The sequence below is a fragment of the Trachurus japonicus genome, chromosome 12 (genome assembly GCF_045865225.1).
Source record: "Trachurus japonicus isolate A0001 chromosome 12, Traja_1.0".
NCBI lineage: Eukaryota > Metazoa > Chordata > Actinopteri > Carangiformes > Carangidae > Trachurus > Trachurus japonicus.
Window position 1 is genome coordinate 2,078,914 of NC_140918.1, and position 121,100 is coordinate 2,200,013.

General features: G+C 42.6%; 9 protein-coding genes across 10 annotated transcripts; 4 read left to right on the plus strand and 5 right to left on the minus strand.

The window, feature by feature from the left end:
* The first annotated feature begins 4,787 nt into the window (after window positions 1-4,787).
* Window positions 4,788-16,389, plus strand: LOC146976795 (electrogenic sodium bicarbonate cotransporter 4-like). Its single transcript, XM_085794247.1, has 9 exons — window positions 4,788-4,908; window positions 5,500-5,613; window positions 6,750-6,911; window positions 8,742-8,920; window positions 10,250-10,322; window positions 10,426-10,494; window positions 11,327-11,500; window positions 13,637-13,813; window positions 16,288-16,389. Exons 2-9 carry the CDS (start codon window positions 5,533-5,535, stop codon window positions 16,387-16,389), a joined length of 1,017 nt encoding a protein of 338 aa, XP_085650373.1. The 5' UTR covers window positions 4,788-4,908; window positions 5,500-5,532.
* A 7,004-nt stretch (window positions 16,390-23,393) lies between these two features.
* On the minus strand, window positions 23,394-25,086 carry LOC146976796 (nuclear factor 7, brain-like). The gene has a single exon (XM_085792566.1). The coding sequence runs from the start codon at window positions 24,962-24,964 to the stop codon at window positions 23,555-23,557; it is 1,410 nt and encodes a 469-aa protein (XP_085648692.1). The 5' UTR covers window positions 24,965-25,086; the 3' UTR covers window positions 23,394-23,554.
* Window positions 25,087-27,127: 2,041 nt separating this feature from the next.
* LOC146976797 (uncharacterized) lies at window positions 27,128-46,754 on the plus strand. The gene is made up of 12 exons (XM_085794249.1): window positions 27,128-27,219; window positions 27,270-28,107; window positions 31,292-31,405; window positions 31,945-32,058; window positions 33,254-33,355; window positions 35,224-35,402; window positions 36,708-36,780; window positions 36,887-36,955; window positions 37,793-37,966; window positions 39,745-39,921; window positions 42,671-42,723; window positions 46,292-46,754. Exons 1-12 carry the CDS (start codon window positions 27,128-27,130, stop codon window positions 46,605-46,607), a joined length of 2,301 nt encoding a protein of 766 aa, XP_085650375.1. The 3' UTR covers window positions 46,608-46,754.
* A 1,450-nt stretch (window positions 46,755-48,204) lies between these two features.
* LOC146976798 (nuclear factor 7, brain-like) lies at window positions 48,205-49,685 on the minus strand. Its single transcript, XM_085792576.1, has one exon. It carries the CDS (start codon window positions 49,683-49,685, stop codon window positions 48,285-48,287), a length of 1,401 nt encoding a protein of 466 aa, XP_085648702.1. The 3' UTR covers window positions 48,205-48,284.
* A 6,264-nt stretch (window positions 49,686-55,949) lies between these two features.
* Window positions 55,950-75,850, plus strand: LOC146976799 (electrogenic sodium bicarbonate cotransporter 4-like). The gene is made up of 10 exons (XM_085794290.1): window positions 55,950-56,071; window positions 58,381-58,542; window positions 59,434-59,612; window positions 63,163-63,235; window positions 63,342-63,410; window positions 64,251-64,424; window positions 66,269-66,445; window positions 71,360-71,412; window positions 74,777-74,947; window positions 75,835-75,850. Exons 2-10 carry the CDS (start codon window positions 58,411-58,413, stop codon window positions 75,848-75,850), a joined length of 1,044 nt encoding a protein of 347 aa, XP_085650416.1. The 5' UTR covers window positions 55,950-56,071; window positions 58,381-58,410.
* Window positions 75,851-78,099: 2,249 nt separating this feature from the next.
* On the minus strand, window positions 78,100-87,924 carry LOC146976800 (nuclear factor 7, brain-like). 2 transcript variants are annotated; one of them, XM_085792568.1, is made up of 2 exons: window positions 86,596-87,924; window positions 78,100-78,511 (listed from the first exon to the last, which is right to left on the minus strand). In XM_085792568.1, exons 1-2 carry the CDS (start codon window positions 87,679-87,681, stop codon window positions 78,203-78,205), a joined length of 1,395 nt encoding a protein of 464 aa, XP_085648694.1. In that variant the 5' UTR covers window positions 87,682-87,924; the 3' UTR covers window positions 78,100-78,202. The 2 variants fall into 2 exon arrangements, with proteins under 2 accessions (XP_085648694.1, XP_085648693.1); XM_085792567.1 differs by lacking the exon at window positions 86,596-87,924 and having other exon boundaries at window positions 78,100-79,817.
* A 6,388-nt stretch (window positions 87,925-94,312) lies between these two features.
* LOC146976801 (electrogenic sodium bicarbonate cotransporter 4-like) lies at window positions 94,313-109,311 on the plus strand. Its single transcript, XM_085794291.1, has 10 exons — window positions 94,313-94,333; window positions 94,628-94,741; window positions 95,263-95,376; window positions 98,546-98,707; window positions 99,933-100,111; window positions 101,423-101,495; window positions 101,604-101,672; window positions 102,411-102,584; window positions 104,423-104,596; window positions 109,067-109,311. The coding sequence occupies exons 1-10, from the start codon at window positions 94,313-94,315 to the stop codon at window positions 109,199-109,201; spliced, it is 1,215 nt and encodes a 404-aa protein (XP_085650417.1). The 3' UTR covers window positions 109,202-109,311.
* A 5,025-nt stretch (window positions 109,312-114,336) lies between these two features.
* On the minus strand, window positions 114,337-115,740 carry LOC146976802 (E3 ubiquitin-protein ligase TRIM39-like). Its single transcript, XM_085794292.1, has one exon. It carries the CDS (start codon window positions 115,738-115,740, stop codon window positions 114,337-114,339), a length of 1,404 nt encoding a protein of 467 aa, XP_085650418.1.
* Window positions 115,741-117,827: 2,087 nt separating this feature from the next.
* Window positions 117,828-119,456, minus strand: LOC146976803 (nuclear factor 7, brain-like). Its single transcript, XM_085794294.1, has one exon. It carries the CDS (start codon window positions 119,226-119,228, stop codon window positions 117,828-117,830), a length of 1,401 nt encoding a protein of 466 aa, XP_085650420.1. The 5' UTR covers window positions 119,229-119,456.
* Window positions 119,457-121,100: the final 1,644 nt, after the last annotated feature.

Here is a 121,100-nt window from a genome sequence, read left to right on the forward strand (position 1 = left end):
CCAGCCGAGTGACATAGTCACTCCAGCGTGTCCTGGGTCTTCCTCGGGGCCTCCTCCCGGTGGGACATGCCCGGAACACCTCCCGAGGGAGGCGTCCAGGGGGCATCCTATACAGGTGCCCGAGCCACCTCAGCTGGCTGCTCTGGATGTGGAGGAGCAGCGGCTCTACTCCGAGCTCCTCCCGGGTGACAGAGCTCTCTCTAAGGGAGCGCCCCGCCACCCTGCGGAGGAAGCTCATTTAGGCCGCTTGTATCCGGGATCCCGTTCTTTCGGTCATGACCCAGAGTTCATGACCACAGGTGAGGGTGGGAACGTAGATCGACCGGTAAATCAAGACCTTCTTCACCACGACGGACCGATACAACGGCCGCATTACTGCGGCTGCTGCACCGATCCGATCCGCCTGTCAATCTCACGCTCCATTCTCCCCTCACTCGTGAACAAGACCCCAAGATACTTGAACTCCTCCACCTGAGGCAGGAACTCTCCCCCGACCTGGAGGGTGCAAGCCACCTTTTTCCGGTCGAGAACCATGGCCTCGGACTTAGAGGTGCTGATTCTCATCCCAGCTGTTTCACACTAGGCTGCAAACCGCCCCAGTGCATGCTGAAGGTCCTGGCTCGAGGGAGCCAACAAGACAACATCATCCGCAAAAAGCAGAGATGAAATCAAGTGGCTGCGCCTAGAAATTCTGTCCATAAAAATAATGAACAGAACCGGTGACAAAGGGCAGCCCTGCCCGAGTCCAACACGCACCGGGAACAGGTCTGACTTATTGCCGGCCATGCGAACCAAGCTCCTGCTCCAGTCGAACAGGGACCGTACAGCCCTCAGCAGAGGGCCTCCGACCCCATACTCTCGCAGCACCTCCCACAGGATGCCACGTGGGACACGTTCGAAAGCCTTCTCCAAGTCCACAAAACACATGTGGACTGGTTGGGCAAACTCCCATGCATCCTCGAGCACCCAGTGTTCCACGGCCAGGACGAAAACCACATTGTTCCTCCTGAATCCGAGGTTCGACTATCGGACAAATTCTCCTCTCCAGCACCCTGAAATACTTTCCCCGGGAGGCTGAGGAGTGTGATCCCCCGATAGTTGGAACACACCCTCCGGTCCCCCTTTTTGAAGAGAGGGACCACCACCCCGGTCTGCCAGTCCAGAGGCACTGTCCCCGACTGCCACGCGATGCTGCAGAGGCGTGTCAGCCACGACAGCAGCACAACATCCAGAGACTTGAGGTACTCAGGGTGGATCTCATCCACCCCCGGTGCCTTGCCACTGAGGAGCTTACGGACTACCTCAGTGACTTCGGCTTGGGTGATGAATGAATCGACCTCTGAGTCCTCAGCCTCTGCTTCCTCGACGGAAGGCGTGTCAGTGGGATTGAGGAGATCCTCAAAGTATTCCTTCCACCGCCCGACGATATCCCCAGTCGAGGTCAACAGCTCCCCTCCTCCACTGTAAACAGTGTTGGCGGAGCACTGCTTCCCCCTCCTGAGGCGCCGGATGGTTTGCCAGAATTTCCTCGAGGCCGACCGGTAGTCCTCCTCCATGGCCTCCCCAAACTTTTCCCAGACCCGAGTTTTTGCTTCCATGACTGCCCAGGCTGCCGTCTGCTTGGCCTCCCGGTACCCGTCAGCTGCCTCGGGAGTCCCCCGAGCTAGCCAGGCTCGGTAGGACTCCTTCTTCAGCTTGACGGCATCCCTTACTTCCGGTGTCCACCACCGGGTTCAGGGATTGCCACCACGACAGGCGCCGGAGACCTTACGGCCACAGCTCCGGACGGCCGCGTCAACAATGGAAGTGGAGAACATGGTCCATTCAGACTCAATGTCTCCGGCCTCCCTCGGAATCTGGTCAAAGCTCTCCTGGAGGTGGGGCGGTGCGTGGCACAGTGGTTAAAGCGGCCGCCCCATGTAGAGGCTACAGTCCTCAACGCAGGAGTCCCCGGTTCGAGTCCCGCGTCAGGCAGACCTTTCCTGCATGTCATTCCCCCTCTCTCTGCCTCCCCCTTTCCTGTCTATCTATACTGTGCTATCGAAAAAAGCCAAAAAAAAAAAAAAAAAGCTCTCCCGGAGGTGGGAGTTGAAGACCTCCCTGACAGGGGATTCTGCCAGACCTTCCCAGCAGACCCTCACGATACGCTTGGGTCTGCCAAGTCTGACCAGCGGATCCAACTCACCACCAGGTGGTGGTAAGTTGACAGCTCAGCCCCTCTCTTCAGCCGAGTGTCCAAGACATAAGGCCGGAGATCAGATGACACGACTACAAAGTTGATCATTGACCTCCGGCCTAGGGTGTCCTGGTGCCACGTGCACTGATGGACACCCTTATGCCTGAACATGGTGTTCGTTATGGACAAACTGTGGCTAGCACAGAAGTCCAATAACAAAACACCACTCAGGTCCAGATCGGGGAGGCTGTTCCTCCCAATCACACCTCTCCAGGTAACACTGACCAGGAAGGCCGGTACTCTGCACTGCTGTTCGGACCATAGGCCGAAACGACAGTGAGCGACCTATCCCCGAACCGAAGGAGCAGGGAAACTACCCTCTTGTTCAGTGGGGAGAACTCCAACACATGGCGGCTGAGCTGGGGAGCTATGAGCAAGCCCACACCAGCTCGCCGCCTCTCACCATGGGTGACTCCAGAGTGGAACAGAGTCCAGCCTCTCTCAAGGAGTTGGTTCCAGAGCCCAGACTGTGCGTGGAGGTGAGCCCGACTAAAGCCAGAGTCGTTGTCCGGCCACCAGACGCTGGCCTGCGAGCCCCAACCCCCAGGCCTGGCTCCAGGGTGGGGCCCCGGTGACGCCGATCCGGGCGACGTGAGCTTCCTTGGTATTTCTCTCTTCATAGGGGCTTTGGAACCGCTCTTAGTCTGACCCGTCACCTAGGACCTGTTTGCCTTAGGAGACTCTACCAGGGGCATTAAGCCCCCGGCAACATAGCTCCTAGGGTCATTCGGGTGCCCAAACCCCTCCACCACGGTAAGGTGGCGGTTCAAGGAGGGGATTTCTAAATAATAATATTATTAATAATAATAAAAATTTAAAAAGTTCAACAAGAAACTGGTAAAATTTCTTAAAAAGAAAAGAAAAAAAAAGGACAAAGTTTTAAAAAATTCTAGAAAATGTGGTAAAATTTCTTAAAACAAAAAAAAAGAGTAAAATTATAATAATAAAGTGGCAGAAATATCTTTTAAAAAACGTTATCAATTCTAAAAGACAGTGGTACAATTTCAACCCCGCTTTAAGAACCACTGGTTTACAGCAAATGCATTGTCTATTGGTTTATAACTTTTTTTTTTTAAATATTTTTTGGCGTTTTTGCCTTTATTTGATAGCACACAGTATAGATAGACAGGAAAGGGGGAGGCAGAGAGAGGGGGAATGACATGCAGGAAAGCGCTGCCCGATGCGGGATTCGAACCGGGGACACCTGCGATGAGGACTGTAGCCTCTACATGGGGCGGCCGCCTTAACCACTGTGCCACGCACCACCCCTATTGGTTTATAACTTTTAAGCAGGCCAGATGACACTCACTATCCCACTTAGTACCATATCACCTTTCAATATTAAGTGTAAATCCCCAGGCTGTACTTTTAGCTGAATTGGGTTCTATTTCAGATTAAAAACCATAGATGGGTAAAAACATGCCAGGCTAGGATGATGATATGTGATGATGGATTAGAAAAATGAAATCATTTAATACTAGGTGTGTATATCATGATTAATAATCAGTATTATTGATAGTAATAGAGGGCCTCAAAATAAAATTTAGCTCAGGACCCCATGGAGGCTTGGGCCGGCCCGTGGTCTCTTAATATTTTCCAGAGCTGTATATCTACATACCAATGAAAATTAGCCTCTTAGCTAACTCAGGTACATTTACATTTGTTTTTACAATGTTTTATTAAAGCCTCAGTATGTAGGAATCCCCCCATCTAGCGGTGCGGTTACATATCAGAATGTATTCTTGATGTTGCATTCAGGTGAAATGGGGCAGACGTCAGACAGACAACAGACGCTGCATGTAACAGGATAAACAAGCATCTATGTAAACAAGTGGTGTCCGTGACAACATGTTGTCATGGTGATGTGGTATTGTTTTACCGTCTTTCTCTGGTGGAGTAAAATGACATCCGGTTGGTTTGCCGACGGCCGTCTGCCTGACTGCACCTGAATGCAACACCAGTGCCTCCGTCCTTCCTCACACTACACAGTGGTGACAGTTTTAACAGGCCGTTTCCGTGGTTACCTACGGTCACGATGCAACATGGCCGCCTCGGTTCGGTGCGTCGCCCACTTCTGTATTTGTAACGACTTGTAACAACTCATTCTAAGGAACCAGAAAGCTTTCATTTATATGCAGCTGTGATTCACCTTCAGTCAAATACGTATTTATGAAAGACAGGTTTGATTTTTGCCAATAAAAAGCCAAATAAGTTACACACTGGGGCTTTAATGTACACTGTCCATTTTCAAATAGCCTAAAATAATACAAAATAAAAACATACAGATGTGCACCCACATATATACAGTAATATATGTTCTGATTTACATCTTACTAAGAAGCAGGTGAAGTTTAGAGGCTCAGACGAAACTGTTGGTTTGTTCACAATAAGAAAAATATAGAAACTCACTTTTAATGCTCAAGAACATCTGCATGAAACATCCTCAGCTCCTATAAACCTCCTCCTGAATCACATCCTCCTCTCCCCTCCTCTCCATGCCCCCCCCCCCCCTCTCTCTCCTGCATGTCGTGTGGTTCCTCTTCCTCTTCCTCCTCCAGCTCCGTTCCCTCGTCAGTGACTTCTCCATCATCATCTCCATCCTGCTCTTCTGTGGCCTGGACCTGCTGCTGGAGCTGGACACGCCCAAGCTGCACGTTCCCACGGAGATCAAGGTCTGACCCCTGACCTCTGACCCCTGACCCCTGACCTCTGACCTCTGACCTCTGACCTCTGACCTCGCTGCATGGACGATTCAAGGCTGTATTCGAAACCGCATACTATACTGCTAGTACGTACTGATTTGGCCAAAATGCAGTATGCAGTATGCAAACAAAAGCAAAATCTGCAGTATGTGAAAAAATTCGGGAAATATCTCCAGTTTGCATCTGACCAGTCTACATTGCGTAATGTATCCCACAATGCAATGCTCCCCTGACGTCTAACCGTAACCAAAGACGGTAGTAGTGTATCTCGGTGTGTATACAGTACATACTAGCGCAGTATGTAGTAGGCAGTACGGTAGTACGCGGTTTCGAAAACAGCCGTAGTTTTTTATATTTCATTAGTTTTTCTGTGTTTCATTCATCAGTTTATCTTCTTTTCTCCTTCTTCTCTTGTCTTTGTTTCTTCATGTAAATCACCCACTCCACATCTGTGTTTGTCCACCTGTGTCTTTGTGTGTGTCTTTGTGTGTGTGTGTGTGTGTGTGTGTGTGTGTGTGTGTGTGTGTGTGTGTGTGTGTGTGTGTGTGTGTGTGTGTGTAGCTGAGGAAGCTGATCAGTGATTTTTCCATCTTCATGTCCATCATGTCCTTTGTGGGTCTGGACATGTTGATCGGTCTAGACACGCCCAAACTAATCGTTCCAACCGAGTTCAAGGTATTTGATTTTTATTTGTTAACACATTTTCACCCAATCACCAACTTCTTCTTCCTCTTCTCTGCATGTGTAACAGTAGGTTTGTGTTCGATGTGCATGTCGACACTGTGTTTACATTTATCTGACTGTTTACTTTTCAGATTAATACGATTTTACATTTAGAAATATGATAAAATAATGAAATAGGCTACCAGACATTAAATCAGTGGTTTCTAACATTTATGACTTGAGAACTCTTCACATGGTTTAATAAAAAAAATAACCAAAAAGGTGAAATCAGACGATATCCAATAATAACAGCAGTAAAAGCCAGAAATGTAACCACAGGAAGTGCTTTTATTTTGATACTGTAAATACAGGATGTGACATTGTAAGTACAGGAAGTACATTTACTTTACAATAATACGAGGCAATAATATTTTATTTATATGTTTATTTATAAATGTTATACAGGAAAGAGTTTACAGTAATATGACACTGTAACCATAGTAGGTAACTTAATTGTGATATTTTAAGAATTTAACTGATATTTAATTATAGGAAGTTCTTTTTATGTGACTCTGAAACAACAGGAAGTACTTTAATTTACTATTTTAAATGTGTTACTTGAAGTCTCCTTTGTAAACTATGTTTACATTGTTTTATTGAGACTTTTATTTATTTATTTTGAACATATCTTTATTAATATTTAAACATTCACATGTCACATATTACAGTTTTGTTTTTTCCCCCCCATTTATGAACCCCCCCCCACACACACACACCCCAACTCCAGAACAGATCCCACAGCACAGTCTTGTCTTACAAGTGGTATTCAGAAAGATTGCAAATGCATACATGCACACATATATGCACATATATATACACATTAATATCATTCTCATAAGCAAAGAAAAACAAAAAGGAGAGACTTTTATTTTGTTAAATAACCTGAGTTCTTCTCCCTTCAGTGCACGTTGCTCCGTTTTAGCTGCTTGATCGTTAATGTAGATGTGAAGATGTTTAATTAGTTGTTTAAATGACCTTTATGACCTGTTCACCCTCTCACCCGTTCACCCTCTCACCCGTTCACCTCTATGACCCGTTCACCCTCTGACCCGTTCACCCTCTCCCCTGTCTGTCTGTCTCTCTGTCAGCCAACGCGTGCGGACCGCGGCTGGCTGGTGATGCCGTTCGGTAAGAACCCGTGGTGGTGGTACATCGCCAGCTTCGTGCCGGCGCTCCTCGTCACCATCCTCATCTTCATGGACCAGCAGATCAGCGCCGTCATCGTCAACAGGAAGGAGAACAAGCTGAAGGTCGGCGACCGCCACACACTCACACTCACATTTATCTCCACAGGAAGTAAACACAGACCGATGTGGCGAGGAACATGAATTATTATTATTATTTTAACTTATTTCAGTTTCATTCTAGAATCATATTCATCATATCTTCTGTTTTCTCATTTTCATTTCATTCATTTATTAGTTTATTTGTAATGGGACTCTGCATATTCATGAATATAGGCTACAAAAGATAATAATTTGTTCTCAAGAGCTAATTTCATTTGCAAGTTTTCAAAACAACGTAGTGCTGCTTATAGGGACATGATAACAAGACAGAGACTAGAATAAGAGAATAAAAGAATAGAATAAAACTAAATAAGATAAAACAAAATAGAATAAAAAATATCACATTAATAATATAAATTGGATTCATATTGTGTATGTGGGTTCCTCACTGTAACAGTATACCCATATCTTTTTAAAGAACATGTATTATTTCATAATGAAAATCTAACTTAATTTTTTTTTCTGCTCTTATATTCTGTCTATAGTAGATATTCATTTTATGACCATGAAATATCGTTTCTTTCCTATTTTTCCCCTTTTTTTCTTTTCCTCTACTTATTTTCTCTCTTTTTTTTCTTTATTTTATATTATTGACTTGTTTATTTAATTTAAAGGAGGCAGATTGAAAATAAAAAAGCACAGGGAATTAACTTCAACTTAAAGCTGTACAGAAAAGGAAACTGAATGTGATTCCACTCTGGGTCATAAAATTAGTGTAATAACTCATATATCAGACGATGTAGGCCAAACTTTGTGCTAAATTCTATTTTTGAGTAAATCCTGGATGAAAGTGTGTATTTTTTTTTCACATTGGATAATGCAGGCGCACGGATTATACGTCAGCCTGTACACGATTCATCAGCCACTGATATTGGATCTGTCATCCGTCAATCAAACGTCTGAGACACACACACACACACGGAGCTCGGTCTCGCCCCAAGCTTTGAATATCCCGCCCGCTCGATAACGACCAATCAAATTTGTTTTCCTTACTCGGGTAAACTCGTGTTGCAGCTCGTGACAACTCGGCGCGACAAACACAGGGTTCTTACGGATCCTTAAAAAGTCTTAAAAGGCATTGAATTCATTAATCTAAAAACAAGGCCTTAATTGGCATTAAAATGTCTTAAATCAATTTTTCAAAAGTCTTAAAAATGTTAACACATGGTAAGTGGTATTTTATGATTGTAATTAGTCTCAAATCTCAAAATAATTGGTAACATTCCAATTTTTTCTGGACTTTTTCTGCATTTATTTTGAAAGGACAGCTGGAAAGAGACACAATCCAATGTTCATGTAGCAGTCACTTTACCTTGGATCACATAGGAAATAATGCCAGGGTGATCTAGCTGTTGAGCCTTAGAAAAGCTGCTGGTTGAAATAGAAAAATACAACTCAAGATTTGTACCGTAATGTGAAATGTAATTTACATTTTTTTTAGAACTGATATTATAAAATTGGTATCGAATAAAGTATCGTTCAGGAATCAGAAAGTGGGTAAAATTGTCCCTAACTCTATTGATGTGGTGTTTTTTTTTTTCTGCATTTGTGTTTATTATGAAGTCAGTCTTAAATTTCATTTCAAGTGGCTTTAAAAAAGTCTTAAAAAGTCTTAAATTTAACTTGGCTTAAGCTGTAGGAACCCTGAAACAGGACAAACGGCCATTTCTGTACAGCTTTAAACACAGTAAAGATGAAGTGACGATGAGTTTAATGGTTAAAATAAGAAGAGAAAAGTGTCTTTTACTGTTTTATTCACATTATTTGTGTGTGTGTGTGTGTGTGTGTGTGCAGAAGGGCTGTGGCTACCACCTGGACCTGTTCTGGGTGGGCGTGCTCATGGCCGTCTGCTCCTTCATGGGTCTGCCCTGGTACGTGGCCGCCACCGTCATCTCCATCGCCCACATCGACTCCCTGAAGATGGAGAGCGAGTCCAGCGCTCCGGGAGAGCAGCCGCAGTTCCTGGGAGTCAGGTCGGACGCTCACACACTCACACACACACACACACACACACACACACACACGTATATGAGTAATATTTTACTCAATATTCATGATAAATCTATTGAAATGTCATGTTTTTTAATTGTATTATTTTGCATGGATGTCTGCTTATGACAAAACAAAATATTTATTTACAGTATGTTTGGATATGATACAGTTTGTTTAAATTACCCCCAATTTCCAGTTAATTCCCATAAATTCCCATTATTCCCATAATTTCCCATAAATTCCCATAATTCCCATGCAACCCTAGTATTAATCCTTGTTAAACTTCAGCCCTGTGATGAACAATCAAGTTACTGACGTCCTTTATTTCATAAAATATTCATCCTGTAGTGGCGTCATATGGATGTAGAAAAGGATATGATCAGAAAAAGAGAGGAAAATTAAAAAAACAAACAGAAAATACATTTCACATATTTGTTGGAAACACACAGAAAATTATTATTATAAACTTGTTTTTAGACTCTATATAACTGTTCTGTGAGGTCTTGTGGATCAGGGCAAAAAGAATAAGGGCTCTAACTATGATAGAAAATATATTTTAAAAAATATATATAAAAAAGAAAATATATTATTTACAATAATACCACACTTGTCTGTCATTTCCATTGGCTGTACAGGTTTTTCTATCTTGTTTCCTACAGCGAACAAACTTTCTCCTTCCATATGAATGAGGCTCATGTCTTGGTCTTAGCTTGTGTAAAATGCATAAATGGTATAAATCTTATTTATTATTTATTGCATTTACGGCTGATTTTCCGATAATCGCAGTCATACAAGGCAACAGTCAAAGTATCTTTAACGTCCCCAACAGGGAAAACAGGTTTGCAGCCAGGAAGATGCACACACACAGAGACATTCAAACACACTGTACAATACACGGACGGACGACAACAGAGAACACGTCATAGTGGGCAGATTAAAAGAAGCTAAAATAGGATTAAAAAGTAATAAATCAATTAATAAACAGCATGAAAGTGTAAAGTGCAGATGCAAAGTGTCCAAGCAGGTGTAGATGTCAACAGCAACCATCTGGATGTAAATGGACGGGGATGTTTGAGGCAGGACGGCTCCTCTTCTGTGTGAGCTACAGACTCACCAGGCGACTCTTTGTAAAGACCGAGGTGTCCAGCTTTCAATTAAAAAAGAATCACGTCGCTGTCATCCGGCGTTCTGGAGACAGACGTGAAAGAGTAAAACAACACCGACCAGAGAGGGTTAAACTGTAAATGTGTGTGTGTGTGTGTGTGTGTGTGTGTGTGTGTGTGTGTGTGTGTGTGTGTGTGTGTGTGAAGGGAGCAGAGGCTGACAGGGATCCTGGTCTTCGTCCTGACTGGACTCTCCATCTTCCTCGCCCCCATCCTGCAGGTGCGTCCACACAGACAGGTTGAATGTTTCTGTGATGTCATCATCATCATCTTTAATTTAACCCTTTACCCTCTGACCTCATTTTGACCTCTGACCTCTGCAGTACATCCCCATGCCGGTGCTGTACGGAGTCTTCCTCTACATGGGCGTGGCCTCGCTCAGCGGCATCCAGGTATATGTGGCACAAGATGATTAAAAAATAATATCAATCAACCTGCTGATGTAAAAAAATAAAAATAAAAAATACACTGCAAAAACTCAAAATCTTTCCAAGAATATTTGTCTTATTTCTTGTCAAAATGTCTCATTTCTAGTCAAAACTAATCTCTTTTCACTTAAAATGAAACTATTAACTTGTTTTTAGATCATTTTCACTTGTTTCAAACTAATTTTAACTTAAAATAAATAGAAAAATCTGCCAGTGAAAGCAAGTTTTTTGTGCTCGTAGTGTAATAAGAAAGAAAAACTTGCTCCACTATCAGATTTTTCTACTTATTTCAAGTGAAAATCAGCTTGAAAGAAGTAAAAACAAGCTACTTTTTAATGTGATGAGTCTTATTTTAAGTAGAATGAGATTTGTTTTGACTAGAAATGATATTTGGACGAGAAATAAGACAAATATTCTTGGTAAGATTTTGAGTTTTTTGCAGTGCAGCCTTTATAATATTTATGTTTTAGGGATGGGCAATGATTTTGGGATAATCAAATAGTCATTCAATGAAAAAAAGGAATAGTTGAATAGTTGAGTATGAGACTATCGTCCCTTTTTACTGTGGTAGAAGGAGAAACATGGTGTTATTAATAAAATATTAAGAATAAAACAGGAGAAGTGTGTGTTTTTATTTACAATCTAATCCATCACGTCATTAATTCTTATAGAAAACACACAGAAGCAGGATTTCTCTACAGTAACTAAGCTGCAGGAATGAATATCTTAAGGATTGATTAACTATTGCCATTATCTCTCATTGATGTGTTTGTGTGTGTGTGTGTGTGTGTGTCAGTTCTGGGAGCGGATCAAGTTGTACCTGATGCCGGCCAAACACCAGCCGGACTTCTCCTTCCTGCGTCACGTCCCTCTGAGACGAGTCCACCTCTTCACGCTGGTCCAGATGGTCTGTCTCGCCGTCCTCTGGATCCTCAAGTCCACGTTCCTCGCCATCATCTTCCCCGTCATGGTGAGACGAGCAGCAGACCATCATAATGCTTTTCTCCCGATTCGATTCTTCTACGATTTTTTGGATGCCGATTCAATTTAAATAGCGATTCTACAATATTGCGTAGATGCGATTTTTAGTCTGCAGCATTTTTAACACCAGTGAAACAGTTGAATGATTATGATTCTCTACAGACTATTCCAGGAACCATATTTCCCCAAAAAATAAATACACATCACATGTAAGTCAGTTTTTAAGATTTATTCAGCAGCAATATATATGTTTACTCTCTTTTGAAAAGCCTGGACTGCATAAAAGAGGCAAAAATAAAAGAGTATAGAAAAAATAGGCTTCTGAAACCTAGATAAACTGCTACATTTTAACATTTATCTGCACACAAACACTGTAGGAGCCTATAAATTAACATACTCCATTATAAAGTGAACTTAAAGGGATACGCCAAAAATTTTTTTGTGTCTTGCCTCACTCCCGAGTCCATGACCAGCAAATAGACACCATCCTTTCGACTGTGCGTGCAGTAACAAGGGAGATAGAGCCGTATCGCCGTAATTAGCTTAGCTCAAACACTGGAAGTGTATGGGTAGTGTTAGCCTGCCTCCACCTAAAGTCACTAATTAGCTTAGTTCAAACGCTGGAAGTGTATGGGTAGTGTTAGCCTGCCTCCACCTAAAGTCGCTAATTAGCTTAGCTCAAACACTGCAAGTGTATGGGTAGTGTTAGCCTGCCTCCTACCTGAGCTGAAACCAGCAGTCAGAAGCTGGTTTCATTTTAGCTCTAAACTCTGTAAATATTTCACTTTATCCACATTTCAAACATGTTTAGGTGAGAAAGTAGCCGTTTAGATCAGCAGTGTGTCGTTAATTTGTCTAAATACCAGCTGTTTACAATTTTGTTCGGACGAATTCAGCGCTACTCAAGCTAGCCGTTGTGACCAACGCACTTCCGGTTACTTTCAGAAAATAAAACCCCTGTTGCCCTTTAAATACAGAAAACCATGACGATAGAATTTGTGCTTTTACTTTGAAACAGGAAGCTAACCTACCTTCGATGTAGCTAGCTTGAACCAAAATAAAGCGTCTTTGCTTGAACCTTCCGTTTTGACCGATCTCGTCCCGTTAGCGGCATTTGACCGCTCAAGATGCCTTACCGGAGAGTTTTGTCAGCTCTGAGACGAAGATCGGCCCGCCGGTTTCCGTTTAGAGTTGCTGAAGAGTTTCTCTGATGACTTTAGGTGGAGGCAGGCTAACACTACCCATACACTTCCAGTGTTTGAGCTAAGCTAATTAGCGACTTTAGGTGGAGGCAGGCTAACACTACCCATACACTTCCAGTGTTTGAGCTAAGCTAATTAGCGACTTTAGGTGGAGGCAGGCTAACACTATCCATACACTTCCAGTGTTTGAGCTAAGCTAATTAGCGACTTTAGGTGGAGGCAGGCTAACACTACCTATACACTTCCAGTGTTTGAGCTAAGCTAATTAGCGACTTTAGGTGGAGGCAGGCTAACACTACCCATACACTTCCAGTGTTTGAGCTAAGCTAATTAGCGACTTTAGGTGGAGGCAGGCTAACACTATCCATACACTTCCAGTGTTTGAGCTAAGCTAATTAGCGACTTTAGGTGGAGGCAGGCTAACACTACCTATACACTTCCAGTGTTTGAGCTAAGCTAATTAGCGACTTTAGGTGGAGGCAGGCTAACACTACCCATACACTTCCAGTGTTTGAGCTAAGCTAATTAGCGACTTTAGGTGGAGGCAGGCTAACACTATCCATACACTTCCAGTGTTTGAGCTAAGCTAATTACGGGCGATATGGCTCTATCTCCATGGTTACTGCACGCACAGTCGAAAGGATGGTGTCTATCTGCTGGTCATGGACTCAGGAGTGAAGCAAGACACGAGAAAAAAAAAGTTGGTGTATCCCTTTAACATTTATCTGCACACAAACACTGTAGGAGCCTATAAATTAACATACTCCATTATAAAGTGAACTTAAACCCTTTTCAAAACCTGGACTCTCTTGATGTAAAAAAGGCGAACAAATGCACATTGCACAATATTAAAAAAAACAAAATCAATTTAAAAATCGTCAAAAAAAATATTGTGATACTTATGTTAATCGATTTTTTCTCAGATCCTGGGTCTGATGGTGGTCAGGAAGCTTCTAGACCTGATGTTCTCCCAGCACGACCTGGCCTGGCTGGACGACATCCTGCCCGACAAGGACAAGAAGAAGAAGGAGGACGACAAGAAGAAGATCAAGGAGAAGAAGACCACGGCGGCGGCGGCCGAGACGGAGAGCGACGAGGAGGTGAGCCAATCAGAACGCAGTCTCGGTCTGTGACGTCACGGCGCTGTGTGTCGGTCCATCGGCCGTGTCCTGTTTGTTCTCTGACTAATACTCGACGTTTCTCCTCTTTGTCCCACAGTGCTGCTGAAAAGGCACTGTATAACACTTACTACAGTCTTCCTCTTCCTCCTCTTCTTCCTCCTCCTCCTCCTCCTCCTCCTCCTCTTCTTCCTCCTCCTCCTCTTCCTCCTCCTCTTCCTCCTCCTCCTCTTCCTCTTCCTCCTCTTCCTCCTCCTCCTCCTCCTCCTCCTCCTCCTCCTCCTTTACAAACTCTGCTAGCGTCTTCCTGCCTGTTTTACGTCCTGAAGTAACAGTGTTTCTGATTAAAGGACGAAGATGGAGATGTTTTATATTTCTGTTACTGTCATGAAACCCTGAACAGAGCTCCTTCAAAATAAAGGTAGATGTTTCAATTAGAGCTCCTTCAAAATAAAGGTAGATGTTTCTACTAGAACTCCTTCAAAACAAAGGTAGATGTTTCTACTAGAACTCCTTCAAAACAAAGGTAGATGTTTCTACTAGAACTCCTTCAAAATAAAGGTAGATGTTTCTACTAGAGCTCCTTCAAAATAAAGGTAGATGTTTTTGTTAAAGCTCCTTCAAAATAAAGGTAGATATTTGTATTAGAGTTCCTTCAAAATAAAGGTAGATGTTTCTATTAGAGCTCCTTCAAAACAAAGGTAGATGTTTCTATTAGAGCTCCTTCAAAATAAAGGTAGATGTTTCTACTAGAGCTCCTGCAAAATAAAGGCAGATGTTTCTACTAGAGCTCCTTCAAAATAAAGGTAGATGTTTCTACTAGAGCTCCTTCAGAATAAGGGTGGATGTTTCTACTAGAGCTCCTTCAAAATAAAGGTAGATGTTTCTACTAGAGCGCCTTCAAAATAAAGGTAGATATTTGTATTAGAGCTCCTTCAAAATAAAGGTAGATGTTTCTACTAGAGCTCCTTCAAAACAAAGGTAGATGTTTCTACTAGAGCGCCTTCAAAATAAAGGTAGATGTTTGTATTAGAGCTCCTTCAAAATAAAGGTAGATGTTTCTACTAGAGCTCCTTCAAAACAAAGGTAGATGTTTCTACTAGAGCGCCTTCAAAATAAAGGTAGATGTTTGTATTAGAGCTCCTTCAAAATAAAGGTAGATGTTTCTATTAGAGCTCCTTCAAAATAAAGGTAGATGTTTCTACTAGAGCTCCTTCAAAACAAAGGTAGATGTTTCTACTAGAGCTCCTTCAAACTAAAAGTAGATGTTTCTACTAGAGCTCCTTCAAAACAAAGGTAGATGTTTCTACTAGAGCGCCTTCAAAATAAAGGTAGATGTTTGTATTAAAGCTCCATACAGTATAAAGGTAGATGTTTGTGTTAAAGCTCCATACAGTATAAAGGTAGATGTTTGTGTTAAAGCTCCATACAGTATAAAGGTAGATGTTTGTGTTAAAGCTCCATACAGTATAAAGGTAGATGTTTGTGTTAAAGCTCCATACAGTATAAAGGTAGATGTTTGTGTTAAAGCTCCATACAGTATAAAGGTAGATGTTTGTGTTAAAGCTCCATACAGTATAAAGGTAGATGTTTGTATTAAAGCTCCATACAGTATAAAGGTAGATGTTTGTATTAAAGCTCCATACAGTATAAAGGTAGATGTTTGTGTTAAAGCTCCATACAGTATAAAGGTAGATGTTTGTATTAAAGCTCCATACAGTATAAAGGTAGATGTTTGTGTTAAAGCTCCATACAGTATAAAGGTAGATGTTTGTGTTAAAGCTCCATACAGTATAAAGGTAGATGTTTGTGTTAAAGCTCCATACAGTATAAAGGTAGATGTTTGTGTTAAAGCTCCATACAGTATAAAGGTAGATGTTTGTATTAAAGCTCCATACAGTATAAAGGTAGATGTTTGTATTAAAGCTCCATACAGTATAAAGGTAGATGTTTGTATTAAAGCTCCATACAGTATAAAGGTAGATGTTTGTATTAAAGCTCCATACAGTATAAAGGTAGATGTTTGTGTTAAAGCTCCATACAGTATAAAGGTAGATGTTTGTGTTAAAGCTCCATACAGTATAAAGGTAGATGTTTGTGTTAAAGCTCCATACAGTATAAAGGTAGATGTTTGTGTTAAAGCTCCATACAGTATAAAGGTAGATGTCCATGTGTAGTGTGATTATAAAGCAGCTCTAGGTTCTATATTAATACTGTGAAAGCATCAAAGCCTCAGTCCACAGAGAAATGCACACAGCCTGTATTCAGAAACTGAGCCTTAAAACCAGCCGTCAGGACTTCCTGTCACTTTGTGATGTCACAACTAGGCCCCGTTTCTCTGAGTGTTTTTTTATTTTTTTTAAATGAAAACAGAACTACAAAACACGTGCGTCCTCGTCCTTTATGCTCCGTGTGTTTGTCCTGCATGATGATGTCACCCCCCTCCCCCCCCACAGCCCCACAGCTCCGCCCCCCCCTCCAGTGAAGACCCCCATGGAGGCTGCAGACCCAGACCCCACCCACGTAACTCCCCCCACCCAAAAAAACCAGACCTGTGACTGTGAGTAGCTGCTCCTCTGTCCCAGCAGTGTTGGTGTTTGTGTGTCACGTGGATTTGTTTGGATTTGTTCCTCAGCCTGTTGCTTTCACATGAAAAAAAACACAAAAAATATATAAAAAGTTATATTTTTTATGACTTAACAAGATTTTAAAATCCAGCGAGAAGCTTCAACCTTCACGTAACGTTGAACCGCTGTGGTCGAGTCAACCTCCACTTCATCATGGATCTATTAGATCTATTAGATCATTGTTTTGTGCTTCATGTTAATACGACAGGAAGAGCGTATAAGGACTGATTTCAAAATAAAGGTCACCTCCCAAAATTGATTCATAGTTGCATTGCATAGTTTGCAAGGTGATGTAGGTTTTCAAAGTAAAAGCCTAACGACACTAATGTTTCTTATTGTCACTGTGTTCCCTGTAGATTCAGATTGATGTTGAGAGGAGACGACCTGTTTAGAGCCGCAACAATTAATCGATTAATCGAACAATAATCGATTATTAAATTAATCGTCAACTATTTTGATAATAATAATCAGTTTCAGTATTTTTTTTTTTAAAGAAAAAAAGTCCAGATTCTCTGATTCCAGCTTCTTCAATGTGAATATTTCTGGTTTCTTTGTTCCTTTATGACAATAAACTGAGTCTCTTTGGTTTGTGGACAAAACAAGACATTTGAGGACGATGTCGTCTGGTGGTTTGAGAAACACTGATTGGTGTTTATCAACATTTTATAACATTTTATTGACCAAAAACCTAATCAATTAATCTTTTAAATGATCAACAGATTAATCGATAATGATAATAATGGTTAGTTGCAGCGCTAGACCTGCTATTACAGAACTCCACCTCAGAGAGTCACTCACAGTCTGATGGAGCGCCTTTATTTTGAAATCCGTTCTCACGTACGGTACGTTACTTCCAGGTCGGAGCTTCTCGTTAAGTCAGAAAATAAATCCATAAAACTGCTTTTTTTTTTTTTTTTCAAGTGAACGCAACACGCTTCAGTAGATTTGAGCTAATTATGATAAAGTTGCTGATGTAAACCGGTCGTTACCATGACGATTAACGTGATGTAATGACGATGCTGCAAGAAATTAGGAATCTCATGTTCATCTTTATTATTATCTGTTTGTGTGTGTGTGTGTGTGTTTCTGTGTTTGTACTCGCCTGTGGATACTTGTTGTGTTTCTGTGCATGTGGTTTCTCTCCGTGTGTGTGTGTGTGTTTGTGTGTGTGTGTGTGTGTGTGTGTGTGTGTGTGTGTGTGTGTGTGTGTGTGTGTGTGTGTCTGCAGGAGACGAACCCGTACTCGACCGTCACGTCCGACCAGAACGAACTAGACCGCAGGTACTGTGTGTTGAAGCTGCACGTTCCCTACAGCGACCTGATCCACGCACCGGACACACACACGGGCTGGGAGCAGACATGACCACACACACACACACACACTCTGCTCAGTTTGCTGCATCACTTGTATTTATATATGACGACGATGATCTTAGACGTTTTATTTTGAAGAGCTTCCTGTACAGAAACACTGAGGACTGTGTACAGATCAATATTCAATCACTTGTACAGATTCTAGGTCAGAGGTTTTCAAAGCGTTGAGTCCGACTTTAATCCACAGAATCCGTCCCGCTGGGTGGTGACGTCATTATTTTATGTTTTTGGTTAAAAAAAAAAAGTTTGTTAAAGGGATAGTTCACCCAAAATTTAAATTTCTTCTTGGACCAAGGGCTGGGAGAAGTTTCAGAGTCCTCCGTGGCTTCTCTGAGTTACAGGGGGTCTCGGCGTAGCAGTGCATGTCCATATAACGGTTGCAAATGGATACCAACTGTCTTCGTAACAAAAAGACACACCAAAAAACATCCAAATACCTCCATGCTGCTCGTATGTAATGTCCGTCTTGTATTGAAGCCCCGAAATGAGAAATTGTTCTGCCGGTGACACAGGAAGAGCAGTGACCTGAGACACTGGGAGCTTCCGCTACAAACAAGCTTAAAATATAGACTTATTTAATTTTTTTCGGGACAATTTCTCATGTTGGGGCTTCAATACAAGACGGACATTACATAGGAGCAGCATGGAGGTATTTGGATGTTTTTTGGTGTGTCTTTTGGGACGAAGAAAAGTGAGCTCCGTTCTCAACCGTCATATGGACATACAGTGCTGCATGGAGCACTGCAAAAACTCAAAATCTTTCCAAGAATATTTGTTTTATTTCTTGTCAAAATATCTCAATTTTAGTCAAAACTAAACGCTTTCCACTTTAAATAAGACTCATCACCTAAAAATGAACTTGTTTTTAGATCATTTTCACTTGTTTCAAACAAATTTTCGCTTGAAATAAGTAGAAAAATCTGCCAGTGAAAGCAAGTTTTTTTTTGTGCTTGTAATAAGAAAGAAAAACTTGCTCCACTGTCAGATTTTTCTACTTATTTCTAGTGAGAATCTGCTTGAAATAAGTAAAAAGTGTCTAAAAACAAGCTACTTTTTAATGTATAACTATGTATGTATATGTATAAATATACTTATTTTAGGTATAATGAGATTTGTTTTGACTAGAAATAAGACAAATATTCTTGGTAAGATTTAGAGTTTTTGCAGTGAGGACTTAATTTTGGGTGAACTATCCCTCTAAAAAAACAACGTTGAGACAACGTCAAACTGAGAAAACGTCTCAGAGAGTTTGTTCTTGTGGATCCTGATCTGGAGATTTATTGTTTTTAAAAAGAAAACTGCGACTTCCTGTTTGAAAACCTCTGCTCTAGCTCGCCCTGCTCTCCTTCTCTCACCTGTAACTTCCTGTCGTGTCTCCACCTGAATCACCGTCCAGACCGATCGTTGTTATTATTATTGATAATATTATTATAGGGATGTCACCATTACTTGTTTTCACAGTTAATCGTGGTATTAAACGCCACAATCAGTTAATCGTAAAAAGATTCCTAAATACCGTCACATTCCCAAAAAGATGATGTTGGAACCGTATCGGCAGATGTGGCGGCAAAAATAAAGGTAAATGCTCAGATACTGGTCCATTTAACTAAGGTAACATTGAATTGGTAGGAATTTAAATGTTAGCGTGTCATTTTTAATTAAAAAAAAAAAAGTGAAACAGAACAAAAAAAGATTAAAATAAACGCAAACATTTGGTATAGATGACAATTCATGACCTGAATATTTCAAACATTTCCCCTGGGCGATTAAGAATTGGTCATATATTAACTCATTGAGTGCCAACTACGTAATTTTACATTTTTCGTTCCCATGCGTTGAGTGCCAAAAACGTAATTTTACGTTTTTTGCTTCTTTTTTTTAAATTATGAAAATAGACACTTTAACACACCTTATGTGTAAATTTGGGGACTCTACGATGAGCACAACTGAAATAGATGACGATCAAAAACTCATGACAGCTCACGATCTGGAAGTTTTTATCATAACTCGGTTTTTGCAAACAGAGTTATCCTTGTGGATGCAGCAGCTGCTCCGCGTTCACCGTTGTAAATTGTAAAGAAGTCGGAGTTCGGAAGGAACTTGGAAAACTTCATCTCATGGAAATGAAATTTACCATCAGACAAAATAAGTCACTACGTCTGTGATGATGAACATGACGCTGATTTGAACAGAGCAGCTTCTTCACTGGTTTGGTTGTTTCTTTAGAAAAACACCTGAGAGTGTGTGTGTGTATGTGAGATGGAGACTTAAAGGGATAGGTCGACATTTTGTCAAACTGGCCCATCACCATAATCCCTATAGTCATAGCAGTAGGTTCGTTACCTTTAATTGTCGGTGCAAGCTGTTTTTAGAATGGCGGAGCAGAGCCGTGAGCTGCTCAGAGCTACGCTACGGAGGCTCATTATGGGATTTCTTGGTTTCCCTCATCAAACTCATCAAATACACAATCCAACAACTCCACAACGCTCTGGTGGACAAGTTGTGAGCTGCACATTCACCACGCTATGAGATAATAACACAACGTTACCACACAGAGTTGTTTTAGAGGGAAATACAGAGACTGTTGATGAAAAACTGTCCCTGAAGGCAACGAGCATCAGCGGTTTTACATGAATTTCCCTCTAAAACAACTCTGTGTGGTAACGTTGTGTTATTATCTCATAGCGTGGTGAATGTGCAGCTCACAACCATAGACTGTAAAAAACATGGACGTAGCGTCCGTGACGTCACCCATTGGTTTTGGGGAGTCGTTTTTGTGACTCTAACATGGCGGCCTGAACAGCGCCATGTTGGATTGGCCGGCCTCGAAGCAGCTGTCCACGGAGCTGCTTGGACCTGTCACTCAACGTTTCCGCGCCCTAATTGGCCAGAGTTTTAACCTAATAACAGTAAAACGGTAGAGTTAAAAAAAAAATCACCCCCATCAGAGTGTGTGCGGGGGTAGAAACTATCGATTGAGACGAAAAAACGTTCAGACACCAGGCTTTTATCATGTTTATTGAGGATGTAAAGTCGGTGATTTTAACATGGGGGTCTATGGAGAAATGCTGCTTTCTGACACCAGCCCCCAGAGGAAGAAGAGGGGATTGCAGTTTGTTGAACGCGGAAGTGACCCCTTGGTCACAACTTGTCCACCAGAGCGTTGTGGAGTTGTTGGATTGTGTATTTGATGAGTTTGATGAGGAAAACCAAGAAATCCCATAATGAGCCTCCGTAGCGTAGCTCTGAGCAGCTCATGGCTCTGCTCCGCCGTTCTAAAAATAGCTTGCACTGACAATTAAAGGTAACGAACCTACTGCTATGACTATAGGGATTATTATGGGCAATGGGCATAATTTGCCAAAATGTTGAACTATCCCTTTAAAGTGTAACCCCTCCCCCCCTCCCCCACTGTTCCTCAGCATCACTCTGCACCTGAAGATCTCCTGCCCCCCCTCCCCCGTCCCCTCCCAGACGAGCCTCCTCCTCCTCCCCCCGGGTGACGTCACCGCAGCGCTCCGCCCGCCGCCGCCGCCTCGCCCGCCGCCGCCCCGGGTCCGAATCCAGGTGGAGTCGTCGTCGGACAGCGACGAGTCGGACCTCCACTCCAGACGACGACGACAACAACAACAACAACAACAACAACAGCAACACAGGCCCCGCCCCCTCACACCTGACACACACAGAGACTTGTACAGACATCTGCAGGCTCACTGTGCTGAGACCGTCCTGTAACACACACCTACACACACACACACACACACACACACACACACACACACACACACACACACACACACACACACACACACACACACACACACACACACAGATTTGGTTGAGCTACAAACAGGAAGTGGTTCTGTCTAAGCCCCGCCCCCCTTCCTCCACACCTGAACCTCCACCTGCTCCCTGTAGAAAGAAACAACCAAAAATGTGTTATTGATAATAATAATAATGATAAATAAAATAAAAAGACATGAACCCTCTGTGAACCAGTGTTAGACAGTATTGATCAGTATCGATCGGTGATTCACTATCTGTGTTTTATTGTTTTTTTTGTTTTTTTTCTCTTGTGCATTTAAAGGACGGTAGAGAAGAGGGTGATTGACACGACGCTTTGTTGTTGAGCCCTGAAACTGTAATAAAACATTTTAAACTGTTGGAGCCGCCCTTTATTTTACATTTATGACATGAAAACTGATTATTGTGACTGTTTATTAGCCTTTTTCAACATTGCCTCAGCAGTTTCTTCAGTTAATTCAACATTGTTTCAACAATTTCTCCAGCAATGGTGTTCAGCTGATTTCAGCATTCACACGCATTTCCGTTCTTGGAAATGCGTGTGAATGCTGAAATCAGTTTCTAGTTTACCTTTAAGACACAAAACTGATTATTGTGACTGTTTATTATAACATCTTGTACTATGACTGGTTTTAAAATAATCTTTCAGTCCTGATACAGATCAATCAGTCAGAGCTCACAGTATGAACTCATTCTTATTGACATGTTACATACATATTTTATATATGAATTATTATTATTGTGTCATGTGTACACCGTATGCCCAAACATCCCATAAAAAACCAACCCTCAGTGTGTTTGAACTGGTCTGTAGTGACCTCCACTGGTTAAAAACTAAACTACACTGAGGTCAGGAGTAAAAACTTTTTACCTGTTTATTCTTCACTGATACTTTTCTATCAGTTTTGATTTTAAATATCTGATATTTAAAGTTTAATGAATTTACATTAACTAGAACTGTAACAATAAATGTAATAACTAATTAAAGGTTTCCATCTAATTAATGTGAATCATGGTAGTATTGATTTTATAAATTAATAAATGGTTAATAGTGTGTAGTTATTATTATAAGGTGTGACCAGATTTACATCTTCTTATTTTTTAAGCAGTTTATTTAGAGCCTTTTTTCAGGTTACAGAACAACAAACAACAAATCAACCCGGCCCACCAACCCCTCACAGAAAAAAGGACAATAATAGAAAAGCAGTATATACAGCTCTGGAAAAAATTAAGAGACCACTTGTTTTATTCTATAAACTACTGACAACAATTCTTTAAAAAAGTATTGTTTATTGGCAGAAAATGCCTTTAAAAATACAGAAGATAAATTCATCTGGAGAATAAGTAATAAGTAGAAGTAATTTATCATTTTTGACTCATCACTCCACACAAAGTCATAATGACGAACGTAATGTGAAAAGCATGAAAAGCCATTAAAAAAAAATGTAAAAAAAAGGAAAAGTAATAATGAGACAGCAGGAGGACGGGTGCAGTTTAACAGGTTAAATTTAGTGCTGCAACTTACAATTATTTTCATTATCAATTAATCTGTTGATTATTTAAACAATTGATCGTTTAGTTGTTTGGTCAATAAAATGTTAAAAAATGTTGTAAAACATCAATCAGTGTTTGTCAAACCACCAGACGACGTCCTCAAATGTCTTGCTTTGTCAACAAACCAAAGAGAGACTCATAAAGGAACAAAGAAACCAGAAATAGCTAATATGCAAATTTAGACTTTTTTTTCTTTAAAAAAAACTACTCAAACCAATTATTGGATCATCAAAATGGCTGACGATTAATTTAATAATCAGTTATTGTTTGATTAATTGATTAATTGTTGCAGCTCTAGTTAAATTAACTGACTTTTCCCTTTAAACATTAAACAACATGATAAATATGATCGTCCTCTTTATCTCTAACTGCTCTGCTCCACTGTCACTGACACCTTCACTGGTAACAGCTTCACTGGGAGGTTATCAACAGTGTGAATGTATGGAAACATCTTCTGAGTGAAAGTGTGTGTGAAGGTGTGTATGTGTGTGTTAGTATCAGGATCAGAGAACGACAGTTTTCCTCTGTTCAAGTCCAGATTCACTCTGATCCTCTGGAACTTCTTCTTCTTCTGCACTGGGAGATCAGTGAGTGAAGTTGATGATGGTGACGTTACTTTGTATTTACCTCCATAGAACCATAACACCCATAATCCAGACCACATGTTGTCTCCTTTCCTCTTCACAGACTCTGCTAACACACCCAGCATCCAGTTTGTATTGTCTCCAACCTGGACATCCCAGCTGTGAGTCCCTGAGTTAAAACCCTCAGAGCCCAGGACAGAGGGGAAAGTATCGATCCTCTCTGGATTGTCAGGAAGCTGCTGTTCATCTCCTCCATATCTCACACTGGTCAGATCTTCAGACAGAATGAGTTCTGGATGAGCAGTGTTTGGGTCCAGAACCAGAGGACTGTAGGAGACCATGTCCTTCATCTTGTTCCAGATGTTGAAGGCCAGGTTGCCCAGGTGTTTGGCCTGGTCTATCAGAGCTCCTGAGTCCAGCTGTGGATCCTCCAGCAGGGGGCGCTGCTGGACTCTTTCCACTGCAGCCTTGTAGTTGAGCAGGAATGAGACGTCTTCAGCTCTCAGCTCGTCCTCTGTGGCTCTGACTGTGTGTGAAAGAGCTGCTATCTCTCTGCTCAGAGCCTCCATCTTCTCCTTCATCCTCTGACTCTTCTGCTCCTCTTCCTCCCTCAGTGCAGCCATCCTGGCCTCCTCTTCCTCTTCTAGAAACTGGTGAAGCTTCTTAAACTGCTCCTTAATCTGCCTCTCTGTGTGTCGGGCCTGGACCTTAATGTGTTCTGCTGTTTGACCAAACTTCACCTGAACTTCTTCAAAACCCTTTAACTTCTTCTTTAGGGGTTCCAGAGTTTCCTCAAGTTCCTTCTTGAGTTGTGAAGCAGCTTCATTGATGGGTCTGATTTTATGGTTGGTGTGTTTTTCTGAATCTCTGCAGACGAGACACACTGGCTGCTGATCATCCAGACAGAAGAGTTTGAGTTTCTCAGAGTGCAGACTGCAGAGAGCCTCTGAAGATCTCTGCTCTCTCTGCTGTAAGAAGCTCTCACACAGGTTCTTCAACGCCAGACTAAGAGGGGGTTCAAACATTGAAGATCTTCTCTTACAAACTGGACACAGTCGATCTTGTTTCTCCTTCCACCAGCTCTTCAGACAGTCTTTACAGAAGCTGTGGCTGCAGGACAGAACAACAGGATCTCTGAAGACCTCCGTACAGACCGGACAGCAGAGATCCTCCTCTGGTCTGGAAGCCATTTAGTCTGTGAGTGAAGCTGAAAACACAGCAGACAGGAAGTAGAGTCAGTCATGGCTCCCCTCCCTCCTCTACTGACTTGACTGAAGTTTACTGTGACTCTGAATCCAGGTTTTAGTCAAACTCACCTTCAGTGTGTGGAGTGTCAGCAGGTTGAAGCAGCAGTGTTGTAGCTGGACTCACTCACAGGAAGTTGTTAGTTTGGTCTGAAGCTGAATCTGATCGTCTCTTCTTCAGTCTGAATCTGATCGTCTCATCTTCAGTCTGCGTCTCTGGGACTGAAGGAACAAACTTTTTCCTGGTTCATCTCAGGTGAGGGGGCGGAGCTTTGCCAAACATGTAAAACAGGTTGATTTTCATTCCAGGCTTTTTGAAGGTGTGGTAAACACAGCAGTTCTGCTCTGATTCCTAATGTAGATAGAATATTGTTTAGTCAGAAACATATCAGAGATGTTGGGTAGAAATATTCAAGGAAAGTAAAAGGACATACCATTTTCAGGACTTGGGCTTAACACTCACCCTAATTCTCTATCGTATGAGAATATCTCTCCACCACATATAGAATATATGTTATGGGATTTGCTGACATTCTAGCAGCTGACGTGAAAACTTCTTTAAGACACACCACGCCTACCGTGGCTTCCCCTGCGCCCTATAAATGGACCCAGCTGTGCAGGGATCAGCGGATTCTATGACATACACAAAAACAAACAAGAGGCAAAGAATAACAAACTTTTCCACCATAAACTTTTCCAGGTCTCTTGACGGTGACGTCACCGCTATGACGAGCCGGGAGAGTCCATTGTGCCTGGGCTGTGGGGGGAAGATCCCCATAGATGTTTCCCATGACTTGTGTGTTTATTGCTTGGGGGGAGCATGCATGGGCAGCACAGGAGGATCCTGCTGCATGTATGAGTTGCTTTTGCATCTCAGCAAGGCAAAGGGAAGCACATTGACGATTGTTTCAAAGACAGGGCACAACAACGGAGACCCCTAGTGTAGGCCTCCAGGCTACCAAGCGGTTCAAGCGGTTCAAGCCTGCGGCTGCAGAAATGGGGCAGGCTGGCATGGTTTCCGCTCCAGGCCCCTTTACTGTGTGCACAGTGGGGGGTGTGCGGTCTGTGTCCAGGGCTGGCCCAGCCGAGGTGGTGCATTCGCCCCCAGGGCCCTCATATGAGGAATGCCCCACATTCTCCTTGATAGATGTGGAGGGGGATGACGAGGATGCAAGTGTTTCTCTGTTTCCTTCAGAAGAGGAGGATGTGTTTGCTCTGGACCAGCAAGAGGTCGACTCGGCTCTTGTGGGCTGCCACCCTCTGTGGACGCAGCTTTGTCAGCTCTGGTGGCTCCCTCAAAGTCAGTTCTGGGAAAAGGGAAGAGCCGCAGCAAAAACTGCAGTGTGATGGATGGTTTGCTGGAGAGGATGCATGGGGCTATGGCAGTTCAGAGGAAACTGGCCAACACGGCGGGCATATTGTCCCTGTATCAGCGGCACTTAGTCCAGCAGCTTTCAGAGGAGTGTGGGGGGCAGCTGGTAGAGGAACTGCAGCAGGCAAGGCAAGGCAAGGCAAGGCAATTTTATTTGTATAGCCCGTTTTTACAAACAGTTTGTCTCAAAGGGCTTTACATGGCATCGTAACAACATCCTCTGTCCTTAGACCCTCACATCGACTGAGGAAAAACTCCATGGAAACCCTTTTAACAGGGAAAAATCGGAGAAACCTCAGGGTGAGCAACAGAGGAGGGATCCCTCACCCAGGACGGACAGACGTGCAATAGATGTTGTTACAGACAACAGGTCTCCTCACTTCTCCCCAAGCTTGTGAGAGAGCAAGGGGAGGCAGCTGGCAAGGCCCTTCAGGTCTCTGGCAAGCACGTCCAACAACAGCAACAAGCCAGTCAGGCCCAGCCAGATCTGAGGGTCTGGCTGGATGCAGCGCGGCGCAGCAGGAAAGGACAGAGAGGGCGCGGGGGCAAAGCACCCCAGGGCCCCAACTCCCTGTCCTGACGCCAGTTTTCACCCTGTCGGCCCAAACCCTCAGGGGCCTCATGCAGAAGCATGGGAGTCCCTGGGGGTGGACCCCTGGGTCGTTTCAACAATGACTCAGGGGTATCTTCTTCAGTTTTTGAGCACCCCCCCTGTGACTTCGGTACCTGCTTTTACCATGGTTGCAGATCACCAGCGCAGACAGATCTTGCGCTCAGAAGTGTCCACTCTCCTGGCCAAGAGGGCCATCAGAGAAGTGGGGCACAACAGGTGGACGGGGTTTTATTCACGTTATTTTCTGATCCCAAAACGCCCCTCAGGGGCCTGAACAAGTTTCTTCGACCCCTGAAGTGCAAGATGTTGTCCATTCCACGGGTGAAGCAGGCGGTTCTTGTGGGAGACTGGTTCGCAACAGTCGACCTCAATGATGCATATTTCCAAATTCCAATCTGGGAGGGCCACAGAAGATTCCTCAGGTTTGCCTTCGAAGGCAAAATCTTTGAATTCTGTGTCCTCCCCTTTGGGATATCGCTGGCTCCCCACACCTTTACCAGGTGCGTGGATGCGACCTTTGGGCCTCTGCGGGTGCAGGGCCTCAGGATATTGAATTACCTGGACGATTGGCTCATATGCGCTCAGACAGAGGAGCAGTGTCGCCGTCATGTCCAGATGTTGTTGGTGCACATCCAGTACCTGGGTCTGCGCCTCAACGAAAAGAAATGCAGTTTGCAACCATCTCAGGCCACCCAGTTCCTGGGTATGTGGCTGGATACCAGGACTGGGTTGGTCACGTTGACTCAGGCCAGACAGGATTCCCTCAAGGATTGTCTGGAGAAGTTTCACCTGGGGGCCGGGGTCACATGGAAGCTGTGTCTACACCTTCTAGGTCTCATGGCCGCTGCTGTACAGGCGGTGCTGCTAGCTCTCCTGCACATGCGGCCTGTACAGAGGTACCTGTACGGCTTGGGGTTCTGCCCACAGAGGCATCTGCGGGCGTCGGTGCTCATTACCGGGAAGCTGTGCACAGCTCTCAGGTGGTGGAAGGTCCCAGAGACCTGGCAAGAGACAGCAGGCTGGGCCCAGTGCTGCGCCGCCAGGTGGTCTCGGTGGATGCATCCCTCGATGGGTGGGATGCTATCCACGAAGGCAGGGGGACCAGTGGGCGTTGGGGAGCCCTATGGCAGGGCCGCCATATCAACGCCTTGGAGCTGAGGGCAATCCACCTGGTCCTGGTGCATTTCCTGCCAGTACTGCAGGGCTGCCACGTGCTTATAAGAACCGACAGCACCACAGCAGCTGCATACGTCAACAGGCAGGGAGGCATGGGCTCTCTACACCTGTGCAGGATAGCACACAGACTGTGGACATGGGCATTCCGTCATAGTCACTCTCACTCACACACACATCACACAGCCAGATCGCTCTGCACACAGTTTATGAACTTGATTAGTTTCAACAAGTCGGTTGGGTTTTACCGTTATGCCCGTTTATCACCAATAAACACAGTAGATGAGAGTGAGTGACTGAGCTGAGGCGGGTGGGGCAGCGGCGTGGAGCGGTGAGGGACTCTGACTGCAGCGGGGACTATCATGTCTCTGCTACATGACACTCTGAGACAGACCGCCGGTGAGCCTGTGGGACGGGTCCCGCTAATCGTTGAAAACAGCAGTGATACGTCTCCAAACCAGAAACGTCTGGAACAACATCGGAAAAAGTCGCTCTTGACAAGAAAAAAAAAATAGGGACCGGACCTGCCGTGCCGTGTAAAAAAAAAAAACTGACAGCGAGTGCGTGTCATGACTTCCTGTATCTGGCCCTTCAAAATAAAAGCCCTATAGCCTTTCATATACAGTTCGGTCATATTGATTTTGACTTACTTTTGCCAAGACAGGGCTCCAAATGTTTGTTGTTTTTTTCCTGCGACCAATCGACCAATGAGATTTTGGTCTGCTAATGTTGCCCTAGTATTCAGTTTCTGAATGGTGAAGACACAAGCCAATGTTTGGTAATGCCACTTACGTCATTATTTTTAATTAGTCACGGTAATACCGTATACCGTGGTAAAATGTGGAGGAAGTTTGACGGTATCAAAATTTGGATACCGCCCAAGCCTAGTGGCAATAATATAGAATACAATGTGGCTCTACAAAAATCGTCAAAAATGGTCTAAATTGCCGGTACACTTGACTAAAACTTTGGAAAGGAGCGCAGCACTCAATGAGTTAAAATAATGTTTCTGAACTCATTGAAGTGGTAGAAATGTACCTGTAACTTTCCTGTGCGGGAACACCGTCCTGGTACCACAGCTCCGCTGAGCTCCACAGTCTGAGCTCCAGCCCAGGCTCCCTGCTTCTCTCACCCACAAACCAGCCCTGTGCTGGGCTGCATGGTGACCAGCTGCCCCCCCCCTCCCTCCCGGAGCTTTCCTACGCACCGCTACCGACGGCAACGATGACGGCGGTCCGACAGCAGCGGGACCGGCGGCGGCGGCAGCGACACGGTAACGGGGGTCGGGACCGACCGCGGCGCGGCGAGGACGATGTTGTTTAGCGTATTTTCAGAGTGTTTTCCATTAGTTCGTAACTTTAACACGACAGGCTTTGTCATACTGTGCAGTGTTGTGCAGAGTGAGAGTAGTGTGGCGCTGACTTTCCGTATGGAGGAATAAGCCAGGCTCACTCACAGAAGCATATTGGCTGCACTAACATGTGAACTGCGGCTTGATTTGTGAATTTGTGACAAATCTGCGGACGGAAGTGCAGCACAGCTGTTGTTCGGTACGGTAACCAGTTAAATCAGACACCAGTTGGGCCATAACACTGGTATTTTTGAAGCAGCAGGGAGCAGTGTTTGTTTTTCTGCCTTGTCCTAAGCCAGCGGACAGCGGGGAAGTGGATTGTTTTGACCGCCAGGGGGGCGTATCAATTGGTGCAGAGGCAGTTTGAAAGACAGCCTTCATCCCGCCCCCTGGATTGAGCCGAGGTCTACCGGTCGTTGCCAGACTAGACATGTTAATATAGTCTGGCTTGTCAGGCTAGGAAAGCTGGTCAAATTAAAAAAATAAAAGTTTAAAAGTGGTAAAATTTCTAAAAACAAAAAAAGAGTAAAATTATAATAAAAATTGGCAAAAAGTCTTTAAAAAACCTTTATAAATTCTAGAAAATAGTGGTCAAAATTCAAGAAAAAGTTGGGGACCCCCTTGAACCCTCTCAAGGACCCCTTGGGGGACCCCCAGAAATCATTTAATACTAGCTGTGTATATCATGATTAATAATGGGTATTATTGATAGTAATAGAGGGCCTCAAAATAAAATTTAGCTCAGGGCCCCATGGAGGCTTGGGCCGGCCCGGGGTCTCTTAATATTTTCCAGAGCTGTATATCTACATAGTGATGAAAATTAGCATCTTAGCTAACTCAGGTACATTTACATTTGTCTTTACAATGTTTTATTAAAGCCTCAGTATGTAGGAATTCCCCCCATCTAGCGGTGCGGTTGCATATCTGAACGTATTCTTGATGTTGCATTCAGGTGAAATGGGGCAGACGTCAGACAGACAACAGACGCTGCATGTAACAGGATAAACAAGCGTCTATGTAAACAAGTGGTCCGTGACAACATGTTGTCATGGTGATGTGGTATTGTTTTACCGTCTTTCTCTGGTGGAGTAAAATGACATCCGGTTGGTTTGCCGACGGCCGTCTGCCTGACTGCACCTGAATGCAACACCGGTGCCTCCGTCCTTCCTCACACTACACAGTGGTGACAGTTTTAACAGGCCGAGCCCACAGCTCCGCTCAGTTTCCGTGGTTACCTACGGTCACGATGCAACATGGCCGCCTCGGTTCGGTGCGTCGCCCACTTATGTATTTGTAACGACTTGTAACAACTCATTCTAAGGAACCAGAAAGCTTTACTTTGGATGCAGCTGTGATTCACCTTCAGTCAAATACGGATTTATGAAAGACAGGTTTGATTTTTGATAATAAAAAGACAAATAAGTTACACACTGGGGCTTTAATGTACACTGTCCATTTTCAAATAGCCTAAAATAATAAAAAATAAAAACATACAGATGTGCAGTGCACCCACATATATACAGTAATATATGTTCTGATTTACATCTTACTAAGAACCAGGTGAAGTTTAGAGGCTCAGATGAAACTGTTGGTTTGTTCACAATAAGACAATAAGAAAAATATAGAAACTCACTTTGAATGCTCAAGAACATCTGCATGAAACATCCTCAGCTCCTGTAAACCTCCTCCTGCATCACCCCCCCCCCCCCCCCCCCCCCCCTCCTCTCTCTCCTGCATGTCGTGTGGTTCCTCTTCCTCCTCCAGCTCCGTTCCCTCGTCAGTGACTTCTCCATCATCATCTCCATCCTGCTCTTCTGTGGCCTGGACCGGCTGCTGGAGCTGGACACGCCCAAGCTGCACGTTCCCACGGAGATCAAGGTCTGACCCCCGACCCCTGACCCCTGACCTCTGACCTCTGACCTCGCTGCATGGACGTAGGCTGTATTCGAAACCGCATACTATACTGCTAGTACGTACTGATTTGGCCAAAATGCAGTAGTATGCAGTATGCAGTATGCAAACAAAAGCAAAATCTACAGTATGAGAAAAATTCTGGGAAATATCTCCAGTTTGCATCTGACCAGTCTACATTGCGTAATGTATCCCACAATGCAATGCTCCCCTGACGTCTAACCGTAACCAAAGACGGTAGAGTATGTCGGTGTGTATACAGTACATACTAACGCAGTATGTAGTAGGCAGTATGGTAGTATGCGGTTTCGAAAACAGCCGTAGTTTTTATATTTCATTAGTTTTTCTGTGTTTCATTCATCAGTTTATCTTCTATTCTTCTTCCTCTTCTCTTGTCTTTGTTTCTTCATGTAAATCGCCCACTCCACATCTGTGTCTGTCCACCTGTGTCTTCGTGTGTGTGTGTGTCTTTGTGTGTGTGTGTGTGTGTGTGTGTGTGTGTGCAGCTGAGGAAGCTGATCAGTGATTTTTCCATCTTCATGTCCATCATGTCCTTTGTGGGTCTGGACATGTTGATCGGTCTAGACACGCCCAAACTAATCGTTCCAACTGAGTTCAAGGTATTTGATTTTTATTCGTTAACACATTTTCACCCGATCACCAACATGTGAACACACCCTCACTTCTTCTTCTTCTTGTCTGCATGTGTAACAGTAGGTTTGTGTTCGTGCATGTCGACACTGTGTTTACATTTATCTGACTGTTTACTTTTCAGATTAATACGATTTTACATTTAGAAATATGATAAAATAATGAAATACCAGACATTAAATCAGTGGTTTCTAACATTTATGACTTGAGAACTCTTCACATGGTTTAATAAAAATAAGCAAAGGGGTGAAATCAGACGATATCCAATCATAACAGCAGTAAAAGCCAGAAATGTAACCACAGGAAGTGCTTTTATTTTGATAGTGTAAAAACAGGATGTGACATTGTTAGTATAGGAAGTACATTTACTTTACAACAATACGAAGCAATAATATTTAATTTATATATTTATTCATAAATATTAATATTTTATACAGGAAAGAGTTTAATATGACACCGTATTGTAACCAGAGTAAGTAACTGTGATATTTTAAGTATAGGAAGTTCTTTTTATGTGACTCTGAAACAACAGGAAGTACTTTAATTTACTATTTTAAATGTGTTGCTTGATTGATTTATTTATTTATTTGGATCCCCATTAGCTATGGCAATGCCAAAGCTATTCTTCCTGGGGTCCATACAACATATTTACAGTGTATCAATGCAATTTATGTCCCATACAATACAATCCATGTTCAAATACAACATAAAACACACAAAAAAAAAAATACAAACAGATACACAACACAAAAATACACAGACAATACAAGACAGCTCCCTAGGTAAGTAAAGGCACGTAGAATTTACACATCATAATGTCAATACATGTCCACATATACTATATATATTGGTCACACAATAAGTTGAAGTCTCCTTTGTAAACTATGTTTACATTGTTTTATTGAGACTTTTATTTTGTTAAATAACCTGAGTTCTTCTCCCTTCACTGCATGCTGCTCCGTTTTAGCTGCTTGATCGTTAATGTAGATGTGAAGATGTTTGATCAGTTGTTTAAATGACCTTTATGACCTGTTCACCCTCTCACCCGTTCACCCTCTCACCCGTTCACCCTCTCACCCTCTCCCCTGTCTGTCTCTCTGTCAGCCAACGCGTGCGGACCGCGGCTGGCTGGTGATGCCGTTCGGTAAGAACCCGTGGTGGTAGTACATCGCCAGCTTCGTGCCGGCGCTCCTCGTCACCATCCTCATCTTCATGGACCAGCAGATCAGCGCCGTCATCGTCAACAGGAAGGAGAACAAGCTGAAGGTCGGCGACCGCCACACACTCACACACTCACACTCACATTTATCTCCACAGGAAGTAACACAGAGACCGATGTGGCGAGGAACATGAATTATTATTATTATTTTAACTTATTTCAGTTTCATTCTAGAATCATATTCATCATATCTTCTGTTTTCTCATTTTCATTTCATTCATTTATTAGTTTATTTGTAATGCGACTCTGCATATTCATGAATATAGCCTACAAAAAGATAATAATTTGTTCTCAAGAGCTAATTTCCATCTGCAAGTTTTCAAAACAACGTAGTGCTGCTTAAAGGGACATGATAACAAGACAGAGACTAGAATAAGAGAATAAAAAAAATAGAAGAAAACTAAATAAGATAAAAGAAAATAGAATAAAAAATATCACATTAATAATATAAATTGGATTCATATTGTGTATGTGGGTTCCTCACTGTAACAGTATACCCATATCTTTTTAAAGAACATGTATTATTTCATAATGAAAATCTAACTTAATTTTTTTTTCTGCTCTTATATTCTGTCTATAGTAGATATTCATTTTATGACCATGAAATATCGTTTCTTTCCTATTTTTCCCCTTTTTTTCTTTTCCTCTACTTATTTTCTCTCTTTTTTTTCTTTATTTTATATTATTGACTTGTTTATTTAATTTAAAGGAGGCAGATTGAAAATAAAAAAGCACAGGGAATTAACTTCAACTTAAAGCTGTACAGAAAAGGAAATTGAATGTGATTCCACTCTGGGTCATAAAATTAGTGTAATAACTCATCTATCAGACGATGTAGGACAAACTTTGTGCTAAATTCTATTTTTGAGTAAATCCAGGATGAAAGTGTGGTAGTTTTTTTCCGCATTGGATAATGCAGGCGCACGGATTATACGTCAGCCTGTACACGATTCACCAGCCACTGATATTGGATCTGTCATCCGTCAATCAAACGTCTGAGACACACACACGGAGCTCGGGCTCGGCCCAAGCTTTGAATATCCCGCCCGCTCGATAACGACCAATCAAATTCGTTTTCCTTACTCGGGTAAACTCATGTTGCAGCTCGTGACAACTCGGCGCGACAAACACAGGGTTCTTACGGATCCTTAAAAAGTCTTAAAAGGCATTGAATTCATTAATCTAAAAACAAGGCCTTAATTGGCATTAAAATGTCTTAAATCAATTTTTCAAAAGTCTTAAAAATGTTAACACATGGTAAGTGGTATTTTATGATTGTAATTAGTCTCAAATCTCAAAATAATTGGTAACATTCCAATTTTTTCTGGACTTTTTCTGCATTTATTTTGAAAGGACAGCTGGAAAGAGACACAATCCAATGTTCATGTAGCAGTCACTTTACCTTGGATCACATAGGAAATAATGCCAGGGTGATCTAGCTGTTGAGCCTTAGAAAAGCTGCTGGTTGAAATAGAAAAATACAACTCAAGATTTGTACCGTAATGTGAAATGTAATTTACATTTTTTTTAGAACTGATATTATAAAATTGGTATCGAATAAAGTATCGTTCAGGAATCAGAAAGTGGGTAAAATTGTCCCTAACTCTATTGATGTGGTGTTTTTTTTTTTTCTGCATTTGTGTTTATTATGAAGTCGGTCTTAAATTTCATTTCAAGTGGCTTTAAAAAAGTCTTAAAAAGTCTTAAATTTAACTTGGCTTAAGCTGTAGGAACCCTGAAACAGGACAAACGGCCATTTCTGTACAGCTTTAAACACAGTAAAGATGAAGTGACGATGAGTTTAATGGTTAAAATAAGAAGAGAAAAGTGTCTTTTACTGTTTTATTCACATTATTTGTGTGTGTGTGTGTGTGTGTGTGTGTGTGTGTGTGTGTGTGTGTGTGTGTGCGTGCAGAAGGGCTGTGGCTACCACCTGGACCTGTTCTGGGTGGGCGTGCTCATGGCCGTCTGCTCCTTCATGGGTCTGCCCTGGTACGTGGCCGCCACCGTCATCTCCATCGCCCACATCGACTCCCTGAAGATGGAGAGCGAGTCCAGCGCTCCGGGAGAGCAGCCGCAGTTCCTGGGAGTCAGGTCGGACGCTCACACACTCACACACACACACACACACACACACACACACACACACACACACACGTATATGAGTAATATTTTACTCAATATTCATGATAAATCTATTGAAATGTCATGTTTTTTAATTGTATTATTTTGCATGGATGTCTGCTTATGACAAAACAAAATATTTATTTACAGTATGTTTGGACATGATACAGTTTGTTTAAATTACCCCCAATTTCCAGTCAATTCCCATAAATTCCCATAATTTCCCATAAATTCCCATAAATTCCCATAATTCCCATGCAACCCTAGTATTAATCCTTGTTAGACTTCAGCCCTGTGATGAACAATCAAGTTACTGACGTCCTTTATTTCATAAAATATTCATCCTGTAGTGGCGTCATATGGATGTAGAAAAAGACATTTGATCAGAAAAAGGAAGGGAAATAAAAAAAAAACAGAAAATACATTTCACATATATTTGTTGGAAACACACAGAAAATTATTATTCTAAACTTGTTTTTAGACTCTACATAACTGTTCTGTGAGGTCTTGTGGATCAGGGCAAAAAGAATAAGGGCTCTAACTATGATAGAAAATATATTTAAAAAAATATATATAAAAAAGAAAATATATTATTTACAATAATACCACACTTGTCCAATTTCCATTGGCTGTACAGGTTTTTCTATCTTGTTTCCTACAGCGAACAAACTTTCTCCTTCCATATGAATGAGGCTCATGTCTTGGTCTTAGCTTGTGTAAAATGCATAAATGGTATAAATCTTATTTATTATTTGTTGCATTTACGGCTGATTTTCCGATAATCGCAGTCATACAAGGCAACAGTCAAAGTATCTTTAACGTCCCCAACAGGGAAAACAGGTTTGCAGCCAGGAAGATGCACACACACAGAGACATTCAAACACACTGTACAATACACAGACGGACGACAACAGAGAACACGTCATAGTGGGCAGATTAAAAGAAGCTAAAATAGGATTAAAAAGTAATAAATCAATTAATAAACAGCATGAAAGTGTAAAGTGCAGATGCAAAGTGTCCAAGCAGGTGTAGATGTCAACAGCAACCATCTGGATGTAAATGAACTCCTATAGGACGGGGATGTTTGAGGCAGGACGGCTCCTCTTCTGTGTGAGCTACAGACTCACCAGGCGACTCTTTGTAAAGACCGAGGTGTCCAGCTTTCAATTAAAAAAGAATCACGTCGCTCTCATCCGGCGTTCTGGAGACAGACGTGAAAGAGTAAAACAACACCGACCAGAGAGGGTTAAACTGTAAATGTGTGTGTGTGTGCAGGGAGCAGAGGCTGACAGGGATCCTGGTCTTCGTCCTGACTGGACTCTCCATCTTCCTCGCCCCCATCCTGCAGGTGCGTCCACTCACACAGGTTGAATGTTTCTGTGATGTCATCATCATCGTCGTCTTTAATTTAACCCTTTGACCTCTGACCTCATTTTGACCTCTGACCTCTGCAGTACATCCCCATGCCGGTGCTGTACGGAGTCTTCCTCTACATGGGCGTGGCCTCGCTCAGCGGCATCCAGGTATCTGTGGCACGATATGATAAAAAAATAATATCAATCAACCTGCTGCTGTAAAAAAAAATACACTGCAAAAACTCAGTCTTTCCAAGAATATTTGTCTTATTTCTTGTCAAAATGTCTCATTTCTAATCAAAACTAATCTCTTTTCACTTAAAATGAAACTATTAACTTGTTTTTAGATCATTTTCACTTGTTTCAAACTAATTTTAACTTAAAATAAGTAGAAAAATCTGCCAGTGAAAGCAAGTTTTTTGTGCTTGTAGTGTAATAAGAAAGAAAAACTTGCTCCACTATCAGATTTTTCTACTTATTTCAAGTGAAAATCTGCTTGAAAGAAGTAAAAACAAGCTACTTTTTAATGTGATGAGTCCTATTTTAAGTAGAATGAGATTTGTTTTGACTAGAAATGATATTTTGATGAGAAATATGACAAATATTCTTGGTAAGATTTTGAGTTTTTTGCAGTGCAGCGTTTATCGTATTTATGTTTTAGGGATGGGCAATGATTTTGGGATAATCAAATAGTCATTCAATGAAAAAAACAAACAAAAAAGGAATAGTTTATGAGACTATCGTCCCTTTTTAATGTGGCAGAAGGAGAAACATGGTGTTATTAATAAAATATTAAGAATAAAACAGGAGAAATGTGTGTTTTTATTTACAATCTAATCCATCACTTCATTAACTCTTATATAAAACACAGAGAAGCAGGATTTCTCTGCAGTAACAAACTGGAACCAGGCTGCAGGAATGAATATCTTAAGGATTGATTAACTATTGCCATTATCTCTCATTGATGTGTGTGTGTGTGTTTGTGTGTGTGTGTGTGTGTGTCAGTTCTGGGAGCGGATCAAGTTGTACCTGATGCCGGCCAAACACCAGCCGGACTTCTCCTTCCTGCGTCACGTCCCTCTGAGACGAGTCCACCTCTTCACGCTGGTCCAGATGGTCTGTCTCGCCGTCCTCTGGATCCTCAAGTCCACGTTCCTCGCCATCATCTTCCCCGTCATGGTGAGACGAGCAACAGACCATCATCATCATCATCATTATTATTAGGGCTGGGACGATATGCTTTTCTCCCGATTCCATTCTTCTGCGATATTTTTGGATGCCGATTCGATTTAAATAGCGATTCTACAATATTGCGTAGATGCGATTTTTAGTCTGCAGCATTTTTACCACCAGTGAAACAGTTGAATGATTATGATTCTCTACAGACTATTCCAGGAACCATATTTCCCCAAAAAATAAATACACATCACATGTAAGTCAGTTTTTAAGATTTATTCAGCAGCAATATATATGTTTACTCTCTTTTGAAAAGCCTGGACTGCATAAAAGAGGCAAAAATAAAAGAGTATAGAAAAAATAGGCTTCTGAAACCTAGATAAACTGCTACATTTTAACATTTATCTGCACACAAACACTGTAGGAGCCTATAAATTAACATACTCCATTATAAAGTGAACTTAAAGGGATACGCCAAAAATGTTTTTGTGTCTTGCCTCACTCCCGAGTCCATGACCAGCAAATAGACACCATCCTTTCGACTGTGCGTGCAGTAACAAGGGAGATAGAGCCGTATCACCGTAATTAGCTTAGCTCAAACACTGGAAGTGTATGGGTAGTGTTAGCCTGCCTCCACCTAAAGTCACTAATTAGCTTAGTTCAAACACTGGAAGTGTATGGGTAGTGTTAGCCTGCCTCCACCTAAAGTAGCTAATTAGCTTAGCTCAAACACTGGAAGTGTATGGGTAGTGTTAGCCTGCCTCCTACCCGAGCCGAAATCAGCAGTCAGAAGCTGATTTCATTTTAGCTCTAAACTCTGTAAATATATCACTTTATCAACATTTCAAACATGTTTAGGTGAGAAAGTAGCCGTTTAGATCAGCAGTGTGTCGTTAATTTGTCTAAATACCAGCTGTTTACTATTTTGTTCGGACGAATTCGGCGCTACTCAAGCTAGCCGTTGTGACCAACGCACTTCCGGTTACTTTCACAAAATAAAACACCCGTTGCCCTTTACATACAGAAAACCATGACGATAGAATCTGTGCTTTTACTTTGAAACAGGAAGCTAACCTACCCTCGATGTAGCTAGCTTGAACCAAAATAAACCGTCTTTGCTTGAACCCTCCGTTTTGACCGATCTCGTCCCGTTAGCGGCATTTGACCGCTCAAGATGCCTTACCGGAGAGTTTTGTCAGCTCTGAGACGAAGATCGGCCCGCCGGTTTCCGTTTAGAGTTGCTGAAGAGTTTCTCTGATGACTTTAGGTGGAGGCAGGCTAACACTACCCATACACTTCCAGTGTTTGAGCTAAGCTAATTAGCGACTTTAGGTGGAGGCAGGCTAACACTACCTATACACTTCCAGTGTTTGAGCTAAGCTAATTAGCGACTTTAGGTGGAGGCAGGCTAACACTACCCATACACTTCCAGTGTTTGAGCTAAGCTAATTACGGCGATACGGCTCTATCTCCCTTGTTACTGCACGCACAGTCGAAAGGATGGTGTCTATCTGCTGGTCATGGACTCGGGAGTGAGGCAAGACACAGAAAAAAAAAAGTTGCCATACCCCTTTAACATTTATCTGCACACAAATACTGTAGAAGCCTATAAATTAACATACTCCATTATAAAGTGAACTTAAACCCTTTTCAAAACCTGGACTCTCTTGATGTAAAAAAGGCGAACAAATGCACATTGCACAATATAAAAAAAAACAAAATCAATTTAAAAATCGTCAAATAAAATATCGTGATACTTATGTTAATCGATTTTTTCTCAGATCCTGGGTCTGATGGTGGTCAGGAAGCTTCTAGACCTGATGTTCTCCCAGCACGACCTGGCCTGGCTGGACGACATCCTGCCCGACAAGGACAAGAAGAAGAAGGAGGACGACAAGAAGAAGATCAAGGAGAAGAAGACCGCGGCGGCGGCGGCCGAGACGGAGAGCGACGAGGAGGTGAGCCAATCAGAACGCAGTCTCGGTCTGTGACGTCACGGCGCTGTGTGTCGGTCCATCGGCCGTGTCCTGTTTGTTCTCTGACTAATACTCGACGTTTCTCCTCTTTGTCCCACAGTGCTGCTGAAAAGGCACTGTATAACACTTACTACACTCTTCCTCTTCCTCCTCCTCCTCCTCTTCCTCTTCCTCCTCTTCCTCCTCCTCCTCCTCCTCTTCCTCTTCCTCTTCCTCCTCCTCCTCCTCCTCCTCCTCCTCCTCTTCCTCCTCCTCTTCCTCCTCCTCCTCCTCCTCCTCCTCCTCCTTTACAAACTCTGCTAGCGTCTTCCTGCCTGTTTTACGTCCTGAAGTAACAGTGTTTCAGATTAAAGGACGAAGATGGAGATGTTTTATATCTCTGTTACTGTCATGAAACCCTGAACAGAGCTCCTTCAAAATAAAGGTAGATGTTTGTATTAGAACTCCTTCAAAATAAAGGTAGATGTTTGTATTAGAACTCCTTCAAAATAAAGGTAGATGTTTCTACTAGAGCGCCTTCAAAATAAAGGTAGATATTTGTATTAGAGTTCCTTCAAAATAAAGGTAGATGTTTCTATTAGAGCTCCTTCAAAATAAAGGTAGATATTTGTATTAGAGTTCCTTCAAAATAAAGGTAGATGTTTCTATTAGAGCTCCTTCAAAATAAAGGTAGATATTTGTATTAGAGTTCCTTCAAAATAAAGGTAGATATTTGTATTAGAGCTCCTTCAAAATAAAGGTAGATGTTTCTACTAGAGCTCCTTCAAAACAAAGGTAGATATTTCTACTAGAGCGCCTTCAAAATAAAGGTAGATGTTTCTATTAGAGCTCCTTCAAAATAAAGGTAGATGTTTCTATTAGAGCTCCTTCAAAATAAAGGCAGATGTTTCTACTAGAGCTCCTTCAGAATAAAGGTAGATGTTTGTGTTAAAGCTTCATACAGTATAAAGGTAGATGTTTGTGTTAAAGCTCCTTCAAAATAAAGGTAGATGTTTGTGTTAAAGCTCCATACAGTATAAAGGTAGATGTTTGTATTAAAGCTCCATACAGTATAAAGGTAGATGTCCATGTGTAGTGTGATTATAAAGCAGCTCTAGGTTCTATATTAATACTGTGAAAGTATCAAAGCCTCAGTCCACAGAGAAATGCACACAGCCTGTATTCAGAAACTGAGCCTTAAAACCAGCCGTCAGGACTTCCTGTCACTTTGTGATGTCACAACTAAGCCCCGCCCCCTCACCACCTGGACAACACCGTCCAACAACTTGCAGGATTTTTAGTTTCTCTCAGTGTTTAAAAAAAGAAAAGAAAACAGAACTATAAAACTTGTGCGTCCTCGTCCTTTATGCTCGTGTGTTTGTCCTGCATGATGATGTCACTCCCCCCCCCCACAGCCCCACAGCTCCGCCCCCCCCTCCAGTGAAGACCCCCATGGAGGCTGCAGAGCCAGACCCCACCCACGTAACTCCCCCCACCCAAAAAAACCAGACCTGTGACTGTGAGTAGCTGCTCCTCTGTCCCAGCAGTGTTGGTGTTTGTGTTTGTGTGTCACGTGGATTTGTTTGGATTTGTTCCTCAGCCTGTTGCTTTCACATGAAAAAAAACACAAAAAATATATAAAAAGTTATATTTTTTATGACTTAACAAGATTTTAAAATCCAGCGAGAAGCTTCAACCTTCATGTAACGTTTAACCGCTGTGGTGGAGTCAACCTCCACTTCATCATGTTTCTATTAGATCTATTAGATCATTGTTTTGTGCTTCATGTTTATACGACAGGAAGGAGTAAGGACTGATTTCAAAATAAAGGTCGCCTCCCAAAATTGATTCATAGTTGCATTGCATAGTTTGCAAGGTGATGTAGGTTTTCAAAGTAAAAGCCCAACAACATTAATGTTTCTTATTGTCACTGTGTTCCCTGTAAATTCAGATTGATATTGAGTGGAAACAACCTGTTTAGAGCCGCAACAATTAATCGAACAATAATCGATTATTAAATTAATCGTCAACTATTTTGATAATAATAATCAGTTTGAGTAGTTTTTTTTTTAAAGAAAAAAAGTCCAGATTCTCAGATTCCAGCTTCTTCAATGTGAATATTTCTGGTTTCTTTGTTCCTTTATGACAATAAACTGAGTCTCTCTTTGGTTTGTGGACAAAACAAGACATTTGAGGACGATGTCGTCTGGTGGTTTGAGAAACACTGATTTTTTAAACATTTTTTAACATTTTCTTGACCAAACAACTAATTGATTAATTGTTGACACATTAATCGATAATGATAATAATGGTTAGTTGCAGCTCTAGACCTGTTATTACAGAACTCCACCTCAGAGAGTCACTCACAGTCTGATGGAGCGCCTTTATTTTGAAATCCGTCCTCACGTACTGTAGGTTACTTGCAGGTCGGAGTTTCTCGTTAAGTCAGAAAATAAATCCATAAAACTGCTTTTTTAAATTTTTTTTTCAAGTGAAGGCAATACGCTTCAGTAGATTTGAGCTAATTATGATAAAGTTGCTGATGTAAACCGGTCGTTACCATGACGATTAACGTGAAGATGTAATGACGATGCTGCAAGAAATTAGGAATCTCATGTTCATCTTTATTATTATCTGTTTGTGTGTGTGTGTGTGTTTCTGTGTTTGTACTCGCCTGTGGATACTTGTTGTGTTTCTGTGCATGTGGTTTCTCTCCGTGCGTGTGTGTGTGTGTGTGTGTGTGTGTCTGCAGGAGACGAACCCGTACTCGACAGTCACGTCCGACCAGAACGAACTAGACCGCAGGTACTGTGTGTTGAAGCTGCACGTTCCCTACAGCGACCTGATCCACGCACCGGACACACACACGGGCTGGGAGCAGACATGACCACACACACACACACACACACACACACACACTCTGCTCAGTTTGCTGCATCACTTGTATTTATATATGACGACGATGATCTTAGACGTTTTATTTTGAAGAGCTTCCTGTACAGAAACACTGAGGACTGTGTACAGATCAATATTCAATCACTTGTACAGATTCTAGGTCAGAGGTTTTCAAAGCCTTGAGTCCGACTTTAATCCACAGAATCCGTCCCGTCGGGTTTTGACGTCATTATTTTATGTTTTTTGTTTAAAAATAAATTGCTCGTTAAAGGGATAGTTCACCCAAAATTGAAATTTCACTCATTATCTCCTCCCCCTCATGTGGACTAAGGGCTGGGAGAAGTCTCAGAGTCCTCCGTGGCTTCTCTGAGTTACAGGGGGTCTCGGCGTTGCAAATGGATACCAACTGTCTTCGTAACAAAAAGACACACCAAAAAACATCCAAATACCTCCATAGGACGAATCGCCTTGTTGTTTACAACTACTTCCGGGTAGAAAACCAGCACGAGAACAATAGTGACGGACGAGAGTTTCGCTATATATATCTAATTTTTCATGTCACTATATCGCCGTTTAGACTAATCTGGTGTTTGTAAAGTCTATAAAAGCAATGATTGGACAAACATTACTATTTATGTGTGCACATTTTTGTAATTAGTCATGGTTATCATAGATTAGCCGCGTAGCAGTGCATGTCCATATGACGGTTGAGAATGGAGCTCACTTTTCTTCGTAACAAAAAGACACACCAAAAAACATCCAAATACCTCCATGCTGCTCGTATTTAATGTCCCTCTTGTATTGAAGCCCCGACATGAGAAATTGTTCCGCCAGTCGATTTGCACAGACACAGGAAGAGCAGTGAACTGAGTCACTGGGAGCTTCCGCTACAAACAAGCTTAAAATATAGACTTATTTAATTTTTTTCGGAACAATTTCTCATGTCGGGGCTTCAACACAAGACGGACATTACATACGAGCAGCATGGAGGTATTTGGATGTTTTTTGGTGTGTCTTTTTGTTACGAAGACAGTTGGTATCCATTTGCAACCGTTATATGGACATGCACTGCTACGCCGAGACCCCCTGTAACTCAGAGAAGCCACGGAGGACTCTGAAACTTCTCCCAGCCCTTATATTAGTCCACATGAGGGGGAGGAGATAATGAGTAGAAATTTGAATTTTGGGTGAACTATCCCTTTAAAGAAAACACGTTGAGACAACGTCAAACTGAGAAAACGTCTCAGAGAGTTTGTTCTTGTGGATCCTGATCTGGAGATTTATTGTTTTTAAAAAGAAAACTGCGACTTCCTGTTTGAAAACCTCTGCTCTAGCTCGCCCTGCTCTCCTTCTCTCACCTGTAACTTCCTGTCGTGTCTCCACCTGAATCACCGTCCAGACCGATCCTTATCATTATTATTGATCATATTATTATAGGGATGTCACCATTACTTGTTTTCACAGTTAATCGTGGTATTAAACGCCACAATCAGTTAATCGTAAAAAGATTCCTAAATACCGTCACATTCCCAAAAAGATGATGTTGGAACCGTATCGGCAGATGTGGCGGCAAAAATAAAGGTGAATGCTCAGATACTGGTCCATTTAACTAAGGTAACATTGAATTGGTAGGAATTTAAATGTTAGCGTGTCATTTTTAATTAAAAAAAAAAAGTGAAACAAAACAAAAAACGATTAAAATAAACGCAAACATTTGGTATAGATGACAATTCATGACCTGAATATTTCAAACATTTCCCCAGGGGGATTAAGAATTGGTCATATATTAACTCATTGAGTGCCAACCACGTAATTGTACGTTTTTCGTTCCCATGCGTTGAGTGCCAATAACGTAATTTTACGTTTTTTGCTTTTTTTTAAATTATGAAAATAGACACTTTAACACACCTTATGTGTAAATTTTGGGGACTCTACGACGAGCAGAACTGAAATAGATGACGCTCAAAAAACTCATGACAGCTCACGATCTGGAAGTTTTTATCATAACTCGGTTTTTGCAAACGGAGTTATCCATGCGGATGCAGCAGCAGCTCCGCTCTCACCGTTGTAAATTGTAAAGAAGTCGGAGTTCAGAAGGAACTTGGAAAACTTCATCTCATGGAAATGAAATTTACCATCAGACAAAATAAGTCGCTACGTCTGTGATGATGAACATGACGCTGATTTGAACAGAGCAGGTTCTTCACTGGTTTGGTTGTTTCTTTAGAAAACACCTGAGAGTGTGTGTGTATGTGAGATGGAGACCTAAAGGGATAGTTCAACATTTTGTCAAATTGTGCCCATTGCCATAATCCCTATAGTCGTAGCAGTTTGTCGGTGCAAGCTATTTTTAGAACGGCGGAGCAGAGCCGTGAGCTGCTCAGAGCTACACTACGGAGGCTCGTTATGGGATTTCTTGGTTTCCCTCATCAAACTCATCAAATACACAATCCAACAACTCCACAACGCTCTGGTGGACAAGTTGTGAGCTGCACATTCACCACGCTATGAGATAATAACACAACGTTACCACACAGAGTTGTTCTAGAGGGAAATTCATGTAAAACCGCTAGGGGTGTGACGATACACTCATCTCACGAGACGAGACACGAGATTGGGTTCACGAGATCGAGACGAGACGAGATTTTAAGAAAGCTACAATGACAAAATATATGACTGGACCAACAGACTTTATTTAACCGACTTAGACTTTGCATTTTGAAATGTTTTATTGTAACTATTTCCATGCATGATGTAAGCATGAGCTTTAAATACATTTCTTCTTCCACAAATTGAAACTAAAACTAAAATTTATAAAAGTTAATATAAATTAAATAAAATTAAATATTTATTTCTTTTTTTTAAGTGCAAACAATATTATGTGCAGTGTTTCCTCTAGAATTTTTTTAAGTAGTGGCAACAACCCCCCCAGTGCCATTTCACTACTCGGATACTCGGATCCCCCCGCCCCCCTCCCTCCCTCCCACGTCGGGAGGAGCGCATATGTTTATTACCGTCACAACGCGACCTGTCCATGTGTCCGCGCGTGTGTGTGTGAGTGTGTGTGTGCGCCAGAGAGAGAGAGAGAGAGAGAGAGAGGCCGCCACAGAGTCGTTAATTAGCGCTGGATGCGCTTGGTTGATAAGTTTCGTTTTTACTGAGGAGGAATGAAGAACTCAGCTGTGACTGAAAAGCACCTAAACCAAGTCGAGTAGAGTTATAACTGTGTAGTGGAAGGGGTGCAAAGTAATGGTAACTGGTTGTGCAAACCCTGCTTTACATTTTTTAACATAAAAAATGGCTCTGCTCCGCCGTTCTCTGCTCCGCCGTTCTAAAAACAGCTTGCACCGACAATTTAAGGTAACAAACCTACTGCTATGACTATAGCGATTATGGCAATGGGCATAATTTGCCAAAATGTTGAACTATCCCTTTAAAGTGTAACCCCCCCCCTCCCCCCTCCCCCACTGTTCCTCAGCATCACTCTGCACCTGAAGATCTCCTGCCCCCCCTCCCCCGTCCCCTCCCAGACGAGCCTCCTCCTCCTCCCCCCGGGTGACGTCACCGCAGCGCTCCGCCCGCCGCCGCCGCCTCGCCCGCCGCCGCCCCGGGTCCGAATCCAGGTGGAGTCGTCGTCGGACAGCAACGAGTCGGACCTCCACTCCAGACGACGACAACGACAACAACAACAACAACAGCAACAACAGCAACACAGGCCCCGCCCCCTCACACCTGAGACACACAGAGACTTGTACAGACATCTGCAGGCTCACTGTGCTGAGACCGTCCTGTAACACACACCTACACACACACACACACACACACACCTACACACACACACACACACACACACACACACACACACACACACACACACACAGATTTGGTTGAGCTACAAACAGGAAGTGGTTCTGTCTAAGCCCCGCCCCCCGTCCTCCACACCTGAACCTCCACCTGCTCCCTGTAGAAAGAAACAACCAAAATGTGTTATTGATAATAAATAATAATGATAAATAAAATAAAAAGACATGAACCCTCTGTGAACCAGTGTTAGACAGTATTGATCAGTATCGATCGGTGATTCACTATCTGTGTTTTATTGTTTTTTTTGTTTTTTTTCTCTTGTGCATTTAAAGGACGGTAGAGAAGAGGGTGATTGACACGACGCTTTGTTGTTGAGCCCTGAAACTGTAATAAAACATTTTAAACTGTTGGAGCCGCCCTTTATTTTACATTTATGACACAAAACTGATTATTGTGACTGTTTATTATAACATCATAACATCATTTTCAACATTGCCTCAGCAGTTTCTTCAGTTAATTTAACATTGTTTCAACAATTTCTTCAGCAATGGCGTTCAGCTGATTTCAGCATTCACACGCATTTCCATTCTTGGAAATTCTTTTTATAGTTTACATTTATGACACAAAACTGATTATTGTGACTGTTTATTATAACATCTTCTACTATGACTGGTTTTAAAATAATCTTTCAGTCCTGATACAGATCAATCAGTCAGAGCTCACAGTATGAACTCATTCTTATTGACATGTTACATACATATTTTATATATGAATTATTATTATTGTGTCATGTGTACACCGTATGCCCAAACATCCCATAAAAAACAACCCTCAGTGTGTTTGAACTGGTCTGTAGTGACCTCTACTGGTTAAAAACTAAACTACACTGAGGTCAGGAGTAAAAACTTTTTACCTGTTTATTCTTCACTGATACTTTTCTATCAGTTTTGATTTTAAATATCTGATATTTAAAGTTTAATGAATTTACATTAACTAGAACTGTAACAATAAATGTAATAACTAATTAAAGGTTTCCATCTAATTAATGTGAATCATGGTAGTATTGATGTTATAAATTAATAAATGGTTAATAGTGTGTAGTTATTATTATAAGGTGTGACCAGATTTACATCTTCTTATTTTTTAAGCAGTTTATTTAGAGCCTTTTTTCAGGTTACAGAACAACAAACAACAAATCAACCCGGCCCACCAGCCCCTAACAGAAAAAAGGACAATAATAGAAAAGCAGTATACAGCTCTGGAAAAAATTAAGAGACCACTTGTTTTATTCTATAAACTACTGACAACAATTCTTTAAAAAAGTATTGTTTATTGGCAGAAAATGCCCAAAATACAGAAGATAAATTCATCTGGAGAAGAAGTAATAAGTAATAAGTAGAAGTAATTTATCATTTTTGACTGAATGGCTCGTAAAAATAAAAGAGTTAATATATTTTACACATGAAAAGTAATATTGAGACAGCAGGAGGACGGGTGCAGTTTAACAGGTTAAATTTAGGGCTGCAACTAACGACTATTGTCATTATCGATTCTTCTGTTGATTATTTGAACGATTAATTAATTAATTGTTGCAGCTCTAGTTAAATTAACTGACTTTTCCCATTAAACATTAAACAACATGATAAATATGATCGTCCTCTTTATCTCTAACTGCTCTGCTCCACTGTCACTGACACCTTCACTGGTAACAGCTTCACTGGGAGGTTATGTAAAGTGTTAATGAATGGAAACATCTTCTGAGTGAAAGTGTGTGTGAAGGTGTGTATGTGTGTGTTAGTATCAGGATCAGAGAACGACAGTTTTCCTCTGTTCAAGTCCAGATTCACTCTGATCCTCTGGAACTTCTTCTGCTCCGGGAGATCAGTGAATGAAGTTGATGGTGACTTTACTTTGTATTTATCTCTATCAAACCCTAACCTCCATGATCCAAACCACATGTTGGTTCCCTTCCTCTGCACAGACTCTGGTAACACACCCAGTCCCCAGTATGTACTGTCTCCGACCTGGACATCCCAGCTGTGAGTCCCTGAGTTAAAACCCTCAGAGCCCAGGACAGAGCAGAGATAATCAATCCTCTCTGGATTGTCAGGAAGCTGCTGTTTGTCTTCTCCTGGTCTCACACTGGTCAGATCTTCAGACAGGATGAGTTTTGGATGAGCGGTGTTTGGGTCCAGAACCACAGGACTGTAGGAGACCATGTCCTTCATCTTGTTCCAGATGTTGAAGGTCAGGTTGCCCAGGTGTTTGGCCTGGTCTATCAGAGCTCCTGAGTCCAGCTGTGGATCCTCCAGCAGGGGGCGCTGCCGGACTCTTTCCACTGCAGCCTTGTAGTTGAGCAGGAATGAGACGTCTTCAGCTCTCAGCTCGTCCTCTGTGGCTCTGACTGTGTGTGAAAGAGCTGCTATCTCTCTGCTCAGAGCCTCCATCTTCTCCTTCATCCTCTGACTCTTCTGCTCCTCTTCCTCCCTCAGTGCAGCCATCCTGGCCTCCTCTTCCTCTTCTAGAAACTGGTGAAGCTTCTTAAACTGCTCCTTAATCTGCCTCTCTGTGTGTCGGGCCTGGACCTTAATGTGTTCTGCTGTTTGACCAAACTTCACTTGAACTTCTTCAAAACCCTTTAACTTCTTCTTTAAGGGCTTCAGAGTTTCCTCAAGTTCCTTCTTGAGTTGTGGAGCCGCTTCATCGATGGGTCTGAATCTGTGGTTGGTGTGTTTTTCTGAATCTCTGCAGACGAGACACACTGGCTGCTGATGGTCCAGACAGAAGAGTCTGAGTTTCTCAGAGTGCAGACTGCAGAGAGCCTCTGAAGATCTCTGCTCTCTCTGCTGTAAGAAGCTCTCACACAGGTTCTTCAACACCAGACTAACAGGTGGTTCAAACATTGAAGATCTTCTCTTACAAACTGGACACAGTCGATCTTGTTTCTCCTTCCACCAGCTCTTCAGACAGTCTTTACAGAAGCTGTGGCTGCAGGACAGAACAACAGGATCTCTGAAGACCTCCGTACAGACCGGACAGCAGAGATCCTCCTCTGGTCTGGAAGCCATTTAGTCTGTGAGTGAAGCTGAAAACACAGCAGACAGGAAGTAGAGTTAGTCATGGCTCCCCTCCCTCCTCTACTGACTTGACTGAAGTTTACTGTGACTCTGAGTCCAGGTTTTAGTCAAACTCACCTTCAGTGTGTGGAGTGTCAGCAGGTTGAAGCTGCAGTGTTGTAGCTGGACTCACTCACAGGAAGTTGTTGGTTTGGTCTGAAGCTGAATCTGATCGTCTCTTCTTCAGTCTGCCGCTCTGAGTCTGCAACTGAAGAGGAAGTGCAGCAGTTTCCTGGTTTATGAGCCATGTGAGGGGGCGGAGCTTTGTCACACTGAAAATTGAGCAGGATGATGCAACAGCTCTGTTTAGTTTCTGTTTGTGGATCATTTAACGTCTAAAGAGTCTTAATTCATTAGTGGAGAACTTCAAACACAGACATGCAGTGAAGAAATGAGTTAAAGACACCATGACGATCAAACTTTTGCAGGATGAGCTTCAGTTACAACTTAAAGGAACTAAATTTATACTAAATATGAACTTTGATTCCAGCTCAGTTTGGAGGAACTTGTACTGAAACTACTCCACAACATTTATTGTTGTGTAGATGCAGGAGATGGAGCTGAATATGAATCCAAGTCAAGACAACATTTTATTATGTTGATGAAAAACAGGAACAAGTGAACATTCAGCTGTTGTGATGAACTCGTTGACACATTTTAGATAATTCTCTCTAAGTCTAGGTTTAGTCAAACTCACCTTCAGTGTGTGGAGTGTCAGCAGGTTGAAGTTTTTAGTTTGGTCTGAAGCTGAACCTGATCGTCTCTTCTTCAGTCTGCAGCTCTGGGACTGACAAAGTCCAATAAAGTTGTTCCTGGGACTTTGTCCTCAGCATTAACAACTAACCTGGTTTATCCCAGGTGAAGCCAGGTGAGGGGGCGGGACTTTGAAAAATGACTGAATGTTGAACAACTCTGTCCAGGTGAATTGTAGAAAAAATTTCAGGAAAAAAGTGGTTAAATTTCTCCAAAAATGTTTACACATTTCTAATTCTCGGAATAGGTAGTACAATTTCTAACCCTAACCTAAGGAAAGTGGCAATATGTCTTAAATTTCTAAAAAAAAAAAAAAAGTTAAAAGATTTCTAGAGAAAATATGATTTCTGAAAAAAAAAAGGTACAAATTTTCTAGAAACAAATGGTAAAATTTCTCTAAATTCTTTTTAAAAATTCTAGTAGAAACTGGTCAAATTTCTAAAAAAGTTAAAAGAAAAATTCTAGAGAAAATATGTAAGATTTCTGAAAAAGAAAAGGTTAAACATTTGTAAAAACCCATCCATCCATCCATTTTCTTCCGCTTCATCCGATCTGGGTTCGGGGGGGCAGCAGTCGGAGCAGGGATCCCCAGACTTCCCTCTCCCCGGACACTTACTCCAGCTCTTCCGGGGGAACCCCAAGGCTTACCTAGCCAGCCGAGTGACATAGTCACTCCAGCGTGTCCTGGGTCTTCCTCTGGTCTCCTCCCGGTGGGACATGCCCGGAACACCTCCCGAGGGAGGCGTCCAGGGGGCATCCTATACAGGTGCCCGAGCCACCTCAGCTGGCTGCTCTGGATGTGGAGGAGCAGCGGCTCTACTCCGAGCTCCTCCCGGGTGACAGAGCTCTCTCTAAGGGAGCGCCCCGCCACCCTGCGGAGGAAGCTCATTTAGGCCGCTTGTATCCGGGATCCCGTTCTTTCGGTCATGACCCAGAGTTCATGACCACAGGTGAGGGTGGGAACGTAGATCGACCGGTAATCAAGACCTTCTTCACCACGACGGACCGATACAACGGCCGCATTACTGCGGCTGCTGCACCGATCCGATCCGCCTGTCAATCTCACGCTCCATTCTCCCCTCACTCGTGAACAAGACCCCAAGATACTTGAACTCCTCCACCTGTTGCAGGAACTCTCCCCCGACCTGGAGGGTGCAAGCCACCTTTTTCCGGTCGAGAACCATGGCCTCGGACTTAGAGGTGCTGATTCTCATCCCAGCTGTTTCACACTAGGCTGCAAACCGCCCCAGTGCATGCTGAAGGTCCTGGCTCGAGGAGCCAACAAGACAACATCATCCGCAAAAAGCAGAGATGAAATCAAGTGGCTGCGCCTAGAAATTCTGTCCATAAAAATAATGAACAGAACCGGTGACAAAGGGCAGCCCTGCCCGAGTCCAACACGCACCGGGAACAGGTCTGACTTATTGCCGGCCATGCGAACCAAGCTCCTGCTCCAGTCGAACAGGGACCGTACAGCCCTCAGCAGAGGGCCTCCGACCCCATACTCTCGCAGCACCTCCCACAGGATGCCACGTGGGACACGTTCGAAAGCCTTCTCCAAGTCCACAAAACACATGTGGACTGGTTGGGCAAACTCCCATGCATCCTCGAGCACCCAGTGTTCCACGGCCAGGACGAAAACCACATTGTTCCTCCTGAATCCGAGGTTCGACTATCGGACAAATTCTCCTCTCCAGCACCCTGAAATACTTTCCCCGGGAGGCTGAGGAGTGTGATCCCCCGATAGTTGGAACACACCCTCCGGTCCCCCTTTTTGAAGAGAGGGACCACCACCCCGGTCTGCCAGTCCAGAGGCACTGTCCCCGACTGCCACGCGATGCTGCAGAGGCGTGTCAGCCACGACAGCAGCACAACATCCAGAGACTTGAGGTACTCAGGGTGGATCTCATCCACCCCCGGTGCCTTGCCACTGAGGAGCTTCCGGACTACCTCAGTGACTTCGGCTTGGGTGATGAATGAATCGACCTCTGAGTCCTCAGCCTCTGCTTCCTCGACGGAAGGCGTGTCAGTGGGATTGAGGAGATCCTCAAAGTATTCCTTCCACCGCCCGACGATATCCCCAGTCGAGGTCAACAGCTCCCCCTCTCCACTGTAAACAGTGTTGGCGGAGCACTGCTTCCCCCTCCTGAGGCGCCGGATGGTTTGCCAGAATTTCCTCGAGGCCGACCGGTAGTCCTCCTCCATGGCCTCCCCAAACTTTTCCCAGACCCGAGTTTTTGCTTCCATGACTGCCCAGGCTGCCGTCTGCTTGGCCTCCCGGTACCCGTCAGCTGCCTCGGGAGTCCCCCGAGCTAGCCAGGCTCGGTAGGACTCCTTCTTCAGCTTGACGGCATCCCTTACTTCCGGTGTCCACCACCGGGTTCAGGGATTGCCACCACGACAGGCGCCGGAGACCTTACGGCCACAGCTCCGGACGGCCGCGTCAACAATGGAAGTGGAGAACATGGTCCATTCAGACTCAATGTCTCCGGCCTCCCTCGGAATCTGGTCAAAGCTCTCCTGGAGGTGGGGCGGTGCGTGGCACAGTGGTTAAAGCGGCCGCCCCATGTAGAGGCTACAGTCCTCAACGCAGGAGTCCCCGGTTCGAGTCCCGCGTCAGGCAGACCTTTCCTGCATGTCATTCCCCCCTCTCTCTGCCTCCCCCTTTCCTGTCTATCTATCCTGTGCTATCGAAAAAAGCCAAAAAAAAAAAAAAAAAAGCTCTCCCGGAGGTGGGAGTTGAAGACCTCCCTGACAGGGGATTCTGCCAGACCTTCCCAGCAGACCCTCACGATACGCTTGGGTCTGCCAAGTCTGACCAGCGGATCCAACTCACCACCAGGTGGTGGTAAGTTGACAGCTCAGCCCCTCTCTTCAGCGCCGAGTGTCCAAGACATAAGGCCGGAGATCAGATGACACGACTACAAAGTTGATCATTGACCTCCGGCCTAGGGTGTCCTGGTGCCACGTGCACTGATGGACACCCTTATGCCTGAACATGGTGTTCGTTATGGACAAACTGTGGCTAGCACAGAAGTCCAATAACAAAACACCACTCAGGTCCAGATCGGGGAGGCTGTTCCTCCCAATCACACCTCTCCAGGTAACACTGACCAGGAAGGCCGTACTCTGCACTGCTGTTCGGACCATAGGCCGAAACGACAGTGAGCGACCTATCCCCGAACCGAAGGAGCAGGGAAACTACCCTCTTGTTCAGTGGGGAGAACTCCAACACATGGCGGCTGAGCTGGGGAGCTATGAGCATGCCCACACCAGCTCGCCGCCTCTCACCATGGGTGACTCCAGAGTGGAACAGAGTCCAGCCTCTCTCAAGGAGTTGGTTCCAGAGCCCAGACTGTGCGTGGAGGTGAGCCCGACTAAAGCCAGAGTCGTTGTCTCCGGCCACCAGACGCTCGCCTGCGAGCCCCAACCCCAGGCCTGGCTCCAGGGTGGGGCCCCGGTGAAGCCGATCCGGGCGACGTGAACTTCCTTGGTATTGCTTTCTTCATAGGGGCTTTGGAACCGCTCTTAGTCTGACCCGTCACCTAGGACCTGTTTGCCTTGGGAGACTCTACCAGGGGCATTAAGCCCCCGACAACATCGCTCCTAGGGTCATTCGGGTGCCCAAACCCCTCCACCACGGTAAGGTGGCGGTTCAAGGAGGGGATTTCTAAATAATAATATTATTAATAATGATAAAAATTTTAAAAGTTCAACAAGAAACTGGTAAAATTTCTTAAAAAAAAAAAAAAAAAAGGACAAAGTTTTAAAAAAAATTCTGGAAAATGTGGTAAAATTTCTTAAAACAAAAAAAAGAGTAAAATTATAATAATAAAGTGGCAGAAATATCTTTTAAAAAACTTGATCAATTCTAAAATACAGTGGTACAATTTCAACCCTGCTTTGAGAACCACTCGTTTACAGCAAATGCATTGTCTATTGGTTTATAACTTTTTTTTTTAAATATTTTTTGGCGTTTTTTGCCTTTATTTGATAGCACACAGTATAGATAGACAGGAAAGGGGGAGGCAGAGAGAGGGGGAATGCATGCAGGAAAGCGCTGCCCGATGGCGGGATTCGAACCGGGGACACCTGCGATGAGGACTGTAGCCTCTACATGGCGCGGGCCGCCTTAACCACTGTGCCACGCACCACCCCTATTGGTTTATAACTTTTAAGCAGGCCAGATGACACTCACTATCCCACTTAGTACCATATCACCTTTCAATATTAAGTGTAAATCCCCAGGCTGTACTTTTAGCTGAATTGGGTTCTATTTCAGATTAAAAACCATAGATGGGTAAAAACATGCCAGGCTAGGATGATGATATGTGATGATGGATTAGAAAAATGAAATCATTTAATACTAGGTGTGTATATCATGATTAATAATCAGTATTATTGATAGTAATAGAGGGCCTCAAAATAAAATTTAGCTCAGGACCCCATGGAGGCTTGGGCCGGCCCGTGGTCTCTTAATATTTTCCAGAGCTGTATATCTACATACCAATGAAAATTAGCCTCTTAGCTAACTCAGGTACATTTACATTTGTTTTTACAATGTTTTATTAAAGCCTCAGTATGTAGGAATTCCCCCCATCTAGCGGTGCGGTTACATATCAGAATGTATTCTTGATGTTGCATTCAGGTGAAATGGGGCAGACGTCAGACAGACAACAGACGCTGCATGTAACAGGATAAACAAGCATCTATGTAAACAAGTGGTGTCCGTGACAACATGTTGTCATGGTGATGTGGTATTGTTTTACCGTCTTTCTCTGGTGGAGTAAAATGACATCCGGTTGGTTTGCCGACGGCCGTCTGCCCGACTGCACCTGAATGCAACACCAGTGCCTCCGTCCTTCCTCACACTACACAGTGGTGACAGTTTTAACAGGCCGAGCCCACAGCTCCGCTCAGTTTCCGTGGTTACCTACGGTCACGATGCAACATGGCCGCCTCGGTTCGGTGCGTCGCCCACTTCTGTATTTGTAACGACTTGTAACAACTCATTCTAAGGAACCAGAAAGCTTTACTTTGGATGCAGCTGTGATTCACCTTCAGTCAAATACGGATTTATGAAAGACAGGTTTGATTTTTGATAATAAAAAGACAAATAAGTTACACACTGGGGCTTTAATGTACACTGTCCATTTTCAAATAGCCTAAAATAATAAAAAATAAAAACATACAGATGTACACCCACATATATACAGTAATATATGTTCTGATTTACATCTGGATAAGAACCAGGTGAAGTTTAGAGGCTCAGACGAAACTGTTGGTTTGTTCACAATAAGAAAAATATAGAAACTCACTTTGAATGCTCAAGAACATCTGCATGAAACATCCTCAGCTCCTGTAAACCTCCTCCTGCATCACCCCCCCCCCCCACTCTCTCTCTCTCCTGCACGCCCCCCCCCCCCTCTCTCTCTCTCCTGCATGTCGTGTGGTTCCTCTTCCTCCTCCAGCTCCGTTCCCTCGTCAGTGACTTCTCCATCATCATCTCCATCCTGCTCTTCTGTGGCCTGGACCGGCTGCTGGAGCTGGACACGCCCAAGCTGCACGTTCCCACGGAGATCAAGGTCTGACCCCTGACCTCTGACCTCTGACCCCTGACCTCTGACCCCTGACCCCTGACCTCTGACCTCTGACCTCGCTGCATGGACGAAGGCTGTATTCGAAACCGCATACTATACTGCTAGTACGTACTGATTTGGCCAAAATGCAGTAGTATGCAGTATGCAAACAAAAGCAAAATCTGCAGTATGTGAAAAGTTCGGGAAATAATCTCCAGTTTGCATCTGACCAGTCTACATTGCGTACTGTATCCCACAATGCAATGCTCCCCTGACGTCTAACCGTAACTAAAGACGGAAGGGTAGTGTATCTCGGTGTGTATACAGTACATACTAACGCAGTATGTAGTAGGGCTGGGACGATATGCTTTTCTCCCGATTCGATTCTTCTACGATTTTTTGGATGGTGATTCGATTTAAATTGCGATTCTACGATATTGCCGATTCTCTCGATTTTTAGTCTTTAGCATTTTTAACATTTATCTGCACACAAATACTGTAGGAGCCTAGAAATTAACATACTCCATTATAAAGTGAACTTAAACCCTTTTCAAAACCTGAACTCTCTGTATGTAAAAATATTTAAAAACATTTTCCCCCAAAAAAATGTTTTCAATTTTTTTTTTTAATCGATTTTCGGGAAAAAAAATCGATTTAAAAATTGTCAAAAAAGATATCGCAATATTTATGTGAATCGATTTTTTCTCCCACCCCTAGTATGTAGTAGGCAGTACGGTAGTATGCAGTTTCGAAAACAGCCGTAGTTTTTATATTTCATTAGTTTTTCTGTGTTTCATTCATCAGTTTATCTTCTATTCTCCTTCTTCTCTTGTCTTTGTTTCTTCATGTAAATCGCCCACTCCACATCTGTGTTTGTCCACCTGTGTCTTCGTGTGTGTGTGTGTGTGTGTGTCTGTGTGTGTGTGTGTGTGTGTGTGTGTGTGTGCAGCTGAGGAAGCTGATCAGTGATTTTTCCATCTTCATGTCCATCATGTCCTTTGTGGGTCTGGACATGTTGATCGGTCTAGACACGCCCAAACTAATCGTTCCAACCGAGTTCAAGGTATTTGATTTTTATTTGTTAACACATTTAAACCCGATCACCAACATGTGAACACACCCTCACTTCTTCTTGTCTGCATGTGTAACAGTAGGTTTGTGTTCGATGTGCATGTGATGTCGACACTGTGTTTACATTTATCTGACTGTTTACTTTTCAGATTAATAAGATTTTACATTTAGAAATATGATGAAATAATGAAATATCAGACATTAAATCAGTGGTTTCCAACATTTATGACTTGGGAACTCTTCACATGGTTTAATAAAAAATAACCAAAGAGGTGAAATCAGACGATATCAAATCATAACAGCAGTAAAAGCCAGAAATGTAACCACAGGAAGTGCTTTTATTTTGATAGTGTAAATGCAGGATGTGACATTGTTAGTATAGGAAGTACATTTACTTTACAACAATACGAAGCAATAATATTTAATTTATATATTTATTCATAAATATTAATATTTTATACAGGAAAGAGTTTAATATGACACCGTACTGTAACCAGAGTAAGTAACTGTGATATTTTAAGTATAGGAAGTTCTTTTTATGTGACTCTGAAACAACAGGAAGTACTTTAATTTACTATTTTAAATGTGTTGCTTGATTGATTGATTGATTGATTTATTTGGATCCCCATTAGCTATGGCAATGCCAAAGCTATTCTTCCTGGGGTCCATACAACATATTTACAGTGTATCAATGCAATTTATGTCCTATAAATACAATCCATGTTCAAATACAACATAAAACACACAACAACAAAAAAATACAAACAGATACACAGCACAAAAATACACAGACAATACAAGACAGCTCCCTAGGTAAGTAAAGGCACGTAGAATTTACACATCATAATGTCAATACATGTCCACATATACTATATATATTGGTCACACAATAAGTTGAAGTCTCCTTTGTAAACTATGTTGACATTGTTTTATTGAGACTTTTATTTTGTTAAATAACCTGAGTTCTTCTCCCTTCCCTGCATGCTGCTCCGTTTTAGCTGCTTGGTCGTTAATATAGATGTGAAGATGTTTGATCAGTTGTTTAAATGACCTTTATGACCTATTCACCTTTATGACCTGTTCACCCTCTCACCCTCTCACCCTCTCACCTGTTCACCCTCTCCCCTGTTCACCCTCTCACCTGTTCACCCTCTCCCCTGTTCACCCTCTCACCTGTTCACCCTCTCACCTGTTCACCCTCTGACCCGTTCACCCTCTCCCCTGTCTGTCTGTCTGTCTGTCAGCCGACGCGTGCCGACCGCGGCTGGCTGGTGATGCCGTTCGGTAAGAACCCGTGGTGGTGGTACATCGCCAGCTTCGTGCCGGCGCTCCTCGTCACCATCCTCATCTTCATGGACCAGCAGATCAGCGCCGTCATCGTCAACAGGAAGGAGAACAAGCTGAAGGTCGGCGACCGCCACACACTCACACACTCACACACATTTATCTCCACAGGAAGTAAACACAGACCGATGAGGAGAGGAACATGAATTATTATTATTATTTTAACTTATTTCAGTTTCATTCTACATCATACATACAGAATCATGTTCTTCATATCTGCTGCTTTCTCATTTTCATTTCATTCATTTATTAGTTTTTTTGTAATGGGACTCTGCATATTCATGAATATAGGCTACAAAAGATATTAATTTGTTCTCAAGAGCTAATTTCCATCTGCAAGTTTTCAATACAACGTAGTGCTGCTTATAGGGACACGATAACAAGACAGAGACTATAATAAGAATAAAAGAATAGAATAAAACTAAATAAGATAAAAGAAAGAATAAAAAATATTACATGAATAATATAAATTGGATTCATATTGTATATATGGGTTCCTCACTGTAACAGTATACCCATATCTTTGTAAAGAACATGTATTATTTCATAATTAAAATCTAACTTAATATTTTTTCTTCTGCTCTTATATTCTGTCTATAGTAGATACTAATTTTATGACCATGAAATATTGTTTCTTTCCTCTCTTTTTTCTTCCCTTTTTCCTCTACGTATTTTATTTCTCTCTTTTTTCTTTCTTTTATATTATTTTTCATTTTTCTCTACATTGAAAATCAATAAACAAACAAACAAAAAAATCTAACTTAAAGAGGCAGATTGAAAATAAAGAAGCACAGGGAATTAACTTCAACTTAAACACAGTAAAGATGAAGTGACGATGAGTTTAATGGTTAAAATAAGAAGAGAAACGTGTCTTTTACTGTTTTATTTACATTATTTGTATGTGTGTGTGCGTGTGCCTGTGTGTGTGTGTGTGTGTGTGTGTGCGCGTGCAGAAGGGCTGTGGCTACCACCTGGACCTGTTCTGGGTGGGCGTGCTCATGGCCGTCTGCTCCTTCATGGGTCTGCCCTGGTACGTGGCCGCCACCGTCATCTCCATCGCCCACATCGACTCCCTGAAGATGGAGAGCGAGTCCAGCGCTCCGGGAGAGCAGCCGCAGTTCCTGGGAGTCAGGTCGGACGCTCACACACACACACACACACACGTATATGAGTAATATTTTACTCAATATTCATGATAAATCTATTGAAATGTCATGTTTTTTAATTGTATTATTTTGCATGGATGTCTGCTTATGACAAAACAAAATATTTACAGTATGTTTGGATATGATACAGTTTGTTTAAATTACCCCCAATTTCCAGTTAATTCCCATAAATTCCCATTATTCCCATAATTTCCCATAAATTCCCATAATTCCCATGCAACCCTAGTATTAATCCTTGTTAAACTTCAGCCCTGTGATGAACAATCAAGTTACTGACGTCCTTTATTTCATAAAATATTCATCCTGTAGTGGCGTCATATGGATGTAGAAAAAGATATTTGATCAGAAAAAGGAAGGGAAATAAAAAAAAAACAGAAAATAAATTTCACATATTTGTTGGAAACACACAGAAAATTATTATTATAAACTTGTTTTTAGACTCTACATAACTGTTCTGTGAGGTCTTGTGAATCAGGGCAAAAAGAATAAGGGCTCTAACTATGATAGAAAATATATTTAAAAAAATATATATAAGAAAATAGAAAAAACAGCCCGCACAACCTCGTTTTTGCTCCAGAATATTTTACTGACACAACGTTTCGGGCTCTCAGCCCTTCATCAGGTCATCATCATAATGTGTTTCACCCGTGTAACATCTATATGTAGACGCCCCCTGGTGACGTCATGTGACGTGGCGTCATTCACAAAAAAAAATAATCACACACAACATGGCAACATAGTAGCCTGTGTGAGGACAACTGACCAATGGGGAAACATTTGACATTCATACATCATACATTATATCTGAAACGTCCAAGAATGACATCAGGTTAAAAAAATATACATCTACATATCTTGTCCCTCACATGCATCACAAAAAATGACTAATAGGGAACTCTTCATTCATGCCTCTAGGAGACATCGTGCCCAAAGTAAATATCCAAAAGGATTCTCGTTGCAACAACAGTCTATTCGTATCACCTCCTCGTCTTGGTCGTTTAACATGTTCGATTCCCTGATACGTGAGGGATGCCACGTTGTGTTTTGCCTGCAGGAAGTGCATCGCTACTGGACTCTTTGGGTCCTGATTTCTTATGCTGCATCTATGCTCTGCAATGCGTGTCTTTAGTGCTCGATTCGTTTTCCCCACGTATCCTAAACCACACGGACATTTAAGTAAATATATAACATTGGTGGTGGTGCACGTAATAATGCTTTTGATATCAAAACGCTTCCCTGTAAGGGGATGCGTGAACGTGTGGCTCTTACTGGTGAAATTACATTGCGCACAATTGGCACATCTGTAATTGCCACCTGGGACCTGTGTGAACAAAGTGTCCGGTCTCTGAGGGAGGAGGTCTGATTTTACTACAATTTTATAGATTATAAGAGAAGAAAAAGGTTTCAAAACAACGGTATATAAAAAACCCACTGATAGAAATTCTCTCTTAAGAGCGGATAGTTTTCATCCACTTTCTTTAAAACGGAGCCTCCCCATCAGCCAGTATAACCGCATCCGTAGATTATGTAGTGAAGATGTTGACTATGTACATCAAGCAGATCTTTTGGATATGCGTTTCAAGGAAAGACGCTACCCACAAGACTGGTTAAGACAAGCACGGGACAAATTCACTGATGTAACACAGGACCAGTGTCTACAGGCCACAGGGAATAAGTCTTCCAACAACAGCCCGTTATGCATTCTACAATATTCTAATTTGGGAAGGGAATTCGAACAAGTTGTAAAAAAACACTGGCATATCCTGAGCGGTGATCCTAAGCTGTCCATAACATTTAAGGACACACCCAGAATTGTATACAAACGTCCCCCCAACATCAGGCAAATTGTAGTAAAATCAGACCTCCTCCCTCAGAGACCGGACACTTTGTTCACACAGGTCCCAGGTGGCAATTACAGATGTGCCAATTGTGCGCAATGTAATTTCACCAGTAAGAGCCACACACGTTCACGCATCCCCTTACAGGGAAGCGTTTTGATATCAAAAGCATTATTACGTGCACCACCACCAATGTTATATATTTACTTAAATGTCCGTGTGGTTTAGGATACGTGGGGAAAACGAATCGAGCACTAAAGACACGCATTGCAGAGCATAGATGCAGCATAAGAAATCAGGACCCAAAGAGTCCAGTAGCGATGCACTTCCTGCAGGCAAAACACAACGTGGCATCCCTCACGTATCAGGGAATCGAACATGTTAAACGACCAAGACGAGGAGGTGATACGAATAGACTGTTGTTGCAACGAGAATCCTTTTGGATATTTACTTTGGGCACGATGTCTCCTAGAGGCATGAATGAAGAGTTCCCTATTAGTCATTTTTTGTGATGCATGTGAGGGACAAGATATGTAGATGTATATTTTTTTAACCTGATGTCATTCTTGGACGTTTCAGATATAATGTATGATGTATGAATGTCAAATGTTTCCCCATTGGTCAGTTGTCCTCACACAGGCTACTATGTTGCCATGTTGTGTGTGATTATTTTTTTTTGTGAATGACGCCACGTCACATGACGTCACCAGGGGGCGTCTACATATAGATGTTACACGGGTGAAACACATTATGATGATGACCTGATGAAGGGCTGAGAGCCCGAAACGTTGTGTCAGTAAAATATTCTGGAGCAAAAACGAGGTTGTGCGGGCTGTTTTTTCTATTTTCTACTGTCCATTTGGCCCAGCACCCCAAGCAAGGGATGTGCGTATATTTTCACTATTTTCACTAAAAAATATATATAAAAAAGAAAATATATTATTTACATTATTTACAATAATACCACACTTGTCCAATTTCCATTGGCTGTACAGGTTTTTCTATCTTGTTTCCTACAGCGAACAAACTTTCTCCTTCCATATGAATGAGGCTCATGTCTTGGTCTTAGCTTGTGTAAAATGCATAAATGGTATAAATCTTATTTATCTTATCTTATTTATTATTTGTTGCATTTACGGCTGATTTTCCGATAATCGCAGTCATACAAGGCAACAGTCAAAGTATCTTTAACGTCCCCAACAGGGAAAACAGGTTTGCAGCCAGGAAGATGCACACACACACACACAGAGACATTCAAACACACTGTACAATACACAGACGGACGACAACAGAGAACACGTCATGGTGGGCAGATTAAAAGAAGCTAAAATAGGATTAAAAAGTAATAAATCAATGAATAAACAGCATGAAAGTGTAAAGTGCAGATGCAAAGTGTCCAAGCAGGTGTAGATGTCAACAGCAACCATCTGGATGTAAATGGACGGGGATGTTTGAGGCAGGACGGCTCCTCTTCTGTGTGAGCTACAGACTCACCAGGCGACTCTTTGTAAAGACCGAGGTGTCCAGCTTTCAATAAAAAAAGAATCACGTCGCTCTCATCCGGCGTTCTGGAGACAGACGTGAAAGAGTAAAACAACACCGACCTGAGAGGGTTAAACTGTAAATGTGTGTGTGTGTGTGTGTGTGTGTGTGTGTGTGTGTGTGTGTGTGTGTGCAGGGAGCAGAGGCTGACAGGGATCCTGGTCTTCGTCCTGACTGGACTCTCCATCTTCCTCGCCCCCATCCTGCAGGTGCGTCCACACACACAGGTTGAATGTTTCTGTGACGTCATCATCATCGTCGTCTTTAATTTAACCCTTTACCCTCTGACCTCATTTTGACCTCTGACCTCTGCAGTACATCCCCATGCCGGTGCTGTACGGAGTCTTCCTCTACATGGGCGTGGCCTCGCTCAGCGGCATCCAGGTATCTGTGGCACAAGATGATTAAAAAAAAAACATCAATCAACCTGCTGCTGTAAAAAAATAAAAATAAAAAATACACTGCAAAAACTCAAAATCTTTCCAAGAATATTTGTCTTATTTCTTGTCAAAATGTCTAATTTCTAGCCAAAACTAATCTCTTTCCACTTAAAAAAAGCACCTAAAAATTGACTTGTTTTTAGATCATTTTCACTTGTTTCAAACTAATTTTCAATTGAAATAAGTAGAAAAATCTGCCAGTGAAAGCAAGTTTTTTGTGCTTGTAGTGTAATAAGGAAGAAAAACTTGCTCCACTATCAGATTTTTCTAAAAAATCTAGAAAATCTGCTTGAAAGAAGTTAAAAAGTGTCTAAAAATAAGCTACTTTTTAAATGTGATGAGTCTTATTTTAAGTAGAATGAGATTTGTTTTGACTAGAAATAGGACAAATATTCTAAAGATTTTGAGTTTTTTGCAGTGCAGCGTTTATCGTATTTATGTTTTAGGGATGGGCAATGATTTTGGGATAATCAAATAGTCATTCAATGAAAAAAACAAACAAAAAAGGAATAGTTTATGAGACTATCGTCCCTTTTTACTGTGGCAGAAGGAGAAACATGGTGTTATTAATAAAATATTAAGAATAAAACAGGAGAAGTGCGTGTTTTTATTTACAATCTAATCCATCACTTCATTAACTCTTTTATAAAACACAGAGAAGCAGGATTTCTCTACAGTAACAAACTGGAACCAGGCTGCAGGAATGAATATCTAAAGGATTGATTAACTATTGCCATTATCTCTCATTGATGTGTGTGTGTGTGTTTGTGTGTGTGTGTGTCAGTTCTGGGAGCGGATCAAGTTGTACCTGATGCCGGCCAAACACCAGCCGGACTTCTCCTTCCTGCGTCACGTCCCTCTGAGACGAGTCCACCTCTTCACGCTGGTCCAGATGGTCTGTCTCGCCGTCCTCTGGATCCTCAAGTCCACGTTCCTCGCCATCATCTTCCCCGTCATGGTGAGACGAGCAACAGACCATCATCATCATCATCATCATTATTAGGGCTGGGACGATACGCTTTTCTCCCGATTCCATTCTTCTGCAATATTTTTGGATGCCGATTCGATTTAAATAGCGATTCTACAATAGTAGTAATACAAATTTTTAGTCTGCAGCATTTTTAACACCAGTGAAACAGTTAAATGATTATGATTCTCTACAGACTATTCCAGGAACCATATTTCCCCAAAAAATAAATACACATCACATGTAAGTCAGTTTTTAAGATTTATTCAGCAGCAATATATATGTTTACTCTCTTTTGAAAAGCCTGGACTGCATAAAAGAGGCAAAAATAAAAGAGTATAGAAAAAATAGGCTTCTGAAACCTAGATAAACTGCTACATTTTAACATTTATCTGCACACAAACACTGTAGGAGCCTATAAATTAACATACTCCATTATAAAGTGAACTTAAAGGGATACGCCAAAAAAATTTTTGTGTCTTGCCTCACTCCCGAGTCCATGACCAGCAGATAGACACCATCCTTTCGACTGTGCGTGCAGTAACAAGGGAGATAGAGCCGTATCGCCGTAATTAGCTTAGCTCAAACACTGGAAGTGTATGGGTAGTGTTAGCCTGCCTCCACCTAAAGTCACTAATTAGCTTAGCTCAAACACTGGAAGTGTATAGGTAGTGTTAGCCTGCCTCCTACCTAAAGTCACTAATTAGCTTAGCTCAAACACTGGAAGTGTATGGGTAGTGTTAGCCTGCCTCCACCTAAAGTCACTAATTAGCTTAGTTCAAACACTGGAAGTGTATGGGTAGTGTTAGCCTGCCTCCTACCCGAGCCGAAATCAGCAGTCAGAAGCTGATTTCATTTTAGCTCTAAACTCTGTAAATATATCACTTTATCCACATTTCAAACATGTTTAGGTGAGAAAGTAGCCGTTTAGATCAGCAGCGTGACGTTAATTTGTCTAAATACCAGCTGTTTACTATTTTGTTCGGACGAATTCGGCGCTACTCAAGCTAGCCGTTGTGACCAACGCACTTCCGGTTACTTTCACAAAATAAAACACCCGTTGCCCTTTACATACAGAAAACCATGACGATAGAATCTGTGCTTTTACTTTGAAACAGGAAGCTAACCTACCCTCGATGTAGCTAGCTTGAACCAAAATAAACCGTCTTTGCTTGAACCCTCCGTTTTGACCGATCTCGTCCCGTTAGCGGCATTTGACCGCTCAAGATGCCTTACCGGAGAGTTTTGTCAGCTCTGAGACAAAGATCGGCCCGCCGGTTTCTGTTTAGAGTTGCTGAAGAGTTTCTCTGATGACTTTAGGTGGAGGCAGGCTAACACTACCCATACACTTCCAGTGTTTGAGCTAAGCTAATTAGCGACTTTAGGTGGAGGCAGGCTAACACTACCCATACACTTCCAGTGTTTGAGCTAAGCTAATTAGCGACTTTAGGTGGAGGCAGGCTAACACTACCCATACACTTCCAGTGTTTGAGCTAAGCTAATTACGGCGATACGGATATCTCCCTTGTTACTGCACGCACAGTCGAAAGGATGGTGTCTATCTGCTGGTCATGGACTCGGGAGTGAGGCAAGACACGAAAAAATAAAAAATGTTACCGTATCCCTTTAACATTTATCTACACACAAACACTGTAGGAGCCTATAAATGAACATACTCCATTATAAAGTGAACTTAAACCCTTTTCAAAACCTGGACTCTCTGTATGTAAAAAAGGCGAACAAATGCACATTGCACAATATTAAAAAAAACAAAATCAATTTAAAAATCGTCAAATAAAATATCGTGATACTTATGTTAATCGATTTTTTCTCAGATCCTGGGTCTGATGGTGGTCAGGAAGCTTCTAGACCTGATGTTCTCCCAACACGACCTGGCCTGGCTGGACGACATCCTGCCCGACAAGGACAAGAAGAAGAAGGAGGACGACAAGAAGAAGATCAAGGAGAAGAAGACCGCGGCGGCGGCGGCCGAGACGGAGAGCGATGAGGAGGTGAGCCAATCAGAACGCAGTCTCGGTCTGTGACGTCACGGCGCTGTGTGTCGGTCCATCGGCCGTGTCCTGTTTGTTCTCTGACTAATACTCGACGTTTCTCCTCTTTGTCCCACAGTGCTGCTGAAAAGGCACTGTATAACACTTACTACACTCTTCCTCTTCCTCCTCCTCCTCCTCTTCCTCCTCCTCCTCCTCCTCCTCCTCCTCTTCCTCCTCCTCCTCCTCTTCCTCCTCCTCCTCCTCTTCCTCCTCCTCTTCCTCCTCCTCCTCCTCCTCCTCCTCCTCCTTTACAAACTCTGCTAGCGTCTTCCTGCCTGTTTTACGTCCTGAAGTAACAGTGTTTCAGATTAAAGGACGAAGATGGAGATGTTTTATATCTCTGTTACTGTCATGAAACCCTGAACAGAGCTCCTTCAAAATAAAGGTAGATGTTTGTGTTAAAGCTCCTTCAAAATAAAGGTAGATGTTTGTATTAGAACTCCTTCAAAATAAAGGTAGATGTTTCTACTAGAGCGCCTTCAAAATAAAGGTAGATGTTTCTATTAGAGCTCCTTCAAAATAAAGGTAGATATTTGTATTAGAGTTCCTTCAAAATAAAGGTAGATGTTTCTATTAGAGCTCCTTCAAAATAAAGGTAGATATTTGTATTAGAGTTCCTTCAAAATAAAGGTAGATATTTGTATTAGAGCTCCTTCAAAATAAAGGTAGATGTTTCTACTAGAGCTCCTTCAAAACAAAGGTAGATATTTCTACTAGAGCTCCTTCAAACTAAAAGTAGATGTTTCTACTAGAACTCCTTCAAAACAAAGGTAGATGTTTCTACTAGAACTCCTTCAAAACAAAGGTAGATGTTTCTACTAGAACTCCTTCAAAATAAAGGTAGATGTTTCTACTAGAGCTCCTTCAAAATAAAGGTAGATGTTTTTGTTAAAGCTCCTTCAAAATAAAGGTAGATATTTGTATTAGAGTTCCTTCAAAATAAAGGTAGATGTTTCTATTAGAGCTCCTTCAAAACAAAGGTAGATGTTTCTATTAGAGCTCCTTCAAAATAAAGGTAGATGTTTCTACTAGAGCTCCTGCAAAATAAAGGCAGATGTTTCTACTAGAGCTCCTTCAAAATAAAGGTAGATGTTTCTACTAGAGCTCCTTCAGAATAAGGGTGGATGTTTCTACTAGAGCTCCTTCAAAATAAAGGTAGATGTTTCTACTAGAGCGCCTTCAAAATAAAGGTAGATATTTGTATTAGAGCTCCTTCAAAATAAAGGTAGATGTTTCTACTAGAGCTCCTTCAAAACAAAGGTAGATGTTTCTACTAGAGCGCCTTCAAAATAAAGGTAGATGTTTGTATTAGAGCTCCTTCAAAATAAAGGTAGATGTTTCTACTAGAGCTCCTTCAAAACAAAGGTAGATGTTTCTACTAGAGCGCCTTCAAAATAAAGGTAGATGTTTGTATTAGAGCTCCTTCAAAATAAAGGTAGATGTTTCTATTAGAGCTCCTTCAAAATAAAGGTAGATGTTTCTACTAGAGCTCCTTCAAAACAAAGGTAGATGTTTCTACTAGAGCTCCTTCAAACTAAAAGTAGATGTTTCTACTAGAGCTCCTTCAAAACAAAGGTAGATGTTTCTACTAGAGCGCCTTCAAAATAAAGGTAGATGTTTGTATTAAAGCTCCATACAGTATAAAGGTAGATGTTTGTGTTAAAGCTCCATACAGTATAAAGGTAGATGTTTGTGTTAAAGCTCCATACAGTATAAAGGTAGATGTTTGTATTAAAGCTCCATACAGTATAAAGGTAGATGTTTATATTAAAGCTCCATACAGTATAAAGGTAGATGTTTATATTAAAGCTCCATACAGTATAAAGGTAGATGTTTGTATTAAAGCTCCATACAGTATAAAGGTAGATGTTTGTATTAAAGCTCCATACAGTATAAAGGTAGATGTTTGTATTAAAGCTCCATACTGTATAAAGGTAGATGTTTGTATTAAAGCTCCATACAGTATAAAGGTAGATGTTTGTATTAAAGCTCCATACAGTATAAAGGTAGATGTTTGTGTTAAAGCTCCATACAGTATAAAGGTAGATGTTTGTGTTAAAGGGATAGTTCAACATTTTGGCAAATTGGCCCATTGCCATAATTGCTATAGTCATAGCAGTAGGTTCGTTACCTTTAATTGTAGGTGTAAGCTATTTTTTAGTACAGCGGAGCGCAGCAGCTGGCTGCTCAGAGCTACGCTATGGAGGCTAATGGAATTTCTTGGTTTCCCTCATTAAACTCATCAAATACAAAATCCCAAAACTCCACAGCGCTTTTGTAGACAAGTTGTGAGCTGCACAACCACCACGCTATGAGATAATGACGGAACGATACGAAACGGAGCCGTTTTCGAGGTAAATTCATACAAAACCGCTGATGCGCGTTGCGTTCAGGGACAGTTTTTCAGCAAGCAGTCTCCGTATTTACCCTGTATTTACCTCGAAAACGGCTCCGTTTCGTATCGTTCCGTCATTATCTCATAGCGTGGTGGTTGTGCAGGTCACAACTTGTCTACAAAAGCGCTGTGGAGTTTTGGGATGTTGAATTTGATGAGTTTAATGAGGGAAACCAAGAAATTCCCTTAGCCTCCATTGCGTAGCTCTGAGCAGCCAGCTGCTGCGCTCCGCCGTACTGAAAATAGCTTACACCTACAATTAAAGGTAATGAACCTACTGCTATGACTATAGCGATTATGGCAATGGGCCAATTTGCCAAAATGTTGAACTATCCCTTTAAAGCTCCATACAGTATAAAGGTAGATGTTTGTATTAAAGCTCCATACAGTATAAAGGTAGATGTTTGTATTAAAGCTCCATACAGTATAAAGGTAGATGTTTGTGTTAAATCTCCATACAGTATAAAGGTAGATGTTTGTGTTAAAGCTCCATACAGTATAAAGGTAGATGTTTGTATTAAAGCTCCATACAGTATAAAGGTAGATGTTTGTATTAAAGCTCCATACAGTATAAAGGTAGATGTTTGTGTTAAATCTCCATACAGTATAAAGGTAGATGTTTGTGTTAAAGCTCCATACAGTATAAAGGTAGATGTTTGTGTTAAAGCTCCATACAGTATAAAGGTAGATGTTTGTATTAAAGCTCCATACAGTATAAAGGTAGATGTTTGTATTAAAGCTCCATACAGTATAAAGGTAGATGTCCATGTGTAGTGTGATTATAAAGCAGCTCTAGGTTCTATATTAATACTGTGAAAGTATCAAAGCCTCAGTCCACAGAGAAATGCACACAGCCTGGATTCAGAAACTGAGCCTTAAAACCAGCCGTCAGGACTTCCTGTCACTTTGTGATGTCACAACTAAGCCCCGTTTCTCTGAGTGTTTTTTTTATTTTTTTTAAATGAAAACAGAACTATAAAACACGTGCGTCCTCGTCCTTTATGCTCCGTGTTTTTGTCCTGCATGATGATGTCACCCCCCCCCCACCCCCCCCCCCCCCCCCCCCCCCCACAGCCCCACAGCTCCGCCCCCCCCTCCGGTGAAGACCCCCATGGAGGCTGCAGAGCCAGACCCCACCCACGTAACTCCCCCCACCCAAAAAAACCAGACCTGTGACTGTGAGTAGCTGCTCCTCTGTCCCAGCAGTGTTGGTGTTTGTGTTGGTGTTGGTGTGTCAGGTGGATTTGTTTGGATTTGTTCCTCGGCCTGTTGCTTTCACATGAAAAAAAAACACAAAAAATATATAAAAAGTTATATTTTTTCTGACTTAACGAGATTTTAAAATCTGGTGAGAAGCTTCAACCTTCATGTAACGTTTAACCGCTGTGGTCGAGTCAACCTCCACTTCATCATGTTTCTATTAGATCTATTATTGTTCTGTGCTTCATGTTAATACGACACTAAGAGCGTATAAGGACTGATTTCAAAATAAAGGTCGTCTTCCAAAATTGATTCATAGTTGCATTGCATAGTTTGCAAGGTGATGTAGGTTTTCAAAGTAAAAGCCCAACGACACTAATGTTTCTTATTGTCACTGTGTTCCCTGTAGATTCAGATTAATATTGAGAGGAAACAACCTGTTTAGAGCCGCAACAATTAATCGATTAATCGAACAATAATCTATTATTATTCAATTAAATGAATCGTCAACTATTCTGATAATCTAATAATCAGGTTGAGTAGTTTTTTAAAGGAAAAAAAGTCCAAATTCTCTGATTCCAGCTTCTTCAATGTGAATATTTCTGGTTTCTTTGTTCCTTTATGACAATAAACTGAGTCTCTCTTTGGTTTGTGGACAAAACAAGACATTTGAGGACGATGTCGTCTGGTGGTTTGAGAAACACTGATTGATGTTTTTCAACTTTTTAAAACCTTTTATTGACCGAACATCTAATTGATTAATCGTTTACATAATCAACAGATTAATCAATAATGATAATAATGGTTAGTTGCAGCCGTAGACCTGTTATTACAGAACTCTCCACCTCAGAGAGTCACTCACAGTCTGATGGAGCGCCTTTATTTTGAAATCCGTTCTCACGTACTGTACGTTACTTCCAGGTCGGAGTTTCTCATTAAGTCAGAAAATAAATCCATAAAACTGCTTTTTTTTTTTTTTCAAGTGAACGCAACACTCTTCAGTAGATTTGAGCTAATTATGATAAAGTTGCTGATGTAAACCGGTTGTTACCATGACGATTAACGTGAAGATGTCATGACGATGCTGCAAGAAATAAGGAATCTCATGTTCATCTTTATTATTATCTGTGTGTGTGTGTGTGTGTTTCTGTGTTTGTACTCGCCTGTGGATACTTGTTGTGTTTCTGTGCATGTGGTTTCTCTGTGTGTGTGTGTGTGTGTGTGTGTGTGTGTGTGTGTGTGTGTGTTTGTGTGTGTGTGTGTGTGTGTGTCTGCAGGAGACGAACCCGTACTCGACCGTCACGTCCGACCAGAACGAACTAGACCGCAGGTACTGTGTGTTGAAGCTGCACGTTCCCTACAGCGACCTGATCCACGCACCGGACACACACACGGGCTGGGAGCAGACATGACCACACACACACACACACACACACACACACACACTCTGCTCAGTTTGCTGCATCACTTGTATTTATATATGACGACGATGATCTTAGACGTTTTATTTTGAAGAGCTTCCTGTACAGAAACACTGAGGACTGTGTACAGATCAATATTCAATCACTTGTACAGTTTCTAGGTCAGAGGTTTTCAAAGCGTTGAGTCCGACTTTAATCCACAGAATCCGTCCCGTCGGGTGGTGACGTCGTTATTTTATGTTTTTTGTTTAAAAAAACATTTTTAAAAAAGTTTGTTAAAGGGATAGTTCACCCAAAATTCCAATTTCTACTCATTATCTACTCACCCTCATGTCGACTAAGGGCTGTGAGAAAGCAGTATTTGTTCATAATGGTTGTGAATGGAGCTCACTTTTCTTCGTTCAAAAAGACACACCAAAAAACATCCAAATACCTCCATGCTGCTCGTCTGTAATGTCCCTCTTGTATTGAAGCCCCGACATGAGAAATTGTTCCGCCGGTGACACAGGAAGAGCAGTGAACTGAGACACTGGGAGCTTCCGCTACAAACAAGCTTAAAATATAGACTTATTTAATTTTTTTCAGAACAATTTCTCATGTCGGGGCTTCAATACAAGACGGACATTACAGACGAGCAGCATGGAGGTATCTGGATGTTTTTTGGTGTGTCTTTTTGGACGAAGAAAAGTGAGCTCCGTTCTCAACCGTCATATGGACATGCAGTGCTACGCCGAGACCCCCTGTAACTCAGAGAAACCACGGAGCACTGCAAAAACTCAAAATCTTTCCAAGAATATTTGTTTTATTTCTTGTCAAAATGTCTCAATTTTAGTCAAAACTAAACGCTTTCCACTTAAAATAAGACTCATCACCTAAAAATTAACTTGTTTTTAGATAATTTCACTTGTTTCAAACAAATTTTCACTTGAAATAAGTAGAAAAATCTGCCAGTGAAAGCAAGTTTTTTTTTGTGCTTGTAATAAGAAAGAAAAACTTGCTCCACTGTCAGATTTTTCTACTTATTTCTAGTGAGAATCTGCTTGAAAAAAGTAAAAAGTGTCTAAAAACAAGCTGCTTTTTAATGTATAACTATGTATGTATATGTATAAATATACTTATTTTAGGTATAATGAGATTTGTTTTGACTAGAAATAAGACAAATATTCCTGGTAAGATTTAGAGTTTTTGCAGTGAGGACTCTGAAACTTCTCCCAGCCCTTGGTCAACATGAGGGGGAGGAGATAATGAGTAGAAATTTGAATTTTGGGTGAACTATCCCTTTAAAAAAAACCGCTGAGACGACGTCAAACTGAGAAAACGTCTCAGAGAGTTTGTTCTTGTGGATCCTGATCTGGAGATTTATTGTTTTTAAAAAGAAAACTGCGACTTCCTGTTTGAAAACCTCTGCTCTAGCTCGCCCTGCTCTCCTTCTCTCACCTGTAACTTCCTGTCGTGTCTCCACCTGAATCACCGTCCAGACCGATCCTTATCATTATTATTGATAATATTATTATAGGGATGTCACCATTACTTGTTTTCACAGTTAATCGTGGTATTAAACGCCACAATCAATTAATCGTAAAAAGATTCCTAAATACCGTCACATTCCCAAAAAGATGATGTTGGAACCTTATTGGCAGATGTGGCGCCAAAATAAAGGTGAATGCTCAGATACTGGTCCATTTAACTAACGTAACATTGAATTGGTAGGAATTTAAATGTTAGCGTGTCATTTTTAATTAAAAAAAAAAGAAAAGTGAAACAAAACAAAAAACGATTAAAATAAACGCAAACATTTGGTATAGATGACAATTCATGACGTGAATATTTCAAACATTTCCCCTGGGGGTTAATAATTGGTCATATATTAACTCATTGAGTGCCAACCACGTAATTTCTCGTTTTTCGTTTCCATGCGCTGAGTGCCAAAAACGTAATTTTACGTTTTTTGCTTTTTAAAAAAATATTATGAAACTAGACACTTTAACACACCTTATGTGTAAATTTGGGGACTCTACGATGAGCAGAACTGAAATAGATGACGATCAAAAACTCATGACAGCTCACGATCTGGAAGTTTTTATCATAACTCGGTTTTTGCAAACCGAGTTCTGCATGTGGATGCAGCGCAGCCGCTCCGCTCTCACCGTTGTAAATTGTAAAGAAGTCGGAGTTTGGAAGGAACTTGGAAAACTTCATCTCATGGAAATGAAATTTACCATCAGACAAAATAAGTCACTACGTCTGTGATGATGAACATGACGCTGATTTGAACAGAGCAGGTTCTTCACTGGTTTGGTTGTTTCTTTAGAAAAACACCTGAGAGTGTGTGTGTATATGTGAGATGGAGACTTAAAGGGATAGTTCAACATTTTGTCAAATTGGCCCATTGCCATAATCCCTATAGTCATAGCAGTTTGTCGGTGCAAGCTGTTTTTAGAACGGCGGAGCAGAGCCGTGAGCTGCTCAGAGCTACGCTACGGAGGCTCATTATGGGATTTCTTGGTTTCCCTCATCAAACTCATCAAATACACAATACAACAACTCCACAACGCTCTGGTGGACAAGTTGTGACCTGCACATTCACCACGCTATGAGATAATAACACAACGTGTTTTAGAGGGAAATTATGAAAAACTGTCCCTGAAGGCAACGCGCTTCAGCGGTTTTACATGAATTTCCCTCTAAAACAACTCTGTGTGGTAACGTTGTGTTATTATCTCATAGCGTGGTGAATGTGCAGGTCACAACCATAGACTGTAAAAAATATGGACGTAGCACCCGTGACGTCACCCATTGGTTTTGGGGAGTCGTTTTTGTGACTCCAACATGGCGGCCTGAACAGCGCCATGTTGGCCAAGTCGGCGATTTTAACATGGGGGTCTATGGAGAATGCTGCTTTCTGACACCAGCCCCCAGAGGAAGAAGAGGGGACTGCAGTTTGTTGAACGAGGAAGTGACTTCACTTCTCAGACCCACAACTGCCCCCTTGGTCACAACTTGTCCACCAGAGCGTTGTGGAGTTGTTGGATTGTGTATTTGATGAGTTTGATGAGGGAAAACCAAGAAATCCCATAATGAGCCTCCGTAGCGTAGCTCTGAGCAGCTCACGGCTCTGCTCCGCCGTTCTAAAAACAGCTTGCACCGACAATTAATGGTAACGAACCTACTGCTATGACTATAGGGATTATGGGGCAATGGGCACAATTTGCCAAAATGTTGAACTATCCCTTTAAAGTGTAACCCCTCCCCCCCTCCCCCACTGTTCCTCAGCATCACTCTGCACCTGAAGATCTCCTGCCCCCCCTCCCCCGTCCCCTCCCAGACGAGCCTCCTCCTCCTCCCCCCGGGTGACGTCACCGCAGCGCTCCGCCCGCCGCCGCCGCCTCGCCCGCCGCCGCCCCGGGTCCGAATCCAGGTGGAGTCGTCGTCGGACAGCAACGAGTCGGACCTCCACTCCAGACGACGACAACGACAACAACAACAACAACAGCAACACAGGCCCCGCCCCCTCACACCTGAGACACACAGAGACTTGTACAGACATCTGCAGGCTCACTGTGCTGAGACCGTCCTGTAACACACACACACACACACACACACACACACACACCTACACACACACACACACACACAGATTTGGTTGAGCTACAGACAAACAGGAAGTGGTTCTGTCTAAGCCCCGCCCCCCTTCCTCCACACCTGAACCTCCACCTGCTCCCTGTAGAAAGAAACAACCAAAAATGTGTTATTGATAATAATAATAATAATGATAAATAAAATAAAAAGACATGAACCCTCTGTGAACCAGTGTTAGACAGTATTGATCAGTATCGATCGGTGATTCACTATCTGTTTTATTGTTTTTTTTGTTTTTTTTCTCTTGTGCATTTAAAGGACGGTAGAGAAGAGGGTGATTGACACGACTTTGTTGTTGAGCCCTGAAACTGTAATAAAACATTTTAAACTGTTGGAGCCGCTCTTTATTTTACATTTATGAAATGAAAACTGATTATTGTGACTGTTTATTAGCCTTTTTCAACATTGCCTCAGCAGTTTCTTCAGTTAATTCAACATTGTTTCAACAATTTTATTTCAGCATTCACATGCATTTCCATTCTTGGAAATTATTTTTATAGTTTGAACTAGATAAAGTAGCATTTCCTGATGGAAATGCGTGTGAATGCTGAAAGCAGCTGAACGCTGTTGCAGAATTAGCAAATAGTGCAAGCAGTGACTGATCACCATACAAATGTTTGACCAAGGTAGGAATCGAACCCACAACCTCATGGTCAGTAGACTTTCACTCTGCCCCCCCCTCCCTGTGTCAGGAGACGTTTCAATTGACACACAGCGTGTCAATTGATAGCTTTCAGTCACGTGACTTCCCAGGGACCTGGCGGTCAAAAGCAACATTCCAAAATAGCAGCACAATGGACTTTCTGTGGACAAACAACCGAGTAATGACTTAAATGATCTGCCAGCGGCCGAGAAAGAAAGATATATAAACAACTTTGAAGTTTTGGGCACTTGTGACCCATATTCAACACCAGCTGCTGTATACGAGCTGTTTAAGATGACCAGTTCCCTGCCCGAAGCTCGAGTAGGGCAATGTTTACATTTACCTGGTGGAGAATCCATCGTCCTCCACCGCTTGTAACCAATATTTCTGGTGTTATGGCTCAACTGGTTTCTGATTAAAAGCCCCATTTTGTAGTTTTTTGATCTTAAAATAATGTTTCTGAACTCATTGAAGTGGTAGAAATGTACCTGTAACTTTCCTGTGCGGGAACACCGTCCTGGTACCGCAGCTCCGCTGAGCTCCACAGTCTGAGCTCCAGCCCACTGAGCCCAGGCTCCCTGCTCCTCTCACTCACAAACCAGAGCCCTTAGCTGGGCTGCACGGTGACCAGCTGCCCCCACCCCCCTACGCACCGCTACCGACGGCAACGATGGCGGCGGTCCGATAGCAGCGGGACCCGGCGGCGGCGATGGTAACAAAGGACCGCCGCCACCGGACACGGCAGCAGTACCGCCCGCGGCGGCAGCGACACGGTAACGGGGGTCGGGACCGACCGCGGTGCGGCGAGGACGATGACCGGTATTGTTTAGCGTATTTTCAAAGTGTTTTCCATTAGTTCGGAACTTTAACATGACAGGCTTTGTCATACTGTGCAGTGTTGTGCAGAGTGAGAGTAGTGTGGCGCTGACTGACTGTAGATTGCCTGAACAGGTTCACTCACAGAAGCATATGGCTGCAGTAACATGTGAACTGCGGCTTGATTTGTGAATTTGTGACAAATCTGCGGACGGAAGTGCAGCACAGCTGTTGTTCGGTACGGTAACCAGTTAAATCAGACACCAGTTGGGCCATAACACCGGTATTTTTGAAGCAGCAGGGAGCAGTGTGTGTTTTTCTGCCTTGTCCTAAGCCGCGGACAGCGGGGAAGTGGATTGTTTTGACCGCCAGGGGTGCGTTCCATACGGGCCGTGACGTCGCATGAAAACTATCAATTGGAACCGAGACGAATGTTTTAGCTTAGGCGCAACAGTGTACACACAGTTGCAAAGACTGTTGTCTGTTGATGAGCTGCACTCTGTCTCACTCTGAAGTTAACGAGCCCAAAGCTGCACCTGTTGGAAACACACTGTGTCAACACCAAGAAAGCTTGAGAGTCAAGCTTGAATGACTTACAATTAAAATTTCTGTGAATTTCAGGCTGAGAGCAGCAGTTTCAACATGAAGCAAGTTGTCAGAAGTCAACAGAGGACGACTGGGAAAATAATTCACTATAATTGCAGTTAAGGCAAGATTTGAACCAGCAACCTTCAGGTCTTCAGCCCAGTGATCTAACCACTTCACCATAGTTACATTCAATGAGAGAAGGGTAAAAGAAATCCATGTATAAGAGGCTCACTGACTAATGCTTAAAAAAAAATAGAGTAGAAATGAGCCACATCAAGTAAGTAGATGACTTTTCTGTGACTTGTGACTATTTTTTGGTGAATTCAAACAAAGTATAATGCCCATTCTAGTGAATTACAAAATTGGAATCATACGTCAAGCAATGACATGACTGAGGCAGGAATCGAACCCATGACCTCAATAAAAAAGTATTGTTTATTGATAGAAAATGCCTTTAAAAAAATGATCTGGAGAGGAATTTAAAATAAAGATCGGTCAACGATAAACTAATCCAATATTGATTGAAAGTAATTTATCATGTTTTGCTCATCACTCCACACAAAGACATAATAACGAACGAACATAATGTGAAATTACTCAAAAAAGACTGAAAGTATTTTACATGTGAAAAGTCGTAGAAAAAGGAAAAGTAATACTGAGACAGCAGGGCTGCATTTAGGGCTGCAACTAACGACTATCATTATCGATTAATCTGTTGATTATTTAAACGATTTATCAATTAGTTGTTTGGTCAATAAAATGGTTAAAAAAATGTTGAAAAACATCAATCAGTGTTTCTCAAACCACCAGACAACGTCCTCAAATGTTTTGTTTTGTCACAAACCAAAGAGAGACTCAGTTTATTGTCATAAAGGAACAAAGAAACCAGAAATATTCACATTTATTGATTATTGTTTGATTAATCACTTTAATTGTTGCAGCTCTAGTTAAATGAACCGACTTTTCCCTTTAAACATTAAACAACATGATAAATATGATCGTCCTCTTTATCTCTAACTGCTCTGCTCCACTGTCACTGACACCTTCACTGGTAACAGCTTCACTGGGAGGTTGTTAACAATCTGAATGTATGGAAACATCTTCTGAGTGAAAGTGTGTGTGAAGGTGTGTATGTGTGTGTTAGTATCAGGATCAGAGAACGACAGTTTTCCTCCGTTGAAGTCCAGATTCACTCTGATCCTCTGGAACTTCTTCTGCTCTGGGAGATCAATGTCTGGAACTGATGGTGACTTTGCTACGTATTTATCTCCAGTAAACCATAACATCCATGTTCCAGACCACATGTTGTCTCCCTTCCTCTGCTCAGACTCTGGTAACACACCCAGTGTCCACCATGTATTGTCTCCAACCTCGACATCCCAGCTGTGAGTCCCTGAGTTAAAACCCTCAGAGCCCAGGACAGAGTAGATGTAATCAATCCTCTCTGGATTGTCAGGAAGCTGCTGTTTTTCTCCTTCTCGTCTCCCACTGGTCAGATCTTCAGACAGGATGAGTCCTGGATGAGCAGTGTTTGGGTCCAGAACCACAGGACTGTAGGAGACCATGTCCTTCATCTTGTTCCAGATGTTGAAGGTCAGGTTGCCCAGGTGTTTGGCCTGGTCTATCAGAGCTCCTGAGTCCAGCTGTGGATCCTCCAGCAGGGGGCGCTGCTGGACTCTTTCCACTGCAGCCTTGTAGTTGAGCAGGAATGAGACGTCTTCAGCTCTCAGCTCGTCCTCTGTGGCTCTGACTGTGTGTGAAAGAGCTGCTATCTCTCTGCTCAGAGCCTCCATCTTCTCCTTCATCCTCTGACTCTTCTGCTCCTCTTCCTCCCTCAGTGCAGCCATCCTGGCCTCCTCTTCCTCTTCTAGAAACTGGTGAAGCTTCTTAAACTGGTCCTTAATCTGCCTCTCCGTGTGTCGGGCCTGGACCTTAATGTGTTCTGCTGTTTGATCAAACTTCACCTGAACTTCTTCAAAACCCTTTAACTTCTTCTTTAAAGGCTTCAGAGTTTCCTCAAGTTCCTTCTTGAGTTGTGAAGCAGCTTCATCGATGGATCTTATTCTGTGGTCGGTGTGTTTTTCTGAATCTCTGCAGACGAGACACACTGGCTGCTGATGGTCCAGACAGAAGAGTCTGAGTTTCTCAGAGTGCAGACTGCAGAGAGCCTCTGAAGATCTCTGCTCTCTCTGCTGTAAGAAGCTCTCACACAGGTTCTTCAACGCCAGACTAAGAGGTGGATAATTCATTGAAGATCTTCTCTTACAAACTGGACACAGTGGATCTTGTTTCTCTCTCCACCGGCTCTTCAGACAGTCTTTACAGAAGCCGTGGCGGCAGGACAGAACAACAGGATCTCTGAAGACCTCCTTACAGACCGGACAGCAGAGATCCTCCTCTAATCTGGAAGCCATTTAGTCTGTGAGTGAAGCTGAAAACACAGCAGACAGGAAGTAGAGTCAGTCATGGCTCCCCTCCCTCCTCTACTGACTTGACTGAAGTTTACTGTGACTCTGAGTCCAGGTTTTAGTCAAACTCACCTTCAGTGTGTGGAGTGTCAGCAGGTTGAAGCAGCAGTGTTGTAGCTGGACTCACTCACAGGAAGTTGTTGGTTTGGTCTGAAGCTGAATCTGATCGTCTCTTCTTCAGTCTGCCGCTCTGGGACTGACAAATACCAATAAAGTTGTTCCTGGGACTTTGTCCTCTGCGTTAATAACTAACCTGGTTTATCTCAGGTGAAGCCAGGTGAGGGGGCGGAGCGTTGTCACACTGAAAGTTAAGTTAAGAGTCTTAAAGGGATATTCCGACGTAAGTTTAAGCCATGGTCCAACGCACTGTGACCCCGAGTTAGACCCCCCCTTGAGAGATGAAGTCTGCTAACCACTAGCTTCTCCAGTTGTAGCAACTTTAGCAGTGACCGCACCATAACAAACAGTGCACTCTATTGATCCACGCACAACCGATCAAAAAGCCACTCATAGCCACAAATAATGCTCAGAACAGCACCAAACGTCATCAACAGTATAAACAGGGTCCCAGCCCATAATACGAGGCATCAAACATCTGTTAGCTTAGCCTGGTTTCTATTGAAAAGAGACCAAAACAACTCACACACTCTCCTCCAGTTATACGCTATGCAGCAACTTTCCACGTCCAGGCACTGACAACACACGTCCGAGTCCGACTGGCAGCACAAACATCTGGTTTCAGCAGCCACTGACAGGCAGTGACCACACTGACCACTTGATTCCGGGGGGCGACCCCCATTCCGAAGGACCGCCATTCCGACGGTCTGCCAGTCCGAAAATTCCTTCCGAGGGGCCGCTGTTCTGAATGTGTTTTATTTTGAAAATTGACCGGATTCTCTCGTAGTTTGACTTCCTGTTCGGCTTGACACGATTGCGCCGCGGGGACAGCCCCCCCCTCCCCCTCCAAATTTTGACCCAGGTGCGAATCTGATCCAGCCGCGGTGCTCCAGCTGAAAAATAAATATCCTTGCTTTGTGCTTTGGTTGGGTTTAAGCAATGTAGAAAGGAGTTGGTTAAGTTTAGTAAAAAGATCAGGTAGAGGCCAAGAAAGTCTCTGCTAATATGCAGCTCCTCCGGGAGTCAAACCTTGATCTCCCACGCCGGAGGCAGATGCTCTAACCACTGTACTACCAAAGCTTTCGCTGCAATGTGTGTACCCAGTGCCTTAAACCTTTTAATGGCGGACTTTTTTCAGGTTCGGAAAGGCACCCCTTTTCCATAAATAATTAAGGGCCGGCATTCCGACACATTAAAGTAAAAGTTCGGAATGGCGGCCCTTCGGAATGGCACTCTGGAACCCTTGATTCCCCCAGGTCCAGCACATAAGCTGTGTCCCAATTCAGGGGCTGCATCCTTCGGAGGGTGGATTTGAAGGCCGATTACGTCACAGCGCTGCGCGAAGGCTGTCCCAATTCGTCTAAATTCGAAGGGTCCTCCAAATGCAGCCTCCAAATGCGTCCTCCTTTCCCCTGCATTCGGAGGATGCATCGCTACTATCCTTCGCGGCCTCCCGTATCCCAAGATGCTTTGCTGCACCGTTGTTGTTATTAGCAACCTAGCCGTTAGCTATCGAACGTAGCAGCTCTGTGCTGTAGCCACGGTAACCCGGCTCTGCGGCCGGCTCAGAGGCGTGGTCGCCCGCTGCTGAGCTCTGCTCTGCTCTGCTCTGCTCTGCTCTGGCTGCACAGGTGAGGAGCAGAGGCAAAGCATCTGAGTGTGACAACTTTTAATAAGAAAGCTATGAAAACACATTACTTGTGCTCTTTATTCTCTATTCACTTAATAGCCTGAAGCCCCCCCCCTGGCTGCTGTTGAATGGTTTGTTTATTAGTATATTAATGATAACTGCCCTTGTTTTGATTCTACTTCTTGAAAAAAAACAAAAAAAAAAAAAGGAGGAGGAGGAGGAGGAGGAGCGGAAGAGCGGTAGAGCTGTTACAAGCGGCACTTTTAAATGTTTAACGTCCGGCCGTTGTTTACGTTCGGCCGTTGTTTACGTTCGGATCAGGAAATGCTCTGAAGGCTAGACCGTCCCATTTACCGACCGTTGATGCAGCCGACGGAGGAGCCTCTGAAGCCGTTTCCTCCGGAGACCGCGTAGGCTGGGTCCTCCGAAGGCTGCAGCCCCTGAATTGGGACACAGCTATAGACTCCACCACCGGGTCTCTCCCTCTTTCACTTTTCTCCTCCATTTCCTTCAGCTTGTCTCCAGTAAACTCGGTCTCAAACTGATAGTTGCGCCGATGGAAATGAAACCAATCGTTGTTGTTGTTGTCAAAAACTCAGCCCTGTTGTCCCTTCTGTGATGTCTGCTTCACTATATGTTACAGTCTCTTCCAGCAACAAACGTCGTCCTGATCTCGCCTGTGACGTCGCGTCTAATCTCGCGCTTGTTTACGTGATTCTCTCCCGCAAATATATAAAGTTAGAAACGCCCAATTCCGTTCATTTCCCTGTGAACACTCGATGATAACTTTTAGAAACTGATAGGCAAGATACATAGGAACTTTGGCTGCATTATATGGAGTAATACACACACATTCATCCTTGAGCTGCGGGACTCTACTTTACTCGGTAATCGCTTGAATGCCAACTGACTACCTGTAACCATGGCAGTAACAGCCAGACATCACAGAAGGGACAATACCGAAAGTGAAAAAGGGAGACCTGCGGTGGAGTCTATGTGCTGGAAATGGGGGAATCAAGTGGTCAGTGTGGTCACTGCCTGTCGGTGGCTGCTGAAACCAGATGTTTGTACTGCCAGTCAGACTCAGACGCGTGTTGTCAGTGCCTGGACTCTATGCTGGACGCAGAAAGTTGCTGCATAAGTATAAGTGGAGGAGAGTGGGTGAGTTGTTTTGGTCTCTTTTCAATAGAAACCAGGCTAAGCTAACAGATGTTTGATGCCTCATGTTATGGGCTGGGACCCTGTTTGTACTGTTGATGACGTTTGGTGCTGTTCTAAGCATTATTTGTGGCTATAGGTGGCTTTTTGATCGGTTGATAGTGGATCCGTATACTGCGCTGTTTGTTATGGTGCGGTCATTGCTAAAGTTGCTACAACTAGTGAAGCTAACTGTTAGCAGACTTCATCTGAGTCCAAGACACCATGACAACAGAAACGCAGCATTTATCAAACTTTAGCAGGATGTGCTTCAGTCACAACTTAAAGGAACTAAATTTATATACGAACTTTTATTCCAGCTCAGTTTGGAGGAACTTGTACTGAAACTACTCCACAACATTTATTGTTGTGTAGCTGCAGGAGACGACAAGACAACATTTTATTATGTTGATGAAAAACAGGAACAAGTGAACATTCAGCTGTTGTGATGAACTGACACGTTAATACATTTTAGATCATTATCTCTCTGAGTCCAGGTTTTAGACAAACTCACCTTCAGTGTGTGGAGTGTCAGCAGGTTGAAGCAGCAGTGTTGTAGCTGGACTCACTCACAGGAAGTTGTTGCTTTGGTCTGAAGCTGAATCCGATCGTCTCTTCTTCAGTCTGCGGCTCTGTGACGAATAAAGTCTAATAAAGTTGTTCCTGGGACTTTGTCCTCTGTGTTAATAACTAACCTGGGTTATCTCAGGTGAAGCCAGGTGAGGGGGCGGAGCTTTGAAAAAATGACTCCATGTTGAACAACTCAGACCAGATTAATTGTAGAATTATTGTAGAAAAAATTTCAGGACAAAAGTGGTTTAATTTCTCCAGAAATGTTTACACATTTCTAAAATCCTAGAAATAGGTTCTAAAATTTCTAAAAAATAAAAAGTAAAAAGGTAATAATTTTCTAGAAACAAGAGGCAAAATTTCTCAAATTTCATTCAAACATCATCCAGGTCAACACTCTCGTGGAAAAATTCATGCAAAGCCGCTGATGCGTGTTGCCTTCAGGGACAGTTTTTCATCAACAGTCTCTGTATTTCCCTCTAAAACAACTCTGTCTGGTAACGTTGTGTTATTATCTCATAGCGTGGTGAATGTGCAGCTCACAACTTGTCCACCAGAGCATTGTGGAGTTGTTGGATTGTGTATTTGATGAGTTTGATGAAGGAAAACCAAGAAATCCCATAATGAGCCTCCGTAGCGTAGCTCTGAGCAGCTCACGGCTCTGCTCCGCCGTTCTAAAAACAGCTTGCACCGACAATTAAAGGTAACGAACCTACTGCTATGACTATAGGGATTATGGCAATGGGCATAATTTGCCAAAATGTTGAACTATCACTTTAAAGTGTAACCCCCCCCCTCCCCCCTCCCCCACTGTTCCTCAGCATCACTCTGCACCTGAAGATCTCCTGCCCCCCCTCCCCCGTCCCTTCCCAGACGAGCCTCCTCCTCCTCCCCCGGGTGACGTCACCGCAGCGCTCCGCCCGCCGCCGCCGCCTCGCCCGCCGCCGCCCCGGGTCCGAATCCAGGTGGAGTCGTCGTCGGACAGCAACGAGTCGGACCTCCACTCCAGACGACGACAACGACAACAACAACAACAACAGCAACACAGGCCCCGCCCCCTCACACCTGAGACACACAGAGACTTGTACAGACATCTGCAGGCTCACTGTGCTGAGACCGTCCTGTAACACACACCTACACACACACACACACACACACACACACACACACACACACACACACACACACACACACCTACACACACACACAGATTTGGTTGAGCTACAAACAGGAAGTGGTTCTGTCTAAGCCCCGCCCCCCTTCCTCCACACCTGAACCTCCACCTGCTCCCTGTAGAAAGAAACAACCAAAAATGTGTTATTGATAATAATAATAATGATAAATAAAATAAAAAGACATGAACCCTCTGTGAACCAGTGTTAGACAGTATTGATCAGTATCGATCGGTGATTCACTATCTGTGTTTTATTGTTTATTTTGTTTTTTTTCTCTTGTGCATTTAAAGGACGGTAGAGAAGAGGGTGATTGACACGACGCTTTGTTGTTGAGCCCTGAAACTGTAATAAAACATTTTAAACTGTTGGAGCCGCCCTTTATTTTACATTTATGACATGAAAACTGATTATTGTGACTGTTTATTAGCCTTTTTCAATATTACCTCAGCAGTTTCTTCAGTTAATTCAACATTGTTTCAACAATTTCTCCAGCAATGGTGTTCAGCTGATTTCAGCATTCACACGCTTTTCCGTTCTTGGAAATGCGTGTGAATGCTGAAATCAGTTTCTAGTTTACCTTTAAGACACAAAACTGATTATTGTGACTGTTTATTATAACATCTTGTACTATGACTGGTTTTAAAATAATCTTTCTGTCCTGATACAGATCAATCAGTCAGAGCTCACAGTATGAACTCATTCTTATAGACATGTTACATACATATTTTATATATGAATTATTATTATTGTGTCATGTGTACACCGTATGCCCAAACATCCCATAAAAACCAACCCTCAGTGTATTTGAACTGGTCTGTAGTGACCTCTACTGGTTAAAAACTAAACTACACTGAGGTCAGGAGTAAAAACTTTTTACCTGTTTATTCTTCACTGATACTTCAGTTTTGATTTTAAATATCTGATATTGAAAGTTTAATGAATTTACATTAACTAGAACTGTAACAATAAATGTAATAACTAATTAAAGGTTTCCATCTAATTAATGTGAATCATGGTAGTATTGATTTTATAAATTAATAAATGGTTAATAGTGTGTAGTTATTATTATAAGGTGTGACCAGATTTACATCTTCTTATTTTTTAAGCAGTTTATTTAGAGCCTTTTTTCAGGTTACAGAACAACAAACAACAAATCAACCCGACCCACCAACCCCTCACAGAAAAAAGGACAATAATAGAAAAGCAGTATATACAGCTCTGGAAAAAATTAAGAGACCACTTGTTTTATTCTATTAACTACTGACAACAATTCTTTAAAAGTAAGTAAAGTATTGTTTATTGGCAGAAAATGCCTTTAAAAATACAGAAGATAAATTCATCTGGAGAAGAAGTAATAAGTAATAAGTAGAATCATTTTTGACTCATCACTCCACACAAAGTCATAATGACGAACGTAATGTGAAAAGCATGAAAAGCCATTAAAAAAAAAAGAAAAAAAAAAAAAGGAAAAGTAATAATGAGACAGCAGGAGGACGGGTGCAGTTTAACAGGTTAAATTTAGTGCTGCAACTTACAATTATTTTCATTATCAATTAATCTGTTGATTATTTAAACAATTGATCGTTTAGTTGTTTGGTCAATAAAATGTTAAAAAATGTTGTAAAACACCAATCAGTGTTTGTCAAACCACCAGACGACGTCCTCAAATGTCTTGCTTTGTCAACAAACCAAAGAGAGACTCATAAAGGAACAAAGAAACCAGAAATAGCTAATATGCAAATTTAGACTTTTTTTTCTTTAAAAAAAACTACTCAAACCAATTATTGGATCATCAAAATGGCTGACGATTAATTTAATAATCAGTTATTGTTTGATTAATTGATTAATTGTTGCAGCTCTAGTTAAATTAACTGACTTTTCCCTTTAAACATTAAACAACATGATAAATATGATCGTCCTCTTTATCTCTAACTGCTCTGCTCCACTGTCACTGACACCTTCACTGGTAACAGCTTCACTGGGAGGTTATCAACAGTGTGAATGTATGGAAACATCTTCTGAGTGAAAGTGTGTGTGAAAGTGTGTATGTGTGTGTTAGTATCAGGATCAGAGAACGACAGTTTTCCTCTGTTCAAGTTCAGATTCACTCTGATCCTCTGGTGTTTCTTCTTCTTCTGCACTGGGAGATCAGTGAATGAAGTTGATGATGGTGACGTTACTTGGTATTTACCTCCATAGAACCATAACACCCATAATCCAGACCACATGTTGTCTCCTTTCCTCTTCACAGACTCTGCTAACACACCCAGCATCCAGTTTGTATTGTCTCCAACCTGGACATCCCAGCTGTGAGTCCCTGAGTTAAAACCCTCAGAGCCCAGGACTGAGGGGTAATAATCAAACCTTTCTGGATTGTCAGGAAGCTGCTGTTCGTCTCCTCCTCTCACACTGGTCAGATCTTCAGACAGGATGAGTTCTGGATGAGCAGTGTTTGGGTCCAGAACCACAGGACTGTAGGAGACCATGTCCTTCATCTTGTTCCAGATGTTGAAGGCCAGGTTGCCCAGGTGTTTGGCCTGGTCTATCAGAGCTCCTGAGTCCAGCTGTGGATCCTCCAGCAGGGGGCGCTGCTGGACTCTTTCCACTGCAGCCTTGTAGTTGAGCAGGAATGAGACGTCTTCAGCTCTCAGCTCGTCCTCTGTGGCTCTGACTGTGTGTGAAAGAGCTGCTATCTCTCTGCTCAGAGCCTCCATCTTCTCCTTCATCCTCTGACTCTTCTGCTCCTCTTCCTCCCTCAGTGCAGCCATCCTGGCCTCCTCTTCCTCTTCTAGAAACTGGTGAAGCTTCTTAAACTGATCCTTAATCTGCCTCTCTGTGTGTCGGGCCTGGACCTTAATGTGTTCTGCCGTTTGATCAAACTTCACCTGAACTTCTTCAAAACCCTTTAACTTCTTCTTTAAGGACTCCAGAGTTTCCTCAAGTTCCTTCTTGAGTTGTGAAGCAGCTTCATTGATGGGTCTGATTTTATGGTTGGTGTGTTTTTCTGAATCTCTGCAGACGAGACACACTGGCTGCTGATGGTCCAGACAGAAGAGTTTGAGTTTCTCAGAGTGCAGACTGCAGAGAGCCTCTGAAGATCTCTGCTCTCTCTGCTGTAAGAAGCTCTCACACAGGTTCTTCAACGCCAGACTAAGAGGGGGTTCAAACATTGAAGATCTTCTCTTACAAACTGGACACAGTCGATCTTGTTTCTCCTTCCACCAGCTCTTCAGACAGTCTTTACAGAAGCTGTGGCTGCAGGACAGAACAACAGGATCTCTGAAGACCTCCGTACAGACCGGACAGCAGAGATCCTCCTCTGGTCTGGAAGCCATTTAGTCTGTGAGTGAAGCTGAAAACACAGCAGACAGGAAGTAGAGTCAGTCATGGCTCCCCTCCCTCCTCTACTGACTTGACTGAAGTTTACTGTGACTCTGAGTCCAGGTTTTAGTCAAACTCACCTTCAGTGTGTGGAGTGTCAGCAGGTTGAAGCAGCAGTGTTGTAGCTGGACTCACTCACAGGAAGTTGTTAGTTTGGTCTGAAGCTGAATCTGATCGTCTCTTCTTCAGTCTGAATCTGATCGTCTCTTCTTCAGTCTGCGTCTCTGGGACTGAAGGAACAAACTTTTTCCTGGTTCATCTCAGGTGAGGGGGCGGAGCTTTGCCAAACATGTAAAACAGGTTGATTTTCATTCCAGGCTTTTTGAAGGTGTGGTAAACACAGCAGTTCTGCTCTGATTCCTAATGTAGATAGAATATTGTTTAGTCAGAAACATATCAGAGATGTTGGGTAGAAATATTCAAGGAAAGTAAAAGGACATACCATTTTCAGGACTTGGGCTTAACACTCACCCTAATTCTCTATCGTATGAGAATATCTCTCCACCACATATAGAATATATGTTATGGGATTTACTGACATTCTAGCAGCTGACGTGAAAACTTCTTTAAGACACACCACGCCTACCGTGGCTTCCCCTGCGCCCTATAAATGGACCCAGCTGTGCAGGGATCAGCGGATTCTATGACATACACAAAAACAAACAAGAGGCAAAGAATAACAAACTTTTCCACCATAAACTTTTCCAGGTCTCTTGACGGTGACGTCACCGCTATGACGAGCCGGGAGAGTCCATTGTGCCTGGGCTGTGGGGGGGGAAGATCCCCATAGATGTTTCCCATGACTTGTGTGTTTATTGCTTGGGGGGAGCATGCATGGGCAGCACAGGAGGATCCTGCTGCATGTATGAGTTGCTTTTGCATCTCAGCAAGGCAAAGGGAAGCACATTGACGATTGTTTCAAAGACAGGGCACAACAACGGAGACCCCTAGTGTAGGCCTCCAGGCTACCGAGCGGTTCAAGCGGTTCAAGCCTGCGGCTGCAGAAATGGGGCAGGCTGGCATGGTTTCCGCTCCAGGCCCCTTTACTGTGTGCACAGTGGGGGGTGTGCGGTCTGTGTCCAGGGCTGGCCCAGCCGAGGTGGTGCATTCGCCCCCAGGGCCCTCATATGAGGAATGCCCCACATTCTCCTTGATAGATGTGGAGGGGGATGACGAGGATGCAAGTGTTTCTCTGTTTCCTTCAGAAGAGGAGGATGTGTTTGCTCTGGACCAGCAAGAGGTCGACTCGGCTCTTGTGGGCTGCCACCCTCTGTGGACGCAGCTTTGTCAGCTCTGGTGGCTCCCTCAAAGTCAGTTCTGGGAAAAGGGAAGAGCCGCAGCAAAAACTGCAGTGTGATGGATGGTTTGCTGGAGAGGATGCATGGGGCTATGGCAGTTCAGAGGAAACTGGCCAACACGGCGGGCATATTGTCCCTGTATCAGCGGCACTTAGTCCAGCAGCTTTCAGAGGAGTGTGGGGGGCAGCTGGTAGAGGAACTGCAGCAGGCAAGGCAAGGCAAGGCAAGGCAATTTTATTTGTATAGCCCGTTTTTACAAACAGTTTGTCTCAAAGGGCTTTACATGGCATCGTAACAACATCCTCTGTCCTTAGACCCTCACATCGACTGAGGAAAAACTCCATGGAAACCCTTTTAACAGGGAAAAATCGGAGAAACCTCAGGGTGAGCAACAGAGGAGGGATCCCTCACCCAGGACGGACAGACGTGCAATAGATGTTGTTACAGACAACAGGTCTCCTCACTTCTCCCCAAGCTTGTGAGAGAGCAAGGGGAGGCAGCTGGCAAGGCCCTTCAGGTCTCTGGCAAGCACGTCCAACAACAGCAACAAGCCAGTCAGGCCCAGCCAGATCTGAGGGTCTGGCTGGATGCAGCGCGGCGCAGCCGGAAAGGACAGAGAGGGCGCGGGGGCAAAGCACCCCAGGGCCCCAACTCCCTGTCCTGACGCCAATTTTCACCCTGTCGGCCCAAACCCTCAGGGGCCTCATGCAGAAGCATGGGAGTCCCTGGGGGTGGACCCCTGGGTCGTTTCAACAATGACTCAGGGGTATCTTCTTCAGTTTTTGAGCACCCCCCCTGTGACTTCGGTACCTGCTTTTACCATGGTTGCAGATCACCAGCGCAGACAGATCTTGCGCTCAGAAGTGTCCACTCTCCTGGCCAAGAGGGCCATCAGAGAAGTGGGGCACAACAGGTGGACGGGGTTTTATTCACGTTATTTTCTGATCCCAAAACGCCCCTCAGGGGCCTGAACAAGTTTCTTCGACCCCTGAAGTGCAAGATGTTGTCCATTCCACGGGTGAAGCAGGCGGTTCTTGTGGGAGACTGGTTCGCAACAGTCGACCTCAATGATGCATATTTCCAAATTCCAATCTGGGAGGGCCACAGAAGATTCCTCAGGTTTGCCTTCGAAGGCAAAATCTTTGAATTCTGTGTCCTCCCCTTTGGGATATCGCTGGCTCCCCACACCTTTACCAGGTGCGTGGATGCGACCTTTGGGCCTCTGCGGGTGCAGGGCCTCAGGATATTGAATTACCTGGACGATTGGCTCATATGCGCTCAGACAGAGGAGCAGTGTCGCCGTCATGTCCAGATGTTGTTGGTGCACATCCAGTACCTGGGTCTGCGCCTCAACGAAAAGAAATGCAGTTTGCAACCATCTCAGGCCACCCAGTTCCTGGGTATGTGGCTGGATACCAGGACTGGGTTGGTCACGTTGACTCAGGCCAGACAGGATTCCCTCAAGGATTGTCTGGAGAAGTTTCACCTGGGGGCCGGGGTCACATGGAAGCTGTGTCTACACCTTCTAGGTCTCATGGCCGCTGCTGTACAGGCGGTGCTGCTAGCTCTCCTGCACATGCGGCCTGTACAGAGGTACCTGTACGGCTTGGGGTTCTGCCCACAGAGGCATCTGCGGGCGTCGGTGCTCATTACCGGGAAGCTGTGCACAGCTCTCAGGTGGTGGAAGGTCCCAGAGAACTTGGCGAGAGGCAGCAGGCTGGGCCCAGTGCTGCGCCGCCAGGTGGTCTCGGTGGATGCATCCCTCGATGGGTGGGGTGCTATCCACGAAGGCAGGGGGACCAGTGGGCGTTGGGGAGCCCTATGGCAGGGCCACCATATCAACGCCTTGGAGCTGAGGGCAATCCACCTGGTCCTGGTGCATTTCCTGCCAGTACTGCAGGGCTGCCACGTGCTTATAAGAACCGACAGCACCACAGCAGCTGCATACGTCAACAGGCAGGGAGGCATGGGCTCTCTACACCTGTGCAGGATAGCACACAGACTGTGGACATGGGCATTCCGTCATAGTCACTCTCACTCACACACACATCACACAGCCAGATCGCTCTGCACACAGTTTATGAACTTGATTAGTTTCAACAAGTCGGTCGGGTTTTACCGTTATGCCCGTTTATCACCAATAAACACAGTAGATGAGGGTGAGTGACTGAGCTGAGGCGGGTGGGGCAGCGGCGTGGAGCGGTGAGGGACTCTGACTGCAGCGGGGACTATCATGTCTCTGCTCCATGACACTGTGAGACAGACCGCCGGTGAGCCTGTGGGACGGGTCCCGCTAATCGTTGAAAACACCAGTGATACGTCTCCAAACCAGAAACGTCTGGAACAACATCGGAAAAAGTCGCTCTTGACAAGAAAAAAAAAAAAAAGGACCGGACCTGCCGTGCCGTGTAAAAAAAAAAAACTGACAGCGAGTGCGTGTCATGACTTCCTGTATCTGGCCCTTCAAAATAAAAGCCCTATAGCCTTTCATATACAGTTCGGTCATATTGATTTTGACTTACTTTTGCCAAGACAGGGCTCCAAATGTTTGTTGTTTTTTTCCTGCGACCAATCGACCAATGAGATTTTGGTCTGCTAATGTTTAGTCTTAGTATTCAGTTTCTGAATGATGAAGACACAAGCCAATGTTTGGTAATGCCACTACGTCATTATTTTTAATTAGTCACGGTAATACCGTATACCGTGGTAAAATGTGGAGGAAGTTTGACGGTATCAAAATTTGGATACCGCCCAAGCCTAGTGGCAATAATATAGAATACAATGTGGCTCTACAAAAATTGTCAAAAATGGTCTAAATTGCCGGTACACTTGACTAAAACTTTGGAAAGGAGCGCAGCACTCAATGAGTTAAAATAATGTTTCTGAACTCATTGAAGTGGTAGAAATGTACCTGTAACTTTCCTGTGCGGGAACACCGTCCTGGTACCGCAGCTCCGCTGAGCTCCACAGTCTGAGCTCCAGCCCAGGCTCCCTGCTTCTCTCACCCACAAACCAGCCCTGTGCTGGGCTGCATGGTGACCAGCTGCCCCCCCCCTCCCTCCCTCCTGGAGCTTTCCTACGCACCGCTACCGACGGCAACGATGACGGCGGTCCGACAGCAGCGGGACCGGCGGCGGGTTAACCCGCCGCCACCGGACACGGCAACAGGACCGCCCGCAGCGGCAGCGACACGGTAACGGGGGTCGGGACCGACCGCGGCGCGGCGAGAACGATGTTGTTTAGCATATTTTCAGAGTGTTTTCCATTAGTAAGTAACTTTAACACGACAGGCTTTGTCATAGTGTGCAGTGTTGTGCAGAGTGAGAGTAGTGTGGCGCTGACTTTCCGTATGGAGGAATAAGCCAGGCTCACTCACAGAAGCATATTCGCTGCACTAACATGTGAACTGCGGCTTGATTTGTGAATTTGTGACAAATCTGCGGACGGAAGTGCAGCACAGCTGTTGTTCGGTACGGTAACCAGTTAAATCAGACACCAGTTGGGCCATAACACTGGTATTTTTGAAGCAGCAGGGAGCAGTGTTTGTTTTTCTGCCTTGTCCTAAGCCAGCGGACAGCGGGGAAGTGGATTGTTTTGACCGCCAGGGGGGCGTATCAATTGGTGCAGAGGCAGTTTGAAAGACAGCCTTCATCCCGCCCCCTGGATTGAGCCGAGGTCTACCGGTCGTTGCCAGACTATACATGTTAATATAGTCTGGCTTGTCAGGCTAGGAAAGCTGGTCAAATTAAAAAAATAAAAGTTTAAAAGTGGTAGAATTTCTAAAAACAAAAAAAAGAGTAAAATTATAATAAAAATTGGCAAAAAGTCTTTAAAAAACCTTTATAAATTCTAGAAAATAGTGGTCAAAATTCAAGAAAAAGTTGGGGACCCCCTTGAACCCTCTCAAGGACCCCTGGGGGACCCCCAGAAATCATTTAATACTAGCTGTGTATATCATGATTAATAATGGGTATTATTGATAGTAATAGAGGGCCTCAAAATAAAATTTAGCTCAGGGCCCCATGGAGGCTTGGGCCGGCCCGGGGTCTCTTAATATTTTCCAGAGCTGTATATCTACATAGTGATGAAAATTAGCATCTTAGCTAACTCAGGTACATTTACATTTGTCTTTACAATGTTTTATTAAAGCCTCAGTATGTAGGAATTCCCCCCATCTAGCGGTGCGGCTGCATATCTGAACGTATTCTTGATGTTGCATTCAGGTGAAATGGGGCAGACGTCAGACAGACAACAGACGCTGCATGTAACAGGATAAACAAGTGGTCCGCCAGCACGAGGCCAAACAATACAGGCCTGACAACATGTTGTCATGGTGATGTGGTATTGTTTTACCGTCTTTCTCTGGTGGAGTAAAATGACATCCGGTTGGTTTGCCGATGGCCGTCTGCCTGACTGCACCTGAATGCAACACCGGTGCCTCCGTCCTTCCTCACACTACACAGTGGTGACAGTTTTAACAGGCCGTTTCCGTGGTTACCTGCGGTCACGATGCAACATGGCCGCCTCGGTTAGGTGCGTTGCCCACTTATGTATTTGTAACGACTTGTAACAACTCATTCTAAGGAACCAGAAAGCTTTCATTTGTAGCAGCTGTGATTCACCTTCAGTGAAATACGGATTTATGAAAGACAGGTTTGATTTTTGATCATAAAAAGACAAATAAGTTAAACACTGGGGCTTTAAAGCAGATGTAAGCAATATTTTTGTGTTAATATAAGTCCTTAATAGTTGTATCTTCCGACAGCAATCACTTCTATAGAGTGTTTGGTCTGAAACACGGGTCTGTCAGTCACTCTGCTCTGCTCTGAGCCCAGGAGAAAACTTTCCTTGTATCCTACAACCTTTATCCAATGAGGAGAGAGAACGGCATAAAGGGGCAGTCCTCTCTGTGTGTGCAGCCAAGGGATGCGCCTGAATGTGGCGACGTAGGGACGAGGACTGTTATAGGCAACCGTTCAAGGCAACCCGTAACTCGTGTTTTTCCGACCTGTGAAGTCGTACCAGTTCGATGTGGTACGAGTTCACGGGTCAGAAGTTACGAGTGGTCGTTATAGTGACTTTCACCGGTAAAACAGGTCAGAGAAACACGAGTGGGTTGCCTGGAACGCTACAAAGTCGTAAGTTGTGACTTGAAGCTGTAATTTACGGTTTCAAAAGCCTGCCTGGAACGCAGCATTAGCCAAAACGACCAGATCGCTTACTTCTGCTTTAATGTACACTGTCCATTTTCAAATAGCCTAAAATAATAAAAAATAAAAACATACAGATGTACGCCTACATATATACAGTGATATATGTTCTGATTTACATCTTACTCAGAACCAGGTGAAGTTTAGAGGCTCAGACGAAACTGTTGGTTTGTTCACAATAAGAAAAATATAGAAACTCACTTTGAATGCTCAAGAACATCTGCATGAAACATCCTCAGCTTCTGTAAACCTCCTCCTGCATCACCCCCCCCCCCCCCCCCCCCTTCCCCCTCTCTGTCCTGCATCACAAACCCCCCCCCCCCCCCCCCCCCCCCCACCTCTCTCTCTCTCTCCTGCATGTCGTGTTCTTCCTCTTCCTCTTCCTCCTCCAGCTCCGTTCCCTCGTCAGTGACTTCTCCATCATCATCTCCATCCTGCTCTTCTGTGGCCTGGACCGGCTGCTGGAGCTGGACACGCCCAAGCTGCACGTTCCCACGGAGATCAAGGTCTGACCCCTGACCTCTGACCCCTGACCTCTGACCTCTGACCTCGCTGCGTGGACGAAGGCTGTATTCGAAACCGCATACTATACTGCTAGTACGTACTGATTTGGCCAAAATGCAGTAGTATGCAGTATGCAAACAAAAGCAAAATCTGCAGTATGTGAAAAATTCGGGAAATATCTCCAGTATGTATCTGACCAGTCTACACTGCGTACTGTATCCCATAATGCAATGCTCCCCTGACGTCTAACCGTAACCAAAGACGGTAGTGTGTCTCGGTTTGTATACAGTACATACTAACGCAGTATGTAGTAGGCAGTATGGTAGTATGCGGTTTCGAAAACAGCCGTAGTTTTTATATTTCATTAGTTTTTCTGTGTTTTATTCATCAGTTTATCTTCTATTCTCCTTCCTCTTCTCTTGTCTTTGTTTCTTCATGTAAATCGCCCACTCCACATCTGTGTTTGTCCACCTGTGTCTTCATGTGTGTGTGTGTGTGTGTGTGTGTGTGTGTGTGTGTGCAGCTGAGGAAGCTGATCAGTGATTTTTCCATCTTCATGTCCATCATGTCCTTTGTGGGTCTGGACATGTTGATCGGTCTAGACACGCCCAAACTAATCGTTCCAACCGAGTTCAAGGTATTTGATTTTTATTTGTTAACACATTTAAACCCGATCAGCAACATGTGAACACACCCTCACTTCTTCTTCTTCTTCTCTGCATGTGTAACAGTAGGTTTGTGTTTGATGTGCATGTGATGTCGACACTGTGTTTACATTTATCTGACTGTTTACTTTTCAGATTAATAAGATTTTACATTTAGAAATATGATGAAATAATGAAATATCAGACATTAAATCAGTGGTTTTATAACATTTATGACTTGGGAACTCTTCATATGGTTTAATAAAATAAAAAAACAAAGAGGTGAAATCAGACGATATCCAATCATAACAGCAGTAAAAGCCAGAAATGTAACCACAGGAAGTGCTTTTATTTTGATACTACAAATACATGATGTGACATTGTAAGTACAGGAAGTACATTTACTTTACAATAATACAAAGCAATAATATTTTATTTATATGTTTATTAGTGTGACTGCTGAAGCAGTCACACTATTGTTCTTCTGTTTGGCCATTTTCTTCCGCCTTTTTACGGTCTTCTTCTAGTCCTTCATACTTTGTGCTATTTCAACAATTCATATATCAAAACGTGCAGCTTCTTTTGAACTTTATCGGCATTACTTTTCTCTTTTTAACTATTTATACTTTTTCAAATATTTAACTTTTTCTGATTTTTTTCAGCTTTATAATGTGTGTGTATTGCGTCTAACGAGCAGAGCCAGAGTGGTGTCAGAGTGGAGAGAGGCAAAAAAACATTCTAGAGTTTTTCTGGCTAAACTGTCAGCATGGCCACAAATTAAACTCTAGACAAATTATTTTCTCCAGTTTTGTAGCCACACTTGTCTTCTGGCTAAAATTCTGGTCAAAAATGCAAAGAGACTTAGATAATAATTTTAAATATTTTTTAAATGCAGCCAGGGAGCTCTCTGCTCTCATTAAGCTCAATGCATTTTTTTCACATCAGCAGGAGAAGGAGCTCAACTTTGTAACTTGCTGTTAAGTGCTTTTTAATTCATTTTAATTCACCAAAAAATAGTCACAGGTCACAAAAAAGTCCTCTTCTTACTTGGTGTGGCTAATTTATATTAATTTATTTTTGTTTTAAGCATCATTGAAAAATCTCACATTCATCAAAGTCTCAACCTCTCTTCTTGACAACTCCTCTGTAGTGTAGGGGTTAGGGTAACTGCCTGCCAACCCTAAGGTCACTGGTTCGAATCCAAGGGAAGAATTCTTGTTATGTTATGTTGAATTCTGCTCTCCTCCCCCGCCTTCAATTGGTTACAGGTGTTTGTTATCTCCTTGATTACTCATACCAGTTTGCAGCACATCATCACATTACAATGAATGACAACAGTCTTGAAAGCAGTGTGCTCTCTGTAGCCGAGTGGCAGAGTAAAGGTTTAGTGATCATATGGTCACGGGTTCGATTCCTGCCTCAGTCATTTCACATCATTGCTTGACTTTTGATTCCAATTATTCAGCTGTCATTGGACAGTCTTTGATTCCTCATAGTATAAAGCTCATTGTAACCCAGGTTCTCTGTGGCCATATGGTTAGTGTGTTAGGTGTTGTGCTATTTCAACAATTCATATATCAAAACGTGCAGCTTTTTTTTAACTTTATCGGCGTTACTTTTCTCTTTTTAACTATTTATACTTTTTAAAATATTTAACTTTTTCTGCAAATTAAACTCTAGACAAATTATTGTCTCCAGTTTTGTAGCCACACTTGTCTTCTGGCTAAAATTCTGGTCAAAAATGCAAAGAGACTTAGATAATAATTTAAAATATTTTTTAAATGCAGCCAGGGAGCTCTCTGCTCTCATTCAGCCTAATGCTGAGAGTTCTCCACAACTCTGTCTGTAGTCCAGTTGGTTACAGGTGTTTGTTAAGAGACGCATTAATTGCTTCTGCCACCGTTTGCAGCACATCATCACATTACAATGGCAACTTGCTTATGTCTGTGCTCTCTGTGGCGAAGTGGCAGAGTAAAGGTTTATTGATCATGAGGTCATGGGTTCGATTCCTTACTTTTTTTTTTAAGCAGAAGCCAGTGATCCTCTTATCAAAGGTTTTCTTTACCCCTCACATACTGTCTCTGTCTGTAGCCTAGTGGTTAGCTTGCTGGTCTGGAGACCTGAAGGTTGCTGGTTCAAATTTTGCCTCAACAACAATTATAGTGAATTATTTTCCCAGTTGTCCTCTGTTGACTTCTGATAACTTGCTTCATGTTGAAACTGCTGCTCTCAGCCTGAAATTCACAGAAATTTTCATTCTAAGTCATTCAAGCTTGACTCTCAAGCTTTCTTGATGTTGACAGTGTGCAGATCATTAACAGACAACAGTCTCTGCAACTGTGTGTGCACCGTGGCCTAGAGGCCGAGTGGAAGTCTAATGACCATGAGGTTGTGGGTTCGATTCCGACCTTGGTCAAACATTTGTATGGTGATCACTGCTTGCACTATTTGCTAATTCTGCAACAGCGTTCAGTTGCTATCAGCAGTCACACCATTTCCATTCTTGGAAATGCTTTTTCTAGTTTATAAATGTTATACAGGAAAGAGTTTACAGTAATATGACACTGTAACCATAGTAGGTAACTTAATTGTGATATTTTAAGAATTTAACTGATATATAACAGGAAGAACGTTAATTTACTATTTTAAACGTGTTACTTGAAGTCTCCTTTGTAAACTATGTTTACATTGTTTTATTGAGACTTTTATTTATTTATTTATTTTTTTGAATGTATCTTTATTAATATTTAAAAATTCACATGTCACATAATACAGTTTTGTTTTTTTCCCTCCCCACACACACACACCAACTCCAGAACAGATCCCACAGCACAGTCTTGTCTTACAAGTGGTATTCAGAAAGATTACAGATATATAGTATACATGTACATACATACACATGCATACACGCACACATATATGCACATATACACATAAATATCATTCTCATAAGCAAAGAAAAAAAAAAGGAGAGACTTTTATTTTGTTAAATAACCTGAGTTCTTCTCCCTTCACTGCATGTTGCTCCGTTTTAGCTGCTTAGTCGTTAATATACATGTGAAGATGTTTGATCAGTTGTTTAAATGACCTTTATGACCCGTTCACCCTCTGACCCGTTCACCCTCTCACCCTCTCCCCTGTCTGTCTCTGTCTGTCTGTCAGCCGACGCGTGCCGACCGCGGCTGGCTGGTGATGCCGTTCGGTAAGAACCCGTGGTGGTGGTACATCGCCAGCTTCGTGCCGGCGCTCCTCGTCACCATCCTCATCTTCATGGACCAGCAGATCAGCGCCGTCATCGTCAACAGGAAGGAGAACAAGCTGAAGGTCGGCGACCGCCACACACTCACACACTCACACACTCACACACTCACACTCACATTTATCTCCACAGGAAGTAAACACAGACTGATGTGGCGAGGAACATGAATTATTATTTTAAATCATACATACAGAATCATATTCATCATATCTGCTGTTTTCTCATTTTCATTTCATTTATTAGTTTATTTGTAATGGGACTCTGCATATTCATGAACATACAAAAAATAATAATTTGTTATAAATATGCCAGATTTTGCTCAAGAGCTAATTTCCATCTGCAAGTTTCCAATACAACATAGTGCTGCTAATAGAGACATGATAACAAGACAGAGACTAGAATAACAGAAAGAAAGAATCAGGTTCAGATTACATATTTATTTATTCAGCACACATTTATGTTCAATGGTGCAAGGAGGGAACGAAGCCGATTGGCTTGTACATAAGTTCCACCCCTGTCACTAATTACAACAAAACAAAATTCTATGGCTAACAAATAAACAGAGAGAAAAAAAAGGAGATAAAGTGCATACATAATCAACGTTATATGAGCAAAAATGAGTAAAATTGAGGAGATGGAGAACAAAGTGATCAGTAACAAATAGAGACAATAGAAATAAGGTACAAAAATTCATAGATTGAAATCATAAGAAGAGGCAGAGTAAGGATGTGGGATATGGAGAGAGTGGGAAATAAAACTAAATACAACTAAATAGGATAAAAGAAAATAGAATAAAACATATCACATTAATAATATAAGTAATATAAGTTGGATTCATGTTGTATATATGAGTTCCTCACTGTAACAGTAGACCCATATCTTTTTAAAGACCCTAACCCTAACATGTATTATTTCATAATTAAAATCTAACTTAATTTTTGTTTTCTGCTCTTATATTTTGTCTATAGTAGATACTAATTTTATGACCATGAAATATCGTTTCTTTCCTCTTTTTTCCCCTTTTTCTTCTCTTTTTCCTCTACGTATTTTCTCTCTCCCTTTTTTCTTTATTTTATATTATTTTTCATTTTTCTCTACATTGAAAATCAATAAACATATTTCTAAAAAAAAAAACTAACTTAAAGGAGGCAGATTGAAAATAAAGAGGCACAGGGAATTAACTTCAACTTAAACACAGTAAAGATGAAGTGACGATGAGTTCAATGGTTAAAATAAGAAGAGAAACGTGTCTTCTCACTGTTTTTTATTTTATTTTTTTCCATTGTGCAGAAGGGCTGTGGCTACCACCTGGACCTGTTCTGGGTGGGCGTGCTCATGGCCGTCTGCTCCTTCATGGGTCTGCCCTGGTACGTGGCCGCCACCGTCATCTCCATCGCCCACATCGACTCCCTGAAGATGGAGAGCGAGTCCAGCGCTCCGGGAGAGCAGCCGCAGTTCCTGGGAGTCAGGTCGGACGCTCACACACACACACACACACACACACACACACACACACACACACACACACACACACACACACGTATATGAGTAATATTTTACTCAATATTCATGATAAATCTATTGAAATGTCATGTTTTTTAATTGTATTATTTTGCATGGATGTCTGCTTATGACAAAACAAAATATTTATTTACATGTATGTTTGGATATGATACAGTTTGTTTAAATTACCCCCAATTTCCAGTTAATTCCCATAAATTCCCATTATTCCCATAATTTCCCATAAATTCCCATAATTCCCATGCAACCCTAGTATTAATCCTTGTTAAACTTCAGCCCTGTGATGAACAATCAAGTTACTGACGTCCTTTATTTCATAAAATATTCATCCTGTAGTGGCGTCACATGGATGTAGAAAAAGACATTTGATCAGAAAAAGGAAGGAAAATTAAAAAAAAGAAAATAAATTTCACATACAGTATATTTGTTGTCATAAACTTGTCTTTAGACACTATATAACTGTTCTGTGGGGTCTTGTGGATCAGGGCAAAAAGAATAAGGGCTCTAACTATGATAGAAAATATATTATTTACATTATTTACAATAATACCACACTTGTCTGTCATTTCCATTGGCTGTACAGGTTTTTCTATCTTGTTTCCTGCAGCGAACAAACTTTCTCCTTCCATATGAATGAGGCTCATGTCTTGGTCTTAGCTTGTGTAAAATGCATAAATGGTATAAATCTTATTTATTATTTGTTGCATTTACGGCTGATTTTCCGATAATCGCAGTCATACAAGGCAACAGTCAAAGTATCTTTAACGTCCCCAACAGGGAAAACAGGTTTGCAGCCAGGAAGATGCACACACACACACACAGAGACATTCAAACACACTGTACAATACACAGACGGACGACAACAGAGAACACATAGTCATAGTGGGCAGATTAAAAGAAGCTAAAATAGGATTAAAAAGTAATAAATCAATGAATAAACAGCATGAAAGTGTAAAGTGCAGATGCAAAGTGTCCAAGCAGGTGTAGATGTCAACAGCAACCATCTGGATGTAAATGGACGGGGATGTTTGAGGCAGGACGGCTCCTCTTCTGTGTGAGCTACAGACTCACCAGGCGACTCTTTGTAAAGACCGAGGTGTCCAGCTTTCAATTAAAAAAGAATCACGTCGCTCTCATCCGGCGTTCTGGAGACAGACGTGAAAGAGTAAAACAACACCGACCAGAGAGGGTTAAACTGTAAGTGTGTGTGTGTATGTGTGTGTGTGTGTGTGTGTGTGTGTGTGTGTGTGTGTGTGCAGGGAGCAGAGGCTGACAGGGATCCTGGTCTTCGTCCTGACTGGACTCTCCATCTTCCTCGCCCCCATCCTGCAGGTGCGTCCACTCAGACCGGTTGAATGTTTCTGTGACGTCACATCATCATCGTCGTCTTTAATTTAACCCTTTAACCTCTGACCTCATTTTGACCTCTGACCTCTGCAGTACATCCCCATGCCGGTGCTGTACGGAGTCTTCCTCTACATGGGCGTGGCCTCGCTCAGCGGCATCCAGGTATCTGTGGCACAAGATGATTAAAAAAAAACATCAATCAACCTGCTGATGTAAAAAAATAAAAATAAAAAATACACTGCAAAAACTCAAAATCTTTCCAAGAATATTTGTCTTATTTCTTGTCAAAATGTCTCATTTCTAGTCAAAACTAATCTCTTTCCACTTAAAATGAAACTATTAACTTGTTTTCAGATCATTTTCACTTGTTTCAAACTAATTTTAACTTAAAATAAGTAGAAAAATCTGCCAGTGAAAGCAAGTTTTTTGTGCTTGTAATAAGAAAGAAAAACTTGCTCCACTACTAGATTTTTCTACTTATTTCAAGTGAAAATCAGCTTGAAAGAAGTAAAAACAAGCTACTTTTTAATGTGATGAGTCTTATTTTAAGTAGAATGAGATTTGTTTTGACTAGAAATGATATTTGGACGAGAAATAAGACAAATATTCTTGGTAAGATTTTGAGTTTTTTGCAGTGCAGCCTTTATAATATTTATGTTTTAGGGATGGGCAATGATTTTGGGATAATCAAATAGTCATTCAATGAAAAAAAAAAAAAAAAAGGAATAGTTTATGAGACTATCGTCCCTTTTTACTGTGGCAGAAGGAGAAACATGGTGTTATTAATAAAATATTAAGAATAAAACAGGAGAAGTGTGTGTTTAGGAATATCTTAAGGATTGATTAACTATTGCCATTATCTCTCATTGATGTGTGTGCGTGTTTGTGTGTGTGTGTCAGTTCTGGGAGCGGATCAAGTTGTACCTGATGCCGGCCAAACACCAGCCGGACTTCTCCTTCCTGCGTCACGTCCCTCTGAGACGAGTCCACCTCTTCACGCTGGTCCAGATGGTCTGTCTCGCCGTCCTCTGGATCCTCAAGTCCACGTTCCTCGCCATCATCTTCCCCGTCATGGTGAGACGAGCAGCAGACCATCAGCATCATCATCATCATCATTATTAGGGCTGGGACGATACGCTTTTCTCCCGATTCCATTCTTCTACGATTTTTTGGATGCCGATTCGATTTAAATTGCGATTCTACGATATTGCCGATTTTCTCGATTTTTAGTCTGCAGCATTTTTAAGTTCTCTACAGACTATTCCAGGAACCATATTTCCCCAAAAAATAAATGCACATCACATGTAAGTCAGTTTTTAAGATTTATTCAGCAGCAATATATATGTTTACTCTCTTTGCAAAAGCCTGGACTGCATAAAAGAGGCAAAAATAAAAGAGTATAGAAAAAACCTTTCTGACAAAATGAGATATAGACTGAGGTAAATTGCTACATTTTAAAGGGATACGTCAACATTTTTCTTTGTGTCTTGCCTCACTCCTGAGTCCATGACCAGCAGATAGACACCATCCTTTCGACTGTGCGTGCAGTAACAAGGGAGATAGAGCCGTATCGCTCGTAATTAGCTTAGCTCAAACGCTGGAAGTGTATGGGTAGTGTTAGCCTGCCTCCACCTAAAGTCGCTAATTAGCTTAGCTCAAACGCTGGAAGTGTATAGGTAGTGTTAGCCTGCCTCCACCTAAAGTCGCTAATTAGCTTAGCTCAAACGCTGGAAGTGTATAGGTAGTGTTAGCCTGCCTCCACCTAAAGTCGCTAATTAGCTTAGCTCAAACACTGGAAGTGTATAAGTAGTGTTAGCCTGCCTCCACCTAAAGTCATCAGAGAAACTCTTCAGCAACTCTAAACGGAAACCGGCGGGCCGATCTTCATCTCAGAGCTGACAAAACTCTCCGTTAAGGCATCTTGAGCGGTCAAATGCCGCTAACGGGACGAGATCGGTCAAAACAGGGGGTTCAAGCAAAGACGCTTTATTTTGGTTCAAGCTAGCTACATCGAGGATAGGTTAGCTTCCTATTTCAGAGTAAAAGCACAAATTCTATCGTCATGGTTTTCTGTATGTAAAGGGCAACGGGTGTTTTATTTTGTGAAAGTAACCGGAAGTGCGTTGGTCACAACGGCTAGCTTGAGTAGCGCCAAATTCATCCCAACAAAATTGTAAACAGCTGGTATTTAGACAAATTAACGACACACTGCTGATCTAAACGGCTACTTTCTCTCCTAAACATGTTTGAAATGTGGATAAAGTGAAATATTTACAGAGTTTAGAGCTAAAAATGAAACCAGTTTCTGACTGCTGATTTCAGCTCGGGTAGGAGGCAGGCTAACACTACCCATACACTTCCAGTGTTTGAGCTAAGCTAATTAGCGACTTTAGGTGGAGGCAGGCTAACACTACCTATACACTTCCAGCGTTTGAGCTAAGCTAATTAGCGACTTTAGGTAGGAGGCAGGCTAACACTACCCATACACTTCCAGTGTTTGAGCTAAGCTAGTTAGCGACTTTAGGTGGAGGCAGGCTAACACTACCCATACACTTCCAGTGTTTGAGCTAAGCTAATTACGGGCGATATGGCTCTATCTCCCTTGTTACTGCACGCACAGTCGAAAGGATGGTGTCTATCTGCTGGTCATGGACTCGGGAGTGAGGCAAGACACGAAAAAATAAAAAATGTTACCGTATCCCTTTAACATTTATCTACACACAAACACTGTAGGAGCCTATAAATGAACATACTCCATTATAAAGTGAACTTAAACCCTTTTCAAAACCTGGACTCTCTGTATGTAAAAAAGGCGAACAAATGCACATTGCACAATATTAAAAAAAACAAAATCAATTTAAAAATCGTCAAATAAAATATCGTGATACTTATGTTAATTGATTTTTTCTCAGATCCTGGGTCTGATGGTGGTCAGGAAGCTTCTAGACCTGATGTTCTCCCAACACGACCTGGCCTGGCTGGACGACATCCTGCCCGACAAGGACAAGAAGAAGAAGGAGGACGACAAGAAGAAGATCAAGGAGAAGAAGACCGCGGCGGCGGCCGAGACGGAGAGCGATGAGGAGGTGAGCCAATCAGAACGCAGTCTCGGTCTGTGATGTCACGGCGCTGTGTGTCGGTCCATCGGCCGTGTCCTGTTTGTTCTCTGACTAATACTCGACGTTTCTCCTCTTTGTCCCACAGTGCTGCTGAAAAGGCACTGTATAACACTTACTACACTCTTCCTCTTCCTCCTCCTCCTCCTCTTCCTCCTCCTCCTCCTCCTCCTCCTCCTCCTCCTCCTCCTCTTCCTCCTCCTCCTCCTCCTCCTCTTCCTCCTCCTCCTCCTCCTCCTTTACAAACTCTGCTAGCGTCTTCCTGCCTGTTTTACGTCCTGAAGTAACAGTGTTTCTGATTAAAGGACGAAGATGGAGATGTTTTATATCTCTGTTACTGTCATGAAACCCTGAACAGAGCTCCTTCAAAATAAAGGTAGATGTTTGTATTAGAACTCCTTCAAAATAAAGGTAGATGTTTCTACTAGAGCGCCTTCAAAATAAAGGTAGATATTTGTATTAGAGTTCCTTCAAAATAAAGGTAGATGTTTCTATTAGAGCTCCTTCAAAATAAAGGTAGATATTTGTATTAGAGTTCCTTCAAAATAAAGGTAGATGTTTCTATTAGAGCTCCTTCAAAATAAAGGTAGATATTTGTATTAGAGTTCCTTCAAAATAAAGGTAGATATTTGTATTAGAGCTCCTTCAAAATAAAGGTAGATGTTTCTACTAGAGCTCCTTCAAAACAAAGGTAGATATTTCTACTAGAGCTCCTTCAAAATAAAGGTAGATGTTTCTACTAGAGCTCCTTCAAAACAAAGGTAGATGTTTCTACTAGAGCTCCTTCAAAATAAAGGTAGATGTTTCTATTAAAGCTCCTTCAAAATAAAGGTATATATTTGTATTAGAGCTCCTTCAAAATAAAGGTAGATGTTTCTACTAGAGCTCCTTCAACATAAAGGTAGATGTTTCTACTAGAGCGCCTTCAAAATAAAGGCAGATGTTTCTACTAGAGCTCCTTCAAAACAAAGGTAGATGTTTCTACTAGAACTCCTTCAAAATAAAGGTAGATGTTTCTACTCGAGCTCCTTCAAAACAAAGGTAGATATTTGTATTAGAGCCCCTTCAAAATAAAGGTAGATGTTTCTACTAGAGCTCCTTCAGAATAAAGGTAGATGTTTCTGTTAGAGCTCCTTCAAAATAAAGGTTGATGTTTCTACTAGAGCTCCTTCAAAATAAAGGCAGATGTTTCTACTAGAGCTCCTTCAAAATAAAGGTTGATGTTTCTACTAGTGCTCCTTCAAAATAAAGGTAGATGTTTCTACTAGAGCTCCTTCAAAATAAAGGTAGATGTTTCTACTAGAGCTCCTTCAAAACAAAGGTAGATGTTTCTACTAGAGCGCCTTCAAAATAAAGGTAGATATTTGTATTAGACCCCCTTCAAAATAAAGGTAGATGTTTCTACTAGAGCTCCTTCAAAACAAAGGTAGATGTTTCTACTAGAGCGCCTTCAAAATAAAGGTAGATGTTTCTACTAGAGCTCCTTCAAAACAAAGGTAGATGTTTCTACTAGAGCTCCTTCAAAATAAAGGTAGATGTTTCTACTAGAGCTCCTTCAAAATAAAGGTAGATGTTTCTGTTAAAGCTCCTTCAGAATAAAGGTAGATGTTTCGGTTAGAACTCCTTCAAAATAAAGGTAGATGTTTCTACTAGAGGTCCTTCAAAATAAAGGTAGATGTTTCTACTAGAGGTCCTTCAAAATAAAGGTAGATGTTTCTACTAGAGCGCCTTCAAAATAAAGGTAGATATTTGTATTAGAGCCCCTTCAAAATAAAGGTAGATGTTTCTACTAGAGCTCCTTCAGAATAAAGGTAGATGTTTCTACTAGAGCTCCTTCAAAACAAAGGTAGATGTTTCTACTAGAGCTCCTTCAAAATAAAGGTAGATGTTTCTACTAGAGCTCCTTCAAAATAAAGGTAGATGTTTCTGTTAAAGCTCCTTCAGAATAAAGGTAGATGTTTCGGTTAGCTTTCGGTTTGCAGCCGAGTGTGAAGCAGCTGGGATGAGAATCAGCACCTCTAAGTCCGAGGCCATGGTTCTCGACCGGAAAAAGGTGGTTTGCACCCTCCAGGTCGGGGGAGAGTTCCTGCCTCAGGTGGAGGAGTTTAAGTATCTTGGGGTCTTGTTCACGAGTGAGGGGAGAACGGAGCGCGAGATTGACAGGCGGATCGGTGCGGCGGCCACAGTAATGCGGTCATTGTATCGGTCCGTCGTGGTGAAGAAGGAGCTGAGCCGAAAGGCAAAGCTCTCGATTTACCGGTCGATCTACGTTCCCACCCTCACCTATGGTCATGAACTCTGGGTCATGACCGAAAGAACGGGATCCCGGATACAAGCGGCCGAAATGAGTTTCCTCCGCAGGGTGGCGGGGCGCTCCCTTAGAGAGAGGGTGAGGAGCTCTGTCACCCGGGAGGAGCTCGGAGTAGAGCCGCTGCTCCTCCACATCGAGAGGAGCCAGCTGAGGTGGCTCGGGCACCTGTATAGGATGCCCCCTGGACGCCTCCCTTGTGAGGTGTTCCGGGCATGTCCCACCGGGAAGAGGCCCCGAGGAAGACCCAGGACACGCTGGAGTGACTACGTCACTCGGCTGGCCTGGGAACGCCTTGGGGTCCCCCCGGAAGAGCTGGAGGAAGTGTCAGGGGAGAGGGAAGTCTGGGGATCCCTGCTCCGACTGCTGCCCCCGCGACCCGGACTCGGATAAGCGGTGGACAATGGATGGATGGATGGATGTTTCGGTTAGAGCTCCTTCAAAATAAAGGTAGATGTTTCTACTAGAGGTCCTTCAAAATAAAGGTAGATGTTTCTACTAGAGCTCCTTCAAAATAAAGGTAGATGTTTCTACTAGTGCTCCTTCAAAATAAGAGCCTCCTCCTCTCTTCTGATTGGCTGCCACCGACCTGTTGTTACTATAGAGCTCCAGAGAGGAGATGGAAAACTACACAGAGATGGTTTTTAACAGAACTATAAAACTTGTGCGTCCTCGTCCTTTATGCTCCGTGTGTTTGTCCTGCATGATGATGTCACCCCCCCCTCCCCCCCCCACAGCCCCACAGCTCCGCCCCCCCCTCCAGTGAAGACCCCCATGGAGGCTGCAGACCCAGACCCCACCCACGTAACTCCCCCCACCCAAAAAAACCAGACCTGTGACTGTGAGTAGCTGCTCCTCTGTCCCAGCAGTGTTGGTGTTTGTGTGTCAGGTGGATTTGTTTGGATTTGTTCCTCGGCCTGTTGCTTTCACATGAAAAAAAAACACAAAAAATATATAAAAAGTCATATTTTTTCTGACTTAACGAGATTTTAAAATCCGGCGAGAAGTTCCCACCTTTAAGTAACGTTTAACCGCTGTGGTCGAGTCAACCTCCACTTCATCATGGATCTATTAGATCTATTAGATCATTGTTTTGTGCTTCATGTTAATACGACAGGAAGAGTGTATAAGGACTGATTTCAAAATAAAGGTCACCTCCCAAAATTGATTCATAGTTGCATTGCATAGTTTGCAAGGTGATGTAGGTTTTCAAAGTAAAAGCCTAACGACACTAATGTTTCTTATTGTCACTGTGTTCCCTGTAGATTCAGATTGATGTTGAGAGGAAACAACCTGTTTAGAGCCGCAACAATTACCGGTAATTGATGAATTGAACAATAATCGATTATTAAATTAATCGTCAACTATTCTGATAATCTAATAATCAGTTTGCGTAGTTTTTTTAAAGAAAAAAAGTCCAAATCCTCTGATTCCAGCTTCTTCAATGTGAATATTTCTGGTTTCTTTGTTCCTTTATGACAATAAACTGAGTCTCTCTTTGGTTTGTGGACAAAACAAGACATTTGAGGACGATGTCGTCTGGTGGTTTGAGAAACACTGATTGATGTTTTTCAACTTTTTAAAACCTTTTATTGACCAAACATCTAATTGATTAATCGTTTACATAATCAACAGATTAATCAATAATGATAATAATGGTTAGTTGCAGCTCTAGACCTGTTATTACAGAACTCCACCTCAGAGAGTCACTCACAGTCTGATGGAGCGCCTTTATTTTGAAATCCGTCCTCACATACTGTACGTTACTTCCAGGTCGGAGTTTCTCATTAAGTCAGAAAATAAATCCATAAAACAGCTTTTTTTTTTTAAATTTCAAGTGAATGCAACACGCTTCAGTAGATTTGAGCTAATTATGATAAAGTTGCTGATGTACACCGGTCGTTACCATGACGATTAACGTGAAGATGTAATGACGATGCTGCAAGAAAGTAGGAATCTCATGTTCATCTTTATTATTATCTGTGTGTGTGTGTGTGTGTTTCTGTGTTTGTACTCGCCTGTGGATACTTGTTGTGTTTCTGTGCATGTGGTTTCTCTGTGTGTGTGTGTGTGTGTGTGTGTGTGTGTATGTGTGTGTGTGCGTGTGTGTGTGTGTGTGTGTGTGTCTGCAGGAGACGAACCCGTACTCGACCGTCACGTCCGACCAGAACGAACTAGACCGCAGGTACTGTGTGTTGAAGCTGCACGTTCCCTACAGCGACCTGATCCACGCACCGGACACACACACGGGCTGGGAGCAGACATGACCACACACACACACACACACACACACACACATACACACACACTCTGCTCAGTTTGCTGCATCACTTGTATTTATATGACGACGATGATCTTAGACGTTTTATTTTGAAGAGCTTCCTGTACAGAAACACTGAGGACTGTGTACAGATCAATATTCAATCACTTGTACAGATTCTAGGTCAGAGGTTTTCAAAGTGTTGAGTCCGACTTTAATCCACAGAATCCGTCCCGCCGGGTGGTGACGTCATTATTTTATGTTTTTGGTTTAAAAAATAAATAAATAAATTTGCTCGTTAAAGGGATAGTTCTCCCAAAATTGAAATTTCACTCATCTACTCACCCTCATGTCGACTAAGGGCTGGGAGAAAGCAGTATTTGTCCATAATGGTTGAGAACGGAGCTCACTTTTCTTCGTCCAAAAAGACACACCAAAAAACATCCAAATACCTCCATGCTGCTCGTGTGTAATGTCCCTCTTGTATTGAAGCCCCAACATGAGAAATTGTTCCACCGGTCAGTTCAAATCACGTGATATTTGCACAGACACAGGCAAAGCAGTGAACTGAGACACTGGGAGCTTCCACTACAAACAAGCTTAAAATATAGACTTGTTTAAACCGTCAACCGTCATATGGACATGCAGTGCTGCATGGAGCACTGCAAAAACTCAAAATCTTTCCAAGAATATTTGTTTTATTTCTTGTCAAAATATCTCAATTTTAGTCAAAACTAATCTCTTTCCACTTTAAATAAGACTCATCACCTAAAAATTTACTTGTTTTTAGATCATTTTCACTTGTTTCAAACAAATTTTCGCTTGAAATAAGTAGAAAAATCTGCCAGTGAAAGGAAGTTTTTTTTGCTTGTAATAAGAAAGAAAAACTGCCCCACTATCAGATTTTTCTACTTATTTCAAGTGAGAATCTGCTTGAAATAAGTAAAAATTGTCTAAAAACAAGCTACTTTTTAATGTATAACTATGTATGTATATGTATAAATATACTTATTTTAGGTATGAGATTTGTTTTGACTAGAAATAAGACAAATATTCTTGGTAAGATTTTGAGTTTTTGCAGTGAGGACTCTGAAACTTCTCCCAGCCCTTAGTCCACATGAGGGGGAGGAGATAATGAGTAGAAATTTGAATTTTGGGTGAACTATCCCTCTAAAAAAACAACGTTGAGACGACGTCAAACTGAGGAAACTCTCAGAGAGTTTGTTCTTGTGGATCCTGATCTGGAGATTTATTGTTTTTAAAAAGAAAAATGCGACTTCCTGTTTGAAAACCTCTGCTCTAGCTCGCCCTGCTCTCCTTCTCTCACCTGTAACTTCCTGTTGTGTCTCCACCTGAATCACCGTCTAGACCGATCGTTGTCATTATTATTGATAATATTATTATAGGGATGTCACCATTACTTGTTTTCACAGTTAATCGTGGTATTAAACGCCACAATCAGTTAATCGTAAAAAGGTTCCTAAATACCGTCACATTCCCAAAAAGATGATGTTGGAACCTTATTGGCAGATGTGGCGGCAAAAATAAAGGTGAATGTTCAGATACTGGTCCATTTAACTAAGGTAACATTGAATTGGTAGGAATTTAAATGTTAGCGTGTCATTTTTAATAAAAAAAAAAAAGTGAAACAAAACAAAAAACGATTAAAATAAACGCAAACATTTGGTATAGATGACAATTCATGATGTGAATATTTCAAACATTTCCCCTGGGCGATTAAGAATTGGTCATATATTAACTCATTGAGTGCCAACTACGTAATTTTACATTTTTCGTTCCCATGCGTTGAGTGCCAATAACGTACTTTTATGTTTTTTGCCTTTTTTTAAATTATGAAAATAGACACTTTAACACACCTTATGTGTAAATTTGGGGACTCTACGACGAGCAGAACTGAAATAGATGACGATCAAAAAACTCATGACAGCTCACGATCTGGAAGTTTTTATCATAACTCGGTTTTTGCAAACGGAGTTATCCATGTGGATGCAGCAGCAGCTCCGCTCTCACCGTTGTAAATTGTAAAGAAGTCGGAGTTCAGAAGGAACTTGGAAAACTTCATCTCATGGAAATGAAATTTACCATCAGACAAAATAAGTCACTACGTCTGTGATGATGAACATGACGCTGATTTGAACAGAGCAGGTTCTTCACTGGTTTGGTTGTTTCTTTAGAAAACACCTGAGAGAGTGTGTGTGTGTGTGTATGTGAGATGGAGACTTAAAGGGATAGTTCAACATTTAGTCAAATTGTGCCCATTGCCATAATCCCTATAGTCATAGCAGTTTGTCGGTGCAAGCTGTTTTTAGAACGGCGGAACAGAGCCGTGAGCTGCTCAGAGCAGCTCACGGACACAGCACAACGTTACCACACAGAGTTGTTGTAGAGGGAAATACAGAGACTGATGATGAAAAACTGTCCCTGAAGGCAACGTGTATCAGCAGTTTTGCATGAATTTCCCTCTAAAACAACTCTGTGTGGTAACGTTGTGTTATTATCTCATAGCGTGGTGAATGTGCAGCTCACAACTTGTCCACCAGAGCGTTGTGGAGTTGTTGGATTGTGTATTTGATGAGTTTGATGAGGGAAACCAAGAAATCCCATAATGAGCCTCCGTAGCGTAGCTCTGAGCAGCTCACGGCTCTGCTCCGCCGTTCTAAAAATAGCTTACACCGACAATTAAAGGTAACAAACCTACTGCTATGACTATAGGGATTATGGTGATGGGCCAGTTTGACAAAATGTTGAACTATCCCTTTAAAGTGTAACCCTCCCCTCCCCCCTCCTCCACTGTTCCTCAGCATCACTCTGCACCTGAAGATCTCCTGCCCCCCCTCCCCCGTCCCCTCCCAGACGAGCCTCCTCCTCCTCCCCCCGGGTGACGTCACCGCAGCGCTCCGCCCGCCGCCGCCGCCTCGCCCGCCGCCGCCCCGGGTCCGAATCCAGGTGGAGTCGTCGTCGGACAGCAACGAGTCGGACCTCCACTCCAGACGACGACAACAACAACAACAACAACATCAACAGCAACACAGGCCCCGCCCCCTCACACCTGACACACACAGAGACTTGTACAGACATCTGCAGGCTCACTGTGCTGAGACCGTCCTGTAACACACACCTACACACACACACACACACACACACACACACACCTACACACACACACACACAGATTTGGTTGAGCTACAAACAGGAAGTGGTTCTGTCTAAGCCCCGCCCCCCGTCCTCCACACCTGAACCTCCACCTGCTCCCTGTAGAAAGAAACAACCAAAAATGTGTTATTGATAATAATAATAATGATAAATAAAAAGACATGAACCCTCTGTGAACCAGTGTTAGACAGTATTGATCAGTATCGATCGGTGATTCACTATCTGTGTTTTATTGTTTTTTTTGTTTTTTTTCTCTTGTGCATTTAAAGGACGGTAGAGAAGAGGGTGATTGACACGACGCTTTGTTGTTGAGCCCTGAAACTGTAATAAAACATTTTAAACTGTTGGAGCCGCCCTTTATTTTACATTTATGACATGAAAACTGATTATTGTGACTGTTTATTAGCCTTTTTCAACATTGCCTCAGCAGTTTCTATAGTTAATTCAACATTGTTTCAACAATTTCATTTCAGCATTCACATGCATTTCCATTCTTGGAAATTCTTTTTTTATAGTTTACATTTATGACACAAAACTGATTATTGTGACTGTTTATTATAACATCTTGTACTATGACTGGTTTTAAAATAATCCTGTCCTGATACAGATCAGTCAGAGCTCACAGTATGAAGTCATTCTTATAGACATGTTACATACATATTTTATATATGAACTAGATAAAGTAGCATTTCCTGATGGAAATGCGTGTGAATGCTGAAAGCAGCTGAACGCTGTTGCAGCATTAGCAAATAGTGCAAGCAGTGACTGATCACCATACAAAAGTTTGACCAAGGTAGGAATCAAACCCACAACCTCATGGTCAGTAGACTTTCACTCTGCCTCAAAGCCACAGTGTACACACAGTTGCAAAGACTGTTGTCTGTTGATGAGCTGCACTCTGTCTCACTCTGAAGTTAACGAGCCCAAAGCTGCACCTGTTGGAAACACACTGTGTCAACACCAAGAAAGCTTGAGAGTCAAGCTTGAATGACTTACAATTAAAATTTCTGTGAATTTCAGGCTGAGAGCAGCAGTTTCAACATGAAGCAAGTTATCAGAAGTCAACAGAGGAGGCAAGATTTGAACCAGCAAACTTCAGGTCTTCAGCCCAGTGATCTAACCACTTCACCATAGTTACATTCAATGAGAGAAGGGTAAAAGAAATCTGTGTATAAGAGGCTCACTGACTTCTGCTTAAAAAAAAAATAGAGTAGAAATGAGCCACATCAAGTAAGTGGAGGACTTTTCTGTGACTTGTGACTATTTTTTGGTGAATTCAAACAAAGTATAATGCCCATTCCAGTGAATTACAAAATTGGAATCATAAGTCAAGCAATGACATGACTGAGGCAGGAATCGAACCCATGACCTCAATAAAAAGTATTGTTTATTGATAGAAAATGCCTTTAAAAAAATTGATCTGGAGAGGAATTTAAAATAAAGATTGGTCAATGATATACTAATCCAATGTTGATTGAAAGTAATTTATCATTTTTTGCTCATCACTCCACACAAAGACATAATAACGAACATAATGTGAAATTACTCAAAAAAGAGTGAAAGTATTTTACATGTGAAAAGTCGTAGAAAAAGGAAAAGTAATACTGAGACAGCAGGAGGACGGGTGCAGTTTTACAGGTTAAATTTAGGGCTGCAACTAACGACTATTGTCATTATCGATTAATCTCTTGATTATTTAAACGATTTATCAATTAGTTGTTTGGTCAATAAAATGGTTTAAAAAATGTTGAAAAACATCAATCAGTGTTTCTCAAACCACCAGACGACGTCCTCAAATGTCTTGTTTTGTCCACAAACAGAGAGACTCAGTTTATTGTGATAAAAGAACAAAGAAACCAGAAATATTCACATTGAAGAAACTGGAATCAGAGAATTGGGACTTTTTTTCTTAAAAAACTACTCAAACTGATTATTAGATTATCAGAATAGTTGATGATTATTTAATCTCTAACTGCTCTGCTCCACTGTCACTGACACCTTCACTGGTAACAGCTTCACTGGGAGGTTATCACTAGTGTTAATGAATGGAAACATCTTCTGAGTGAAAGTGTGTGTGAAGGTGTGTATGTGTGTGTTAGTATGAGGATCAGAGAACGACAGTTTTCCTCTGTTCAAGTCCAGATTCACTCTGATCCTCTGGAACTTCTTCTTCTTCTGCACTGGGAGACCAGTCCATGGAATTAATGGTGGCTTTACTTTGTATGTATCTCCATCGAACCATAACACCCACAATCCAGACTGTATGTTGGACCCTTTCCTCTCCACAGACTCTGTTATCACACCCAGTGCCCAGTCTGTACCGTCTCCAACCTGGACATCCCAGCTGTGAGTCCCTGAGTTAAAACCCTCAAAGCTCAGGACAGTGGGGTAATAATCAATCCTCTCTGGATTGTCAGGAAGCTGCTGTTTGTCTCCTACTCTCACACTGGTCAGATCTTCAGACAGGATGAGTTCTGGATGAGCAGTGTTTGGGTCCAGAACCACAGGACTGTAGGAGACCATGTCCTTCATCTTGTTCCAGATGTTGAAGGTCAGGTTGCCCAGGTGTTTGGCCTGGTCTATCAGAGCTCCTGAGTCCAGCTGTGGATCCTCCAGCAGGGGGCGCTGCTGGACTCTTTCCACTGCAGCCTTGTAGTTGAGCAGGAATGAGACGTCTTCAGCTCTCAGCTCGTCCTCTGTGGCTCTGACTGTGTGTGAAAGAGCTGCTATCTCTCTGCTCAGAGCCTCCATCTTCTCCTTCATCCTCTGACTCTTCTGCTCCTCTTCCTCCCTTAGTGCAGCCATCCTGGCCTCCTCTTCCTCTTCTAGAAACTGGTGAAGCTTCTTAAACTGCTCCTTAATCTGCCTCTCTGTGTGTCGGGCCTGGACCTTAATGTGTTCTGCTGTTTGATAAAACTTCACCTGAGTTCTTTTAAAATCCTTTAACTTCTTCTTTAATGACTCTAGAGTTTCCTCAAGTTCCTTCTTGAGTTTCGAAGCAGCTTCATCGATGGGTCTGAATCTGTGGTTGGTGTGTTTTTCTGAATCTCTGCAGACGAGACACACTGGCTGCTGATGGTCCAGACAGAAGAGTCTGAGTTTCTTAGTGTGCGGACTGCAGAGAGCCTCTGAAGATCTCTGCTCTCTCTGCTGTAAGAAGCTCTCACACAGGTTCTTCAACACCAGACTAACAGGTGGTTCAATCATTGAAGATATTTTCTTACAAACTGGACACAGTTGATCTTGTTTCTCTCTCCACCAGCTCTTCAGACAGTCTTTACAGAAGCTGTGGCTGCAGGACAGAACAACAGGATCTCTGAAGACCTCCGTACAGACCGGACAGCAGAGATCCTCCTCATGTCTGGAAGCCATTTAGTCTGTGAGTGAAGCTGAAAACACAGCAGACAGGAAGTAGAGTCAGTCATGGCTCCCTTCCCTCCTCTACTGACTTGACTGAAGTTTACTGTGACTCTGAGTCCAGATTTTAGTCAAACTCACCTTCAGTGTGTGGAGTGTCAGCAGGTTGAAGCAGCAGTGTTGTAGCTGGACTCACTCACAGGAAGTTGTTGGTTTGGTCTGAAGCTGAATCTGATCGTCTCTTCTTCAGTCTGCCGCTCTGAGTCTGGGACTGAAGAGGAAGTGCAGCAGTTTCCTGGTTTATGAGCCATGTGAGGGGGCGGAGCTTTGTCAAACTGAAAGTTGAGCAGGATGATGCAGCAGCTCTGTTTAGTTTGAAATGAGTTCAAGACACCATGATGACAGAAACGCAGCTTTTATCAAACTTTTGCAGGATGAGCTTCAGTTACAACTTAAAGGAACTAAATTTATACTAAATACGGACTTTGATTCCAGCTCAGTTTGGAGGAACTTGTACTGAAACTACTCCACAATATTTATTGTTGTGTAGATGCAGGAGACGGAGCTGAATATGAATCCAAGTCAAGACAAAATTTTATTATGTTGATGAAAAACAGGAACATGTGAACATTCAGCTGTTGTGATGAACTGACACGTTGATACATTTTAGATCATTTCAAATGGACAGATACAAACTTTTCACATATGTAATTAAACAAGAATCGCTTTTCAACTTTTGACATTTTATCATCTGGAGAAGAACTAAAAACTAGAAAACGCATTTCCGTAAGGAAAATGCGCATGATTGCTGAAAGCCATTGCTTAAGCCATGCTAAATTATGCAAAGAAATTGACAAAGAGAGGATGTACAGGAATGTCTGATGATAGCTGAATAGTTGAAAGTGTTGAATCAAGTGTAGCGCTAAACTGAGAAAGAGAGATTGATGCGGCAGTGTTGTAGCTGGACTCACTCACAGGTGGTTTGGTCTGAAGCTGAATCTGATCGTCTCTTCTTCAGTCTGCCGCTAAAAAACATAAATGGGTAAAAACAAGCCAGGCCAAGATGATGATTTGTAATGACGGATTGGAAAAATCAAATAATTTAATATTAGGTGTGTATATCAGGTGTACATCTTTCTTTCTTCAAACTCTTCAACCGTTACATATGCAGTATTTCAACAGTTTCTTCTACCTTTTTAGCATTTCTACTGCTTTTCGCTCACAGAAAGACACTCATCTCTCAGTCTTCAAGTTTTATGCTTCAGCTTTAGCCTTTTTCAACATTGCCTCAATAGTTTCTTTTGTTAATTCAACATTGTTTCAACAATTTCTTCAGCTCATTCAGCATTTCTTCAGCAATGGCGTTCAGCTGATTTCAGCATTCACATGCATTTCCATTCTTGGAAATGCTTTTTCTAGTTTACATTTATGACACAAAACTGATTATTGTGACTGTTTATTAGCCTTTTTCAACATCGCCTCAGCAGTTTCTTCAGTTAATTCAACATTGTTTCAACAATTTCTTCAGCAATGGCGTTCAGGTGATTTCAGCATACACATGCATTTCCATTCTTGGAAATGCTTTTTCTAGTTTATATTCATGACACAAAACAGATTATTGTGACTGTTTATTATAACATCTTGTACTATGACTGGTTTTAAAATAATCTTTCAGTACTGATACAGATCAATCAGTCAGAGCTCACAGTATGAACTCATTCTTATAGACATGTTACATACTTACTTTATATATGAATTATTATTATTGTGTCATGTGTACACTGTATGCCCAAACATCCCATAAAAACCAACCCTCAGTGTGTTTGAACTGGTCTGTAGTGACCTCTATTGGTTAAAAACTAAACTACACTGAGGTCAGGAGTAAAAACTTTTTACCTGTTTATTCTTCACTGATGCTTTTCTAGAAGACAGAAACCAGGAATATTCACATTTAAGAAGCTGGAATCAGAGAATCTGGACTTTTTTTCTTATAAAACAATTTAAACAATTTATTTAATAATCGATTATTTGTTGCAGCTCTAGTTAAATTAACTGATTTTTCTCTTTAAACAACATGATAAATATGATCGTCCTCTTTATCTCTAACTGCTCTGCTCAACTGTCACTGACACCGTCACTGGTAACAGCTTCAGTGGGAGGTTAACATAAGTCTCAATATATGGAAACATCTTCTGAGTGAAAGTGTCTGTGAACGTGTGTATGTGTGTGTTAGTATCAGGATCAGAGAACGACAGTTTTCCTCTGTTGAAGTCCAGATTCACTCTGATCCTCTGGAACTTCTTCTGCTCTGAGAGATCAATGTCTGGAACTGATGGTGACTTTGCTACGTATTTATCTCCAGTAAACCACAACATCCATGTTCCAGACCACATGTTGTCTCCCTTCCTCTGCTCAGACTCTGGTAACACACCCAGTGTCCACCATGTATTGTCTCCAACCTGGACATCCCAGCTGTGAGTCCCTGAGTTAAAACCCTCAGAGCCCAGAACAGAGTAGATGTAATCAATCCTCTCTGGATTGTCAGGAAGCTGCTGTTTTTCTCCTTCTCGTCTCCCACTGGTCAGATCTTCAGACAGGATGAGTCCTGGATGAGCAGTGTTTGGGTCCAGAACCACAGGACTGTAGGAGACCATGTCCCTCATCTTGTTCCAGATGTTGAAGGTCAGGTTGCCCAGGTGTTTGGCCTGGTCTATCAGAGCTCCTGAGTCCAGCTGTGGATCCTCCAGCAGGGGGCGCTGCTGGACTCTTTCCACTGCAGCCTTGTAGTTGAGCAGGAATGAGACGTCTTCAGCTCTCAGCTCGTCCTCTGTGGCTCTGACTGTGTGTGAAAGAGCTGCTATCTCTCTGCTCAGAGCCTCCATCTTCTCCTTCATCCTCTGACTCTTCTGCTCCTCTTCCTCCCTCAGTGCAGCCATCCTGGCCTCCTCTTCCTCTTCTAGAAACTGGTGAAGCTTCTTAAACTGGTCCTTAATCTGCCTCTCCGTGTGTCGGGCCTGGACCTTACTGTGTTCTGCTGTTTGATCAAACTTCACCTGAACTTCTTCAAAACCCTTTAACTTCTTCTTTAAAGGCTTCAGAGTTTCCTCAAGTTCCTTCTTGAGTTGTGAAGCAGCTTCATCGATGGGTCTGAATCTGTGGTCGGTGTGTTTTTCTGAATCTCTGCAGACGAGACACACTGGCTGCTGATGGTGCAGACAGAAGAGTCTGAGTTTCTCAGAGTGCAGACTGCAGAGAGCCTCTGAAGATCTCTGCTCTCTCTGCTGTAAGAAGCTCTCACACAGGTTCTTCAACGCCAGACTAAGAGGTGGATAATTCATTGAAGATCTTGTCTTACAAACTGGACACAGTGGATCTTGTTTCTCTCTCCACCGGCTCTTCAAACAGTCTTTACAGAAGCCGTGGCTGCAGGACAGAACAACAGGATCTCTTAAGACCTCCGTACAGACCGGACAGCAGAGATCCTCCTCTGGTCTGGAAGCCATTTAGTCTGTGAGTGAAGCTGAAAACACAGCAGACAGGAAGTAGAGTCAGTCATGGCTCCCCTCCCTCCTCTACTGACTTGACTGAAGTTTACTGTGACTCTGAGTCCAGGTTTTAGTCAAACTCACCTTCAGTGTGTGGAGTGTCAGCAGGTTGAAGCAGCAGTGTTGTAGCTGGACTCACTCACAGGAAGTTGTTGGTTTGGTCTGAAGCTGAATCTGATCGTCTCTTCTTCAGTCTGCCGCTCTGGGACAGTCAAAGTCCAATAAAGTTGTTCCTGGGACTTTGTGCTCTGCTTTAATAACTAACCTGGTTTATCTCAGGTGAATCCAGGTTAGGGGGCGGAGCTTTGTCACACTGAAAGTTAAGTTAAGAGTCTTAAAGGGATATTCCGACGTAAGTTTAAGCCATGGTCCAACGCACCGTGACCCCGAGTTAGACCCCCCCCTTGAGAGATGAAGTCTGCAAACCGCCAGCTTCTCCAGTTGTAGCAACTTTAGCAGTAAGAAACAGTGCACTCTATTGATCCACGCACAACCGATCAAAAAGCCACTCATAGCCACAAATAATGCTCAGAACAGCACCAAACGTCATCAACAGTATAAACAGGGTCCCAGCACGTAATACAAGGCATCAAACATCTGTTTGCTTAGTCTGGTTTCTATTGAAAAGAGATGAAAACAACTCACCCACTCTCCTCCAGTTATACGCTATGCAGCAACTTTCCGCGTCTAGGCACTGACAACACACGTCCGAGTCCGACTGGCAGCACAAACATCTGGTTTCAGCAGCCACTGACAGGCAGTGACCACACTGACCACTTGATTCCGGGGGGCGACCCCCATTCCAAAGGACCGCCATTCGGACGGTCTGCCAGTCCGAAAATTCCTTCCGAGGGGCCGCTGTTCCGAATGTGTTTTATTTTGAAAATTGACCAGATTCTCTCGTAGTTTGACTTCCTGTCCGGCTTGACACGATTGCGCCGCGGGGACAGCCCCCCCCCCCTCCAAATTTTCACCCAGGTGCGAATCTGATCCAGCCGCGGTGCTCCAGCTGAAAAATAAATGTCTTTGCTTTGTGCTTTGGTTGGTTTAGGCAATGTAGAAAGGAGTTGGTTAAGTTTAGTAAAAAGATCAGGTAGAGGCCAAGAAAGTCTCTGCTAATATGCAGCACCTCCGGGAGTCGAACCGTGATCTCTGAGGCAGATGCTCTAACCACTATACTACCAAAGCTTTCGCTACGATGTGTGTACCCAGTGCCTTAAACCTTTTAATGGCGGATTTTTTTCAGGTTCGGAAAGGCACCCCTTTTCCATAAATAATTAAGGGCCGGCATTCCGACACATTAAAGTAAATGTTCGGAATGGCAGCCCTTCGGAATGGCACTCTGGAACCCTTGATTCCCCCAGGTCTAGCACATAGACTCCACCACCGGGTCTCTCCCTCTTTCACTTTTCTCCTCCATTTCCTTCAGCTTGTCTCCAGTAAACTCGGTCTCAAACTGATAGTGGCGCCGATGGAAATGAAACCAATCGTTGTTGTTGTTGTCAAAAACTCAGCCCTGTTATCCCTTCTGTGATGTCTGCTTCACTATATGTTACAGTCTCTTCCAGCAACGAACGTCGTCCTGATCTCGCGTGTGACGTTGCATCTAATCTCGCGCTTGTTTACGTGATTCTCTCCTGCAAATATATAAAGTTAGAAACGCCCAATTCCGTTCATTTCCCTGTGAACACTCGATAATAACTTTTATAAACTGATAGGCCAGATACATATGAACTTTGGCTGCATTATATGGAGTAATACACACACATTCATCCTTGAGCTGCGGGACTCTACTTTACTCGGTAATCGCTTGAATGCCAACTGACTACC

Excerpts from the sequence above, each read along its gene's own strand:
- LOC146976800 (XM_085792567.1), bottom strand. The coding sequence starts at position 79,603 with ATGGCTTCCAGATTAGAGGAGGATCTCTGCTGTCCGGTCTGTAAGGAG.
- LOC146976798 (XM_085792576.1), bottom strand. The coding sequence starts at position 49,685 with ATGGCTTCCAGACCAGAGGAGGATCTCTGCTGTCCGGTCTGTACGGAG.
- LOC146976799 (XM_085794290.1), top strand. The coding sequence starts at position 58,411 with ATGCCGTTCGGTAAGAACCCGTGGTGGTGGTACATCGCCAGCTTCGTG. Across the intron at positions 59,613-63,162 it reads CCGCAGTTCCTGGGAGTCAG|GGAGCAGAGGCTGACAGGGA; the intron begins GTCGGACGCTCA and ends GTGTGTGTGCAG. Across the intron at positions 63,411-64,250 it reads CCTCGCTCAGCGGCATCCAG|TTCTGGGAGCGGATCAAGTT; the intron begins GTATCTGTGGCA and ends TGTGTGTGTCAG.
- LOC146976796 (XM_085792566.1), bottom strand. The coding sequence starts at position 24,964 with ATGGCTTCCAGACCAGAGGAGGATCTCTGCTGTCCGGTCTGTACGGAG.
- LOC146976795 (XM_085794247.1), top strand. The coding sequence starts at position 5,533 with ATGTCCATCATGTCCTTTGTGGGTCTGGACATGTTGATCGGTCTAGAC. Across the intron at positions 5,614-6,749 it reads TCGTTCCAACCGAGTTCAAG|CCAACGCGTGCGGACCGCGG; the intron begins GTATTTGATTTT and ends TCTCTCTGTCAG. Across the intron at positions 8,921-10,249 it reads CCGCAGTTCCTGGGAGTCAG|GGAGCAGAGGCTGACAGGGA; the intron begins GTCGGACGCTCA and ends GTGTGTGTGAAG.
- LOC146976797 (XM_085794249.1), top strand. The coding sequence starts at position 27,128 with ATGGTTGCAGATCACCAGCGCAGACAGATCTTGCGCTCAGAAGTGTCC. Across the intron at positions 28,108-31,291 it reads CCACGAAGGCAGGGGGACCA|CTCCGTTCCCTCGTCAGTGA; the intron begins GTGGGCGTTGGG and ends TTCCTCCTCCAG. Across the intron at positions 42,724-46,291 it reads CAGAACGAACTAGACCGCAG|CATCACTCTGCACCTGAAGA; the intron begins GTACTGTGTGTT and ends ACTGTTCCTCAG.
- LOC146976801 (XM_085794291.1), top strand. The coding sequence starts at position 94,313 with ATGTACGCCTACATATATACA. Across the intron at positions 94,742-95,262 it reads ACGTTCCCACGGAGATCAAG|CTGAGGAAGCTGATCAGTGA; the intron begins GTCTGACCCCTG and ends GTGTGTGTGCAG. Across the intron at positions 101,496-101,603 it reads TCCTCGCCCCCATCCTGCAG|TACATCCCCATGCCGGTGCT; the intron begins GTGCGTCCACTC and ends TGACCTCTGCAG.
- LOC146976802 (XM_085794292.1), bottom strand. The coding sequence starts at position 115,740 with ATGGCTTCCAGACATGAGGAGGATCTCTGCTGTCCGGTCTGTACGGAG.
- LOC146976803 (XM_085794294.1), bottom strand. The coding sequence starts at position 119,228 with ATGGCTTCCAGACCAGAGGAGGATCTCTGCTGTCCGGTCTGTACGGAG.